The sequence below is a fragment of the Quercus robur genome, chromosome 3, assembly GCF_932294415.1.
Source record: "Quercus robur chromosome 3, dhQueRobu3.1, whole genome shotgun sequence".
Taxonomy (NCBI): domain Eukaryota; kingdom Viridiplantae; phylum Streptophyta; class Magnoliopsida; order Fagales; family Fagaceae; genus Quercus; species Quercus robur.
Genome location: NC_065536.1, coordinates 38,620,794 through 38,749,135, shown reverse-complemented (window position 1 = coordinate 38,749,135; position 128,342 = coordinate 38,620,794). Strand labels below are relative to the sequence as shown.

General features: G+C 35.6%; 3 protein-coding genes, 2 non-coding genes and 2 pseudogenes across 6 annotated transcripts in view; 3 read left to right on the top strand and 4 right to left on the bottom strand.

Moving 5' to 3' along the window:
* Window positions 1-13,884: 13,884 nt before the first annotated feature.
* On the bottom strand, window positions 13,885-13,991 carry LOC126720085 (small nucleolar RNA R71). The gene has a single exon (XR_007653250.1). It is a non-coding gene; the product is annotated as a small nucleolar RNA R71 (small nucleolar RNA).
* Window positions 13,992-14,040: 49 nt separating this feature from the next.
* Window positions 14,041-52,220, top strand: LOC126719601 (uncharacterized; annotated as a pseudogene).
* An 8,429-nt stretch (window positions 52,221-60,649) lies between these two features.
* On the top strand, window positions 60,650-73,043 carry LOC126717972 (E3 ubiquitin ligase BIG BROTHER-related). Its single transcript, XM_050419983.1, has 7 exons — window positions 60,650-61,096; window positions 61,273-61,627; window positions 61,741-61,790; window positions 70,230-70,271; window positions 70,366-70,490; window positions 71,389-71,497; window positions 72,714-73,043. The coding sequence occupies exons 1-7, from the start codon at window positions 60,833-60,835 to the stop codon at window positions 72,759-72,761; spliced, it is 993 nt and encodes a 330-aa protein (XP_050275940.1). The 5' UTR covers window positions 60,650-60,832; the 3' UTR covers window positions 72,762-73,043.
* A 4,140-nt stretch (window positions 73,044-77,183) lies between these two features.
* LOC126717971 (putative pentatricopeptide repeat-containing protein At5g08310, mitochondrial) lies at window positions 77,184-80,176 on the bottom strand (annotated as a pseudogene).
* A 26,300-nt stretch (window positions 80,177-106,476) lies between these two features.
* Window positions 106,477-108,937, bottom strand: LOC126716395 (sugar transport protein 10-like). The gene is made up of 4 exons (XM_050417250.1): window positions 108,652-108,937; window positions 108,139-108,458; window positions 107,271-107,900; window positions 106,477-107,063 (listed from the first exon to the last, which is right to left on the bottom strand). The coding sequence occupies exons 1-4, from the start codon at window positions 108,782-108,784 to the stop codon at window positions 106,581-106,583; spliced, it is 1,566 nt and encodes a 521-aa protein (XP_050273207.1). The 5' UTR covers window positions 108,785-108,937; the 3' UTR covers window positions 106,477-106,580.
* Window positions 108,938-128,078: 19,141 nt separating this feature from the next.
* TRNAT-UGU (transfer RNA threonine (anticodon UGU)) lies at window positions 128,079-128,150 on the bottom strand. Its single transcript has one exon. It is a non-coding gene; the product is annotated as a tRNA-Thr (tRNA).
* Window positions 128,151-128,223: 73 nt separating this feature from the next.
* The window catches only part of LOC126717970 (prefoldin subunit 5), an 8,601-nt gene continuing 8,482 nt past the window's right edge, over window positions 128,224-128,342 (top strand). The window contains exon 1 of one of the 2 annotated variants that reach the window (XM_050419982.1): window positions 128,224-128,342. This exon is cut by the window's right edge and continues 211 nt beyond it. In XM_050419982.1, the coding sequence (XP_050275939.1) occupies window positions 128,269-128,342 (74 nt within the window). In that variant the 5' untranslated portion in view covers window positions 128,224-128,268. The other variant, XM_050419981.1, reaches the window with a different exon arrangement.

Genomic DNA, 128,342 nt, shown 5'->3' with positions numbered 1-128,342 from the left:
GGTCCAAGTCAACATCCACCATCAGAATATTATAACTGATCATCGATGCAAGCATATATCAATTCATACTTTGAATATTCACCGTTGGAACTATTTTCCTATTTCTCCTTAGTCGCAATTAATTAGAAAGCAAGCGATCTAATTAACCCTAACTACTAAACAACCCAAGACAAGCGCTAAAGGTTTAATCTAGTAGCAGCCTTAAGAATTCGAGAGATCGATGAAGCTAAACAACACAAGTACAAGTGGTTGCATTTAATTTAGTCGAGCGTTCTTCCTAAGATCTAATAATTTCTGACGCAGCAAATTATTAAATCTTATTTGCTTCACAAATTAGAGAGGTCAAACAATTACGGATTTGATATTTAATCTAGTAGTAGATTGCAACGAATAATAAACTAGTAGGCCTCCTAGTAATTAAAAGAGACAATCATGAAAATAGGCGCATAAGAACATCCGATATTCAAAGCATAAATTGAATAATAAAAACAAATTAGATCTCACGGTTTTATTGATTCCGAGGCTTCAATTTCCTTCGACCAAGTATAAAAGTTTAGCTAAGCAGGGCCATGACAGAAAACTCAAAGGAGAAGCTAGAGAAGAGGGGAGACAGTGGCGTGTGTGTCCAAATCTGATTTCACCTCCCCCTTTTACATGTTAATTCCCCCTTTCCCAAGCCTACAAAATCTCCTAAAAATATTCTAAATAATAATATCAAAATTTGACTAATTAAGGAAAAATATTAAAAATAAAACAAAGTCCTAATATAACTAGGAAAGTGGTGTTTTTCAGCTGGAATTTTTGTACACCAGATCTGGAAGCTTCCGAAAATAAACCACAACAGATCCGCATATTAGAATTTCATGCAAACGAACATTCCAAAACGTCAGCAGTGCAGTTGCGGCAACTTCAAGCCCGATTTTGACCTTGATGTGTCATGTATCTCTCAAAATGCAAAACATGAAAGTTGTAGAGCTTTTTCTTGGAGTTCCATAGCATCTTGAAGCATCTCAATCGGAGCTTGGATGAGGGAGTTATGCCCAGATTACGAAGCGATGTCAAAGTTGTCCAGAATCACCTAATTAACTTCGTTTTGCACTTAACACCTCCATTGCATCCTAAATCAAAATATAAGAATAATGAGTACATTTAGGCACCAAATAAGTATAAAAGACTAAACATTAAGGGAGAAAAATATGACAATTTGCATTCTGATCTTGCATCAATCTTTTAGGATTGTAAACTGTAAAGATGTAGTTGTTTGTTGCACCTCCTCAACATCAACTTCTGCACACAGGTCCAAACTAATGTACAACTTAGTAGCATTTACTTGGGGGCATTTCCTGCATCCTATTAAACATTATCTTCACATGTTTGTCTTCTTTGATCACCATATACCTGTAATTTATTTGTTCATGGAGGACTTCTTATGGACAATGATAAATAATATTTATGTCATCAAAAGTAGGGTTCAAATGCAGTTCTTCCATAATTTTCATCTTCAAATCATTCAGGATCTTCAACTTACGACGTAGCACCATATAATAGTGCTTGATACCTGGGACCTTTAAATGTGAGTCTGTCAATATCGTTGGGATTGATAAGGGGTCCACCATAGTATATATTTATATCAATCATCTTGAGTTGTGATTGTGAACCTATTAGAGTCAAGTGTAATATGTTAGTTGTAACACCCAAACCCATACTAAGGATTTAGATGCATAACCTGTCTTATAAATAATCAAGAATAATATAACGGAACAGAGCATAATTAAATATCCACAAATAAATTTCAAACCATCAAAATCTTTCCTATGAAATCCATAAAAACAAAAGTTTAACAATATTGTCTCCAAATACAATCTCAAAGAGTTCCACAAATGCCAAACTCACTATCCTAAGAAAATATACTAAAACAGACCATCAACTAACATAGCTTCAAAAGAAGTCTTCAATTTATGGCACCAATGATCTACCTCCAAAAGATATTGCATTGCTCTAATCTGAAAGGGTGGAGAAAGGGGGATGAGCTAGAAGCCCAATAAAAGACTACATAACATGAGGATGTCTTTCAAAACAAAACATTAGTATCATTGACAAAATATAGTCTTTACAAAACATTTACAAATAGTTTTAACAATAATATAATATATTCTATAAAACTATCAAGAATAAAACATTTAATTATAACGTTGTAATCATTAAATAAAATAATAACCACTTTAGTTAGCCAAAATACACTAAATAGGTAGAAACAATATATTATAGTAATAAACAGCTTTTTCCACTTATAAAGGTCAATAACAATAAGACCATAGTTTCATATGGAAAACATTAAACATTAGCCAGATAAAAACATAAACTGCTAAACACTTGGTGGGTGAGTCCCATAGGGAACAATAACACTAACCTCAAAGAGGCAACACTGGCTCCAAAGAGCAAACAATGACACTGGCTCCAAAGAGCAAACGATAACATTGCACCACACCACAATAACACTACATTGGCCGAAGACCAACACTTAACCCTGTGCTGGCAAATGTTGCAGACTATCTAGCTAACCGTTTGAAAATATTCTTACTTTATTACAATATTGCCAATATCAATCATATATCATATAACCAATACTTTCTCAAAAATATAGTTTTGAGTCATTCTTAACTTATATAGTTTCAAAGTAATATACAAGAAATAATAAAATTTAGGTATTTATAAACCATTGACAATGGTATAAGTTTTTGGAAACTTCACTTTTATAATTATGTATATATAAATTTATTTTTACCAAAATATATATAAATATATATGTCTTGAGAGACGTCATGTTCTAAAGTCTACTTACCTCTAGTTGCTAATACTTGTAGTTTCAACTCAACTATCTGAATCAATGTCAACTAAAACCTAAATAAGGATAAGACAACTCAATAAGAATGGATACACTAAGACAGCAATGAAAATATAAATTTGACTCTTAAAATTCGTATCTCACATTTTATTCTGAAACTACAGCTAAATTAGTACTCAATTGCTTTATCAAGTACTCCAAAAATCAATACCTAGTAAACAATTCTAATGAGCCGAATATGTAGATCTCTATATTATTTAATTCTCCCCGTACGAGTTGGCTTCCAAATAATTTTATGCTTATAGATCATATTATCCCAAATTACATATATATGGCATCCAATAAGATTCCTACCCGTAAGACATAGACAGGATGCTATAAGTTTACAAAGTTATTTCTACCTAGTAACCTGTATCATGCATTGACAATAATTTAGAAACTTGAAACAATTATATAGATTACAAAAGTTATGAAGCTAGCACCACTACCAATCTGCATAAATCCCAGCAACAAATCATCTAAAAGCTTAATTCATGAGTTTGTATGGAAAAGTTCATGCAAGACTAATATACTACACTAGCTTTATAGATTATCCCATAGATCTTTGTGAGAGAGGCATACATGAACACACGGATGCAGTAATTTTTTTTTCTCCTATAATCTCATAGTTTCTCTCTCTGTCTTTCAGCAGGAAGCCCTAACTAATTTACACGTTAAAACTGTTTTCACTTGGGCTGAAATTTAAAACCCACTAAAAACTTAAATAAGCTTCCAAGACTTTAATTCCCACTAAAATTCATATTAAGGTTGTTTAGATAGGCTAAAGAATTCCAATAACACTTAAACTCCTAATCCAAATAGGAAATCTCTTATCCTTTTCCTTAACTAATAAGGAGACTACCCCTAATCCAAATAGGTTTTAATCTCTTATCCTTTTCCTTAACTGATAAGGGGACTAAAAGTTAAATATGAATAATCCACAAAAATAACTCTCACGTTACATCTTCTTTTATTTATCTTCTTTGTAGTAATCATAGTATAAAATAATATCACCTTCAAAATAAATTAAATAATTCATCAATTCCACTCTAGAAGCAATTAAATTCAATTTAAGTGAGGCGGGTGTTACATTAGTGACAAATTTTATCTCTTTCATAACAATTACAAAACCTTTAACATCAATTACAAAACCTATTACAACTTGTTACCACATATAGTAAATGTATGAAATTATGTCCCAAGACCTCAAACAATTTTGCATATTGATGATGCACAAAAATCAGTAGGTCGAATGCTCTAGACTTTATTGATGGTTGGGTGTCTTGAGAAGGAAGAAAGTAACTATTAAAGGTGACCAAGGTGAACCGGCCAAGGACCCTTCGATGGTTAAGTCAGTTTTCTCTCTAGAACACATGCATAGCGAGTGAATGAATAGTAAAAATGTACCTTGGTTGGATGAGGCTCGTCCTTTTATAAAGAGTTTAGAGTGGATCTACTTGTTTGGAGAAGTGTAGACTTAGTGGGGAGAGTGGAGCGAACTTTGGGGAATTCACCCTACGTTTTGAGATGTGGGTTAGTGGCATAACCATTTGAGATTGTAGAAAACACATAGAAATTTACCAAGTGTTTGTTGGTCATTCATACTTGAATATGGTATGGACGACCGTACCTTCTTTGGACAACCAGATCCTTGCTGGACAACCGACGACCTGCTTGTAAGTCCACATTTCATATTTGTGGTGCATATTTCTTCTTTCTCCTTTCTAGAGGCTGTTTTGGACATTTCTGGTTATGGACAACCAATATGGACAAATAGCTAATTATTTGAGTTACCATCAGTTGCCCCCTCGTCCATAGGTTGTCCATATTCTCATCTTTCTTACCTTGTGTCGCTTTTTCTGGATTTTAATTTTTCTGAATTTTTTTTGATATGTGGCACTTTTTGATTCGTTGATGGGTTGTATACATGGTGTCCTGAGATTAGTTGGAATCAATCGGTGTAGATGTTGACACATGGATGGATCATAGTGGCCAAGAGGTCACGTCATTTCGTTTTAAGAGGGAGTTAAGCCTTTTGATTGGCTTGCGTCGCTTTAGTGACCCACCCAACCACCTATAAATTGCTCAATACCTCTTCTACCCTCTCACTTTCTCATATTTTCTCTTCTGACATTCTCGTCTCCATCCTCCTTCACGCCTCGTCTAGCAGTCTTCTTCCATCCTTAGTCCTCTTCGTCTAGCATCAGGTATCTTCTTCTATAGGTTTTCTTTTAAGAATTCATTACAAATGGCCGAAATAGGAGTGTCTTTGTCTAGTGATAGGGATGATAGGGAGATAGACGAGTATCATGACAAGAGCAATAGTAGTGAGGGTAGTAGTAGCAAGAGCAGTTTTGAGAGTAGTTCCTCAGATAAGGTATATTCATCTGGGACCCTTGGGATTCCTTTAGAAGTTTTCTAGGAAGAGATAAGGAGAAGGGTAGCATTAGGATCGTCTTCTGGCTCGTCTACCGCTCCTTCATCACATATTCCTTCCCTTGTTCAGCCAATAGATGATACTATGGTCTGCTATGCTTTGAACATACCATCTTCAATAGATGCAGAAAGATTACACAAACTTAGGGGTAAATACCAAATCCCTAATAATATCCACACTCGTTTTCCAACTACTGGGAATGGTGTTGTGCTCCTAACTCCCCAAGGTTGGGCATATATGAGGTTCATATGTTAGGTGGTCTTAGACTTCCTTTGAACGCTTTTGCTAGGGAGATTTTAACTAGGTTAGGCATAGCCCCCAATCAACTTAACCCCAATGGTAGGTGAATCATCATGGCCATGCAAGTATTGTGGAAGGAAGCTTTTGAGGGGAATCGTCCTCTTACTGTGGACGAGTTCCTCTATTGTTATAAACCTTTTGGGATCAGCCAATCCTTTGCCTTTTACCAGTTTTTTTGCTAGAGGCTCAAACTATAGGATGATAAGGTCTCTTCCAACATCTGATAAAGAGTGGAAGAAAGAGTTCTTTTTTGTTTTTGGTCCTTGGGCCAGAGACCTTGAAAGCTTGAATTTGTGTGAAAACACAAGAGCTGTTTAGACCCTCAAATTAAAATTACGGTTTGGTTGATTTTACTCTAACTTAAACTAAGTGAAGAATAGAGTAAATGCGAGTGAACAAATAATATAACTACTCTAAGCCATATTCATCAAATATCAACAATAAAATGAAAGCTAAAAGAATAGGGAAGAAGAATGTAAACACAGATAACACCGAGACGTGTTATCGAAAAGGAAACCGAAGAACTCGACGAAAAACCTCTCTGCCACCCTCCAAGCAGTAAATCGATCCACTAGAGAATGAGTTGGAGTACATGAATAACAAAAGACCCTCCAAGCCTAGTCTACCCCATTACTTGAGCCCTCCAAGCTCTTGCTACCAACTGACTTGACGAAGCCTTGTCTTCTCTAGCTTTCTGGATCACGAAATTCAGCCTGATTGCATCCACCAAAAAAATGGCTTCTTCCAATGCTTTCCAGCAACACCAAAACCTCACTTTACACTCAGGATGGGTGTGGTAAGTGTTTGGGCTATTAACCTCTCAAGGATTTGGATATGGAGAGGTAGGAGTTGAGGAAAACTACAATGGATTGTGTAGAGAATTGTAGGTATGACATTCTCTCACTCTCAAGGGTAATGGCTAGGGTTTTCTCTCTGGAAAGTACTCCTCTCAATATATGGGTAATGTGGGTATATATAGTGTGGGTAAAGACCTGGTGTATCAGATATGACAAACTGGCAAAACAGAATGTTTCGCGGGTATCTCACGGGAAGGCCTTACCTGCGAAATACTCGCGAAAACCAGCTGTCATCGTTTGTCATGAATCTTCACATTCCAGTCATGTGTTGAGCACATGGCTTCACTTTGCAGGAAGTCTTCTAGTGAGCTACCCGCAAAAACTCCTTTGATCTTCAATGAGTCTTGAGTCTTCACACTCTCTCTCACACACAACCCATACAATGAAATCCCACATAAAATATAGGGTACATGAGATTGAACAAAATTACAATCAAATTTGGCACAGAATTAAAGCCAACACAAATTAGTTGTAAATCACAACTTTTCAGACCCCATCAAGGTTGGTAGGGATACTTTCCCTCCACTGGTTGGTGACTGGGGTTGTCTTTGTCCCTAGGGTATGTAACCTCCCTTTTTTTAAAACTCATCTAAATCTTTTTCTTTTTTAAACTCATCTAAATCTTCTATTCTTCTCTCATTTAACTTCACTTCTTTTTTTTGCAGCTGTGACTCATGTAAGCTTAAACAATGTGTTTTTAGATAGGGTTCAACGGGCTCGTTGCTTCCCGGATACGAGTTTTCACTCTTTGACGACTCTACATTGTCTTACTCGCTAGGGTCTAGGTCCTGAGCCGTGTGAGGAAGCTTTGTTATACGAGACTACAACTTGTCAAAGTAAAATTTCTTTTCTTTACATTACTTTGTATCATTTTTGTTTTATCATCCCATTCTGAGCTTTGACGACACTTTTTCAGAAATGGCAACGATGAAGGAAAACAAAGAGAAGGAACTTGCTGGTGTCAACGAGGTTGTCTAAACTAAGGATATTGCCCCTATCCAAACTCGTCCAAACGTCTCAAAGACATTAAAGTTGGTGCCCCTTGGGTCTTCGGAGAAGAGGAAGGTTATGTCTAAGACGGTTGATGTAGGGAATCTCCCTAGACGTCTAGACCCTAAAAGGCCTATGGTGGATTTTTCTAGTAGTGGCAAAGCTCCTGTCGTCGAGCTTAATCTTTCTCCAGTTGAAAATCTTGCTGTAGTCCTTCCTCCTGATGTTCCTTCTTCCGAGGCTCCCTCTTATCCTGATCCAGAGCCATCCACAGCTCCCCCTGCAAAAAATCCTACTACTACCTCTCACACTCTTCTAATGAGTGAGGCCATGGCCTGGAACATGTGCAAGACAGTGGTGAAGGAAGACAATGTCATGGCTTGCTATGACATGTCTGTTAAGGAGTTTGAATGCTCCACTATCCATGATTTATTCAAGGTATTTTCCTCATCCATAGCAAGTTATAAATTTCTTTTCTAAGTCATATTTTAACATTTTACTCTTTACTGGTCATGTCCAAGTTTATGGTAGCGTCTAGGCAAGACATGGGCTTGGACGAGGAGAAAATCAAGCTCGACGGCAAAGTTCTTGCCATGGAGAGGGAGTTAAGCAAGCAAGCTGGGGAGAGGTTGAAGCTGGAGTGCCAAGTGAAACGTCTGGAGTCCGAGGTAAAGGAGTTGAGAAACTTAGTTGAAGAACTCTGAACTGACATCGTTGACAAGGAGTCTTGTCTAGATCACCTTAAAAAGAAGATTGACAAACTTTCCTCATCTATGAAGAAGCCCAAGGACGAGGCAATCACAGAGTTCAAAGCTTCTAATGCCTATACAAAACTCCTGGATGAGAACTATGCTTCTAGGTTCGAGGACTTTCATCAAGATGCAAGCGAAGCTTTTCCTGGAGTAGATTTTGACTTCATAAGGCTTCGTGTCGCTGCTGAGAGTTCTTTAGTCCCAAGCACCTCTGAAGACATTGATATAGATGATGATGCAACCACCTTTGATAAGCCCAAAGATGATACTCAGCCCATGGTTGTTGCTCAACCCAAGGATGATGCTCCCACCGATTTATCCCAGTAGTTTCTATCTTTTATTATAAGCAATCTTTCTCTCTCTTTTTTTGGGAGGGGGGGGGGGGTCCATTTTTTTGGACCATTTTTAATTTGCTTAAGTACATTCACTTCGTCCATGGTTTTAGATATAAGTTTCATACATTTGCCTTTTCAAGCTTAACTTTCAATGGTTTTTGAATGGTGGTTGTCTACCCTTTTTATGAACAAGTTAATATATGTTTGTTTTTCCATGATTGGACGTTTATTCTCACCCCTTTATGTTTGTATATATTCGTCTATGTTTTAGACTTGCTTGTTTAGGGATCTTTGGACATTTGTCGTCCATGACTATCGTCTATTTTATTGCATGCTTTAATTCATCTTTCACTTATTTAGCATCAACGAATATATGTGGGAGGTGTTTGTTCCTTCCCTCATTTTGTTTACCTTGAGGTTTTATCCCACTTTGTGGTGTTTTGCCTTTCCTTTGTCTAAAGGTGGCTTGTAAAGATACATCTCTGCGTCCAAAGATTTTGCTTGTCCATGGCTTTTAGCCTTTCTTGTGGACTTTGATTTTGTAAAGAATTAAGAACACTTAAGTAGAAAATCCAAACTGCTTTATATACAAGCTAAGAACTTTGTACACAACATAATATTTTCCACAAGCAATGCACATGCTAGTAGCTAGTGCTTTTTAGGGAATTCGAATATTGGAAAATATAAAATGCTGCTAGAAAACATAAGTTATAGGGGTTAAGGTCATCCAAACTGACCTTCTCAATGAGTCTTCACTGATAGTACTTCCTAAATGTTCCACATTCCATGGATGCTCCAACTTTTGTCCATCCAAAGCATCTAGGTAGTACAATTCTCATCTTTTGGAGTTGATGACTTTGTATGGTCCTTCCCAATTGGGTCCTAACTTTCCATGAACAGGATCCTTAGTAGCCAATGACAACTTTTTTAGGATGAGGTCTCCAATGTTGAACTGCCTGTGTTTGACCATCACATCGTGGTGCTTGGTCATCAAATTCTTGTAGCATGCTACCCTTTATTCTGTGTCCATCCTCACCTCATCTATGAGATCGAGGCTCAGATGGAGCTACTTCTCATTCTCTTCGTCTTTGTAGTGGGTGATAATAGCTTAATTTTGCATATTTATACCATTATTAGAAAGAATTATCATACTTCTTTTGAGTTAATTCATGCATTTTATAGTTGGTTTTGGAATAATGCTGAATAATCAATTTCGTGCTTAGTTGAATTTTAATGCGTGCATTTGTCTTTTGTAGGATAATGAAATTAAATAAGGGGATTTGTGCAAAGAAGAAAGTTAATGGACTTTACTTTTACAAGGGCCATGATGAAGTCAAATAAGGCCAACCCAATTAAATTCGAGTCCAATTGGAGCAAGGAATCAAAGGAAATTTGTACTAAATCCAAGTCCAATTCGGATTAGGATTCCAGTCTGCGCACCGGTTAGTATTTGGAGTATAAATTTCGGCTTAGATGTCTAATCGAGATGATTCAAGTTGGGCTTGAAAATTAACTTAAAGGGCTACAACTTTTTAGTTTACCAAAAGTCCAAATTCTAAAGTTAAATAGGCCGAAAATGTCAGTTAAGTGAAGACTAAAAACCTGGGATTTTCTCCAAACGGGAATTCAACTTGTAATAGGATTCCTTGACCTATTTAAAGGATCTTTAGGGAAAAATTCAGGAGATAGCTGCCATAGAACATAATTTAGGTTCTCTTAAAATTTCTTTACAGTTTTTAGAGTTTTATTTGTGTTTTGGCTTGCTAGAAGCCTTGCTAAGGCAAGGAGTGAAACCCAACCGTTTATTGGTATGTTCTTAAGAATTATATTTTGGTTTTAATGCTTATGTTATTATATTTTTGATTGATTTACTCATCTAGTAAAGTGCTTAGTTTTGTATAATTCTTTGATTTATCGTAGACTCTAGGCAAGTTAAATACTCAGTATTCCCTACGAGCTAATTCGCTAGTTTTGTTTTGCCTAAAATTAATCAATTTCATGAAACTACATTAGACAATTAATTCTTGAGTTTTTATTGTTAAATCATCCAACTAAGATCATCCTTCGTATGAATTTTAGTTAAGTTATAAAATAAATATATTGTTAATACTACCAATAGATGTGTTGTGTGTAGATCCCTAAACCTTAGCGCCTTAATATATTGTTGTTAAGGACATATTTTATGTAATTGGCTAATCTTTTGACAAAATACACTTTACTTGTAATTGGGTAGATTTAGGATAGGTTTAGTACTTCAAGAAACAAGAGTTCAAGTCAAGTGTTAAAGCCATGAAGATCTGACCAAAAAACAAGTGAAAAAAAGTTGTTCATTTAAAGCTTGATAGATACCTTGACAGAAACAGTATCTATCGAGATTTAAGAATGAAGCTCGACAGAAGCTGAATCTATCGTGATCTACGAAATCAAAATTTTCATATCTAATTTTTGGCCCTAGTTGACACGTATATGTAGAGTTTCTTTTCTCACAACCCTAAACATATATAAGACTCATTTTAAAAGCCATAATACATGGAGAACACATGCAGAAAGTGACCTAGTGCCTTATTCTCTCTGCAAGAAGTTACTGCGTCTTTTGCGCCTTAGGGTTTTGTAACCAAGTACTTCTTGATCTTCATTGTTGATGAAGTGAAGAACTTTGCAACCAACAACATCTTCAAGTTGCTAGAGTTAGTCACGTACTAGGATCCGTACAAAAAGGTGGCGTTCATATATTGAAGAGTTCAGAGGTTCTAAAGCGGTAGAAGGTTTCTGCTGTAAATTCATCTTCAGGGATTGTAGAGTCTAGGGAAAAAGGTTTTGTACTAGATCTGAAATTTCTCTTTACTATAGTGAATTGCTTTTCGGGAAGGTTTCCCCGCAGGTTTTTTACTATGAAACTAGTTTGTTTCATTGGTTTTCCTAAGTCATCATATCTTGTCTTTTTTACTATTCTGCTGTGCATGATATTGACATGATATTGATGTTTGTTTGTTTTAACAAGATTTATTCATAATAAATCTAATTAAAAACTTGGGTTTAAAACTTGTTATTTCTATCAAGCATGGTCTAAATTTCTCAACAAGTGGTATCAAAGCTGGTTCACTCTGTTTGGATTAATTTCCTAAGTGTGATCCTTAACCCCTGTTGTCATGGATCATGGACAATCACTTTTGATTCCTCCTTTATTTGATGGCACTAATTATGCGTACTGAAAAGTTCGTATGAAAGCTTTTTTGTAGGCTCTAGGTGAAAAAGTATGGCAAGTTGTTAAAGTTGGCTGGATTAAGCCAAAGGAAGTGCCGGTGGATTGGGATGAAGCAACAATCAAAGCAGCAAATTTCAACAGTAGGGCCTTGAATGCTTTGTTTAGTGGGGTGACCAATAAGGAATTCAAGAAAATATCATCCACGGAAGTTGCCAAGGAAGCATGGACCATTCTTGAGACCACCTATGAAGGTACCAAGGCAGTAAAGACTGTGAAGTTTCAAAGACTCACTAGTAGTTTTGAAGAAATAAGGATGAAGGAGGATGAGACCTTCGATGAGTTCTATGCTAAACTCAAGGATATTGTGAATTCTGCCTTCAACCTTGGAGAATCTATAGCAGAATCCAAAATTGTTAGGAAAATCCTTAGGTCCTTACCTAAAAGATTCCATGCCAAGATCATTGACATTAAAGAAGTGAAGGATATTGATCAAATTCCTTTGACTGAGCTTGTAGGGAACCTTTAAACCTATGAGATGGGATTAGGTTTAATGGGAAAAAGGTGGAAAGAGTAGAAACTTGGCTCTTAAGGGTATAGAGGAAAAGATTGATGACTCTAAAGATGAAGATGAAAGTGAAGATGAAGATGAAGATGATGATTAGGATGAGGATCTAACCTTCATAGCTAATGAGATTATCAAGCTTCTTCAATATAGGAAAAATGATAAGGACAAACCTCCTAAGAAATCTAAATCCTCTAGGAAGGATAAGAGTGAGAAACCCCTTATCCAGTGCCATTAGTGTAAAGGTTTTGGTCATATGAGGATAGAGTGCCCAAACTACCATATGAAGGAAAAGACCAAGAAGTCAAAAGATAAAGGGTTGGTTGCTACCTTGAGTGATATTGAGAATGACTCTTCTGATGAGTGTGTGGATGAATGTGGTCACTTTATAGCTTTTGCTGCCACAACTGATAAGGTGATTGTGGAGAGTGCTAGTAACAGTGAGGATTCTTCTGATGATGAAGTACCCAAGAAGTTGAACCTTCAGGAAGCCTATGATAAGCTATGCACTGAGTTTATAAAATCTAAGAAGGCATTACATCTTTGTAGAAAAGAGCTTAATGAGGTAAAAACTGAAAACGCTGATCTATTAGTCAAATTAGATGAGACTACAAGGTTGGTTGAGACTCTTGTTGTGGAGAACACCTCATTTGATGGGAAGGTCAAGAATCTTGAGGTAGAGCTTAGTCAAGCTAGAACTCAAATAGAGAGGATGTCTAGTGCAAAGCTTGATGAGGTCTTGAATGCTCAAAATCCTAGTTCTAATAAGGTTGGCTTAGGATATGTTGATTCCTCTGGTCCCTCCTCTTCTACGGCTTCTGGATTAAAGACTATCTTTGTGCCCTAATCTAAGAGGTTTTCGGCATTAAATTTCTTCACATATTTGGTAATATCTCTCTAACTCTTTTCTTTTTAAGTAGTTTAGTTTTCCTTTAGATTTTTTCTTTTCTTTTCTTTTCTTTTTAATTCTTTTTATTGTTAAAGGTGGTTGTTTTCTTTTCTTCTTCTTTCTTGCTTTACTATTGCATGCGTGTTTGGTGTCGTGATAGTGATAAACGCTTGGTTAGAATTGAGTCTAAAATTTTTTTTGGCAATTTATATGATTCTTTCTCACATTCTCACACACTTGATATCATGGTGGACTTAGATAGTAATCATGGTGATGAGAATAATTTAAATAATGAAAACTTCCATGCTCACCAACCCATTAGAACTCTCAAGGATTATTTGCAACCTACTAGGAGTAGTGCACCATCATGCAACATTTTTCCAACTAATGCAAATAATTTTAATTTTAAGCCCAGTATGATTTCATTACTTCTTAAATTTTGTGGCTTAGATTCTGAAAATCCCTACCTACACTTTAAGGAATTTGAGGAGGTATTTTCTACCTTCTATGACCAATCATGTAATGAAGAGACCATTAGGTTGAAGTTGTTTCCTTTTTCTCTTACAGATAGGGCAAAAACTTGGCTTAATTCTTTGAGACCTAGGTCAATTGGTACTTGGCAAGAGATGCAAACTGAGTTTTTACAGAAATTTTTTCAATTCATAGGACTAATGCACTTAAAAGACAAATAATGAATTTTTCACAAAAAGATAATGAGACATTTTATTAATGTTGGGAAATATTTAAAGATTTGCTTAATGCTTGTCCACATCATGGCTATGAAACTTGGCGTATAATTAGTTTTATCTATGGAAGTTTAACTCCAAAGATGGGCCAATTTGTAGAAATGATTTGCAATGGAGAGTTTTTGAATAAAGATCCTATTGAGACTTTTGATTATTTTAATCTCTTAGTTGAAAATGCCCAATCTTGGGATACCACTATTACCTAAGATAGGTCTAAAGCATCCACCAACCCCTCTGGGGGTGGTAAGTACCAACTTAGGGAAGATGATGACCTTAGTGCTAGGGTGGCTAGTATAACTAGGAAGCTTGAAGTCATGGAATTAAGGAAAGTCAATGGAGTCAATATTGTGCCTAAAATTGATAGGGTTTGTAGGATTTGTGAGACCATTGAACACCCTACCAATGAATGTCCTACAATTCCAGCTTTTAAAGAGGTGTTGCATGATCAAGCAAATGCTATGAACATGGTGAAAAAATCATAACCTTCCCTTTATTCAGAGACATACAACTCAGGGTGGAAGAATCACCCAAATTTTAGTTGGAGGAATGATAATGTGGTTGCATCTCCTACACATGTTTCTTTAAATTTTGCACCCTATAATCCCCCTCCAAAGATGAGTCTTGAGGACACTTTGCAACAATTCATGTAGATTCAATCCACCACTAATAATCAGAACTCACAAGCCATAAATGACATTAGGAGCACTCTCACTAAATTGACCACATCCATGAGCATAATAGAAAAGGGTAAGTTTCCATCTCAACCACAACCAAACCCCCAAGGTCAATTTTGTGTAGATGATTGTAGCTCCTCTGAAAATAAAGTGAGTCAAGCTAAATCTGTAACTCCTCTTCGTAGTTGAAAAATCATTGAAAAAGATATGCCTAAAAGCAATACACATGATGAATCTTCCAAAATAAAGAGTAGTGATGAGGCCCTTGAGCCTAAATCTAACGAAATTGAAAGGTGTCCTATCCCTGCATCTTTTCCACAAAGGTTTATTCCACCTCAAAAGGTGAATCAAAATTTTCAAATCCTTGAAGTGCTTAAGCAAGTTAAAGTGAACATTTCTCTTTCGGATGCCATAAAGCAAATTCCATCATATACTAAATTTTTGAAAGATTTGTGCACTATTAAGCGTAAGCTTAATGTACATAAGAAGGCATTTTTGACTGAACAAGTTAGTGCAATCATTCAAAACAATAGACCTCCAAAGTTTAAAGATCCAGGTTGTCCCACTATTTCATGTGTGATTGGTAATTCAAAAATAGAGAAAGCTTTGCTTGATCTTGGTGTGAGAGACGTGTCCCTCAAAAAAAGAGATTCGGGTACCTTTTAGGGCACTTCTCTTTTTGGGTAAGTGGTATGGAGTCACCACTTAATTTTCTTTATACAAAAAAAATAAGAAAAGCTAAATACATGACTGAATTATTCTCTTCATTGATTGAATAAAAATTACATATCTGGAAAATTGAAAAGTTACATAGTTTTGGGTCCTAATTACAATCTACCAAATATTTACATGGCTTGTTGTCCTAGTTACATTCTACCCAAAACAAACAAAGACAAGGCTAGATCTATTTAGCCAAAGACCTAAATCTGGAGGCTAGGTTACGGAATGGGAAGGTGTTAGGCATCCATTCTGCCCAGACAAAGTCTAGTTTTCTAGACTCTTGTAACCAATGAATTATGCTATGCATGTCATGCATGATATGTTGAACATGTGAATGAAAAATTAAATCACACAAATTTATTTATGAATGAAATCTCTTCTTTTGTTTAAGAAAATTCAGATCTATTTTGGTGATTAAGAAAATTGATTTTGATTTGTCAAAATACCAGATCTGTTTTGTGGTAGAAAAAAAAAGTAGGTTTTGATGATAAAAATTCAGATATGTTTTTATTACATAAAATAAATGTTAGGACATATGTGATTCACTTGTTAGAAACATATGTCACTATTTTATGTAATTGGCTAATCCTTTGACAAAACGCACTTTACATGTAATTGAGTAGATTTATGATGTGTTTAATACTTAAAGAAACTTTGTTTCAAGATCAAGTGTTGAAGCAATGCAAGTCTGTCCAAGATTCAAGCTGAAAAGTGCCTGTCATTAAAGCTCAGCAGCTAGCCTGACAGCTAGCCATCTATTGAGCTTAAAGAGCTGTTCAGCCCTATGGCTTGACAGCAACTCGACAGATAGGGTATCTGTCGAGGTTTATGAAAAATAGATTTTCAGTTCTGTTTTGACTCCAATCCGTGATTATGTGTTTAGCCCTTCTTTTCTCACAACCCTAGACATATAAAAAGATTATTCTAAGGGCCGTCAAAGAGTTTATAAGTTGCACAAGTGTTGAGCAAAGTTTGTTCAAGTAAATTGTGAATGAAGACAGAATTTGCCCTAGTTCATCATTCTTGTGAAAAAGTTGCTGTGTTTGTGCACCGAAGGGTTTTGTGACCAAGCATCTTCTTGATCTACATCGTGGATGAACTGAAGCACTTTGCAGCCAACAACCTTCCCTAGTTGGTGATTGAAGTCGCATATTGGGATTCGCGTAATTGGTTAGTCACGTACTGGGAGCCGTGCATCAAAAGGAGAAATTGTCACTACAGAACAAGTCTAATTGGGTATTGGGGTAAGGGTTCAATTGTAGGTTGGTATAAGGTACTGGAATTCCTTTACTTGTAACCACTTGTTGTGATAATAGTGGAATTTCAGGAGTGGTGACCTTAAAATCAGTCGGTGGGGCTTTTGCTGTGTTAATTTTCTCCATTCATAAACAAATCATTGTGTCAATTTATTTTCTACTGCATACTTAGTTTAATTGGTGATTTGTTTGTGCTACCACGCTTTGCATGTTAATTTGATTAATTAATAAACTTGGCTAATTAATCAATTAATTCATCACAAGGGGTCAATTCGTTTTTGGCCTATCAATAAAGTCTTTTGATTTTTAAAAAACATCAGATCTGTTTTTAGGAGCTAAAAACAGTGGTTTTTTATGACTAAAAAATCATATCTATTTTATAGTGAAATAAAAAGGGTTTTCGACAATAGAAAAACTAGATCTATTTTTTATATGTTTTAAAAGAATGAAAAAGATTTTTTTCTAAGAAGAGAGTTTCACTCATAATTTAAATTCGTTCAATCATGAATTAAATAAACAAAAGCAAACACAACAAGGTTTTATCTTTTTCTTTATTTCAAAAATCAGCATGTATTAAAAAATCAGATTTGTATCTTAAGAAAGATACAAATCAGTTTTGATTTGAGAAAAATTCAAATCTGCATCTCATAAAGATGCAGATCCGTTTTTGTTTGAAGAAAAACTCAAATCCACATCTAAGAAAGATGTAGATCTGTTTTTAGCTTAAGAAAAATTCAGATCTGCATCTAAGAAAGATGCGAATCTGTTTTATTTGAAGAAAAATTCAGATTCGCATCTAAAAAAGATGCAGATCTGTTTTTTTTTTTTTAAAAGAAAAATTCAAATCTGCATCTAAGAAAGATGCAGATCTGTTTTGTTTGAAGAAAAATAGTTGACTACATGCAGATCTTTACAATTAAGAAACATATTATATCAACAATAAAGAAATCAAGAACATGTTTTGATAATCTAAATTAACAAATCAGAACATGGATATTTAAAACAATAAAGCATGCATCATCATGATGAAAGAACATAAGAATAAAAGAGATAGAAAGCAACCTCTTGCACTGGCACTCTTCTACTTGAGAGGATGTTTTAGGGTTCAAAGAAGCTTGTTTAGCTATCTTTGAAACCTAAAAACCCTAATTCTTCTAGCAAATCTCAGAGAGGATCAATTAATCTCAGCAAAGGTGTTTCTCTCAAGAGGGTGAAAAGTGTGCTCTCCCTGGGGGTCAAAGGTGTGCTCTCCCTGGGGGGTCAAAGGTGTGCTGAATTATGAGATGCATCCTCTATTTATAGAGGTTGGAATCAGTGAAAACTTACGAGGGAAAATCCTAAAAAAAAAGAAGAGAGATTTGGATAAGAGTAAGCTGATTTTTCAGATCAGAACTAGTTTCGTATTTTGATCATATCTCTTTGCTCAAAATTCTGATAGCTGAAATTTTGATAGTGGGAGTGAAATTCGATTCTCTACAACTTTTCCAGAAATAGCCTAGTCCTAATTTTGAGTTCTACTACGCCAAAAGTGCCTTGGAACGTATCTGAAATCTGTTACTTGATTAGCCTTTGAAGTGTTTTCCAACTATAAGACTGTATTTGGACGAATTTCAGAGTTATTTTCATGATAAACCTTATTCCAAAGTGATAATTATGACTTTTAAAATAATTATTTTGAATACAATTATCCCAAAAGCCTAATTATCCACAGTTTTTAAATATTATCAGCTTATTTGTTTTAATCCTAGAAACAAATCTTACTTTAAGAAACATATTGCACCAATCACATGAATTCATTTAATTAATTTTAATCATTAATCAATTAAAATTAATTTCAATTAATCACACGTGATCGGTTTCACCCCATACAATGCATGCTGACCGTGCAAACTTAATCATGAGATATCTTTCAATCCGACGGTCCGATTTGGAAACCAGGCATAGCGTCGCGACCGTTAGAACCTCAAGATCATTTTCATGATATGCAATGAATGAATTAATGCATGTAATACAAGAAAAAATTGATGTATGTGACGCAAGAACAAAATGATGCAAGTGATGCAAGAATGATTTTTTTTTTTTGTACATGGATGGTCACTCTAGTCATCTTCCTTGATTAAATCATGGTTGCAAAATCGAGTGTCTACAGAATGCCCCTCATTGACAGAGCTTGGAAAGCGAATGTCAATGTAAAACAAAGACACTGATTTTAGCGACCATGATTTAATTGAGGTTGAATTTTCAAAGATTACCTAGCCCTCGAACCTAAAACTTTGGAACGTAGAACTAGTGCCTTATCTTTTGATAAAACAATGAAAAATACTTGACCTAGCTGGTAGTTGTTGAACTCTGAAATGAATCTTGACAATTGATATGACTGAGAGACTTTCTTTTTTCATTCTGATCTTGATAATGAGGGAGTCTACGATCAACTAGCATGATCTTGACTAAAGGAGCGTCTACGACCAACAGGCATGGTCTTGACTAAAAGGAACGTTGGCGATCAACAGGCATGATCTTGACAAAAGGGAGTGTCAACGATCAACAGGCATGATCTTGACTAAAAGCAACATCTGCGACCAACAGGCATGGTCTTGACTAAAGGAACGTCTGCGAGCAATAGGCCTGGTCTTGACAAAAGGGGTGTTTGTGATCAACTAGCTTGATCTTGATTGAAGGGAGCATCTGCGATCAACTGGCTTGTTCTTTACTGAGATAATCAAGGGCTTCTCGTCTTTGAAACCAAGTTTTTGCTTGCAAAAATCAAAATTTGGAATTAGCCTTTACTTGATGAATGTTTTGTTGTCCCTTTGCTCTCTGAGATTTGTGATCTTCATTCACCCTTTCTTGATTTGAAATTTATCAAGAAAAGTTTAATTGACAAAAGATTTTTCTTTTGAGAAACATTTGATTTTTGATACTTTGGACATTTTGAAATTTTTATTTCAAATTCTAAGACTTTTGATCTTAGAAATTTTTACTTGAAATCTGGAACTTAAAATTTGAAATTTTGAGCCTTAGAATTTTGAAAATTAAGGCTTGAAATTTTGATCATGAAATTAGAAGTTTGGATTTTTTGCAACTTGAAATTTTGAAAATTGAAGGTTTAGATTTAAAAATTGGGCATTGAGAATGTGGAATTTTTTAATCTTGGGAATGAAAACTTTGAATTGACAATTTGGGATTTGGAGTTGTTCTTGAAGATTTGTTCAGGAGATTTTTCCATTGAAGATGTGTTCATTGAAGATTTGTTCAGGAGATTTGTCTTTTGAAGATTTGTTTAGGAGATTTTTCCTTTTTAAGATGTGTTCATGGAGATTTGTCCATTGAAGATTTGTTCAGGAGATTTTTCCTTTGAAGATTTGTTCAAGAGATTTTTCCTTTGAAGATCTATTCAGGAGATATATCCTTTGAAGATGTGTTCATGGAGATTTGTCCTTTGAAGATTTGTTTAGGAGATTTTTCCTTTTGAAGTTTTGTTTAGGAGATTTTTCCTTTTGAAGATGTGTTCATGGAGATTTGTCCATTTAAGATTTGTTCTTGAGATTTTTCCTTTGTAGATTTGTTCATGGAGATTTGTCCTTTTGAAGTTTTGTTGAGGAGATTTTTCCTTTTGAAGATGTGTTCATGGAGATTTGTCCATTGAAGATTTGTTCATGGAGATTTTTCCTTTTAAGATTGATTCAGGAGATTTTTCCTTTTGAAAATTTTTTAGGAGATTTGTCCTTTGAAGATTTGTTCAGGAGATTTTTCCTTTTGAAGATTTGTTCATGGAGATTTTTCCTTTGAAGATTTGTTCATGGAGATTTGTCCTTTTAAGATTGATTCAGGAGATTTTTCCTTTTGAAAATGTTTTTAGAAGATTTATCCTTTTGAAAATTTGTTTAGGAGATTTATCCTTTGAAAAATTTGTTTAGGCGATTTATCCTTTTGAGAACTTGTTAGGAGATTTGTCTTTTTAGAAATTTATTTAGGAGTTTATCCTTTTGAAAAATTTGTTAGGAGATTTATCCTTTGAAATTTTGTTAGGAGATTTGTCCTTTGAAAATTGAAGTTCAGGAGATCTTTCCTCTTTTAATTTCCTGATGAAGCTTTGTGGTGTGAAGGTTTGAATTTACCTGACAAGTTTTGACATGGGTGATCTTACTTAAATGAGGAATAACTGAATGCCCCTAGACTATAAATTGAAGAATGATTTTGAAAACCTTGACTTTTGAGGAAAAGATGATTTTTTTTTTTTTTAAAATGGATGAGGCATGGCTGAATGCCCCTAGTTTAGAAATGAATGCATGTTTTTTTGGAAATTTTGATTTTTTTATGAAAAGATGATGATGATGATTTTTTTTTCAAAATGGATGAGGCTTGGCCGAATGCCCTTAGTTCAAAAATCAATGTGAATTTTGAAAAATCTTATTGTGTAGGAACCTCAATACAGAAATATTTGAGTAAAACAAGATCAAAATCACAAAACTAGACAAAACAATGATTGTTGGGATGATGGGCCAATGGGCTCAATTCAAGTGCCTATTGGCACATTCAAACTGAAGATTGATGGTGATTGTTGAGTAGATGAAAGATCCTTGTCCATCTCCTACAAAAGATTCTTCTCCTGAACTTGTTAGTACTCAGTTATTATAAAAATGTTTTAGGCCAATGCCCCTAGTTTAAACATGCTTGCATAGAAAATTGATGATATGTTTAATGCAAAACAGATGCCCCTAGCCTAAATTCACACAAAAAAAAAAAAAAATGTTTTGATTTTGAGCCTTTGAAAAACATGTTTTTTGGATGATTGTGACTGGGCTTTTGGAAAAGCTACCTACATACCATAAAGGATCAGGTCTAAACGTAGTTTGAAAGAAAAGTTTTGAAAAATGAAGTTTTGAAAAAATCTTTTTTGAAATGAAGTTTCTTTTTGGGTAATTTTGACCAGGCCTTTGAAAAGGATACCTACGTACCTCTTTCATAGAGGATTAGGTCCAGACGTAGTTCAAAGAAACGTTTTGAAAATCTTTTTTTTGAAATGAATTTTCTAAAATGAGTCTCTTTTTTTCTTTGAAAGCAATTTACTTAGAATGAGATTTTTTTGAAATTTTTATCTTTTTCAAATGAACAAAAGGTGATCCTTTTAACAACCTTTTTGACCAATCATAATGCTCAATTGTTAACTCGACCTCATTGGTTAAAAAGGATTTGAAATCATTAAAAACATGTAATCAAATTTGCTTCTCCATTATGAAATTTTTTAGATTAAGTCTTCAAAGACAATCAAAGAAATGAAATGCTTGAGGATCACACATGTTGGGAATAAGCAAGAAAGGGAAAAATCCCAAGTTTGAAGATTTGGAAATTTGTTCTCTTGAGAGTTATTTTCTATTGGGAGCAAACAAAGAGAGTGTTTGGAGCTTAGAAAAAAAAAAATTCTGTCACTTGAGAATTTGTGAAATTTGTCTTTTAAAGATATCAGCCAATGGGGCTTGATAATCTTGAGCAATTTTTCTTCTTAATCCATGAGAAATATTATCAGAGAATGCATGCTTTCAATCAGCAGGACTTCAAGAAGGGCTTTATTTAAAGGTTGTAATGTAGGCCAAGTTCAAGTTATTGAAAGGAAGGATATAAAAGGCTCAAAAACCCTCATGATGTTTCCCCAAGTATTCAATATTTTAAATTCAAGCATTGGAAGATTTTCCACAACTTCCATTATTGACTCTTGTGCTAAAATCCTTGTCATATTTATCATCTTCTCATTGGTCTTCATTGATTCCTTTCATTTGGTCTTGATCTTTTCAGCTCGATGACTTCCTCTTTTTGGTCTTCTTAGCATCCTATCTTGTGAAAGATTTGTTTTTGCCCTAATTTTTCCTAGACCGTCCTTTCGGGTTTTCAGCCTAGTAGGCTTTCTCTTTTTTTTTTTTTTTTTTTTTGCTCTAATTTTTGCCTAGGCCGCCCTTTCAGGTTTTCAACCTAGTAAGCTTTTTTTTTTTTTTTTTGAAATTTTATTGGCTTTCCCTCAACTACATTTTTTCAATTTGACAAACTTCCATCTTTCCTAGATGATTGTCCATGATACCCTCTTATCCTTTTTAATGCACTTTCATTTTTCTTGACTTGACTGAACACACTTTTTTTGATGAAATGTGTCTTATTTTTTATTTTCCTCATCTTCCTCAATTTGATTAAATTTCTTCTCTTGATGAATCTTCATTTTTGCTCATTCTTCTCAACTTGAATTATCTTTCATGGAATCTCTTGTCTCTTGTGTCTTTTGATGAATTAGTATTTTCTTACAACTTGATGAAAATTCTTACATTCACTTCTCTCTCTTTTTTTTCTTTTTCTTTTTTGTTGAAGTATTTTCTAGCTTGATGGCCATCTCTTTTTCTCACAGTTTAATGCTTTCTCAAAATCTTATCTCTTCTTGATGGATTTCCTTTCTACCTAGCTTTGATGAACTCTCCTTTCTAAACTTGATGAATCTTCCTTTTTTGAGCTTGTCATATTGTCTCCATTGAGGACCTTACCAAGTGGTGCTAGATCCATAAGGTCAACACTTCCTCATCTTGAGATTTAAGCATGCATACTTAATTTCCCCACTCAAGGTTTAAGTTTTTAGTGGGTTCATTGAAAAACAGGTGAACTGTTTAAAGGCTCAAGTTGGCTAGCAATAGATAATTATTGTAAAAGGTGTCAAGGAATAACGTGGGTTATCGAAGGTGGCCTCCTATCCCTAGTGATTCTTTATTGTAAGCACAGCAACTTAATCTCTTTTTATAAATTATTCTTGGAATAAGGGTTCAAATGCTCCAATGATATGGCAGAATCTTGAGAGATTGGGATTGAGTGTATGTGGCTTGAGAATTAAGAATGAATTGATGAATTTCTTTGATTTCCTTTTAGGACCTTTTCTTATCATATTTTGAATGTTTAGCAAAAGTCCTTACAGGGATTGAATGAAGTGAAATCCCTCTTTGGAACAAATTGATTGGTAGAACAATTAATCATCATGATTTGGAAGAAGTTTTGTCAAATGGATCCTCTTGTATTCTCTTGAAAAGAAGGCTTTTGAAAAAATTTGGAGTCTTTGAAAGGGAGGTTTTGGGAAAATCTTGGACTCTTTGAAAGAACAAAAAAGGGTTTTTAGAAAAAGGTTACTAAGAAGGCCCAATGCCCCTAATGCAAAACAATTTAAAAAAAAAATAAAAAAACATTTTTTTTTTTTTTTTTGATTTACATATGAATAACATGATGAATCAAATGCATCAAACACTATATGAACTTTATTAGGCAAATAACCAACTAGAAAGCAAATCCTAAGTAAACAATAAAACCAAAGAACCAAAATGAAATTCAAACAAAGTCAAGATGACTTGTTGATGATGGCGGAGTAATGACTTGTTGGTCGATCAGATTTTGAATGGCATGTCACAGATTGATACATTTGTCTGTCTGATGGCCAGGTTCTTTGATGATGTCTGAAATGAGCATTAGGATTGTATCTTCTAGGCATGGGATGTGGTATTGGCTTTGGATCCAATGGCTTCAGTAATCCCTTAGCTTGTAGTTTCACCAAGGCTTCACTAAAAGTCATGTGTAGTTCTGAAGAATTTCTTCAATACCTACAATTGCTAGTTGATGGTTTAACTGCACCATTACTGATGTGGCCAGGCACTACCTCCTTGGGGATTGAGTCCATTGACATGTTGTTGATTGGAAAGGATAGCTGGAAAGACAACTTGTCGAAATCCCTGGCTCTTTTCTTTTGAAATTGGAAGTGTGGAATCTCTTCGGGTTCTAGTGAATTATCCTTGCACAAGGTAGAGAGGATAGATTAATTGGCTAAGTTGACTTGTAATGCAGAGTTGGCTATCCAGGAGATTTGGGCTAGCTCTTCATTTATCCTCTCTTGACCTTCCAGGATGGAGTTGAGGACATCTTTAATTCTTTCTTGGCTCATTAGGGTTAAAACTTCCTTGGGCTTGAACTTATGATCCAAAAGGTTGAAATCTCGGTGGACTTTGGCTTTGGGTTGTCTATCTCCAAATGTAGGGGTTTGAAATGTCTCCTCCCTTGTAACGTGGGAAATTTTTGATGGGTCATTAGGATTAGTATCTTGGGGTTTGAAGTGTCTCCACCCATTTGTGGATGTTGGGTTACTTGACTGGGGTTTGAAGTGTCTCCCCTCATTTGCAGGTATTGGGTTACTTGATTAGGGTTAGAAGTGTCTCCCCCCGTTTGTAGGTATTGGGTTGCTTGATTGGGGTTTGAAGTATCTCCCCCCATATGTTGGTGCTTGGTAATTTGATTGGGGTTTGAAATATCTCGTAAGTCAGACATGGGATTGTGATGTTGCAGAGCGGAGTGTCCTCTATACTCTTGGGCTTCAGTGCTGTTATGGGGGTGATGGGCTTGGAACTAGAGCTACTATCTTGAGTGTTAGCCTTAGGTTCTCTATGCAACCTTCCTTCATATCTTGGCCAAATTCTCCCCTCTCTCTCTCTCTCTCTCTCTCTCTCTCTCTCTCTCTCTCTCTCTCTAGAATAGGCTCTTTTGGGTCAATTAAAGCTAGGTCACCATCTGCATCAAACAAATAAGCAAAACAAACACACACAACATGCAATGCAATTTTAACCGAGACCGACCTAAGGGTAGGTTTTAAGTCATTACATTGTAGGGTGGGTTTGTTGTTTCATTGTTTCCCATAGCTAGGACGTTACACCTCCTAACTTGTAATGTAATGAACATTGCATTGGTCCGAATGGCATGCTTTGTCCTTTACAATCAATAGGAAATAATCCAGTGACTTTGGGCTATAAGTTGGTGAGTTTGCCACTGGGTACTCGAATCTAAGGAAGATCGGTGATCCATGGTTACTACTACCACAAATTGTTGAAAGGGGTGCATACATTGTTGTTTGGATGGCATACACTATGACAGTTAGGGAAAGATTTTAACAACCAAAACAAACAAAAAAATATCATACACCAAAATACAACATCCCATCAAGCATAAATAAATAAACAAACAACTATATCATGCAAGGCCATGCAAAACAAAAGTATATATTTGGTCACCTAAGTCTAGCACGAACCTTAGCCCTCGACATCCCCAGCGGAGTCGCCACTATGAGAGACGTGTCCCTCAAAAAAAGAGATTCAGGTACCTTTTAGGGCACCTCTCTTTTTAGGTAAGTGGAATGGAGTCACCACTTAATTTTTTTTATACAAAAAAAAAAATTAGAAAAAATAAATACATGACTAAATTGTTCTCTTCATTGATTGAATAAAAATTACATACCTGGAAAATTGAAAAGTTACATAGCTTTGGGCTCTAGTTACAATCTACCAAATATTTACATGGCTTGTTGTCCTAGTTACATTCTACCTAAAACAAACAAAGACAAGGCTAGATCTACTTATCCAAAGACCTAAATCTAGAGGCTAGGTTACAGAATAGGAAGGTGTTGGGCACCTATTCTGCCCAGACAAAGTCTGGTCTTCTAGACTCTTATGACCAATGTATTATGCTATGCATGTCATGCATGATATGTTGAACATGTGAATGAAAAATTAAATCACACAAATTTATTTATGAATGAAATCTCTTCTTTTGTTTAAGAAAATTCATATCTATTTTAATGATTAAGAAAATTGATTTTGGTTTGTCAAAATATCAGATCTGTTTTGTGGGATGTAGAAAAAAAAAGTGGTTTTTGATGATAAAAATTCAAATCTATTTTTTTTTACATAAAATAAAGTCTTTTGATTTTTAAAAAACATCAGATCTATTTTTAGGAGCTAAAAACAGTGGTTTTTGATAACAGAAAAATTAGATCTGTTTTATAATGAAATAAAAAGGGTTTTTGACAATAGAAAAAGTAGATCTGTTTTTTATATGTTTTAAAAGAATGAAAAATATTTTTTTTTCTAAGAAGAGGGTTTCACTCATAATTTAAATTCGTGCAATCATGAATGAAATAAACATCTAAGATGACTAAAGGCACCACAATGGTGACAAACAATGTGTTTAGGTCTACTAGGTTTTTTAGGGAGGGATCTAGCAATATGGTTTTGTTCTCTCTTCAACATGGAGCATTGAGGTCTTATGTGACTGATCACACCACAATGGTGACAAGTGGGAACAAAATTAGATCCATTCAAATCCCTAAGTTGAGACCTAAATAGAGGCTTAGGCTTAAGAGCCTTTCTCTCCACCTTTTGATTTCTTTTATGTGGAAGAATGTACACCGATTTGTCCTTTGAGGTAGAACACACAATAAGCACAAAATCGGGTACCACAACATGATTGCAACATATATTATCTTCCTTTTTAGCAACAGGTTCAGCAATCAAATACTTGGCATGCATCTTAAGAGATTTATTTTCACATTTAAGATCATCAACTAGTTTGTTAAACAAAACAAGTTTAGCATCCAAGTCCATATTCAAACATTCAAACTCTTTTAGTCTTTCAAGAGAATGTTCAGCATGTTTTTTATATTTTTCAACCAATTTGTTGGATTCATTGAGCTTAGCAATCAAATCATTCTTTTCACAAATAAACTTGCTGAAATTCTCATGAAACTTCTTAGTCTTTTTCTTTAAGAGTTTGACATTTGGAATATCAACAACAACACCCATAGATTCATGTAACATGTCATCACAATTATGAGGATTAACACCCATAGAGGCATTTTCACTAACACATGGCATGTTACAATCAACAACATCCATAGAAGCGTGCAAAACACTATCCATGGCAATACACACAAGGGGTCAAGGATCACACTTAGGTAATGAAACCAAATCAAGTGTACCCGCTCTGATACCAATTAAAAGCTCGAAAATGTGTTAAAAAACACAAGAGCTGTTTAGACCCCCAATTAAAAATTACGGCTAGATTGCTTTTACTTTAACTCATCTAAGTACGGAAACAAGAGTAAATGAAGCACAATCAACTGATACTACTCTAGTGCATAAACATGAACAACAAACATAAAAGTAAAGCACAAGAGTAAGGGAAGAGAGAATTCAAACACAAGATAACACGCCGATGTGTTATCAAAGAGGAAACCAAAGTACTTGGTGTAAAACCTCTTCGTCGCCCTCCAAGCGATAATCGATCCACTAGACAATCAGTTGGGATACATGGATTAGCAAGAGACCCTCCAAGCCTAATATACCCTATGCACCTAAGCCCTCCAAGCTCCTACTCCAACAAGGCTTCTTGGAACCGTGTCTTGTCTAGCTTTCTGGATCCCGCAATATGCCCAATCGCATCCGCCAAGCCTCATCGGCTTCTTTTGGCAATTCCCTAAAGCTTCCCAATCTCCAAAACACTCTCTACACTCTGAATAGATGTGGGTTGTGTTTGGGTACAAATATTCTCTCAAGGTATGACAATGGAAGAGGGAAGGAGAAGAGGCTACAATGATTTCTCACTAAGGATGGGTAGCTTTCTCTAAAAGATGGGTGTGTGTGTTGTAGAAAACCTATCTAGGGTTTTTCTCTCTGAATGGCTTCCTCTACATTTGTGGGTAATAAGGGTATATATAGTATGGGTGAAAGGTAAGAAAGTCACACATAAAAATCCTCAAAGTAAAATGTTTCGCGACTAGCTCGCGGGAAGGCCTTACCCACGAGACACTCGCGAAAACAACAGTCTGGCATGACTCTTCAGCTTCCAGTCATATGCTCCTCACATGCCCTTTTCGTAGGAACCCTTTTCGCGAACTTCACGCGAGCTAGTCGCGAAATGCACTGATCTTCAATTAAGCTTGAGTCTTTACCAACTTAATACTAAACCCAACACAATAAAATCCTGCAAAATACAAGGAAATAAATTAAAGCAATTACAACACCTTTTGTCATGGAATAAAGCCAATAAAAAAACATAGTTGTAAATCACAACTTTACATTCCCAAACTCACATTTAAGTCTAGAGTTTGTTATAGGGTATTTTGTCACGGAATAGCCTAAGAGGGAGATTGTAAAGTTTTGATTTACAACTATGTTTTATGTTGGCTTTTTCCATGACAAAAAGTGTTGTATTTGCTTTAATTTTTTTCCTTATATTTTGTAGGATTTTATTGTATGTGGTTTAGTATTAAGTTGGTGAAGAATTAAGCATGAAATGAAGAATCAGTTCAATTTCGCGATTAACTCGTGAGAAGAGTATCCCGCAAAAAGAGCACGTGAGAAGCACATGTTGGAAGCTGAAAAGTTGTGCTAGGCTGTCGTTTTTGCGAGTCTCTTGTGGGTAAGGCCTTCCCGTGAAGTACTCGCAAAACTTTCTGCCTGGAGGATTTTTAAGTGTGACTTTCTTACCCTTCACTCATACTATATATACTCTCATTATCCACAAAATATGTAAAGAGGTCATTTAGAGAGAAAAACCCTAGATTGGTTTTCTACAACACACACACCCATCTTTTAGAGAGAGAGCTACTCATTCTTAGTGAGAAATCATTCTAGCCTCTTCTCCTTCCCTCTCCCATTATCATACCTTGAGAGGAGATTTGTACCCAAACATAGCCCCTAAATTTTTAGAGTGTAGAGAGTGTTTTGGAGCTTGGGAAGCTTTGGGGATTTGCCAGAAGAAACTTGTGAGGCTTGGCGGATGCAATCGGGCGTATTGCGGGATCCAGAGAGTTAGAGAAGACAAGGCTTTGTTAAGTCAGATGGTAGCAGGAGCATGGAGGGCTCAAGTACATTAGGTAGACTAGGCTTGGAGGGTCTTTTGTTATTCGTGTACTCCAACTTTATTTTTCTAGTGGATCGATTTACTGCTTGGAGGGAGGTAGAGAAGTTTTTCGCTGAGTTCTTCAGTTTCCTCTTCGATAACATGTCTCGGTGTTATCTTTTGGTTGCATCTCTCTTCCCTTACTCTTGTGCTTTACTTTTATTGTTTGTTTTTCATGTTTATACACTAGAATAGTTATCGGTTTATTGTGCTTCATTTACTTTTGTTCCACACATAGATAAGTTAGAGAAAAATCAACCGAGCCGTAATTTTTAATTGGGGGTCTAAACAAGCTCTTGTGTTTCACACAATTTGGAGCTTTTAGGGATGATATGCCATGATTGAATGCTTTAGATGCATGTTTAAGTGTGTGAGAGTCAGAATAACATGTTAAAAGACCCTTTAATGAGATTAAGATTTGGAACACAATGAGTGAAGGCCGACCCAAAAGTTGGGTGGGGTTGGGTGCTTAAGATCTTCTCATCCCCATGCCTAAACTACGGACACGTGTTCTGGTAAAGATTAGTCCTTCCAATAGAGCACTATATTTATGATTCTTAGACCTAATCTAGGTGGTAACTCTATTTACACCTCTGTCATGGTCAACCCAAGGCTAAAGCATACTTCCCACGATTTTTAGGGAAACCTAAAAGCCCTATCACGCGGGCTTGCGCCCATAGTCATGAATTTTTTTAGGGGGAGGGTTTGTATATGACATGACTGAAAAATTTCCTCAATGAAGGAGTGGTACTGGAATATATATATAAAATAAAAAGGAGATGTAGCTATAGTTTCCATTTATTTGAAAATTTTGTATGTTAGATCACCAAGGAGGTTAAATTTTGTTGGGTTATAGATTAAGCCTGGTTAATTAAGACAACTATCAATGTTGATTAATTAGGTCAACTTACATACAAATCATGGAGACACATACAAATCACAAAATGAACTAAGTGCAATGAAAATTACATTGACACGGTGATTTGTTGACAAATGGGGAAACCCTCTCGCAAGGAAAAAAGCCCATTAGGTGATTTTCAGGTCACCACTTCCAAGAATCACTAATCAAGAATCAAGTGGTTACAAGTATAAGGAATTTTACCACTACCTTGGACTATCCCAAAATACCTACCTACAGTTGAACTTTTACTCCAATACCTAATTGGACTTAATCATGTAGAGTCTTCTTCCCTGTTTGCATAAATCCTAGTACATGACTAACTTCTTTGCTCGAATCCAAGTACATGACCAACTCCACACCAACTCTTTGATTGTTGTAGATGCAACAGCTTCACATAGAAACACCACTAAGATCTCCAATGGTTGGAGCTAGAGATTTTGCTTGGTTACAAAACCCAAAGGTGCACAAGAAATGTAGCAAGATCTCTTTCTTCTATAGGAGGAGTCTAGGGTTTTAATAAGAAAACCTTATGGAGCTTTCTAGGATTAGGGTTTTCTTTCTCCTTGCCTCCCTATTTATATAGGATCTTAATGGGCCTTTTAATGATTTCTCCTATTCCTGTTAGGTTTACACAAACCTTGGGCTCTCCAAATCTTATTGGGATTATACAAAACCATAAACAAATAGCCCCTTAGAATAAAACATTATTGCCTATGTCTTGAAATCTGTTAGCTCAAAAGATCGAGATTTATCGAGCTAGGTATCGAGTTTCATTAAATCTCGATAGATCGACAGATATTGAAGAGGTATCAGGACCAACAAATTTAGTTTTTCTTGAGTAGTTCTTGAGCAATCTTTATGTCTTCAATGAAACCACTTGTCATGATAATCTTGAACCCACTTAGATCTACCCAATTACAAGTAATGTGCGTTTTGTCGTAGGATATGCCAATACACAATATATATATATATATATATATATATATATATGACCCTAACAAATTTACTCTCCGACCATTGATATTGAACCCTTCTTTTACATTGTTATTTTTTTTTTGAAATTTGAATATGTAGAACAAGCTGTTCTTTTTTTTTTTTTTGGGGGGGGGGGGGGGGCATGTTATCCCATTAGATTATAAAATCTACCAAAGTTGAAACTATCTATGATTGGTGTAGATTTTGGAGCGTAGATATGTCTTCTCTAGCTATCGCTTCAGCCCAAAGATGTTTGTAAAAGCTTTGCAAGAGATTCTTTATGTTGTCTTGCTCTGAGTTCCCTACCTTCAGTTTGTCATCTCCTCCCTTCAATTGTAACATTCTCTAGATGCCTCTTTTATTTTTATATTTTTTTAATAACATATTGGTAAGCAATCTTAGTTAGTACAAAAGAAATTACAAATTACAATCTCCTGTCCAGGGCCGACTCTACCCAATTAGTAACAGATGCAATTGCCTAAAGGCCCCATGTGGAACAAGTCCCCAAATTTGAACCAATAAGTATATTTTCTTCTCTATAAGAATATTAATTAAGGCCAAAAAATAAATCAATGCATCAAAATTATACTTCTTATTAAAGAAAAAAAAAAATAAAAGCCTTTCATAGGAGTAGAATTGATTATCACTCATATATATCAATGAAAAAACAGGGGGTAAAAAACTCTTGGTGATCAGTACTCTTGACACTTCGATCTCTATGTGGGAGTTTAAGAGTGTATCACTTAAGTCTCTCATACTGCACAAACAGAAAAATCTCCCTTTCTCTCTCAATAACTAAACAAAGCAAAACTAAAGACTAAAATAAAAAAAGGCCCAAACAAATCAAACTCAAACCTTAGAGTTTTATACTCATTGCTAGAAACTATCATTCTCTCCATTAAAATTCTCTGCAGTGGCTTGAAATTTGCTGTGCTTCAAATCTTTTCTCCCTTCAAGTTTAGCTTTAAGCTCTCGCTCCATTTCTTTTTTCTCTTTAAGCTATTGAAATTTTGTTTTATCATGGAAGTGGAAAGAGACAAAGAAGAGATAGAGTATAACACTGTCATCCACTCACCCTTTTATTTCTAGTCTTTTATTATTATTTCTATTCTCTTCATAAACTTATCACATAACAACTGAGAGCGTGAGCCACGTGATGTACAGGTCTTTTGCTTTATAACTTATAAGTTATCACACATATTGCTAATTTGATGTATATCACATCAATCCATTTTTTGTTAGTGATATTAATTTATTGAATAATGTAATAAATTAATTTTTAATTGTGCAAGTTTGCTATTGGTAAACTTGGTTTTATTATTCCATGCTTAAGATTTTTTTTTAATTAAATTATAATTTTATATTATGAATCATGTTTTATTTATTTATAAGTACCTGCTCATTATAAATGTCCACATATGAAAAATTAAAAAAAAAAAGTTGAAAAAGAAATTCAATCTAAAAAAGTATGTATGGATAAATTTTTTACTAATATTTAAATATGAAAAATGCCCTATTTAAAATCATCACCTCAGGCCATGAAAGCTGATGATCCGGCCCTGAGTGTACAGTAAAAAGTGAAGTCCTGGTTCAAGACCCTAGGTGCTTGTGTAACATTTAAATAATAACAATAATACGGTAAAAAGACAGTAAACTATCTTGAAACAAGAAATACTATCCAGCTCTCCGAATGCCACCATTGGGAGCCTACTACTAATCTACCTTGCAACATTAGGCATCAGCCATCAGATATTTATTACTAAAAACAGAACTGGTAGGCCAATGTCAGACATTTTAATATTGGCCTTTCTTCTTCTTAATCAGATCTGCAAATGATGGTGTACAAAAGCCTTGGTTGAAGAAGAGATCAGAGAGGTGTAAATGCATATTTTCAGTCAAGTGGACCCCATCAAAGTTAATATGGGTGCTGGAGTTCTTGCAATTAGAGGTACCAAAAGCTCCACAAAGGAGGTTTGGTTGATAGTTGAATGGTCCTCCCCCAGCTCCACAACATGCCTTGAAGGGTTCGTCAAACTGGTATTGTGCGTGCTTTTCCAATATTGTTGTGAATGCTTTGTAGAAATCAATATATAGGATCATAGAATCTTTGTATTGGGTTCGAATTTCATCCAACCTCTTCTGGAGAAGATTGTTGTGACCCTTTATTACCGAGTTGGCACTCGCTGAACACCCATTTTGATCACGATCATTTGAGGGAGATGTTGCTAACTGCAATGGAAGGCACCCTATTGGTGGTAGCCCTTGAACCACAAGGAACTTTGCACCCTTGTCCAATAGCCCCTATCAAAAGAAAGCAAGCTTAATATGACTATTCCAACATTAACTTCACCATAACATTCATCCTTTCTCATATATGCAATGCACCATTTTGTGAAAAGAGTCCTGATCAAATGTTTAGATTGGAAGAACTCATTAAGATACTCTTTTTTTTTTTTCCTTCTAACAAGCTAAGGCTATATGCTACGTTCTTTCTTTTTTTGTAATATTATGCTTGTTGGAATAACAGTTAAATGATTAAATTCATCATTTTTTTTAATCAATTTGAGCTTTTGATATAAATGGTAGTTTATCAATGCTTACCAATGCAAGTGTGCAGATGTGATTAACAGCGTGCTCTGTGAATTGCTTATTGGCAATAGCAAGGCCAATGGAAGAGGCAAAAAGACGAGCATAGTCATTGCCACCAATTTGACCTATCCAAAAGAGAGCATTCCCAAGCTCTGATTTGCATGCAGCCTCATCTTTTCCCTGGCATTCTCTCTCCCCAACAAAGTTATGGAACCAATCAATTTGAGTTAAAATACTCTTTGGATTTGGTTTCCACATAAGGGGATTACTGAAATTGAAATGACTGAAGAGATTGCTTGAAAGAGCCGTTGATCCGGCTACTGCAAAGTTTGCACCACCTGAGAAGTTTGCGGAAGAGCCTTTATAGGCTGACAAGTGGGATATGTTGAGAGCTTCACATAAGAAATCAATGACTAAGCGGCCATTAGATAGTCGATAACCAGATAACTTTGAATTCTCTGATGAGCAATATGGGGACCAAGCATGAGAGAATAAAGTGCTAATGAAGGATTTGAGATCACCCAAGTTGTGAGCATTTCCAGTGTCTGTGTCTGAATCGCCAAAAGCATAAACCTTATTGAAGCAACCTTTGAAATCAACTTTTGCTTGGGAACTAGCAGGAGGTGGCGTGCTTTCATGGCTCTTGTTGTGAGCATATGAAGAAGACAAGGATAACAAGAGGATGAAGCATGTAATTTGAAGAAACAAGTACTTGGAGTTTTCCATTTTGTGACTCAACGAAGGATCTTGTTTGTTTGTTTGATTGTAAGAACTAAATGGCAGAGTAAATGAGGTATTTATACTTGGCGCCTCTCCCTTGTAGGATGGTAGCTCATTGAGGTATTGTATGAACCTCCCAACCTTTAGGAGAGCAAAGATGATCTTTGTTTTACTTGGTCATTATCCAACGCCACAAAACTTACAGTTTTGAGTCTTGTGGTGTAAATTTGATTCCTTATGAGCCTAACAATGCTTGGGAACTCTGCTTAATTGTTGTTTGCGGAACCGATCTCTCCTAGACACGTTGTTGGAGATTTAGATCCTGATTTTTAGAAATTAACCAATTTTAAACCAACAAATTAGTTAACCAAATATTTTGGGATGTTCAATTTATGGTTAACTGGCTCGTAACCTCATGCATATGAATAAGATACATTTACAAATAAGCATAATTAAATGAGTATTAAAATTTTACCAAATTTATATATAATATATATATAAATATATATATATATATATAATGTTTGTATATTTGAAAATATAAAATAGCTATTAGTAAAATAATTACAACTTTGTTTGAATTAGATGTAAAAAATCATTGAAATTGTTATCCATGAAATTCTCAACTTTAATTTGTCTAACCACTATTTAATTTGTATAATAATAATAATTAATCAACGATGGTATTTTTTTTATGGTTTTTAAATTTTGATTCTATGGTTTTCTCATTTGATAACTCATTTAGCATAGAAAATTAAGAAAATTAAATTAGACTTGATTTTTGTAGTGTAGTAAATAGTTGCACCAAAATTAAGAAAATTGAATGGAACACGACATAAAATTAGACTACTATTTGAGATCTAATTAGATTTATCTTAGCTTTGATAAGTACAAACCAATTTTGGTAAACAAATATAAGCAAAATGTAAATAAAATAAGCAAAATGGTTATGGAAAGAAAAGTTCAACATGGAAAAAACTCTTTAGAGGTATACCACCAAAATCCAAGGAAACAGATCCACTAAATAGAATCAAAGTTCTATAGTAGAATCATCCTTAATTCTATAGCTCCCCCCAATACCACAAACAATTTTACCACATGCAACTCAAAAGCCACAGACTTGTTTCTTGCAAACTCTATATAAACGAGTGATTCATCAAGTAGGGCATAAAATTTTAGAGATTGGATGAATTGATAGATCCAAATTGGATTTCTTTTTATCCATGATTCTTGATCAAACAATAGGTATCAAGACATGCATTGTACTTATCCTGATCAATAGATATGTATATTGAGATTTAAAAAACTTCTTTCTTCTTGAACTATGTATTGAGATTTCAAAAACATTTTTCTTCTTGTGTTGTTCTAGGCATAAGTCCTGGATTTCAAAAACTCTCTAAAAAGTAAAACACACTTAATACCAACTTTATCTCATGTTTTGCTCGCCTACAATCTAATGACCTAACACATGTTTCTACTCATGTAACAACTTTCACCAAACCTTTTTTTGTGGTGATAGAATATGAGATCTATTTTTTTTTTATTTTTCCGATCAAATTATCATTAAGATATGTTTATTTCCCCTTTTTTTTCCACACACATATATGTGTGTGTGTATATATATATATATATCTATCTAAAAGTAGAAGAGTAGCATCTGTTGTTGCTGTATTCCATTCGCACCACCTCATCATCATGTTAATCACCAGCAATTATTTATTTTCTTATTTATTTTTTATTTCTACTTTTATGAGATATATATATATATATATATATATAAAGATTATTGACTTTACACATTCATCATGGGTGGTTTTAACATTACACTAAATTTTGCCTTTACATATTCATCTACTTTAATTTTAAAATTATTTTTTATTCTTACACATTTCATATTAAACCACATGGACAACTATAAAAGATATATGTGCCTTAAAAATCAATTGATTAAACTACTGGCAAAGCATTCTAACTTCTAGGTAGTTACAAAATTTTTCTCCCTTTATATTCCTTCTCTGAAAAACCTAAAAGGAAAAAAAATAAAAAATAAAAATCTCTATGCTCTTCTCTCTTTGTAATTTATTTCCCTCACAACTTTGAAATTGATGCCACTTCGTTTTAGAGGGGTAGAAGGAGAAGTAGAAGAACAAGGAAGATGAGAGGACTGTGTTAGAGACGTATTTTATGTAATTGGCTAATCCTTTGTCAAAATGCACTCCACTTGTAATTAGGTAGATCTAGGATGGGTCTAGGACTTCAAGAAACATGTTGTTCAAGTCAAGTGTTAAAAATATGAAGATCTAACCAAGAAAAAAGTGAAGAAAAGCCGTTCATTAAATCTCGACAGCAATCTTGACAGAAAAACTCCTATCGAGGTTTATAGTCAAAACTCGATAGAAACTCGACACAAGCTGTTTCTGTCAAGACTTACGAAATCAAAACTTCCAGATCTAATTTTCGGCCTAACCTGAAATATTTGTATAGGGTTTCTTTTCTCACAACCCTAGACATATATAAGGCTTATTTTAAAAGGCCGTCGTACATGCAAAAAGTGCCCTAGTTCATTATTCTTTTTGAAGAAGCTACTGCATCTTTACGCCAAAGGTTTTGCGACCAAGGAGCTTCCTGATCTTCATTGTTATTTAACTGAAGAACTTTGTAGCCAACAACCTCTTCAAGTTGTTGGAGTTAGTCATGTACTAGGATTCGTGCATCAAGGGAAAGATTGCCGCTACAATACAAGTCCAATTGGGTATTGGGGTAAGGGTTCAACTATAGGTTGATATTTCAGGATAGGCCAAAGGGTTTGGTAAGATTCCTTATACTTGTAACCACTTATGATTGATAATAATGTATTCTTGGGAGTGGTAACCTTAAAATCACCCGGTGGGATTTTGCCTTGGTGGTTTTCCCCATTCATAAACAAATTACTTTTGTCAAATTTATTTTTTGCTACATTTAGATAATTTGGTGATTTTTTTGTGCTACCACGCTATTGCACGAAATTTGATATAATTAATTAACTTGGGTAATTAATTAATTAATTAATTGTAAGGGGTTAATTTATTTTAACCCAACAGATTGTCTGTGGTCTTCACCTCGATAGGGCACCTTTTCTTTCTCCCACTATTTTTTCCCCAATTTTAAAAGGTTAATTTGATATGCTTTGTTTTTTTTAATCTCTTTTTTTTTTCTTTTTCTTTTTTTTTTTTGGTTTTGGAGATAGAACTTCAAAGCGTAAATGCCCTAGAACCAATGAACCATCCGTAAATAAAAATCTACAATTTGTCTTTTATTTTCTACTTCCAATTTGTTTTGTGTTTGCTTTATTTTAGACATATCTTTTCTTTTCAGGTTTTTAGGAAACATAAGTCTCCTCTCATGAAAACTTGCAATTTGAGTGTCAATAACGCTTGGATGCTTTGATGTGCTTGATTAATCTGTCTTGTGTGTGTTGCCTTTGTTGATATACACTTGTGCTTTGATAGATGAATGCTAGGCTTATGGATGATATGTCGTGATTGAATGCTTTAGATGCATGTTAGAGTGTGTGTTAGTTAGAATAACATGTCAAAAGGCTCTTCAATGAGATTAAGATTTGGAACACAATGAGTGGAGGTCGACCCACGGGTTGGGTGGGATTGGGTGCCTAACACCCTCCCATCCCCATACTTAAATTCCGGACATGTGCTTTGGTAAAGATTAGTCCACCCACAAAGGCGCTATATTTATGGTTCCTAGACCTAATCTAGATGGAGACTTTATTACACCCTCCTCCATGATCCACCATAGGCCAAGGCGTACTTCCCATGGTTTTTGGGGAAACCCAAAAGCTTGTCACGGGGGCTTGCATCCACAGTCATGAATTTTTTAGGGGGGAGGGTTTGTTTATGAGATGATTGATAAAATTCCTCAATGAAGGACTGGTACCAAAATATATATATATATATATATATGTTAAAATGGAGATGTAGATGTAGTTTCATTTTCTTTCCCTCCTTCCTCTTGAATCATTTGTCTATTCGTGACAAAAAGGGGGAGAGTATACTAGAAAGTATACTAGAGTGTTTCTTCATTTCTATAAGACTTATGTGCACATTCTCAGGGGGAGGAATTCTATCTCGTGCACATTTGTAGGGGTGGAAAGCCATAGGGGAGAGGCATATACTAAGGGGAATAAGACATTTTTTATGAGAAAACCTTGTTTTATTTGTTTTACTTTATGCTTGGTTTCTCGTTGTTTATGGTGCTTTGAGTTATGTTTAGTATCTATGCTTTGCTGCTCTCATCGCATTGTGTTTTTGTGTTGGACATGCATACATCCTTATGCTATTGCGCTTTATTGGTTGCATGTTTGGATGATCATTTTCTTTTTCATATGATCATTGTAGTCATTTCCATATGACTGTTTTGTGTCTAATCAAGTTGCTCACAGTTTTCACATCATGTTTACTTGATCGATATTTACTTGTTACATTATACTTGTCCTTTTATCACTTGATTTACCTTAAGGGTCTAATGTGTTTTTTACAAGTATTTCAAGTTACAGGTATATAGTTCTAAGTTCATCATAGTTTCTAGATTTATGTGTGAGTGAGTTTTGCCATTGTTCCCTGAAAGCTCGAAAATGTGTTAAAAAACACAAGAGCTGTTTAGACCTCTAATTAAAAATTATGGCTAGATTGCTTTTACTTTAACTTATCTAAGTGCGGAAGCAAGAGTAAATGAAGCTCAATCAACCGATACTACTTTAGTGCATAAACATGAACAACAAATATAAAAGTAAAGCACAAGAGTAAGGGAATGCAAACACAAGATAACATGCTGATGTGTTAATGAAGAGGAAACCGAAGTATTCATTGTAAAACCTCTTCATCGCCCTCCAAGCGAAAATTGATCCACTAGACAATTAGTTGGGATACATGAGTCAGCAAGAGACCCTCCAAGCCTAATCTACCCGCACATAAGCCTTCCAAGCTCCTACTCCAACAAGGCTTCTTGGAACCGTGTCTTGTCTAGCTTTCCGGATCCCGCAATACGCCCGATTGCATCTGCCAAGCCTCACCGGCTTCTTTTGGCAATTCCCTAAAGCTTTCCAAGCTCTAAAACACTTTCTACACTCTAGATAGGTGTGGATTTTGTTTGGTTACAAATCTCCTCTCAAGGTATGACAATGGGAGAGGAAAGGAGAAGAGGCTAAAATGATTTCTCACTAAGGATGGATAGCTCTCTCTCTAAAAGATGGGTGTGTGTGTTATAGAAAACCTATCTAGGGTTTTTCTCTCTAAATGGCCTCCTCTACATTTGTGGGTAATGAGGGTATATATAATATGGGAGAAGGGTAAGAAAGTCACATAAAAATCCTCCAGGCAGAATGTTTCGCAACTATCTCGCGGGAAGGCCTTACCCATGAGACACTCGCGAAAACGACAGTCTGGCACGACTCTTCAGCTTCTAGTCATGTGCTTCTCACATGCCCCTTTCGCGGGAACGTGTTATGTGTGCTACAAAGCATGATGAAACATGATATGAACGAAGGCATGACATAGACACAAGAACATGTTATGTGTGCTAAAAGGTCTAAAAAGACTTAACTAGCACAAGTGAATGTAAAAACATGTCAAGTGATCAAGTGTGTGCAGCAAAGGTGCATCTAGTGTGCATGTGAGATGCATGACCAATGCAAGAGCAAGCACTCATGAGGCAAAGTGTATAAAACACACAACCAATGATCAAAACATGATAAACAATGCACGAACATATGAAAATCTTGCCTAAATACATGTTACTTTTGCCACAAGGGGCCAACATCCAAAGCAAATTGTCATTTTAAAAAAATCCCAATAAAAAAGATTGACAAAAAATAAGTTTTCCAACCCCCATTTGAGAAAATCCCAACTATGAACATAAAACCCCCCAAAAACATAATCTAAGGATCAAAATCAATGAAAAGAGTTAAAGATTACCTTAGAGATGTTAATAGAATGAAAAACACTTGAATTTAGTTGGGTTTTGATGTAGAAACATTAAACAGGGGTTTGGTAGAGGATGGGAGACGTTTAAAACAAATGACCTACGAAATGCCCTTTAAAAGCTGATCTGAAAATTTTCGCTAGTTAGGTTCCTACAAAAATTTTGCTGGTATCTCGCTGGTATTTCGCTGGTAAGCTTTACTCACAAAACAGTCGTGAGATAGTCGCGAAACTTTCTATCCAAAGTTGAAAAACTTAAGAATTGGACCATTTAACTCCCTGCTGAGCTTACACATGAAATAGGTTACGAAAACACCGAGAAAAAATGTTTTTCACACAAAAACAATTTGAAAAACTTTAAAAAACATGCGTGATACAAATCACTTCCAAAAAAAAAAACAAAAATCTTTTTGGTTTGATCCACATATGGTTGAGCATACACACATCACATTTGAACATGTACAATCACACAAATGAAATAGATATTCATTGAACAATAGACTTATGTGCTATGTGTGTATCAAATGTGGAATAGTCCTTAGTCTAGAGTGAAACTTCAATGATCAATTAAATCAAGTCATACACGAGTAGTACTAAGTCAAGTGGACTATCTCAATTATAGAAATGAGCATATATGACCTCCCACAAGAAAATGATTACAAATCTTAGAAGCTTTTCATTTGTGATAGGCCAAAAACGAATTGACCCCTTGTGATAGATTAATTGATTAATTAGCCAAGTTTATTATTTAATCAAATTAACATACAAACGCGCGGTAGCACAAACAAATCACCAATTAAACTAAGTATGCAGCGGAAAATAAATTGACACAGTGATTTGTTTACGAATGGGGAAAACCAACACGGTAAAAACCCTACCTAGTGATTTTAAGGTCACCACTCTTGAAATTCCACTATTATCACAACAAGCGGTTACAAGTAAAGGAATCCCAGTACCTTATACCAACCTACAGTTGAACCCTTACCCCAATACCCAATTGGACTTGTTCTGTAGTGAAAATTTCTCCTTTTGATGCACAGCTCCCAGTACGTGACTAATCAATTACGCGGATCCCAGTACGTAACTTCAATCACCAACTAGAAAAGGTTGTTGGTTGCAAAGTTCTTCAATTCATCCCAACGATGAAGATCAAGAAGATGCTTGGTCACAAAACCCTACAGTGCACAAACACAGCAACTTCTTTACAAGAATGATGAATTAGGGCAAATTCTGTGTCTCTGGTCACAAATTGCTTGAACAAATTTTACTCAACACTTTTGCAACTTGTGAACACTTTGACGACCCTTAAAATAATCCTTTTATATGTCTAAGATTGTGAGAAAAGAATGCCCAAAAAAATAAACACGAATTGGAGTCAAAATAGAACTGAAATTCTATTTTTCATAGACCTCGACAGAAACCCTATCTGTCGAGATGCTGTCGAGCCACAGGGCTGAACAGCTCTTTTAAGCCTGATAGATGGTTAGCTATCGAGCTTTAATGATAAGAACTTTTCAGCTTGAATCTTGGACAGACTTGCATGGCTTCAACACTTGATGTTGAAACAAAGTTTCTTGAAGTATTAAACACATCCTAGATCTACCCAAATACAAGTAAAATGTGTTTTGTCAAAGGATTAGCCAATTACATAAAATAGTGACATATGTTTCTAACAAGTGAATCACATATGTCCTAACAATCTCCCCCTTTAGCAATCCGTGACAAAACCACAACAAACAAATGAACATATGAGAGAAGTCATAAATCACTTAACTCATATTCCCTTGTTGAATATAATAAAATCTATCCTAACACAAACTCTTGAAAAACTTTGCAAGAAGAGAGTTTATGGCAAGTAGACTTTAACAACTTGTATTTCTGAAACACTTTAAACAAAACTCATCAAGGCATCTTTGTGTGAAACAGAAATAATAGATTGCATACAAGTAATAAGAACGATGTGTATAAAGAAAGAAAATAAACAACACATGCAAGAATAGGTGAAACAACATACATCAATATAAAAAGAATATAAGTACAATGTATGTCAATAATGGTCACAAGGCCTAAGGTACAAGAATAAATGTATCAAAAGCAGTGAAAAAAAAAGATACAAGTAATCCTCACTACATCCCTCAATATGCACTCTCCCCCTAACAAAAATCTCCTATGCTAACCCTCCCCTTAAGTATGACTACTATCATAACCAAAACTACTCCCCCTTTTTGTCACGAGTGACAAAGGGTAAGAGTGTCAAGTAGACATCTCGTCATCGCTGGGTGAGCTAGCATCACCATCATCCTCAACATCAGAATTAGCATCATCATCATCATTAGCATCATCAGCATCACTCTTATCCGAAGGGGCCACAGGAGTGGAAGGCATGGTATAACCACCCATTTTAACCTGGCGTCGAGCAATGCATCCAACACGGATGTTCACCTAACACAACTCATCACTGAGAGTGTCGAGGCAAGCATCCATGCACTGAAGCTATGCCATGATGTCCTCTAGAGTCACTCTGCTCATAGAATAGGAGGGAGCGGATGTGGATGGAGCAGAAGGAGTGGGAGGAGCTGCCGTACCGGACCGCCTCGATCGAAACTGCGCCTTGCTCCATTTAACGGTAGCGTAGTCAATGGCACACATAACGGGGAAGTGGTTGGAAGATGGAAAAGGAATAGAAAAATGGCATAAATTCCGCGTGATAGTTGAAGGAAAAATGATCTTATCACGGGTAGCCGTATCCCTATACGCATCTATAAGAGAACGAATGAAATGTGTAGGAAAATCTATAGGAAGGTGCTCTAACAAAGAAAGCAAAAATTGAGTACGAGGCTCTGTAATAGAGTTATAGCGAGAGAGTGGGCACAAAATAAAAGTCATCACCATGTTCATGAATCTAGGACCTTTAGTACAAAGGCCTTACATGGTGTAAATTGACGATCACCCCAATCAGAAATGCGCTCACAGAAAGCGAAAATCATCTCATCTTTGGACACAGTCCTCAAACGCTTACAACTGGGGTAATCAGGATGCTCTACCCTCGGAACACGGAGTACATCAAATACCAACTCCGGTGTGACAACAATGCGCGTACCTCGAATGCGAGTATGAAAGAGAGGTACTGAAGAATCAATTCCATGCATGTTGGAGTAAAATTCCTGGATCAACACTGAAGGACATGTGACTGGGACGTCACACAGTGACTCCCAACCTCGACTGTGAATGACATTAGGTAGATTAGTATGGGCGAAGTCCGCCAAAATGACTCGGCGTTCCGAATGAACACGTCGTCGAGAAAAGTTCTCCGAGAAGTCCTTTCGGGCATCCTCATCACGGAACCGGATAGAAAAAGGGGTTAGATAAGAAGATGAAGTGGAGGCCCTATAACTCAAAGGGTTCTGGAACGAAGCAGACTTACGTTTTAGGGCCATTGATGCACTAACGTAAACAAGAGAGAGAGGGGGAAGAAAGAGACAATAAGAAAAAGCTCTAAACAGTTCAAATATATAGAAATATACTGAATGTAAGGTACGTATGCATGAAAATGCATGAGCATGTGACGTGCAAAGTAAAAAGCATCATGGGCTCAGCCCAATCCAAATCTACCAGCACACAATCAGTTTAACATATATAACACACATCTAAATGCATGAAAATATAGTTATAATGCATGTGTGATGCAATGCATGAAGTTAAAAGATCATTTAAACAAAAACCCCAAAATTTTTCAAAAACCCCAAAACCTAGGTCTAAATGCATGAAATGCATGAATAATGAGAGAAAAAGAGATCATACCAAGTGATTTGAAGCAAGGAAAGGCTGAAAATCACGTGGATTGAAGGTTTTGACAGAAAAGAGAGTGTTTGGGAGGTGAATAGGCGCAGATAGATCGAGAAAATGAGGATTGGATTGCATTGAAACCTATTTATAAGTGTTCAGTAATTCTCGACAAATAAAGGTGTCGAGAGGTATCAAGACAGGTGTCGAGGAAACAAAGCATCGACAGATGAAGCTATCCAGGAGCTGTCGAGGGACAATTCAACAAAAGCTAAAAAAAAGCTCGATCGATCCACCAACTGTCAAGAAGCTATCGAGGGTCCAGGAACTTTCTCGATCGATCCACCAGCCGTCGAGATAGCTATCTAGATTACGATAAGAAATAGCTTAAGATCTCGACAGATAGGCCAGATGCTGAGGTTGCTTAAATACAGTTTTTCAAGAAGGGAAAAACACAGATGTAAGGTTGAATTTTATCAACCATCTTTTTGGCTTTATTCCGTGCCAAATTTGCTTGTATTTTAGCAATTAGTAACCCTGTATCTAGGTGGGAATCATGTAAGGGTAGTGAGTGAGAAAGTGTGAAGAAATGCTCAAGATTGTGCAAAGATGCAGAGACTCGCAGTTGGAACTCGTGGGTGACTTGCAACTGGCAAGCTGCCATAACTGGCACACATGTGAAGCATGCAGAGGAGCTGAAGAGTCATGCCAGCTGTTGCACTACAAGACGAAAGTCCCAGGCTGGCCAAGCCGTTAGCTCGCGGCTTGAACTTGTGACTCAGCCCAGTCGCTAGACCACCCTGTTTGGGAAAAATTTACTCTTCGCATTCCTTTCTCACCCTACTATATATAAACCCTTATACCCACGATATTCAGAGAGCTTCCAAAGAGAATTTTGAGAGAGAAACACTAGAGAAAAACAAGAATGATTCATCCACAATCTTCATATAGAGACTCTTCAAATTCCTCTACTCTCTTCCTCTCCATTGTTACATCCTTGAGAGGTACATTACCAAAACCTTTTCTTACCATACCCATATCTATGAGAAGGCCGTTTGGTGTTTGGGAAGCAGTTAGGAAGGGACCAATTTCATATTGGTTGATGTCAAGTAACGGAATCCGGTAAGTTAAAGAAGAAATAGGTTCGGCGTAACCTCGTTGGAGTAGGAGCTTGGAGAGCTTAGGTACATTGGGTAGATTAGGCTTGGAGGGTCTTCTGTTGTTCATGTATCCCAACTACATTCTTTAGTGGATTGTTTACCGCTTGGAGGTCAGCGGAGAGGTTTTACGCGGAGGACTTCGGTTTCCTCTTCAATAACACATCGTTGTGTTGTCCTTGTGTTTGCATCTCTCTTCCTTTAATCTTTGCCATTTAATTTCTACTGTGGATGTGATTTTGTTTGATTTAAATTGTTTATCAATTCTGTATTAAGCTTATGTTCATATTCTGCACATTAATTGTTTGTTATTAAGTTTGAATTGGTAATTTGTTAATTGGAGGTCTAAACGTTCATAGTGTTTTATACACTAATTGAAATTTCAACAGATATGAATGCAATCAAGCATGCAACTCAACCAATGATTCAATCAACATTTTAAACTCTCAACAACAATTTTAAGCACAGAGATCCCAAAACACACACACACACACTAAACAAGTCTAACCAAATTTATATTTCTAAAATAAGTTAGGACAGTTTAGTGAACATACATTAATACATGTAAACCTTGTGATGGCCAAATCACATTGTACCTGCATATGTATCAAGAGTAGCAAAGAATATTACATGTTGTATGTGAAAAACACAAGATTGCATAAGTGTATACATGTAATGCACACATAAAAACACAAGTAATAGAATCACTTGAAAGCAAAAACACAAGTAATGCACACATAAAAACAAGAAGGGGGAAAGAGAAAAGTGATAGAATTAATTGGAGCCCTTTTCCTTCCAAGCCTTGGAAGAACCTTTTCTTTGAGTGAACCCTTGAACTGACGGTGAAGGGGAAGAATTGAAACCGTACAAGTTCGAAAGGAACATGAGGGTTTTGAGAAGATCTCCAAGAGGAACAAGAGAGGATTAAAGCTGATTCTGGCTTCCAAATGCTATCAAGTTGTTGCTCTATTGAGTGGCTAACCACTTATAGCAATTTGGTCGAGTATGACCAGCAACTCCACAATAATGACAGAGATGCTGCTTCTTTTGTTTAGGCTTTTGAAAGTTAGCCTTCTTAGCCCTAGGGTTTTTAGCTTCCTTCTTATCTTGCTCAGGAGGTGCTCCTAAGATAGATTTGCCTTTGTCTATGTTCTCACTAGCTAAATCAGTTTTAACATCATTGTTCTCAATTTCAACATTATTATTAGGAGGAACAAAAACAGTAGTACTAGTGGAAGTGATATTAGAAGAAGAGAGACCATACCCTAAACCTATTCGATCAGAAGCAGATTTTTGAAGACTGAGCATTTCATCAAGCTTTGCACTTGAAGTCCTCTCCAATTGAGCTCTGACTTAAAACAGCTCCGTTTCAAGCTTCTTGGTCTTCTTAGCCAAGAAATTGTTCTCGAACCTCAGTGCTCCAATAGTTTGATTAGCTTCATCAAACTTTGTGGAAAGCTCTTCATGATCAAGTTCCACATCACTGAGCTTCTTGGTGGTCAACCTATAAAGTTTCTCATGTTTCTAAGAAAGCTTGTATAATTTCTCATAGGCTGTATGGATATCATCTTGATCATCCATCTTCTCAAACTTGAACTCCATCAATTCCTCTTCTTCATCCATATATTCAACAATCCCCTCTGTAGGATTGACAGTGGCAGTGAAGGCATTCAGGATTCCGTCATCCTCATTGTCAGAATCATCCTCAGGCTCGGTGTTGCTCAAAGTAGCAGCAAGTGCCTTGCTCTTCCCAATGCTCTTGAGATATGTAGGACATTCCTGTTTCATGTGACCGAATCCTTAACACCCAAAGCACTTAGGTCCTGTGGGAACAGTGTATTGACCGCCATCCTTAGCATCCTTCTTCGCTTTGTCTTGGCTCTTGAACTGAGAAGAACTGGATTGCCTACTTCAATCTTTGTAGCATCCTTCTTCATGAACTTCTTGAATTTCCTGGTGATGTAGGACTTCATCTTAGAATCTTCATCGTCTGAAGACTTATCCGTGTCACTGCTTTTGGCCTTCAGTGCCATGCTCTTGCCTTTATCCGATTTGCCAATTTTAGTTAACCCTAAGTCGTAGGTCTGTAGATTGCCAACCAGCTTTGTCAAAGGAATCTCGTCAATATCCTTTGATTCCTCGATCGCCGTGATCTTTCCATGGAATCTACTCAAACACAACAAGGTTTTATCTTTTTCTTTATTTCAAAAATCAGCATGTATTAAAAAATCAGATTTGTATCTTAAGAAAGATACAAATCAGTTTTGATTTGAGAGAAATTCAGATATGGGTCTCATAAAGATGCAAATCCATTTTTGTTTGAAGAAAAACTCAAATCCACATCTTTCTGCAGATCTGTTTTTAGCTTAAGAAAAATTTAGATCTGCATCTAAGAAAGATGCAGATTTGTTTTGTTTGAAGAAAAATAGTTGACTACATGCAGATCTTTAAAATTAAGAAACAGATTATATCAACAATAAAGAAATCAGGAAAATGTTTTGATAATATGAATTAACAAATCAGGACATGGATATTTAAAACAATAAAGCATGCATCATCATGATGGAAGAACATAAGAACAAAAGGGTTAGAAAGCAACCTCTTGCATGGGCACTCTTCTACTTGAGAAGATGTTTTAGGGTTCAAAGAAACTTGTTCAGCTATCTTTGAAACCTAAAAACCCTAATTCTTCTAGCAAATCTCAAAGAGGATCAATTAATCTCAGCAATTTGTGAGTCTCCAAAACGTATGCCTCTTAGAGCATAAAAAAAAAAGGTGTTTCTTTCAAGAGGGTGAAAAGTGTGCTCTCCCTGGGGGGGTGAAAGGTGTGCTCTCCCTGGGGTCAAAGGTGTGCTAAATTATGAGATGCTTTCTTTATTTATAGAGGTTGGAATCATGAAAAACGTATGGGGGAAAATCCTAAAAAAAAAGAGATTTGGATAAGAGTAAGCTGATTTTTCAGATGAGAACCGGTTTCGTATTTTGATCACATCTCTTTTCTCAAACTTTGACTAAGCTGAAATTTTGAAAGCTGAAGGAAAATTCGATTCTCTACAACTTTGCCAGAAATAGCCTAGTCCTAATTTTGAGTTCTACTATGCCAAAAGTACCTTGGAACGTGAATCTGAAATCTGTTACTTGATTAGCACGTTTTTGAAGTGTTTTCCAACTCTAAGACTGTATTTGGACGAATTTCAGAGTTATTTTCTTGACAAACCTCATTCCAAAGTGATAATTATGACTTTTAAAATAATTATTTTGAATATGATTATCCCAAAAGCTTAATTATCCACAGTCTTTAAATATTATCAGCTTATTTATTTTAATCCAATTCAACAAATCTTACTTTAAGAAAAATACTGCACCAATCACATAAATTCATTTAATTAATTTTAATCATCAACCAATCAAAATTAATTTCAAGTAATCACACGTGATTGGTTTCATCCTATACAATGCATGCTGACCTTGCAAACTTGATCATGCAATATCTTTCGATTCGACGGTCCGATTTGGAAACTGGGCATACCGTCACGACTGTTAGAATCTCAAGATCATTTTCATGATATGCAATGAATGAATTAATGCATGTAATGCAAGAAAAAATTGATGTATATGATGCAAGAACAAATGATGCATGTGATGCAAGAATGAATTTTTTTTTTGTACATGGATGGTCACTCCAGTCATCTTCCTAATTAAATCATGGATGCAAAATTGAGTGTCTACACTTGGGGCAAGTGTGAATCTTTTTCCATATTTAGTGTATGAGCAATTAGGTCTAGGTGAGTTAAAATCCACTTCCATAATTTTACAACTTGCCAATCGATCTGTGATTGTTCCAAAGGGTGTTGTTGAAGATGTTTTGGTTCAAGTGGACAAATTTTATTTTCCTGTTAACTTTGTTATTTTGGACATGCATCCTGCTTCTAATACTAATTCTCAAATATTTGTGACTTTAGGACGCCCATTTCTTGCAACTTTTAATGCATTGATAAATTGTAGAAGTGAAGGATTAAAATTATCTTTTGGGAATATGACCCTTGAGCTTAATATTTTTAATACTTGTAAGCAACCTAGGGATGAAGAGGATGTGCATGAAGTTGAGTTAATTGAAACACTTGTTCAAGAACAATTCAACAAAACATGTTTTTCAGATCCATTAGAAGCTTGTCTAGTCAATTCATGTGATTTTAATTTTGATGAGAATTCCGAAATTGCCTACATTCACTGTCTTTTGGAATCTGCATAGGAATTGGAAGCGAGCAATTGGAAATTGAAATATGAGGAGTTGCCACCTCGTGAGATGAAGTTGTTGCCATCTAGTGAGCAAGTACCAAAATTGGAGTTAAAGCCCTTGCTCATTGAGCTCAAGTATGCTTTTCTAGGAACCGATGAGATTTTTCCTATGGTAATATCTTCTAAACTTGACTCTTTGTAAGAAGGTAAGTCATTAAATGTTTTGAGAAAACATAAGAGTGCCATAGGATGGAACATAGCTAACATTAAAGGAATTAGCTCATTGGTTTGTACTCACAAGATTTATTTAGAGGACAATGCTAAACCATCTAAGGAGATGCAACTTAGGTTGAATCCTACAATGAAAGAGATAGTTAGGACCGAAGTGCTTAAATTGTTAGATGTGGGTATCATATACCCCATCGTAGATAGTAAATGGGTAAGTCCTACTCAAGTGGTGCTTAAGAAATTTGGAATAACTGTGATAAAAAATGAGAATAATGAGTTAATTCCAACTCATGTCACCACAGGATGGCACATGTGTATTGATTATAGAAAATTGAATGCAATCCCTAGGAAAGATCACTTCCCTTTACCTTTCTTGGATCAAGTTTTAGAGAGAGTGGTTGGTCATGAGTACTATTGGTTTTTAGATGGGTATTCTGGGTACTATCAAATTGAAATTGCACTTGAAGATCAAGAGAAAACCATATGTACTTGTCCTTTTGGTACTTTTGCATTTAGGAGGATGCCATTTGGTTTATGTAATGTACCTGCCACTTTTCAAAGATGCATGCTAACTATTTTTAGTGACATGGTAGAGCATTATTTAGAGGTTTTCATGGATGATTTTTCTGTGTTTGGTGACTCTTTTGATGAATGCCTTTCTAATTTGCAAAAAGTCTTAACTAGGTGTGAGGAAAATAATTTACTATTAAATTGGGAAAAGTATCATTTCATGATCACAAAAGGATTGTATTGGCTACATTGTTTCTTCAAAAGGCATAGAGGTGGATAAAGCAAAAATTGAGTTGATTGCTAATTTGCCTACACCTAAGACTATTAAAGATGTGAGATCATTCCTAGGACATGCTGGATTTTATAGGAGGTTCATAAAAGACTTTAGTTTCATATCTAGACCTACATGTAACCTCCTAACAAATGACACTCCCTTTGAATTGACCCAAGCTTGCCAAGAAACTTTTGATAAGCTAAAAGGCATGCTTACCACTGCACCTATCATGCAACCACCAAATTGGACTTTACCTTTCGAAATTATGTGTGATGCAAGTGATTATACGATTGGAGTTGTTTTAGGGCAAAGAAATGATAAAAAATCTCATGTATTTTATTATGCAAGTAAGACTTTGAATGAAGCTCAAATGAATTATTCTACAACTGAAAAAGAGTTACTTGCTATGGTATTTGCCTTAGATAAATTCTGTTCATATATTCTTGGCTCTCTTCTTGTTGTTTTCACTGAGCATGCAGCTTTAAAATATCTTCTTTCAAAGAAGGATGCAAGGCCATCATTTTTGCAAATCTTGTGAGTTTTGTCAAAAGTTGGGAGGAATAACTCGTAGAAATATGATGCCTTTAAACCCATGATGCCTTTAAAAAAATTTTGATTGTTGGGGCATAGATTTCATGGGTCTGTTTCCTCCTTCTTTTGGATATCTTTACATTCTAGTGGCTGTAGATTATGTTTCAAAATGGGTTGAGGCTATTCCTTGCAAAAAGAATGATCACAATATTGTTTTGAAATTCTTAAAGGAAAATGTTTTGTCAAGGTATGGCATCCCTAGGGCAATTATTAGTGATGGGGGCTTGCACTTTTGTAACCGACCTTTTGAGGCATTAATGAGAAAATATTGCAAAACACACAAGGTTGCCACCCCATATCACCCACAAACAAGTGGACAAGTTGAGCTTAAGGGAGATTAAACAAATTTTGGAAAAGACAGTTAACCCAAATCGTAAAGATTGGTCTTTGAGGTTGAATGATGCACTTTGGGTGTACCGCATTGCCTATAAAAATGTTCTTGGTATGTCTTCCTATAGAATTGTTTATGGTAAAGCTTGTCACTTGCCTGTGGAATTAGAACATAAATCATATTGGGCAATAAAGATGTTTAACTTTAACTTAGACAAGGCTAGTTCATTGAGAAAATTGCAATTGAATTAGTTGGAAGAAATTCGGCGTGATGCATATGAGAATTTTAAGATTTCTAAAGAAAGAATGTAGGTTTTTCATGACAAAAAAATTTTAAGGAAATCTTTTGAACCATCTCAAAAAGTTCTTTTGTATAATTCTAGGTTACATTTGTTCCCTGAAAAATTGAGATTTAGATGGACTAGACCTTTCATTGTTAAAAATGTTTTCCCCCATGGTGCCATAGAAATTGAAAATCCTAAGAATGGTAACATATTTAAGGTGAATGGACAATGTCTTAAGCCACTTCTTGAGAATTTTTCACAAGAGGAGGAATCCATTAATTTGGAGGATCCCATTTATCAAGACTTGCCAAGCAATTAGCATTCGTGTTTGTGTCATAGTTTAGATTTTTTTTTTCTTTTTTCTTTTTATTACTTTTATTCTTTTGTTTTGTAACCCCTTTTGCAGGTGTTAAAGTTTTTTTTGTTCATTTTTGTTCATCTCTTCAAGGTACTCTCTGTAATCTTTACTCTTTATTGTTTTTCCTTGTTATCATTGAGGACAATGTAAGTTTTAGGTTGGGGGGAGGAACTTGAGATGATTTGCATTGGTTTATTTTATGTTAATTTTTTTTTTGGGGGTTGTTTTTAGTGATTTTTGTTTGTTTTTTTTTTTTTAAGTCCAACTTTCAACCAAAAAAAAAAAAAAAGAAAAAAAAAAAAGAAGAAGTGTTGCTTTAGCAAGAATTTTAAGTCAAAGTTATTTATGCTACTTCTATCTAAAGAATTCCACTATTTTCATGCTCAACTATTATGCACATGCACTTTAGCCACATGAACATGTTTCTTGGTTGAGAGATAGAGATGACTTTGAAAATTTTGAAAATGAAATGTAGAAACTATAACCCAAGTGAGTTCTTGAGCCATTCATTTTTTTAGAGGGTTATTTTCTTTTGATCTCCTTTTTCATTTGGAAGCACGTAACTTTGTTGTTACTTAGTCTCATTATTCTTTCATTTGGTCGAATGCTAAGAATTCATCAATTTTATGCCACACTTGAATATGTTAAAGTCATGGATTTTAAAGAAGTATCCCAATCCTTAAGAGTTTCTTTACAGTTTTTAGAGTTTTATTTGTGTTATGGCTTGCTAGAAGCTTTGCTAAGGCAAAAGGTGAAACCTAACCGTTTATTGATATGTTCTTAACAATTATTTGTTGGTTTTAATGCTTATGTTATTATGTTTTTTTTATTGATTTACTCATCTAGTAAAGCATTTAGTTCTGTATAATTCTTTCATTTATCATAGACTCCAAACACGTTAAATGCTTAGTATTCCCTATGAACTAATTCACTAGTTTTGTTTTGCCTAAAATCAATCAATTTCAAGAAACTACCTTAGACAATTAATTCTTAAGTTTTTATTGTTAAATCATCCGACTAAGATCATCCTTTGTATGAATTTTAGTTGAGTTATCAAATAAATATTGTTAAGACTACCAATAGATGTGTTGTATGTGGATCCCTAAACCTTAGCACCTTAATATATTGTTATTTTCTCTCAATTTAAATTAACTTTACTAAACCATCAAAAATCTCTTCAATTAAACTTTATTATTTTAGTTTTATTCTCTTGTGGTTTGCTAATCAATTCCCTTTTCCCAGTGGATTTGACCTCGAATTTATTGAGTTATTATTTCGCGACAATCTTGCACTTGGGAGCATTATTTAAGTCGCAACAGTGGGCCACCCTAAAGCTTATTAGTTCAACCTCTGCGAGTATCACTGTATCGTTTCCATATACTAACTTGAAAGTAGTTTCTCCTATGGGAGCCCTTACTGTTGTCATGTATGCCTAAAGGACTCTAGGTAGCTCAGCAGGCCATATCACCTATGCCCCCTCAAGCTAAGTCTTGATTATTTTAAGCAATGATTGGTTTACAACTTTTGCCTGCTCGTTTGCCTGGGGATGGGAAGGTGAGGAGTAGTTAGGGACAGACCTAGGATTCGAAGTCAAGGGAGGCAAATATAATTTTTCTTGGGCTTATTTTCAAAAATCTTAAATATATACCTACTATTTAATATTTTTTTAAAAAATTGGGGGGGGGGGGACCACAGCCCCCCTCAACCTCAACATGGTTTCGTCCCTGGGAGTAGTGATTCCTAATTCTAAGTTGTTCACAAAATTCTCTGAAAGGTGTGTTGTTGAACTGTCATCCATTGTCTGAGACGAACACCCTAGGAATTCCAAAGCGGCAAATGATGTTCTTCCAAACAAAGCTTCAGACGTTTTGTTCAATGATCTTTGCTAAGGCTTTGCTTCCACCCATTTAGTGAAATAATCAATTCCCACCACTAAGAATTTCATTTGCCTGGTTCCCATTGAAAAATGACCAAGGATGTCAAGTCCCCATTAGGCAAAGGGCTAAGGGGCTGTCATCGGTGTTAGATACTCCATTGGTGGTCTAGGTATGTTACTAAAGTGTAGACATTTGTCACAAGCCTTGGCATCTACTTGCATTGATGGCTAATAGTAACCTGTGCAAACTATCTTGTGGACAAGGGACCTTGCTCCTGAATGATTTCCACATGCTCCTTCATGTAGGTCTCTTATGATGTAGTGAGACTCGTCTAGAGTCAAGCATCTTAGGTAAGGCTGAGAAAACCCCTTTTATACAATACCTCATCCATGAGGACGAATTTCGCTGCTCTAACCCTTAGCTTCCTTGCTTCTTCTTTATCTTCAAGGAGGAGTCCATCTTTGAGATAGGACATGATTGGCATAGTCTAGTTAGCTTCTCTATCTATCTAATGCACCTCGAGAACATCTATACTTGGGATGTATTGGACTTTAATCTGTTCATCAACCAATTCGTCTGCAATGGCTATTTTAGCTAGACTATCTGCTTCCGTGTTTTCTTCCCTTGGAATTTGATGGAACTTTGTCGTTGTGAAGCCTTTGATGCAATGCTTGACTTTGCTCAAATATCTTTAATCGTTCTTCCTTGGCTTCACACATTCCATTCACCTGACCTATGGTCAGTTGTGAATCTCCTTGAACGACCATTGATTTGGCTCCTAATGCCTTAGCCAAATCTAGGCCCTTAATAAGAGCTTCATACTCAACTTCATTGTTTGTCGTCGAGAACTGTAGATGAGCGGCATACTCTAGACGATCTCCTTCGGGTGATTGAAACATTTCTCCAACTCCTCCTACATGTTGAGTGGATGAACCATCCACATAGACGATTCATTCTTTAGCCCCCTAGTCTCTAGGCTACTAGTCATGGGCTAGAGTGAACTTTGCAATGAAATCTGCAAGTGCTTGGGTTTTTATTGCTTCTTTTGGTCGATACCTTACGTCAAACTCACTAATTTCAACTACCCACTGGATTAGTCGTCCAATTGCTTCTAGCTTGTCCATGGCCTTCTTGAATGGATGATCTGTCAGGACGTTGATGATATGAGCTTAGAAGTAAGATTTAAGCTTCCTTACTGCTATCACCAACAAAAAGGCCAACTTCTCTATAGGGCCTATCGTCCTTCAACTCCTCTTAACGCCTTGCTGGTGTAGTAGACGAGCTTCTGTGCCTTTCCTTCTTCTTTGACTAAGGCTGAGTTCACTGCATAAGGAGAAACTGCTAAATAGAGGTATAGTTCCTCACCTGGCTTGGACAGGCTCAACAAAGGAGTTGTTGTGAGATACGTCTTGAGTTCTTCGAACGCTTGCTGACACTCGTCCATTCGAATGCTTACCTTAACACCTTAAAGAATGGTAAACACTTGTCAGTAGCCTTTGAGACAAATCTGTTAAGAGCTGCTACTTGTCCATTAAGACTTTGCTTTTCTTTGACATTCTTTGGTGGCTCCATGCTTAGTATTGCTCGAATCTTATCAGGGTTTGCTTCAATTCCCCTTTGTGAGACCATGAAACCAAGGAACTTTCCTGATGAAACTTCGAAGGCGCATTTGCTTTGGTTCAGCTTCATGTTATATCGTTTAAGCATGTTAAAAGTCTCCTGGAGGTTGTCCAGGTGCTGTGTCTCCTTTGCGCTTTTAACTAGCATGTTGTCCACATATACTTTAATGTTTCAGCTAATTTGTGGACGAAACATATGATCAACCAGCCTTTGATAAGTAGCCCCTGCATTTTTCAAACCAAAAGGCATTACTTTGTAGCAAAACAAACCTTGGCTTGTAATGAATGATGTTTTCTCTTGGTCTGCCTTGTCCATTTTGATCTGGTTATACCCTGAGAATACATCCATGAAGCTTAGCAATTGGTACCTAGCTATTGAATCTACTAGCTAAGTCAACGCGTGGAAGGGGATAACTATCCTTGGGGCATGCTTTGTTCAAATCTTTGAGTCCACGCACATACTCCATTTGTTATTAGCTTTTTTTACCATCACTACATTTGCTAGCCAATCAGGGTAGTAGACTTCATGGACGAACTCTGCTGTTACCAACTTCTGGACTTCTTCTTTGATGGCATTGTCTCGTTCTAGGGCGAACACTCTTCTCTTTTAACGGATGGGCTTGTAGGACGAGGACACATATATAATGGTGAGTAATCACACTTGGGTCAATCCCAGACATGTCTTCATGGTTCCAAGCAAACACATCCTTACTTTTTTTAAGGAATTGGACAAGATCTTGCTTCGTCTTCTCCCCCATGCTTGTTTCGATTCTAGTAAACTTATCTGGGTTAGATTCTTCCAAGGGAATCTCTTCCAATAATTCAATTGGCTTGGCAACTATTTTTCTTTCTTCAATATTCATCGTTTGCATCTGCTCGTCCATTGCTAACATAGCCAAGTAACATTCTCTAGCTGCCAACTAGTCTCTTTGTACTTCTCCTATGCCATATTTCGTTGGGAATTTAACGAAAAAGTGATAAGTAAATGTTGCAACTCTTCAACTGTTCAAAGTTGGTCGTCCTATGATGGCATTGTATGAGGATGAGTAATCTACAATGAGGAAGTTCACTTCCTTATTAATCTGTCATGGGTAAGAACCGACCACGACTGGTAGGGAAATGGTGCCCACTGGTAGAACCTTCATTCCTCCAAACCTAATCCGAGGCACATTCACTAGCTAAAGTAATTTCTTACTAATCCTCATCTGTTGAAAGGTCGGATAGTAGAGGATATCTATAGAACTCCCATTATCTACTAACACTCTTCTTGTTTGCAATCGTCAAAGTAATAACGATCGCATCGTCAAGAGGATGATGTAATCTCCTCGCATCTTCATCTATGAAAGTGATAGCTGGCTCATTTGCCTTGGACGTCCTTGGCGAGTGGCTAGTGAGTTGAACATTTTGAACCACTTGTAAATAAGTCTTTTTGGCTTTGGATGAACTTCAAGTTGATGTTCCTACCACAATAACCATTATTTCTTTAAGTGGTTGACGCACTGGTTCTTCTACTTTACCCTTTAATGATAGCCTTTCATCCTTGTGATCTCATCCAAGGAAATTCTTCAACTTTCCCTACTTGATAAGAACTTCAATTTGCTGTTTTAAGTCGTAACACTAGTTCGTGTCGTGTCCATGATCTCGATGAAAATGACAGTACTTGCTCTTATTTTGTTTACTAGGATCCCCCTTCATCTTCTCTAGCCACTTCAAGGATGGGTCACCCTTGATCTGCATCAGCACTTGGTCAAGCGGAGCTTTCAAGGGCATATAGCTCGAGTACCGTCCTGAGGACGATCCTGCTTTCTTGCCATCTCTATCTCTCTTTTCTCCCATCTTGGCCTTCTTTGGACGAGGGCCCTACTTTGGATGATGTGCATACTCAGCATTTGCTCGTTCAGCCTTTTTCTTCTGCTTAGCAATGATCGCGTCTTTTGCATTCATGAAACTTTAGGCTGAATGAATCAACTCGGCCATTGTCTATGGCTCTTGATCATACAACTTATGAATGAACAGATCTGAAATGACTCCATTATGGAAGGTTGCCAACAAGATTTTGTCGTCCATCTCATCTACCAACAAGGCTTCTCTGTTAAAACGACTAATGAAAGATCGTAGACTCTCATTCTCCCCTTGCTCTATGTTCAGCAAACTAGACGAAGAGCATTTATGCATTTGACCTTTGACGAAGTTGTTGACGAACAACTTACTTAATTCTTGGAAGGAAGTTATTTTATTTGGTGATATTTTACTGAACCATACCCAGGTTGGGCCTTTAAGTGTGGTAGGAAAAGCTCTGCACATTATCTCGTCTAGAACTCCTTGGAGATGCATAATTGTCTTGAATGTGGCAATGTGATCACATGGATCCCACATTCCATCATATGAGTCCAAGGTAGGCATTTTGAACTTGGATGGCAAAGGGTGATTGGTGATGGACGCGGTGAAGGGAGAGTCAGTTATGTGGACAAGATCATCCACATGGTTCGTCCTTTTCATGGAGTCCCTCATCTCTTCCATAGCCTTCTTCATTTGATCCATCTCCTTCTCCAAATGTGGCACCCTAGATGTGACAATGCCTCTTGACTGATCTCTACCTTCAGCATTATTCTCTGCTTCTCTAGCCTCTGAGTTCTACCCAAGGCCTTCAATATGACGCTGACGACGTTGCTTGTGTTTGTTAACTTCTTGAGTTAATCTTGGTTTTGGTGTGTTAAGTCTGCCATGGCAGCCGCCATTGACTACAACTGTTGCTAGACAGATGCTGGTAATGGAGCAGATGCTAGTGGTGGTGCACGGTTGGGATAACTGGAAGCGTTTCCATTCTCTTGGTGCTCTGGACTCATGGCCATTGAACTAGTCAGAACCATGTAGCCTTTTGTCTTAGAAAACAAAGTGGTTAACACTAAGAAACTTCTCACAGATGATGCCAATTAATGATGCAAGGAAATTAGTAGGCTAAATGCTTAGGACTTTATTGACGGTTAGGTGACTTGAGAAGGAAGAAAGTAACTATCGAAGGTGACCGAGGTGAACTAGCCAGGGACCCTTCAACGGTTAAGTCAACTTTCTCTTTAGAACACGAGGATAGTGAGTGAATGAATAGTAAAAACGTACCTTGGTTGGATGAGGCTCAATCCTTTTATAGAGAGTTCAAAGTGGGTCTACTTGTTGGGTGCCACTACCATCATGGGAGATGTATGGATTTAGTAGGGAGATTAGAGTGAACTTCAGGGAATTCACCCCACGTTCCAAGATGTGTGTTAATGGTCTAACCATTTGAGATTGTAGAAAACACACAGAAATTTACTAAGTGTTTGTTGGTCGTTCATACTTGAATATGGTATGGACGACCGTACCTTCTTTGGATGACTAGATCTTTGCTTGACGATCGACGTCCTGCTCGTAAGTCCACATTTTTATATTTGTTGTGCATATTTCTTCTCTCCTTTCTGGAGGTTATTTTGGACGTTTTTGGTTATGGACGACCAATATGGACGAAGAGCTAATTTTTTGATTTAGCATCACATATGTTCACCCCACATCACATACAAACACACTCATTATCCATTTCATACTCATTTAAAATTTTCATTAAATCTAATATAAGTTTTGATAAACAAAAATATCATACCCATTACAAAAATATCAAACCAAACCATAAAAAAGACTTAGGATCCATTACATACCCATGATAAAAACCTAACAATACTAAATATCTTAAATAATTTTTTACTTTTTATAAGAACCTAGCAAATATTTAACTTACACTAACAACTAAATAAATATACACAATATTTAGAATAATATCTTAAAAACCTCACTCAATAAATAAATGAAATGGCTAGAAGTTCTAAAGTGCAAATATATAAAACTCTTACCTAAAATGTGGATTCTATGAGAGAGTGAGATTATGAGTTGTGAGAGAGTGAGAGTGAGGGTGAGAATACAAGAGTGAAGAGTGTCAGAGTACAAGTGAAATAGGGACCACAAGAGTTCAAAAGGAGCTGGGTGTGAAAAGTGTGTGAAATAGGGACCACCGAAAACCACGTGGTTTCTATTATACTCGAAATGTTGGTTTTTTAAATAGTTTGGAAACGTTATTGATTAACAAAATTAACAAAATTATTTGGAGCTAGAGTTATTTTCCAATTCTTTTCCAAAAAAAGAAAAAAAAAAGAAAAAAAAAGTTATATCACATAAGAGAGTAAAACAAATTGATATTACGTTTCTCAAAAATAAATTAAAAATTGATATTACGCTCTCTCTTTCTTTTTGAGGTAATGTGCAGAATAGCTGTATAAAGGGGTTGTATATAGTTAGTTAGGCAACGTTTGAAATAATAAAGGAAAGTAGTATCTCGAGTTTTAGAAACTTGAGATTCATATTAGAACTCGAGTCTGAAAGACTCGCTTTGCAAGTGTGAAAATGTCACGTAGATCTCGAGTCTTTAAGACTTGAGTTTCATGCAAAAAAATTTTTACCTATAGTGGCATTTTTAAGCCTTACAGTAACGTTTTAAAGCCCTATAGCAGCGTTTTCCTGCCAAATTTTTTTTTTGAATTACCAGGTTTAGGGGACCCTATAGTGGCGTTTTTAAGCCTTATAATGACGTTTCTAAGCCCTATAGCGGCGTTTTTTTGCAATTTATGTAATTCGAGTCTTTAAAACTTGATTTTCACGTCAATTTTTTCTAACTTTAATCCCATCCTCTTACAAATCGAGATTTAAAAACTCGAGTTTTATCATGGAACTCAAGTTTTAGACACTCAAGATGCTAGTTTTCAACATTGTTTTGAAACGAGACAACTAACTAAATTTTTTAATATTTATTGTTATTTAGAAAAAAATTCCTTTCTTTTTCCTTTTGTCTTTGTCTCTCTTTCTATCGGCGCCTCCTCAGACAGATAGATTCTTGAATAATACCTTAATATTCCCTCCATTCCAAAAGAAAAGAAAAGAGTATCACTCACTCCTTTTCGTTATTTAGATCTCTCCTCCAAATTCCAATTCCTGTTTGATTTTTTTTTTTTTTTTGAATTCTCTCTGTGTGTATTTGCTTTCTATCTATCTATCTATGGAGAATAAGGATTCCCTAGACAAATTAAATAATACCCAACCAGAAAAGGAACAAGAACAAGAACAAGAACACAACCCTAATTCTTCTATCAATCTTGTTGAGGAACAACAAGAAGAAGAAAGAAATGGATCCGACGTGGACCAACCCCCTCAGTCGCCTCGTCAACCCTCATCATCAACAACAACAACAACAAGAACTCCCTTTACTAATCTCAGTCAGGTCGATGCTGACCTCGCTCTTGCTCGTACCCTTCAGGAACAGGTCTCTCTCTCAATTGGGTTTTTTTTTTTTTTTTTTCTTATACATATAAATGTTATTTCTGATGCTATTTGAATTTTGGACCCAACTTCTTGTACAATAAATGACTGCTAGGAGAGTAGAGTAAACTGTTCTGTTGTGGTTGTGGTTGAATTGGCCTTGATTGGTTTGTGGAGTAGGAAAGGGCATACATGATGCTCCGAATCAACAATGAAGGTAGTGATTATGGAAGTTGGGAGGCTGGAAGCTATGTCCTTGATGATGATGACGACGAGGACGATGAGGATGAAGATTTTAATGATCCACATGATGAGACTGACGATGAGAGAATTGATGGAGCTGATGACAATGATGAAGATGCTTTCGATGTCCATGCTCATGCCAACGACGACTTAGCTGGAGAAGAAAATAACCCCGGTATTGAATTCGACCCTGCTGTCTTCTCTAGCGATGAGGCCTATGCAAGGGCCCTACAGGATGCTGAAGACAGAGATATGGCTGCTAGATTGTTGGCTCTTGCTGGGATAAATGATTGTGGGTGTTCCTTCCTCCTATCTTACCTATTTTACTACTCTCTTGTCTTGTTATATTTCGCTCCTTTCACAGTGACTTCTAGAACTTCTAACAACTGTTTGTTTGTGTTGTAGTGGAAGCTGATGAGGATGAGGACATAGAGGATCATGGTGCCAACTCTCAGGTATCTATCTCTATCACTATGGAAGCTGAAACCATTACTTTGATTCCGCATGCTCACCACATCTCAGCACTTTTAATTCAACCTATCTACATTTAAAATTTTTGCCTACTATCGTGTAATGGTGGATCCTTTTTACTTTGTTCTTGGAATCATGATCTGTCAATCCATTGTAATTGGGTGGGTGGGGGGAGTAGATAGAAGTTATTAATAATGTAAGATAGGGTACGAAATCTAATGCTTTAATCCAATGTCCTATTTCCTCATTATAGATTATTAGAGGTTGACAGAATCTACTCAATTATATGTATTGAAATGTATACAGGGTCAGCTTTTGCGAACATATCAGAACTATTCTAGAATAGGAATGGTGAGAACAAGGAAAAGGGGTGCTTTATGGAGTTGGAGTTATTTAAACAATAAAAAAATGCTTTGCAGTTGAATAGAATTCCATGTATATCATGGTGTTGAGGTACATGACCAAGATGGTTATAGTCCTCACAATCAATAAATTGATACAACCCGTGGGTCAAGTGAATAATCAAAACATACGTGAGGTTTTAATATCATAAATTGGGTATCTCATCAGCACTCCTACAAGAGCAAGTTTGGAACATACTAGCCAATTGCTTACCAATGTACAACTGAAGGGCAAAGTAAAAAACACAATCAATTCAATTTTTGGGTTTAGATTTTATTTTTTCCAGCAGAACCACAAATGAAACACATTCTCTCCTTCTATCAGCATCTACAATTCCATACTCTAAGAGATAAGCATGTTGCATTTAGTCTTGACTCTCTCTGCTTGCACATCTATTTTGATGTTTTAATCCTTTTCAAGAAAGGATTCAAAATGGCAAATCTGATTATATGACTTGTCAAAACAAATCTTGTTCATTTTTGGGTTCTGTGCTTTCTTTGAAGAATTTTGTGGGTTCTTGTTCAAAACTTTTGATTCAATATGGGTGGCTCTGTTTTTTTCTTCGTGGAATCAAAATCATTTGAGTTTTCAGTTGAGGAAGGTGGTATGTTTTACCAGCTGTGTATTTACGAGAGAGGCAGAGATTCTCTAAGGTCAATATTTATGGGAAAAGGAAGTGCTAAGAGACTGCTGTTCAATGTGGAAGAATTGATCTCTGGGCAGTCCAGTGGGCAGTTTGCAAAATCTTGCCGTGAGGGGGACAAATGCTTTATTCTTCAGTTGGGTTCCAACTCTCATGGAGCTTTCTTGTTAATTTCGGAACTCACTCATGGTCGTCGTAAGGGTTCTATAGTGGTGCCTGAAGGGAAGATGGGGAATGGCTGGAGAGGTTTTGGGTTACACCTGAGGAAGGTGTTAGCCCCGGAGTCTCTAGCTCCCAAGCAAGCTTTCACAGGTATTTTTAGAGACGCCTCAAAATCCTTTGCGTCGGTGGTGGCGGGGAAACGGTTTAACAACGGTGGCGGAGGTGATAAAGGGAAGAAAAAAAATGTATTGATTCAAAATACAAATTCTGAGCAACCTGGGGTGAAGAGTCTGTCAGTCCCCAGCCGTAATAACAGTGAGGAAAGTATCCTAGGACAGAGGGAGCCTCCTGGGGTGAAGATTTTGTCAGAATCCAGCGGTGTTAACCGGGTTACCTGCAAGGATAGTACTATGGGACAGAAAGATCAAATTGGGGCGAAGATTTTGTCAACAATAGATGGGATTGAAGATAAAGGTATTAAAGCTGAGTTGACTTTGGATCTGATTTTGCGTATGGAGCGTGGGTTAGATGGGAATTGGGCTGTTGTGTGGTCTGAAGTTAAAGAAGTGGGCCCAAAAGTGGTGCAACCTAAAAAGCCCACTATTCAGGATTTTCAAATGGTTAGTAACTCCGGCCCATTTAATTATGTTAAGCCCAAACCTGTTTGGAGGCCACACCAAAGCCAATCTTTGGCAAACCCAGACCACAGCCAATCTTTGGCAAACTCAGACCACAGGCAGCGAGGAAATTCCCATTCACCAGGAGGTTTGTGTATTTCTCATCTTCTTTTTGCTGATGACACTATCCTTTTTTGTGATGCAACTAGGGAACAACTCTTATATATTTGGATGGTGATGATTTTCTTTGAGGCTATCATAGACTTAAAAGTTAATATTGTTAAGAGTGAGATTGTTCCAGTAGGGGTGGTAGGGAGTATGAATACTCTGGCTAGTGTCTTAGGTTGCAATGTTGGTAGGTTGCCCATGACGTACTTGGGTATGCCTCTTGGAGCTCATTTTAAGGATCCATTAATTTAGAATCCTATTATAGAAAAAGTAGAGAAGAAGCTTTTTGTTTGGAAACGCTTATATTTGTCGAAAGGGGGAAGATAAATTTACTGAAAAGTACCCTTTCAAGCCTTTACACCTATTTCTTATCCTTGTTTTCTATTCCTCAAGCTGTGGTGGATAGATTAGAAAGGATCCAGAGAAATTTCCTTTGGGGGAGTTTTGAGGAAGCTTTCAAATATCCACTTGTTGCCGGGAATAAGGTGTGTTGGCCAGTGGAGAATGGAGGTTTGGGGATTCAGAGGATTGGTTTGTTTAATCAAGCCCTGCTTGGAAAATGGTTATGGCGGTTTGGAAGTGAAACCAATCATTTATGGCGTCAGGTTATACCTACCAAGTATGGAGTGTCTAGTGTAGGTTGGTGCACTAGAGTTAGTAGAGGTGCTCAGGGATGTGGAATGTGGAAGAATATTAGGAAAGGTGTTGGAGAGTTTCTTTGGTCATGTGTTGTATGTTGCAGGGGAGGGTCTTCATATTCGATTCTAGTATGATCTTTGGTGTGGGCATATTCCCTTAAAGGATCTTTACCCTAATATTTTCTCTCGTGCTATGGGAAAAGAAGCTTCGATTTTTGAGTTGATTACTATTTCATCAGATGGTGGTAGTAGAAGTTGGAATATTCAATTCCATAGGGCTCCTGATGATTGGGAGGAGGAGAGAGTGTTTGCTTTTTACAAGCATTTTTATTCCAAAATGCCTAGGGGTGAGGGGATTGATAGTTTGTTTTGGAAGTTAACCCTGAATGGTGTTTTTGATGTGCGCTCTTTCTATAATTCTTTATCTACTCCTCCTACCTTTCCTTTCTCTTGGAAGTGTATTTGGAGTATTAAGGTACCTAGAAGAGTGTCTTTCCTTTTATGGACTGCAACTCAAGATGGTATTCTTACTATTGACAACCTTGTAAAAAGGAACTTGTCTTTGGTTAATTGGTGTTGCTTGTGCCGTTGCAATGAAGAAATAGTGGATCATTTTTTAATTAATTGTAAGTTTGCTCACGCCTTATGTAGTGATGTGTTTTTGATGTTTGGTTTGTAGTGGGTGATGCCAAGGACATTGTTTCTCTTCTTTTTGCATGGGAGAATTTTCTGGGGTTACACTATTCTTCGGTCTAGAATATGGTGCCAGCCTATTTGATGTGGTTGATTTGGAAAGAACGTAATACCCGCATTTTTGAGGATATTGAGAAATCTGCTGATTTTTTGAAGTCTTTGCTAGTTGGGTCTTTGTTTGGGTGGTCTCATATTTGGGGTTTTACACAATGTATTTCCGTTTTTGATTTCGTGCAATCTGTTTTTGTTTCTGTTTGATTTGTTTGTATTTGTTCCTAGTACTTTGTTCATCATTGTGAACGTGTACTTTTTGCTAGTTGGGTCTTTGTTTGGGTGGTCTTGTATTTGGGGTTTTACACAATGTATTTCCATTTTTGATTTTGTGCAATCTGTTTTTGTTTCCATTTGATTTATTTGTATTTGTTCCTAGTACTTTGTTCATCATTGTGAACATGTTGTACTTTTTTTAATGAAAATATCTATTACCTATCAAATATATATATATATATATATATTTTACACACCCCCCCCCCCCCCACCCCCCCCCCCAAAAAACCAACACCATAAGGACTAGAAACTGAGCTGGAACACTAGCCACCCCAGCTACATCCATATTTCACCTCTATCACTTGCCTCCAAAGGGCATCCTTTTCAAGCCCAAATCTCCATAGCCACTTCCTAAGCTAAGCAAAGCTTCATTAAAAAGTCTTACTTTCCTTATCCCCAAGCCACCTGAAGAAAGAGGAGTACAAACAATAGCCCATTTAACTAGGTGAAATTTGGGTTCATCCCCTAGCCCACCCCATAAGAAATTATTCTGAATTTTTGCAATTTGATTAGCCACAATAGCAGAGATAGGAAATAAAGATAGAAAATAGGTAGGTAAATTTAATAGATTGCTTTTAATTAAAATGGCTCTACCTCCCTTGGATAAGTACAAATGTTTCCACCCTGCTAATCTCTTTTCCATCTTCTCTAGAATCGGGTTCCATATTGTCTTATTCTTGAATTTAGCACCCAAAGGAAGACCCAAATATTTCATTGGAAGGATACCTTGCTTGCAGCCAAGAACACTTAACAATAACTCAATATTATGTACCACTTCCACAGGAACCAATTCTGACTTACCCAAATTTATTTTTAGACCAAAACCTGCCTCAAACCAAATAAGCACCGTATGGAGAATCAGAAGTTGGTCAAGATCGGCAACACAGAAAATTAGAGTGTCATCAACAAAGAGGAGATGAGACACCACCAAATATCTTGCCTCTAAATTACCCACATGAAAGCCTAACATACGACCGTCATGGATAGCTTTATCCAACATTCTTCCAAGGGCTTCCATGACCAAGACAAACAACAAAGGAGACAAAAGGATTGCCTTGTCTCAACCCGCTCGAACTCTCGAAAAACCCATAGGGAGAACCATTAATCAAAATAGAGAAACGAACAGTAGATAGACAAAATAAAATCCCCGGACTCCACTTATTAGAGAACCCTCTACATTCTAGTACCTTCATAAGAAAGCCCCAGTTTACATGATCAAAAACTTTCTCAACATCTAGGGGGTGTTTGTTATTGCTGTTTAAACAACATTACATGTATTTTCATACATTTTTTTACCCACACATATTTCCACAAAACAATAACATTACTAGAAATCTCTTATCAAACGGGCCCCTAGTTTGCAAAGTAACCCTAGCAGACCTGTCTTCAATCTACTATCAAGGCATTCATTAGCAATAAGAACATGGTCGAGGATCTGCCTATTCATCACAAAAGCATTTTGTGAAGATGAAAATATATCTGTCATGACCGTGCGTAGTCGAGTAGCCAAGACTTTAGAAATAATTTTATAAACCCCCCCTCCCCCCAACAAGATTAATCGGGTGAAAATCCTTGACATCAATTGTTGCTGATTTTTTTTGGTAAGAGAGTAATGAAGGTTGCATTAAGACTTTTCTCAAACTGACCTTTAGCAAAAAAATGGTGAAACACAACCATAAGATCAGGCTTGAGGATCTCCTAGCAAGCTTAGAAAAATGCCATTGGAAACCCATCTGGCCCAGGAGATTTATCACATATGGAGTCCATTGATTCTTTTACTCGTAGAAGAAACATGGATTCTGAAAAGATTCATGGCAATGAGATCCATAAATCCAGGTTTTTTTTTTTTTTAATTTTCGTCCAATCATCCATAGTTTGGCATAGATTGAGGTGTATTCAGTTTCATTTGGAAAATCTGAATGGATAAATCATTTTGGCGCATTACTGATCAGAAATTGCAGCTGAATTGAATGAAAATCTTTGAGATATGGCGTATTACCATTATGCTTTGTGGGAAGGGACTCATAATACAAGAATATAATCATAGAAACTTATAAATAGGTTGTTTAATTATAGATGTGGCAAGACAAGGACATTCAATTTTGTAAACCTAGAAATTAATGCATCAATGGTATTCAGGGAAAAGAAAAGAAAATAAGTTCATTTATTTATATAATATTGCTAACAAGCAATGCTCAATTAGTGCTGTTGGAATCACCAAGTGGTTTAACTGTTTCCTCAGTATGGATGGGTCTGTTTCCTCCCCCACCCCACAAATGCAAATAGATTAGACATATGAACCTCACTCAGTTATATGACAGCTGAGTCTAGTCTGATATGGTTGTGAAATTTTTGTAATGTTGACGTATGACAAATAAATATATGTTGGAACCATTACCAGTGAGTTCTAGTTTAAATGGCATCTCCTCTCCTTGTAGGAACAAGGTGGAGGGTGAGACGTTGTTCTTAAAAGTGCTGAGAGCACTTAAGCACAAAGGCCTCCTGGAAAGCGAAAGCACATGCCAGATTGATGTGAAGCGCACATTTTTTTTTTAAAATTTTAATAAAGTTAAAAAAATTATTAATTGTCAATACAACAATCAAGTGATCAATTAATCATATAAATTACAATAAAACATTCAATATAATTTATATAACATTTATATAATTCTCTTGTGCTTACAAAATATATGTAACCATGATATTTGATGGCCGTGATTACAGAACATGGTTGAATCAAAATAGAAGTATAGAATCAAAAAGGCAAAGGCAAAAAAGTACTAGAATGTTAAGTGATGTTATCTTTGCCTAACAAAATCAATGCAAATATGCAATGCAATCCTAATCTACGTAATCATCATCCTCATTAAGCAAGGGACCATCATCATTGTCATCACAATTTTTGTAGCCCTCATCATCTTCATCTACATCATGAGGAGCATGTTGTGAACTAAAACTTGAACCTGTTGCTTGCCCTAGTGGCTCCATTCTTGATCTCAAGTTGAATCTTTCTTTGTCAACTGTCGAAGCTCTAGCAACACTACCCCATGTCAAAATATCATCATCAAACACAAGATCATCTTCAACAATTTCATCTTCTTCTACTCTTCTAGTCAACCACTCAATGCTATCATCTATTAGGTGTATGGTAGTACACCACACTAGTAGTTTTTAAATATTAAATCAATGGCTTATATCAAACATATTTAGATCTAATGGCCAAAAATCAAATCAGGATTCTTTTCTTAAAAAATTACAAAAAGCTCAAAAACGTGCACTTTGCGCTTAATAAAAAAGCTCAAAAAAGTGTGCCTAAAGCGCGCTTTTGTGAGGGCGCCTCACTTTAGAGGGAAAATGCCCCAAGGGTTGTGTGCTCTGCACTTTGTGATTAAGTGCGCTTTTAACAACACTGGGGTGAGAGCATGAGTTCAAGGCCAATCAACAGGATGTGCAATTACTAATTTCTAATAATAAAAAAATTGTTGGAACAGTTTTAGATTTTAAATCCTTAGCTGTAGATATGTTTACTGAGTACATTTTGAGAATGAGGTCTCAAACACGTTTTTGAAGAGTTGACCATTTGGATATGTCTTGTGAGTACAGGTGTGCCTGCCTGAATGTTTGTCATCATGTTTTTCCTTGTATTCTTCTGAATTTTTGTGTCGTGTGAGTGCAGGCCTACAAGCCTCTATATTAATAATCATGGATTCTCTAGTATTTCCTTGATTATTTTAAGGATGAGCTTGTAGTGACAATTGTAGCAGGTCCTATTGGCCATGAGAAACTTGAAGTTTCTGTTATGGCAATTAGCTGATGTATTTTCGCAGAATTTAGAGGTTAATATAAATTTTTCTGCTAGGATTTGTTTTCCTGTTAATAATTTGTCTCCTAGGTTGGAAATAGATGGTTTATGGTTATAAAGATTTCTTCTGTATTTTCCTGAAGAAAATTCTTCTGTAACATAAACTAATTGATTCATATATTGCCTTCAGATTTTCATTTTCCCTTTGATATTTTTGGTAACTTTTTCAAGTTAGATGCTATTTACAAGCTTCTGGTTTGATTTCCCCCCCATAAAAACAGCCCAAAAAAAAAGGATTTTTTTCACTGTGTCAGTTCATATAGATTTAATTAAGCAAGTTATTTCATTTATTATCAGATCCTATTCAATTTGGAATTTATTATTTTTCTACACTACATAGAAAAATGGTATTTTCACCAAGGGTTGTGTTAATGTGATCTAATCAGGGTTCTAAGTCTCAGCTGGTAATATTGTTAGTTCTTGAATACTACATTACGTAGGAGTAGCTCTTATACACTCCTTGCTAATCATGAATCATGGTTATCGTTACTCATTGTCATCTGAATCAATATTCTCATAAGATACTTTTGTGAGATGTGTGATGATTGTATGAAAAGCTTCTTCATTGTTCTTGTGACTAGTCTAGACAGTTAGATTGCAACAGTGGATGTATTATGGAGTCCCTTTTTGGTTTCATTATTTACTGTTTGATCATCCCCATACTATATCAAAGTTAAATTTTTTTACTTCCTAGTTTTGTGTGGCATCTAACTTATGTTGGGTTCCACATCTTAGAAATGAGACTGGTTTTAAAGCTTGCCTTTTATAAAGCATAAGAGTACATTTGTATTATTTTATTTTTCCTTCTCTTCTTCTTACTATCACTACTAGTGTGTTGGTCTTTTTATTTATTTTTTGAGTTTTCGTTAAGTCTTCTTTACACCCAATTCATCTTATCTACTCTTTTGAAGGATGCATGGGAGGAGCTTGATCCCGATGAACTATCCTATGAGGTAAACTGGGTTTTGGATCCAAGTGACTTTGGTGGAGCTTTGTTTTTTCCTAGCCTTTTTTGCCCTTACCCTAAGGTTATGATTATTATTTCAGGAGTTGCTTGCATTGGGTGATGTAGTTGGAACAGAGAGCAGAGGGCTTTCAGCTGATATAATTGCTTCTTTGCCTTCAATAAATTACAAGTCAGGAAGCAGTCAGAACGGAAGCAGCAATGATTCGTATGCACACTAAACCTTTTTTTTTTTTTGGGATAAGTATGTAGTGATTTTTTATTAAAAAATAGAATTACTATGTTCATGATGATGAACACAAAGATCCTTACAAATAATGATACAGAGAAACTAAGAAAGTTATGAAACTTAAAACTATGTTGCGTGAATCCCCAAGCCCATGCCTACTGAAACAGTACTTAGAAAGTAGGATTTCAAATGCTCTAGAGATTTCTCTATGTATTCAAATGTCCGAGAATTGTGCTTCTTCAATATTAGCCACATTAAACATGATGGCACCATATTCCATATTCCTGAAGATCTTTTTACAAACCAGCTCCTCCAACCACAAAGAAGGGGTGTCACTGTAGGAGGCATCACCCAATAAACCCCTAACATCTGGAATTCGTCACTCCACAATGCATAAGCAACCTCACAACGGAGTAGTAAGTGGTCCACTGTTTATCTGTTACAACATAAAGAACACCAGCCAACTAATGAAAAACCCCTCTTTTTGAGGACGAGCTTGTCAATAGTAAGAATTTACCCCATGCTGCTCTCCACATAAAGAATGACACCCTCCTTGGAGACTCCTCCTTGTAGACTTAACCCACCATATGCTCTTCCATGGGAATTAATTTCCATTGGTACCCTAGATAGCTTTATAATAGGATCTAACATCAAAATTACCATTTCCATTCAATTGCCATCTCATCCTATCAACCCCACCCCCTCTAAGCATTTGAGAGAATATTTTCTAAGAAGGAATTCGCAGATTCCAATTCCCAATCATGAAAGTCTCTGTGGAAACAAACATTCCATCTCAGTAAATATGATCTAAACCTTTTTTTTTTTAAAGGTTACATACCAGTTTCAGTACAACTAATTTTGTGTGCTCCTTTTTCAGCTGTGTTATTTGTCGGTTGGACTATGAGGATGGTGAAACCTTGACAGCGCTTTCTTGCAAACATTCTTACCATCCTGAGTGTATTAATAATTGGTTGAATATAAACAAGGTATGTGCATATGATTATTGTTCCCTGTGAATACATTAATCATAGTTCTGCATTGAAAGTCTGGTTGATTTCTCATTTTCATCATTCTACTCTCTCAGCAAGTATGCCTGCAGATTTGCTATGGTATAAAGCTTGATGCATTCCTGTTGATTTGAAGTTCTGATACTACTGCTCTCCTTACCTGTGCTTTATATTTGCAGCCTTTTTTAGATCTGCGAGATTTTTTAGTGGTCTCTTTAAGTGTTATGTCATTCCTTAACAATCACCATTCAAAGTTATTGATTCCATGCAAGAATTTTTATTTCTCCTACTTCTACAGAGCCATGTGAAATTTAAATATGCAGTTATTAGTTTTAGTAATTGAGAGAGAGAGATGGATATATAATTTTTTATGAGTGGTAAATTTCTTTTCTCCTCAAATGTTGTGATTAAGGGTGGGTTTTGCAAAGAAAATATTTCTCTCCAAATTAGTTTGGAAAAAACCTTTTCAAACTTGTTTTATATCTTTTTATTGTAGGTGAATTTTGAATTACTAACTGTTGGATTGCATGTTCTTTGTACATTCTCCATGCTTGTAAAATTTTTCAAGAAGGTCAAAGATCAATAGCTATGTTATCAATCAAATGTTTAAATTTTAAGCTTTTGTGGTTTTAGTTTATTTTTAAAAAATAAGTTTATTGAACACAATAAATAAAATCTGACTTGAACGAAATTTGATATGCATGTTAAAAACATAAAGAACATGTAATAGTAGTTAGATTTTCAAATTTCACATCTAATATAAAGATATAGGGCGAGTTTAAGTTTGGAGAGAAACCTTGTCCTTTTTGCAGAGAGGTGCCCCCTTTTTTTGTGTTGACAAAGTACCGTTTGATATAAGAACACTTGTTTAGGACAATTCTTTTATGTCGGTACATGATGCTTCAAATGACCTGTTTTCTAGGTGCTAGAAAGATATGTATGTACTGTTTTAAATGTAGACTCCTTTTATCTTTTGGGTTATTGTAATCTCTCTCTCTCTCTCTCTCTCTCAAGACAGGTTCTATTCTCTTTGATTTTTGTACAATAACTCTGATATGTATGGGTTTTAATACATTACTAATGTGTGCTCTAAAATGTATTAGGTGCTACAGCAGAATGACTGCTGCATTGTGAATTGCTCTGTGAATTGGGTTTTTTTTTTTTTTTTGTCAAATGACCTGCTTTGTGATCGCAGGTCTGCCCTGTTTGCAGTGCTGAGGTTTCCGTATGTGGCAACAGCTAGTACAATATATGGATCGTCCTCTTCTACAAATCAGAGACCATTTGCATAAGTTTGGATCCAATATAAGCTTTTTTTTATGTACACAATTTTATCAGCTAGTGTAACACATGCCTGGTTGTATCTATGTTTTGAAGTGAAGTCCATAATCGGGACTAGTTTACCATATTATATTAGATATGGCCTCTCTTTATTGAATTGCCGAGCATAGTAGCAAAGTTTTTATTGGATCTTTGATGGTAACCCCCTATATATATATATATTGAAGATGGTTAGTTTTGCTAATGGATAAATAGTATATATTGCTTGTTGCCTTCTTAGCACTTTCGATTAATATTTATGATGCCCAACACCATTTTTTTGTTTTTGTTTTTGTTTTGTTTTGCTTTTTTGTTTTGTTTTTTTTTTTTTTTTTTGAAAGATACCATAGAAAACAGTTACAAGACACAAGTTACATTTGGAGAGATCCAGTAGTAGTAGATCGGATTTTGAACAGCTAGAGAAGCTACATCCAACACATTACACAAGATAAGTTTTGGTACAAAAATGATGCAGAAAGTTAGACCCTGTTGAGTTAGAAAGCACAGGTCTGTCATCATAGGAATCTCCTGCCATCTTGGTTGACTCTTTTCGTTTCAAACCTGGATAATTCTTTTGCAATTACTTAGGAATAAAATCCGTCTAAAGCCAAGATCTCTAGCTTTTATTGTTGCTTCCACGATAGCATCCTGAACTGCTATTGGAAAGGAAGAAGAGGCTGCCAGCTCCCCAACTGAAAATTAGCTTTCCTTTCAAGTCCTTTGCCTTGTAAGCATAGCCACTTCGTTTGCATTTCTTCTTCTTGCAACTAGCAGCTTTGATAATAAGCTACCAATTCCTGGTAACAGCATGAGTCTGAGCTGGTCTGTCATGGTCTTGAGATTGGGATTGATCATTTCTAAAGGCCTCTTGGAACCTGCAAACAAGAGATTGAGTAGTGAGAATGACATTCATTGGGTTTGGGTTGATCCCTTCATGAACCGCTATATTTCTATTGTTCCAAAGGGACCAGAGAACACGTTAGGTATTTAAGATAATAAGAACTTGGAAATTGGGTGAGTATGTTTTCTCACTCCTTTCCAGTACTAAGGAATGACGGGTCTTATATTGTTTTCTGTTTCATTTCATACAAATTCTTTCTAACACATGGATTGTTAGAGCATTCACATCCGGTTTCTAAAAAAATCTCATTTTACTATCTCAAGAGCTACTTTATCATTTTTACCATACCATTTTACAATACACTTAACATCTCAAACTTTATTTTTTTTCCTAGTTTATTTAAATATTCTTTTTTATACTATTTCTCTCTCTCTCTCTCCCTCTCTTCCTTTTCCTTTCTTTCTCCCTCTACCTCTAGGCACCAGCCACAAAAAAAAATAAATAAATAAATAAAGAAGCAACCACTCCACCACACTAGCCACAAACCCAAAGATTACAAGAAAAAAAAACACACACACACACACACAACAACAACCACAATACATCCGCTACCATGCCACCCACCAAAACCTATTAAAAAAAACCAACAATCAACCATAACAACACACTACCACCCCCACATATCCCAACACCACTCACCTATCCACCTAAAAATTTCCAATCACCACCCACTGATCCACCATCAACAACACCACCACCCACCTATCTACCCAAAAATTTCCAATCACCACCCACTAATCCACCATCAACACCACCACCACCACCCATCATCAACAACACAACCAATAACCACAACATCACAGTGCCACCACCAGAAACACCAAGCAAACCCACTAGACCCACCAAGCAAACCCACTAAACACCAGAGCCTCTACCGAAACTCAACCCCAGACCCACCATGACCCATGGCCCACCACACCAATCCACCATGATCCTTAGCCCTAGACACACTAAGAAAACCCACCAAACACCAGATCCACCACCGAAACTTAGCCTTAGACCCACAGACAAAACCGATTAGCAAACCTATCACCACACACGACCAAAACCGATTTGCAAACCCACAACCATGCCGATCTCGCCATCGCGACAACCACCAGATCCTTGAGCATGTCGATCTCACCTAGAAAATTTGATTTGCAAACCTACAACCACGCCATGAGAGAGGGAATGATGAGAAAATGGGTAGAGGGACAGTGGCTAGTGAAAGGCATGGGGAGAGAAGGGTCATTGGCAAAGGCATGGGAGAGAAAGAGAGCAAATGGTGACCGGAGAGAGAGAGAGAGAGAGAGAGAGAGAGAGAGAGAGAGAAAACAAAAGGTGAAAAGGGAATAAAATAGAATATTTTGGTTTACAATTGTGCTACAGCACCATAATACATTTAGGATGGCACTATAGCACAATTGCAAATTTTTTTTTGCAATTGCAAGACCTGGTAATGGGTTATTTTTGTGCCTTGATACTAAAATACACCAACATATGGCATATGAAAGACCGGGTGTGAATGTTAAGCATTCACATCACTCTTCAAAAAATGTTAGTTACTTTTTTCTACTATATAAATCCACTTTTGTAATATATACTACATTCCATTCTTCGTTTTCCAAAATACTATATTAAACTATTCTTTAATTCATTTTTTTATCACTTCACATCTAATCGGTTGCACGCACACCCTGATTTCTTGCCAAAATCCAATGGCATTTAGTGCCCCAAGCTAGGCTCCTTCAACACGGCACTTTATATATATGTATATATATATATATATATATATATATATATAAATACATATCCTACCCCCTGTCTTGAGAATCTCAAGAATTTGGGTTCAACAAAAATAAAGTATTGCTACATCCACAATATTTTACAACAAATCTTAAGTGGTAAGCTGTTACCAGTTTTAAACTGTGTCTACCACTAACTTCACTTTTTTATCAATCAATAACAACTTGTCACCTAGGGAAGTTGTGAAAATGTTGTAAATGTAGCATTTTTCCCAAAAATACTCTTGGCCCTCCAAACATAATCCTTAGCCCCTTAAACAAAAACTAAAAGCCCCTAATCATTCAAATTCATAACTCGTTCAACCCATTCTATAAAAAATATTCTCTAATTTCATTTTTCCTATAAAAAAAAAAATGTACCAAGAGAGATATTACGAGTGTGAGTTCTCCTCGATGTCATCAATAACTTTACTCACCTTGGCTTTGTAGTTGAAGCAACTCTATTCTTCTCGGCGGCTCGGCTCACAATTGCAACAAGTATTCATTGCTCTCTCTCTCTCACTCTCTCTCATCATCATTTCAGATTGTCTCCCACTTTATTACTCTCACTCAGTTCTTACTTTACCTCTCATCAGTCTCTTTTTGCTTTTCCATTTTGTTAATAGAAGGAAATTGATTTTTTTTTTTAATGATATTGATATATTCAAGTTTTTATTATTATTAGATTTTGTAAAATTTAAGTTTCTAAATGACTACTCTAGAAAAATTCCTAGAGCTGCCACAACTTGCAGTTATAAATTTATATATATATATATAATTTCTTCCCTTATTTCAATTTGATTTTTTTTTTTTTTTTTTTTGAGAAAATGTTAGAAATATTATTTATTTACTTTATTTTTGCGAGTGCAGCAGTAAAACACGGAGGTAAATCGTCCACCCAAACGTTCACGGTCAGTACAAGTCCTAGCATAGAAGCTAAAGCACCTTAATGATGGATTTGCATGCAAAAACATATTGAGATGAACCACTGACCAGTATGCTATATTAGAACCAACAAATGCCCATAAGTAGCAGATTGACACCGTCCCTTTTGCTACAGATTCCTCGTCATCCCACTCACTAATGATATCATAAATATCAATCAATCCCAAGCAAAATTTCAAGGCCCTCAACCACACCAAACACATAAGAAACAAAACCGCAACTCAAAAGAGGCAGTCTTCAGCTTTTAGTAGCAAGAACCATACCTTGTGCATCTTGAATAACAAAACCAAAGCCAATGAAGAAACACACAACAGAGCCCAAGTTAGCTTGTATTTTACCTTGAGTCCTTGAGGTGGAGGACACCAACGATTTCCCTCAACAGACAATGAGTGTTCATCTAGAATAGATCTCATGCATGGAGGTGAAATATTTCTGCTTTATAATCTTGCCAAAGCTTCAAACTGGACTCAACCAGGGATAAATGACTCTGAATATCACCGCCATTGACAAAGTAATTACATCGAACCAAATCTTCCATGCAATGATCGCACTCATCACCTTCTGGTTGGATTATAAGTGGTAGGGAGTGTATTATTTTATACATTGGAAAATCTTAACTTTTTTTGGGCACCTTCAAAGACCGAAGCATCTTTCATAGGCAATCCACGATTGTGCTGGGCAGCAGTTGGGATTCACCCTATAGATCATGCTGTTTCTATGAGGTAGAGAGAAAAGATTCATAAATAAGTTTTGCATCCAACTAATGGATTGAATTTGATTGAAAACATCTTCAGTTTACATAGAACAATAAATGATCCATGTCCAATATTTACATCCACTTGTAGAACTGTTTTCATTTAAATTCTATCCGACTAAAGGATTGATAAATTAAGGATTCTAAATTATTTCATATTCAGTGTTCTTTATATAATTCAAATCAATAATAATGAAAAAGAATGACAGGATTTTCCCAAGACAAACATGAGTCACTTGGTGATGTCAGAGTCATAAACCCCAAAGGTAGGTTGATTATACAGAGCCTTCCCTGCCGAAAATAATCCACCATCCAAATTTAAGCTGAGAAGGACATATTGCTTTCTTTAACCTGAGCACCCCAGTTCTATACTAAAAATTTCCTTGAGCATATCTGTGCTATCTTAGTGACTCCTAATCAATCAGTAAGTTCATGTCAACCTTCATCTTTGATGTCTGAACAGCATATTTTAGGAATTCTACCCTCTGCAATAAGATTTCTAATTCTTGAAGAAGTCCTGGCATCTTCCGACAACTTAAGTACTGCATCTCTAACAATAAGACAGTTCATATCTAGTGGATCTGGAAAGTTCCCTTTGCCAGCCATCTCCTTTAAAATTTCAAAAGCCAAGGGTAGGTTAAGATTACATAGAAAACTACTCATTAGCGCTACATAGACAAAGGTGTCAGGTTCCATTTCCTTCTCTTGCATTTGGTGAAGATATACAAGTACCGTGTCAGGCCTACCACACTTACAAAGACCATTAATGAGGGCCATGAAAGCAATATTGTTTGGAGAACACCCTTCTCTTCCCATTTCATTCCAAAGCACCAGTGCATCATCAGGTCTTCCAGCATTGCATAACCCATTCATCAAAGTAGTGTAAGTAGTTACATTAGTCTTTCTATCTTCCACAACATTCTGGGAAAGGAACAGCATGGCCTGATCAACATCATCATTTTTGTACCATCCATCTACAAGCAGATTGTAGGTAATGACTGAGGGTACAAGCCCCTTGACCTCCATCTCATGCAGAATATCTTCATCTTCGGAAACTCTCTTTGCCTTATAGAGCCCACTTATCAATATGTTGTATGCAACCACATCAGGACAATAGCCACAAGAACAAATGTCCCGGAATAACTCCAAAGCTCGATCCGCTTCTTGAGTTTGATTAAAGCATCTATGGCTGCAGAATAGGGAATTATATCAGGGAGGAAACCTTCTTGAACTGAGCTAGCAAGAAATTTGCAAGCTTTGACTGCTCTCCCATGTTTGCATAGCCCTTTACAAGCAAGGTAGAATGTTTTGTATAAGGTTCATATCCATAAACACGCATCTCTTTCACCAGATCAAGAGCTGCGACAACATCTTCCCTTCTACATAGGCACCCAAATATAGAGTTGTAGGTAAAACGGGTTGGTTCAAATCTTGACAGCTTCATCTCTCTGAAAAGCTCATAACTTTCTTCCAATCTATTTGAATTGCATAGACCATCAATTAAATTTTTATAAATCATTATATTTGGTGCACAACCAATTTGCTTCATATGCTGGAAAATGTTAAGTGCTGAGTCCAGCTTACCAGTCCTGAGTAGACCATCAATAACAATACTAAAAGAAGTGGTGTCAGGGCGAATGGCTTTCTTAACCCTTAGGAGTTTATGTTCCACAACATCAGCATCAGATTGATCCCCCATCATTGCCCTGAGCAAGAGAAAAGCTTTATCGATTGAGTTGTTATTAACAAAAGCATTCAGAACAGAAATGTAAAGCAAAATCATAGCTTCCTCATCAATATCTTCTTGCACTTCCTCAAGTAATTGGATCATTTTGTTCTCTTCAGAGAAAGATGTGATAAGCTTTGTAAGTATTTGAACATTGGGATGAATTCCCAACTGCTTCAATTCTGAAAACAAATGTAAGGCTTTATCCAGCTCCTTAATTTTACAGAGTCCTCCTATGAGCACATCATATAGTGAAACATCATCAAACAATTGAAGGGCCTTATCCACTCTGGACTCCTTTACAAACCCATGAATCAGAACGCGAAAAGTCTTCTCATTCAACGTAATATTATTGTCTTCCATTCTCTCAGTCAATTCAAAGGCCTTACTACCTCACCCCACTTGCTAAAAGACAAAACTAAGATAGAGAATACGTGCATATCGACCCACTACCGCTCATTCATATCATTGAAAATGCTCAGAGCTTTTTAAAACTTGCCAGCATTGCAATAAACTTGTAACACCGGGGTCAACGTGTATTTACTGAATTTCCAACCATAATCGCGCATCTCTTTAATTCTCATTTCAATTAAATCAACTGAATTAATAAAGCCTCTAACAAACAATTATAGCTATAGTCATTGGGAACGCAAAGACCCATCATTCTAGCTTGATCAAACAATACGTTAGCTTTATCAAACAGAACTACACTACCCAAACACCTTACTAGATATCCCAGAGCTCCTGGAGACATGGAACAACGCAAATTTACAATATCCATGGCCATGTCTCTCAGTGGGGCAATTTGTCGAGCACGTGATAGGATTAAGGCCATGGCATTATAAGTATAACAATTGTGCTTATAACCACATTGATTTGAGGCCCAAGTAAAGAACATGTGAGCTATTTTCCAATTCTTGAGGCAATTTAGCTCACTTTCAACGACTTGGGTGGTGAGTCTTGGTGAAAGGCTATTGAGTTCTGGGTTGTGTGGGGAAAATGGTTTCTTGGTGAAGATGGAAATGAAGCCATTTGTTATGCTGGTGAGGTCAGAATGAAAAGATGAGTCATAAATATTAGTATGAGTTTTGGTGCAAATGGGTCTGTGAGTGTGAGAGAGGTTCTTGGTGAAGAGAAGTGAAAGCAGAGCACAAGGTTTGATGGATTTACGAAGATTATTACACTCTTCTGTGATTTTTGGTAGTGCCATTGCTTTTCTAAACTCTCGGGCCATAGCTTTTCATGTTTGGACAGCCTCCTTTGGTCAAAATAGCCAAATGGCCATAAAATCCTAACTATGTAGTTAATAGTTCTGATTCTCAAACTATATTTTTTACTAGCATCTCGAGTCTAAGAGACTCGATTTAGGGTATATAAATCGAGTTTTTGGAACTCGATTTTTATGGGTTGTTCACGTCTGATATGGCACTTTTTCCAGGTGGTATCTACATGGAAATTGAGTCTCTAAGACTTGATTTCTAACCTGAAAATAATATTATTAATGACCCAAAATGCAGACAAAAAACGCGGAAAGAAAGAAAAAAAGAAAGAAAGAGAAGAAGAAGAAGAAGAAGAAATGAAGATGCAGCAAGCCGACCTAGGCCGCACACAACCCAAGTCGCAGCGCGACCCAGGTGGCCGTGCGACCTGGGTCGCGTGATCTAATCAAAATGAAAAGATGAGTCATAAATATTAGTATGAGTTTTGGTGCAAATGGGTCTGTGAGTGTGAGAGAGGTTCTTGGTGAAGAGAAGTGAAAGCAGAGCACAAGGTTTGATGGATTTACGAAGATTATTACACGCTTCTGTGATTTTTGATAGTGCCATTGCTTTTCTAAACTCTTGGGCCATAGCTTTTCATGTTTGGACAGCCTCCTTCGGCCAAAATAGCCAAATGGCCATAAAATCCTAACTATGTAGTTAGTAGTTCTGGTTCTCAAACTATATTTTTTACTAGCATCTCGAGTCTAAGAGACTTGATTTAGGGTCTATAAATCGAGTTTTTGGGACTCGATTTTCATGGGTTGTTCATGTTTGATGTGGCACTTTTTCTAGGTGGTATCTACATGGAAATCGAGTCTCTAAGACTCGATTTCTAACCCAAAAATAATATTATTAATGACCCAAAATGCAGACAAAAAAACGCGGAAAGAAAGAAAAAAAGAAAGAAAGAGAAGAAGAAGAAGAAATGGAGATGCAGCAAGCCGACCCAGGCCGTGCGCAACCCAGGTCGGCGCGCTACCTGGGTCACGCGATCTGATTTGGGTTTTTTTGCGACCTAGGTCGCGCAATCTGGGGTTTTTTTTATCTTTCTTCTCTGATGAACAGGCCACGCGAGACCCAGGCCGCGCACAACCCAGGTCACGCGATCTGGGTTTTTTTTTTTTTTTTTTTTTTTTTTTTTTTTTTTTTTTCTTTCTTCTCTGATGAACACATATTTCCTGTTGTTGTGGTTTTCTTTTCCTGTTGTCCTTGTGGTTTTTTTTTTTTTGTTTTCTTTTTAAATGTAAATCGAGTCTTAGAAACTCGATTTCCATGTAGATGCCACGTGGAAAAAGTGTCACATCAGACGTGAACAACCCATGAAAATTGAGTCTCAAAAACTCGATTTATAAACCCTAAATCGAGTCTCTTAGACTCGAAATGCTAGTAAAAAATATAGTTTGGGAATCAGAACTACTAACTACATAGTTAGGATTTTATGGCCATTTGGCCATTTTGGCCGCCTCCTCCTCCTAATCCTATAGAGGAGAAAATTATAAGGTGCAATCACGCTGTCACCTTTTTTTTCTTTTTTCCTTATATTGTATACTTGTAAAAACTAAAAATGGGATCTAGATCCTCTCCGTTTCATGGATATGATGCATCTAAAATAAATCAAGGGTGTAAAAAGTGCCACGTCAATTAAAATCTAAAGCACTTGACTATGGGGAAACTCAACTGTTGTTAAACATTGAGTTAACTAAGCAAGCCTATCTTATCTGAATATTTCAAAATCTCAATCTCTCTCCTCCATCGCCATGCTTTGCTCTCTCTCAAGCCACAGTTGTTTCATCGGCCACATCTCACACTAGCCCAAAAACGTCGAACCCATTGCCCAGTTAGTTTTCTCTCTCTGATTTCTTATTTATAAGCTCCGTTTGGTTGCTTGGAAAACGAAGGAAAATAAATTAGTATACTGCTATTTTTTTATTATTGATTTTGTCATGTAGAGTTTGGTTTCTATTCTGTGTGGGTTGAGCTTTGGGATAAAACAAAACAGTTGGTGGGTGTTTTAGCTTTATGGGGTTTATGGGTTGTTTTGATCTGAATCTGTTCCAAAAGGTATGAGATTTTTGGGTTGTTTTGATACCATGCCCAGGTTTCTTGAGACTAAGATGAAAAATCTAAAAAAAGAGAACAATAAGCAAAGCTAATACTAGATATGAAAGAAAGAAATAGAATTAATCATTGGAAAATGGAAAAATCTTTATAATTTGCAAAAGTTGAAGAAAAAAGACGTGTAAATGATAACATATAAGAAAAGCATGAGTTATTTTTTGTAAGCTAGGGTAAACTCTCTTCCTTTTGTTGTGCCTCATCTTCTAATTTATTAAATTATCTTAAATTTTTGGTTAGTTGTTTGCAAACTTTCAATCTGATTTTTTTACTATTCTTTTTGGGAGGACTTAGGGGGAAAATTTTGACAATTTTTATTTGGTAAACATGCATGAGTGCACTAATTCACCTTATAAAAAGCTTATAGCCTTGTCTGTTATTGTAAGGTCAATCACACTGGCTTGAGGATGTGTAGACTAAATGTATGATAATGTGAATGTTCAATTTTGGCTTTTAATCAGTTGTTAATTATTTTTATTCTTCTTTGCCCTCTCCCCAATCCCACGAAAAACATAATATTGGTTGGGAGTATTCATCAAAATACAAGCTTAGTGTTTTACTTAAATCATAATAGTTAAACCTATTGGAAAATAGAGAAGTTTACAATATAAATGATTGGCATTTGTTGGATATTGCTTATAGGCTTCATCAATCCCTGCTTGGTATACTTTCCTACATTATTTTGAATCATCAGTAACTTAAGGGGAAAGACTCTCAAAGTGCAAGGTACTCTAGGCGATTGCATTTCATATGTTGAGAAACTTGGGATTCTAGAGCTTACAAAAAACTTAATAATGAAGAGACTTCATACCGGGGCAAGCTATATAACAGAAGACAAGTTAAAGTGATCAAGCTAAGACTGAAAAATTGCAGACTGTGGAGGGAATGTATGATCAAGAGGCAAGAGACACGCCGAGTGTGAAAGTGACTGGCATTGTTATCAAAGTGTTTATTTCAATAGAACTCTTGTTATTATGGCCTTAGTAATCAAAAATGTACATTTTAATAAAATTTGTTCTTTTTTGGATCAAATTTTGATTGTAACAGACCATCAATTATTCAACTTGAACATTCTCAAAAAAAAAAAAAAAAAAAAAAATTATTCAACTTGAAGCAATTTACTTTATTGTTGATGATGCCTTATGAATTCATAGTAATGTGAACGTTACATATTCCTTTGGTTTATGGTTTCTTTAAAACAACACAAAAATAGGAAAATATGTTATACACAAGTATGCACCAGTTGCAATGATTTAAGAGCTTTGAATATTAATGTAAGGAAAATTATTAGGTACTCCCGGAGTACCATAAATGTGTACTCCTCCCTCTCACATAAATGGTGGGTCTCACCATGAATTTAATTAGTGGGACTCACCATTCATGTGAGAGGAGGGAGTCTGCATTTATGATACTCCGGAAGTACACCATAATTTCCCTTAATGTAAAAGGGTGATTTAATAGTTTTGAATGTTAATGTAAAAGTGCATATACACAATTAAGTACTACTAAAAATATGTACATATGAAAACCAGCATATTTGAATATCTTCAAAAGCCAACTACAAAAACTATCCAAAAACTTTATACAAAATGTGCAAATAATAGTCCAAGACTCCAAGTTGTCTTACAAGCTAGAATATATCAAATGTGAATTTTTACTAAAATTGAATTTTAAGTTACTCAGTTCAAGATACATTGTCTTCAACGAGGCATGGAATACTTAAAAAACTTTCAAAGCCTTTTCTTGATAATGAGCAAAATTTGGTACATGAAACTTTGCATAACAAAGCTTGCACTTGACTTCATGAATAACACTTATACCCTTCTCTTCAAACCTTTTTACAGTTGGGCTGCTAGGCTACTTCAAGTCTTCAACTCATTTTCTATAAAAATAAAAATCATATGCATTATTATGTACATCAGAAAAAGAAAAAAACAATAAAATTCCTTAATAATCCATACCATCAAATTAAAAGTTCTACACATATTGCAAATACACCATGACAAACTGAAAGTGGTCCACATACTTAGCCATGAAAATGGACCAAAATAAGAACAAAAGCACTATCTCCTTTTAAATATACCTTCTAGCGAAAAGGAAACTAGTTAAGAAGCGAAAAAAAATTCCAAACACTTCTGTTTCATAAGAACATGAATTCAAAGAAAGAATAGAATAATGTTCATCCACTCATTAGACTCCAAAGCAAGACAAGAAACTGCATTCAAAAGCCATTTAATAATAGATATTTTGATGATAAATATTTATGCTTTTATATGCCGTAAGCCAAATGTTCAATGCTTTAAACCCCTTCACACAAGCATTTTGACATATCAACCCAAAGGCCATTTAAAATTCAAGCACTAGTTAGCTAGGGGATATGATACAATGTAAATGTATGATTCAAGCACACCAAGATGCAAAACCAACAAATAAAAAAAAACAACATATATTATGGAGATTCATAGGCCTGTTGTCCACTTTAATAAATTTTCTAAAATAATCATATCCTTTAGTTAAATTAGTTTTCCTGATAAAGAATAAAAAATGGTTTAAAATGTATTTTACTATATTCCGAAATAACTCACAAATACAGCTTCTCACCAAGATTCAATCAGCCACTTTCTTTTCATTTGTACGCCACTTCATTTCTCCTAGCTCATCCTTTCAATTAGACAATTTCTTACAAATTTCAATCAATCCCCAAGCTTAAAACCCAAAAAAAAAAAAAAAAAAAAAAAAAAAAAACAGAAAAGAGATCAAAATCAGCATGAATAAATCAATAAAAAATAGCCGCATAATAATTTATTTTCCTTCTTTTTCCAAGCAACCAAATAGAGCTTATCAATAAGAAATAAGAGACAGAGAGAGAAAACTAACTGGGCAATGGGTTCGGCAATATTGGGCTGGTGTGAGACATGGCCAGCGCAATAATAGTGGCTTAGCACGTTGGTTATTGTGGCAGTGGCGACGGCAAAGTTGAGAGAGAGAGAGGTAATGGAGAAGAGAGAGAAATTGAGATTTTGAAATATTAAGATCAAATGGGTTTGTTGAGGGTTAATTGAACAATTAACCACAGTTAAGTTTTCCAAAGTCAGGTGTTTTAGATTTTAATTGACGTGGCACATCTTACACCATTGATTTATTTCAAATACATCCTGTCCATGAAATGGATACTCTCCATTTCAAAAAGAAATGGAGAGGATCCAAATCCCTAAAAATGAGGGTGCATACAAATGGGCTAGTAAGATTTGTACTTTTTTTAATTTTAATTTTTATTTTTTTACAAATGAGGGTGTCCTCAACTATTCTCTTGGGTTGGGTGTTTGTAGTGTGTGTTTGGCTCCAAATTAAAAAGCCAGCTTATTTTACTATTCAGCTTAATTTTGCTACTATTTATGGGTCTTACTGCACTTTTTGATACTATTCATGGGTTCCATTATACTATTTCAGCTAACTTTTACCTTTATTTACAGTACTTTTAACAAAAAGTTTTCAGTTTCAGCAAAATAAGCGGATCCCAAACAGACCCGTAATCTCATCACCCCACATGCACCAAGTTATTACGAGAAGGAATTAAGAACCACTAAGCCAACCCCTTGAGGTTTTAGATTTATATTACTAATACAATGTAAACCTATAATTACCCCTTTTTCTAACTAACAATATTTGCTAAAAAATATTTTTAAAATATAATAATGTTTAAATGAGATTACACTTATATTATGTCTAATATTCCACTAACCTATTATTTCAATTATGGCTTTATGTTTAATTTTTTTTTTAAAAAAAATGGTACAAGCCAAAAAGTCTTAATTACTCCATCCATCCATGATTTAAACCCCCTTTCCTAAGCATAGAATTATCCACAACCAAAAAAAGAAAAAAAAAAGGACAAAATAAAGTTAATTGGACTTTCCTCCAAAAGTCATTAGGACCATCACAACCATAGTTAGTAAAAACGCGTATGTTGCTTGAACAATACACGTAAGTACATAACATTTAAAAAGACTCCACTGTTTGGTGTTCACTTTGTATATGTACGGATACATACACGTTTTTATCAAACAAAAAGTAAAGTTCACGTTAAGATAACTTTTTTTTTTTTTTTTGATAGGGAACTGAATTCATTAAGATGAAATTGAAGTACAACAAGGCAGCTAAACTACAAAGGGTACAATTTAGGCACGTTCTAGTTGGAGGAGATGTTGAACCATAGGAGGATCAATCCTCTTCCAAACTTGATGATAAGGGAAATTTTGAAAGTTTGATAAACTTGTTCACATAAGGCAAAGCTGACGGTCCTAATGAACCCGTTGACCTTGCTTGTGCATTCATCGACATAAACAACGATACCATAAAGTCGACGGTTCCATCTCAAGGCCAACGGCTGCACCTCGAGATCAACGACACCGGAATGAGACTACCAGAATGCATAGATGGGATAAGAAGTTGACGGAAGGAAGGGTAAGTAAACCTTTGACAGGTGGCATGGCCTTACATGGCCTCCATGCATGAGTATATAAGGAAACATCTTGTGCCGCACAACTAACCCTAATCAAGGAGATTCCTACAAGGAAAGGATCTCGCAAGATACGCGTATTAATGAAGATCTTCTATACAAGGAAATGCCCTCTATGCCAAGGAACTGATATCAACCCTATGTTACTATAAAAACCCTAAACCCCCCCCCCCCCCCAAAAACCCTCACAAACCAAGGTATGCATAATTTCCTCCAGCTCTGGCACTCTAGAGTTGTGAAAGTTCTCTAACTTGACATTCAGAGGGTATTTGGCCGATACCACACCGGTACACTCTACAAGGTCATCTTTGTTTTTGTTTCATAGGTGTTGTCTCAAGCACGTGAGAATTGTGTGACTTACTAACGATTTTTGTCACCATCACTTGATAAGTGCCATTACATCTAGCATAACTAGCTAGTTCATGAGCTACCTTGTTGTATTTTCTTTTCAAATGCTGAATTTTCCAACAATTGAAGGTCTCAAGGATGCTGTTAATCCCCTGATGTAGATGGCCAAGACTACCATTTGTATTCCCAGCTTGAATATCTTGGACAACCATAAGAGCATCTGATTCAATATAAACTTGTGACAACTCCAACTCCTTAGCCAAGAGCACTCCATTCTTAACCGCTAATATTTCCATCTCTTTGCTGGAATATTGGCCAAGGAAAGTCTTGCACAATGTTGCTATGGTGTCGCCCTTGCTATCCCTTATGACTACCCCAATGTTAGACAATCTGCCATCAATTGAGGTAGCTCCATCTACATTTATTTTGAACACACCTGGAGGTGGGGCTTTCCACCCTAAAATCATCGGCTGCTAGTTTTAACAGCAGATATCATTATCAACACAACAAATTTGTGCCTCACAACACTTCCTAATGCCTCAACAGTTGTCACTCAACTTTATAACTCTAGCTACTAATTCTCCTAAAAAAAAAGTTTATAACTTTACTCTTTATCTATTATTATAGTTACCTAACATTAGAGGTCATATTTTCTATGTATTGGCTTATCTTTTGACAAAATGCACTTTACTTGTAATTGGGTAGATCTAAGTTGGGTTTGATGTATCAAGAAGTATGTAAAATTTACACTACAAATGGTATCATTAAAGTCATGAAGGTTGAACTAAGAAATAAGTGAAGAAAAACTTATTCAATGAAATCCGACACTAGTCTTGACACTAGCTCAATATGAGTATCTATCGAGACTTAATGAAGGGTTCTTGACATAAGATCGACACCTTTCAATCTATCAAGCTCTGCAATTTCAGAATTCTCATATCTGAATTTCGGCTCATGATGACTTGGATTGCTAGGGTTTCATTTACTAAACCTCTAGACCATATAAAAGCGTTATTTTAAAGTCATCAAAGATATAGAGACTCAAATAATGAATGATACACTCTGTGAGAAGCTACTGCGTTCTTTGTATCTTAAAGTTTTGTAATCAAGTGCTTTTAGATGTTTAACGTGATTTTAAATGAAGAATTTTGCATCCAACAGCAATTAATCAGTTGCTTGGAAGTTAGACACATATTGAGATCCATGCAAATAGGAAGAAGTCACCCAGTAGGGGTTTTTGATTTGTGAAAGGTTTTCCTCATTCGTCAACAAATTATTGTGTCTATTTATTTTTCACTACACTTAGTTTTTTTGGTGATTTGTTGGTGCCTTCACGATTTGCACGTAAATTTGACCTAATCAATCAACTTGGGTAATTGAATTAATTAATCGGGGTCAATCTATAACCCAACACCTATTATATGTTTCCTCCTCTTATGAACTAATATTATATTCTATTGAATATTTAGTTTAATATACAATATTTTTGGTAGTAGTAAAAAATATTTAAATGTTTCAAACCATACTCTAATTGGAATAGTAAAAAACTTCAAACCCGTTATATTATGGATAAATACGGGCCCAAGAAAAGTAGACAAGTTTATTATATTATGTTATATACTAATTTAATAAATATACTTTTTCATATTCTTAGTTTAGTTATAATATGAATATGTTCAATGAATTTGGAATAAAATCATATGAAATTAGTTTATATATGATTCTAATATTCTATAAAAAATTGTATTATATTATATTATATTATTTATCAATGTTATGTTATTTGAAAATGAATCTGTATCTTTTATCACGAAAATTTTAAAAATAGACGTATTATATACATATGTTGTTCTTTTTCATTTCCGTAATTTTATACTGTATTTTTGAAACGTACTTTTCTTGAAATATACTGAACTATACGCATCCGTATGTTTATTGTACTATATATGAAACATATTTTACTAACTATGATGATGGCATTATTTTTGTTAATTTTTTTATAACGTCTCCAATTTTTTAAATCTGAATAAAAGCTCTACATAAACTATAATAATTTCATTAAAAATATTGATTTAGTTATTAAAACAATCAACTAATCTATTTCACTGGAAAATACAATATACTTTATAATAACAGTTGGTTCCGAAAACTAAAAAGCTATGGTTTTCTCAAAAAAAAAAAAAAAAAAACTAAAAGCTGTGGTCGTTTCAAGTGTCTATTCTACCTAATTATATACCATGTGTATTGTTTTGCATTTACTATTAGCTTATATGGAACTTGTGATGTAGGAATGGGAAGTTGTTTAGATCCCTTGTGATGTTTATGGAACTTGTGATGTAGGAATGGGTGATCGTTTAATTCCCTTGTGATGTAATGACGTTTATGGAACTTGTTTATTTTCTGTTTGATGTATATGGAACTTGTGATGTAGGAATGGAAGTTGTTTAATTCCCTTGTGATGTTTATGGAATATGTGATTCTTGGGATGTAATAAGTTGTGAAAGAAGGGAGTTGTGTGTATAGCAGGAAGTTCAGAAAGCGGAGAAAAAAAAATTTAAAAAAAAAAAAAAAAAAAACCTATAGCCGCGTTTTTTAAAACGCGGCTATAGCGTGATCAATGTTGCTGGTAAATAGCTATAGCCGCGTTTGAAACGCCGCTCCCGCTGGGTCTATAGCCGCGTTTCTTAGAAGCACCGCTATAGGTTCCGTTTCAGCTGCGTTTCAAACGCGGCTACAGACGTCGTATTCAGCTTGTTTGGAATACCTATAGCCGCGTTTGAAACGCAGCTCGAAGCTGTCCTGGAGCCGCGTTTTTAGTAAACGCGGCTATAGGTCGAATCCTATAGCCACGGTTAGAAAACGCGGCTCCAGGTCCGGTTTTAGCCGCGTTTTCAAAAAACGCGGCTATAGGCTTTGAGCTGCGGACATTAGGCCGCGTTTTTGGGGTCTTAAGCTGCATTTTTCAAACGCAGCTTTAGACCCTTTTTTTTGTAGTGCAATTTTTATCTTTTCAATAACAATATGATCAAGTCATTTTTTTTTTCATTTATGAATATCAGCAATTTTTATTTGTTTTTATCAATCTTTTTTGCATTTATGAATTATCAATAGTTCATATAGTTTCTCAAGTAAATTATATATTTTTAACAAAGAATAAGCATAACCACAAATCTTTGCATTGAGAATGACAAGAGTTAAAAACTTGTGTTATATGATTAATGGTGGAGCCAAGATTTAAATTTAGGGGAGCAAGATTGAAAGTGAAATTAATCTAAAAAATATTTATTGATATTAATAATAAAATAAAAGTAATGATTATATATTAATGGAAGTATGGAATTATTATATTTCTCCATAATCTCAATTGACAATAAGTATATATTTCATATCATTAAAATAAAATAAAACAAAATAATCAATTCCTTATTAAATAACAATCAAACTAATAGATTAAATATAAATACATAAATTTTAAATAAGTAATTTGATTTTTAAAAATAAATTAATGTAAAAGTGTTAAAAATATAACAATGTACTTGGAAAGTTGTATCTTCACCACCTTGAATGCTCTTAAAAATAATGTAGAATTCAACATTTCTTTTTCAATTTTTGTTAAAAGAAGTTAGAATTTGGTTTTATAGCAAAAACACTGAGTTTGAGGTAGAAAAAAAATAAATAAAACCAATAGAAAAGATAAAGGAGTGGAGGCTAGGGTTGTTGTTTCATATAAAAGGACATAAGAAGTAGGTTATATATATATTGTTAGAATTATGTGCCCTCAAAAACAATACCATGCATTTTTATTTGATGATAAAATTTTATTTTCACATTCATAACTTTTATAGGTATATTTCATTGTTTAAATGTGGCATGTGATGTCACCTCTGTAGGAAAAATCATGCTAATGGTTAAGGAACCAAAGACAGGGAGTAATGATTTTTCATATATTATTAAATTATTCAAGGCTGTGGATATTAATTGAATATTACCATTGAAGCCTACACTTGTTGTGCTGCTATATGATAAGATGATTTACTTCATCATTGAAGTAGTGACTTTAAGCAAACAAGTGGGTGTAATGTAACAAGTACATACACTGAATTGGATCCGATCAAGGACACCTTATGGAGTGATCATTGTTAATTAAAAGGTTGTTCTATCACAATTTTTCTATTGTTCTCAAACATGAGGGGTTTGTGTATATTTATTTATTATGCACATAACTTTGACAATGTCAACTGGTGATGTCAATTTTAAAGGCTATATACAGACACGTTGGGTTATGTGTGTAATGAGTAAAATATAAATACTCAACAATGAATCCACCAGTCTCTAAAAAAGATAGTATATTCAGTTGATTTTCATATTGAAGTTGGACTCAAAACAAAACCGGCCGGTGACATTTTTCAAAAATGTTTTTTCATATATATATTATTGTATATATATTTAAAGAGTTTTTAAAAGATATTTTGGAGTCGAATAGAAATTATGAAATCAAGAAATTAAGGGTCACATAAGCTAGGGACATGACAATGATATTTATCCACTCCTAGTGGCTTGTGGGAATATAGTATGGTGGAAGGACATAGATATAAAATTGTATGAAATGGGACCTCATTTGTAATTCTCTAATCTTCAGGGGTCAATTGCAATGTGTTGATGGACATTATTGCAATATGTAGAAGTTCAGATATTTTCTTAATATGGTTGAGAAAATTAAGAAATATTTTTGGAAAGTGTTTCAAGATAAGTCAATAAAGTTCAAAAGGTTATTGATAAAATCCTACGGCTGAAGATTATGATCCCTAAGGATCCCACGTCCAATCTCTCTCTAGGGTTTTAGAAGTCTACTATAAAATAAGATTTTATAATATCATATTTAGTGGTTGGCCATCAAAACTGTTATGTGATATTGTAGTCTTCTGAAAATCAAAAGAAATAGAGAGAGAGAGATGTGAATATCTTGCGAGGCAACACGCTTGGGTTGCTAAGAGAGGTACGCAATTTTTGTTCCATTTAAAATCCATGGTTGTGTGGTACAACGATCTTTAAATGAAAATATGATTTTTTTTTTTTTTTTTTTTGTTTTATATTGCTTCCACAATAGTCATCAGTGGTATCAGAGCAAACCACAATAAATTATGGATTTTAAATTGTTATTTAATATCAGTTTGTTTGCCGAAATTTATTTTCTATATGCTGTGATATATATATATATATATATATATGTGAATTGTTAATTGTTTTTATTCGGAGGAGTGGAGAACAACAAAAATCTGTGCCGTGATTGATATATATGTGATATATGTTGATTGTTTGGTTCTGATTTGTTTTCGACATTCTTGATTATATTTGACATATATCTTGCTGAAGTGGCATGTATCTTGCATCTAATCTTGGCTACGTAGTGCTATAATTGTTTTATATTCGGAGGAGTGGAGAACAACAAAAATCTGTGCTGTGATTGATATATATGTGATATATGTTGATTGTTTGGTTCTGATTTGTTTTCGACATTCTTGATTATATTTGACATATATCTTGCTGAAGTGGCATGTATCTTGCATCTAATCTTGGCTACGTAGTGCTATAATTGTTTTATAGATTGTCAAATATGGTTTCGTGTAAATGTAGTGCTACAATTGTTTTATAGATTGTCAGATATGGTTTCGTGTATATGTAGTGCTATAATTGTTTTATAGATTGTCAGATATGGTTTCGTGTATATGTAGTGCTATAATTGCTTTATAGATTGTCATATATGGTTTCGTGTATATATGCTTATCTCTGTAACCCATGTTGATATATTTTGGTTCATGGACTCTTTTTTTTTTTTTTTTTGTATGTTGATAAAAAACTTGGGTATTACCGTAGAGAGGTATTGAATCTCAATTGGTGGGAGTTGTGTAAGATACATAAAGTATGATATTTAATACATTGACTCACTTTACAGTTGCATCCCAATACTGATATATATTAAGTGCTAAATAGGATTATTTTATAGAATAATTCCTATGGCCCTCCATTGTCGGTGAATAAAGGTTCTATTAAATTAAAATTTTGTTGAAGCCAAAAGGATAGACTTGATTTTGGTTTAGTAGTTCCTCTTGTTTACTTCTTGGGAAGACAGGTGTGTGTATGACTGGTGGGAGTGTGGCTAAAATAGCAACATAATCATACTAGTACATATATCACACTCAGATAATGGTTTGCACTTATCCAAATAAACATGACCACTAAAATAGTGTAAAACATGTTTGATTTGGAGGCCAAAAGTAAATCGGGAGTCATAGATAAATTAAATAATATTAGAAACATGAGATGAAATTATGATGAATAGTATCTATTTGCCTTTATATGGTGTGCACAGTATATTTCAAAAAAAAATTATTGGAGCACGCAAGGTAAGGGTTCCCAATGCCCACTTCGAACTATTTATGAATATAATTGTTATATTCTGTTCTGAGAATCTATGATATTTTGTTCTTGTGGGAGGTACCATTAGTTATTCAAAAACCTGAATATGATGGATATATGTATGTGAAAATATTATTTTATATCATTTTGCAGATTCATTATGACCAATTTTAATCCCTTAGCTAAGATTTTGGATGAAAATCGATTGTCTGGACCAAATTATGTAGATTGGAAAATGAACCTAATCATTGTTCTCACTGCTGATAAGATAGCTCATGTCCTTAATACTGAGGCACCAGAACTTGCTTTAGCTGATGCCACTGAGGCACAAAGAGATGCTGATGAAATGGCTAAATGCTACATAAGTGGCATGAGGCTGATGAAATGGCTAAATGCTACATAATGGCCTCTATGACCAATGTGTTGCAAAAACAATGCCAAGGCCTAGTTACAGCACAAGATATGATGCTGCACCTCAAAGAGATGTTTGGAGAACAAAGCAGAAGTGCACGGCAAACTACTATGAAAAATCTCATGTCCACCAAAATGGCGGAAGGAACTCCAGTTCGGGAACATGTCCTGAAGATGATTTCTTTCATCAATGAACTGGATATGCTTGGTGCAAAAATTGATAGTGAGACCCAAGTTGATGCGATCCTAGCATCTTTACCTGATTCTTTTAATAAGTTTATCATGAACTATAACATGAATAAGATGGTAGTGACATTGTCAGAGCTGCTCAATATGTTGAAAGCAGCTGAGGATCTCATCAAGAAAGAAAAGCCTATTGTAATGTTGGCTGAAAAGTCTAATACTTCTCTTAAGTTGAAGCCTAAGGGTAAGAACTTTAAGAGAAAAGGGTCTCAGTCATTCAATAAGGCTTAAGGTGACAAGTGAATAAGGACACTGAGAAAAAGAAAGCAAAAGGAAATTGTTTCCATTGCGGTAAGCCTGGTCATTGGAAGAGAAATTGTCGCCATTATTTTGCTTCTCTGAAGAATGACAAACCTATAGAAGGTATGCCTAATTTGCTCGTTATTGAAACAAATTTAATGGATGGTCTATTTGATTCTTGGTGTGTAGATTCTAGTACAATCTCACACATTTGCAATGTGTTGCAAGGGTTCAAGGAGACCCGAAGGCTAAATGAAAGGGAGGTGATCCTAAAGATGGGGACTGGTGCAACTGTTGCAGCCACTGCCATTGGAACCTTTTATTTAGAATTATCTTCTAGTAGAACTCTTGTTTTAGAAGATTGCTTATATGTGCCATAAGTGCGAAGAAATTTAGTTTCAGTTTCAAAACTTGGTTGTTCAGAATATTCATTTCTTTTTACTTCTAAACTTCTTGTTAAGTTTAATAATAAATTTGTAACTTCTGGCATTTTACAAGATGGTCTTTATTTTTTGAGTTCTATTGATAATTCTATTAATTGTGTTGAGAATGATATTGCTGCCAGTGTGTTATCTCTTAAAAGAAAAAGAGATGTTAATCCTACCTATTTGTGGCACTTAAGGATTGGTCATATCAATATTGACCGAATCAATAGATTGGTAAGGGATGGGCCATTGAATCTTTTGAAGGTAGAGCCTTATCCAATTTGTGAGCCTTGCTTACAAGGGAAAATGACCAAAAGTCCCTTTACAGGAAAGGGAGCTAGAGCCACTGATGTTTGTGGTCTTATGAATCACATGGCAAGAGGTGGTTTCTATTACTTCATTACTTTTATTGATGATTATTCTAGGTATGGTTATTTGTACCTAATGAAACATAAATTTGAATCCTTTGAAAAGTTCAATGAATTTCGTAATGAGGTTGAGAAACAAGATGGAAAATGCATAAAAGTTCTTCACTTTGATAGAGGAGGAGAATACCTCTTGGATCAATTTAAGGAATATCTAAAAGAAAATGGGATTATTTCTCAATTGACTCCCCCTGCCACACCTCAACATAATGGTGTAGCTGAAAGAAGAAATAGAACCTTATTAGATATGGTTCGTTCTATGATGAGCATGTCAGAGTTGCCAATTTCATTTTGGGGTTATGTTTTGGAGACTGCTGTTTATCTATTAAATAGAGTCCCTACCAAATCAGTTCCTAATACCCCATATGAGTTATGGACTGGTAAGAAACCAAGTCTAAATCACTTAAAGATATGGGGTTGTCCAACACATGTTAGAAAGTCTAATATGGATAAGCTAGGACTTAGGAGTGATAGATGTTTATTTGTTGGCTATCCCAAAATGTCTACTGGTTTCTATTTTTACAATCCTAGTGAGCAAAAAGTGTTTGTGAGCAGGAATGCTATTTTTCTTGAGGAAGATTATAGCTTAAATGAAAGTAGAGCAAAAGTTTCTCTTGATGAACAAACTGATAACCCAATGGCAGACTTGAATGAGAATAATGAAGAGCAAGTAATAGTGCCTACTGAACCAAGCAAAATACAAGAGACTCGATGTAGTAAAAGGACTATCAGGCCTCCAGTTAGACTCACTTTGTTAAATGAGATTTATCTAATGGAGTCAGAGGAGCATGATAATGATCCTTTTACTTATCAAGAAGCAATGACTGATAAGGATGTTGAGAATTGGAAAAGGGCCATGGAATCAGAGATGGACTCAATGTATACCAACGAGGTATGGACCTTAGTAGACAAACCAGAAGGTATTAAGCCTATTGGTTGTGAATGGGTCTACAAAAGGAAGATAGGACCTAATGGTAAGGTGGAGACCTATAAAGCTAGGCTAGTGGCAAAAGGGTATAATCAAAAGGTTGGAATTGATTATGAGGAAACTTTTTCGCCAGTAGCCATGCTAAAGTCCATAAGGATTCTATTGTCAATTGTTGCACATTATGATTATGAGATATGGCAAATGGATGTTAAAACAGCTTTCTTGAATGGACACATTCGAGAAGAAATTTTTATGGACCAACCAGAAGGTTTCATATCTCATGGTCAAGAATCAAAAGTGTGCAAGTTGATGAGATCTATATACGGCCTAAAGCAAGCATCACGCAGTTGGAACATTCGTTTTGATGAGGCAATCAAATCGTTTGGTTTCTCAAAAAATATGGATGAACCCTGTGTTTACAAAAAGGTTAGTGGGAGCACTATTACATTTTTAGTTCTTTATGTAGATGACATACTACTCATTGGCAATGATGTAGGAGCAATGTCATCTATAAAAATATGGTTATCTAGTCACTTTGCAATGAAAGATCTTGGTGAAGCATCCTATATACTCGGAATCAAATTGTTTAGAGACCGAAAGAAAAGGTTATTGGGACTTTCACAAGTCAATTATATTGACAAGATATTGGCTAGGTTTAGCATGCAAGATTCCAAGAAAGGTTTTTCAACTTTTAGACATGGAGTTCATCTCTCTAATCAAATGTGTCCTAAAACACAAGAAGAGAGAGAGAAAATGAGAAATTGTCCTTATGCTTCGGCTGTAGGAAGTCTCATGTACGCAATGCTTTGCACTAGGCCAGACATTTATTATGCAGTGAGCATTGTGAGTAGATATCAATCCAATCCAGGTTCTGAGCATTGGACAGCAGTGAAACATATCCTCAAATATTTAAATAGGACCAAACATTATTTCTTAGTGTTTGGTGGTGAGGATTTGACTGTCCAAGGGTATACAAATTCTGATTTTCAATCTAATATTGATGATAGAAAATCAATTTCTGGATTTGTGTCACTCTTGGCAAGGGAGCAATAAGTTGGAGAAGTTGCAAGCAAGATACTACTACAGACTCTACTACAGAAGCAGAGTATATAGCTGCAAGTGAAGCTGCAAAGGAAGCTGTGTGGATTCGCAAGTTCATTCAAGAACTTGAAGTTGTTCCTTCTATTGAGTCACCCATTACTATCTATTGTGACAATAGTGGGGCTATTGCAAATGCAGTAGAACCAAGGGCTCATCAAAGGACAAAACATATTGCACGTAAATATCACTTGATACGTGATATTACACAAAGAGGTGATGTAGCGATAACATAGATTGCCTCTGCCAATAATGTTGCAGATCCACTCACAAAGGCATTGTCTCAAAAGGTGTTTGAGAAACATTTGGAAGCAATGGGTATTAAATACACGTATGATTGGTTTTGAGTGCAAGTGGGAGATTGTTAGAATTATGTGCCCTCAAAAACAATACTATGCATTTTATTTGATGATAAAATTTTATTTTCACATTCATAACTTTTATAGGTATATTTCATTGTTTAAATGTGGCATGTGATGTCACCTCTATAGGAAAAATCATGTTAATGGTTAAGGAACCAAAGACAGGGAGTAATGATTTTTCATATATTATTAAATTGTTCTAGGCTATGGATATTAATTGAATATTACTACTGAAGCCTACACTTGTTGTGCTGCTATCGGCCGTACCGGCCGGTATGTACCGTACCGGTTCGTATACCGATATCGAAACATCAATATTTCGTACCGGTTTAAATACCAGCCGTACCGGTCATGTACCGGCCATACCAGCCAATTTCGGGCAATACCGGCCGGTACAGAAAAAGGTTTTTTTTTTTTTGAAGTTTTTTTTTTTGAATTTTTGTTAGGCCAGAATGATAACTTATTTGCATTAACTTATTAGTATTATTTGTTTTCTTAGTATGCAATGGTAACTTTTAAGCTTTCTATTATATATATATATATATATATATATATTTTTTTTTTTTTTTCTTTTAATTGATACTAAAATCTAAAACATGATTAATATAGTTCTGAATTGAAGAAATGTTTTATGGTAAACTTTTATATTTATTTATAAATATAAAAAATAGCGATACACCGGTATTGACCGGTATCCGAAATATATCGTACCGCTAGCTAAACCGGTACAGCCTCCGGTACTGTATTGACTCCCTTGGATGGAGGTCTTTATATATATATATATATATATATATATACTTGGCAAGCTTATAATTAAATAGTTAATGTGTCATTAGACACCTAAGTTGCCATGTCCGTTTGTAAAAACATTTTTCTTTTTTTAATATTTTAATTTTTCATTAAAAAATGCCACATCAATTAAAAAATGTCAAGTAATTATTTTTTATTAGCCACGTAAGCAATTCAATTAACAACAATTAATAAAAGGACTAATACCACTCATTTTTAAAACTTGAAAGATTAATACTACTCATTTGAAATTTGAGGGACCAATTGCAAACATAGAGTAAACTTCAGGGACTAATAATGTAGTTTCACCTAAATATTTTGTAACATTTCTCCTTTAACAATAATGAAATTTGTTATAAAATAATTGTGTAAGTAATATTAAACATCTTTGAATTGAGGCGAGAAACGTCAAATGGTTGAAGGCATGAAAACCTATCAAAAGCACAAAACAGTGAGTGTTAAGCCGATTCATTAAATTTGGGTTTTAATTAGCTAAACTGGTAATATTTCTTATTGTCAAATAAGATATCTAAAATTCAAATACCATCTACATCAAAAAAACCAATTGGTGTCATAACTTAATGATAAAAACCAATCATTATAAAGTAGACGACATATACTGAAAATCTACTGCATCTATCAAAATAAAAAGTGGGACCCATTAAACTTTGTTGTAATTGGAAAATGACAAAAAAAGAAAAGAAAAGAAAGTGGTTTGTAGTTATATGGACACATGGTTGATTTTCACGAATAGTAAAGAGGTTTTCTAATTTATGTCAAGGGCAAAATTGAGACGAAAGAAAACGTTAAAGGAAAAATGCTCAACAAAATTTGCCAAATAGTAGCTTTTTAGAAAAAATTTTGGTACATAGCATGCGGATGAAACATTTTAGTAAGTTAGACTGTTTTTGGAACTTGAGTTTAACAAACTCGAGTTCCAACCCATTCAAACTCAATTTCCTCTTGGGTGAAGTTTGACATGGACCAAAAAAAAAATATGTGGAACTCGAGTCTAGGAAACTCGAGTTCCATTTGAATAGAACTCGAGTTCCTTGTGAATAATTTTTACACACTTGGAACTCGAGTCTAGGAAGCTCGAGTTACATTATGGAACTCGAGTTTCATAGACTTGAGTTCCACTTAAAAAAAATAAAAAAATAAAAAAAATAGTCTAACTTACTAAAATGTTTCATCCACATGCTTTTTTGCTAATATTTTTCCAAAAAGATGCTGTTTAGCAAATTTTGCTCTGTAGACTATATGTATTATATATAGAGTTTTTCTGAGATTTTGGAAAAAATGAGAATGAGACTTTGTGAAGGGCGCATGCCTTAAAATTTCAATAATAAATTATTGTTGAACTTTAGATGCAATTATTTACACATACTCTCTCATTGTCCTAATTTGTTTGTCCTATTTCAAAATTTCAACTTTTTAAAAGAATATTATTTATTGTTTTGTCTGTTGTATGAAAATATATAAGTTTTCAAAACTACCCTTAAATAAATTTATCAAAAATAGTTTTGGAAGTAAAATAGGGGCATAATAGAAACATTAGTAAATTAATGGTTTTTAATTTTAGAAACAGGACAATATTTTGGAACATTCTAAATGAAATAGAGGACAAACAAATTGGGACAGAGGAAGTATATAATTAGGTTATTAATTTTTTTTTGAGAAACAAAATCAATAAATTAGGTTATTAAATTGAATTCAAATATATGATTGTATTGACCAGTAAAGTACAAATACTGAAAATCAGTATTCCAAAAAAAAAGGCTTATGTTTTCAACAAAAAAAAAAATTTTAAATCAAGGCAACATTTAGCTAAAATTCTGTACTTTTTTTACTTAAAGAGTTGTACCAAAATTTAACCCATTATCTTTTCAAAGGAAAATAAAATTTTATATAGTTATGTATTGGGAGCTTAATGTACTGCATTTAAGAAATTTTACCTAAATTTACTTTTAAATGATTAAATTTATTTGGTATTGTCACATTCAAACTTTATACTTATTTGCTGGAGTATTTTTTTTTTTTTTAATCTATCAATTAAATGTTTTACTTGTGTGATTAAATTTGTCTTTCTCCGGTCTGATTATCTAGTAATTTATTTTAATAGAACGTTTGGTTCCATGTTGATAGAAATGTATTAGAAAAATATTATTTTGTGTTTTGTTTCCTTTTGTTGATTTTGTTAATATTATTGTATGCAAGTATAGATTGTCATAATATTTTGGTTCATACTTTGTAACCCACAATTGAAATATTGGTTCCGGTCTTGAGGATTATATATACTAGTCGCTAACCCGTGTGATGCACGGGAAAACTATTTTGTATAAAGATGAAACATTAAATTACTTAATGAAAAATAGAAATCAAACTTAAGTTTAAAATAAAATGAAGAATTAAATCTTAAATATCCTCAACTATCCATAAAATGTATGAAACACAAATTTGAAGAACTAATTAATCAATATTTCCAATAAATTGAAAAAAAAAAAAAAAAAAAAGCTTTAAAGTGTTTTTTTAAGCTTGGCAAGAACAGGTTGATAATGAAAACAACAACAAATGAAATTTTCCGGTAGTTAGAAACACCAACAACAAATAGGCAAAACAATTTCAAATTTTCAATTTCATACTCTAATTGAAAAGAATTATAAGAATTTTAGCAGCAGCATAATTATTTTGACTCTAATTATCTCTCTGCAATAAAATTTTCCACAATACAATTAAGGACCAAAATGGGTTATGTATGAACTCCATATGCTGTTCCAAACCCAAAGACTCATCTAAACTACAATTCAATCAAATATAGAATACAAAATAGACACAAGTACCCTCTAATATAATTATTTACATAAAAAGAACTGGGTCGAAAAAAAAATCAGCACAATCTATTAAGCAATAAAATTTCAATATAATCTTTGGAAAATATCTCTCCCATTGTCATCTTCATTGTTGTACATGATATGACATAGCTTCAAACTGTTGGCAGGAGGAGTCACATGTTCCAAAAGAAACTCATTTGTGAACTATAGTAAAACTCATTCGATTGTGAACTATAGTAATTTTCATTGTATGCTGCAAGTACTGTTACCAAACCACAAATTTACTCTATCTTAGCAAATAAAGAAAGAGGCTAAAGCAAGGAAAAAAGAAGAATGATTCATGTAAAGCTTTACGTAGGCGTTTGAATGGATGTAAGTGCTATATAATGTCTCAGTTGTAACCTTAATAGAGTAGACAACTCATTCAGCTCAGGAAAAACTTTTTCAAAATAAAAAGAGAGCAAAGAACGAAGCATTGAAAATATCAATATGAATACCAAGCTACTACATTATTTGAAAAAAGAAAAGAAGAAAAAAGATTGTTCAACGCATTGAATTAAATACCTTAGAAACAAAGTTCTACCAAGCACCTATCTAAATTTGAATGCTTGAAAGTTGAAAGTACCATTGACAAACTGCACTTTGACCATAAGGCTTTTTTTATAAAAATTTTGAAAAGAACAACAATCCATCCTTCCATTATTTCTATATCAATTGAAAATCTGGCAATTGAAATCAAATCTACTGATTAAGTACATTGGCTATTTAGCAGAACTAACATCTAAGAGTGTCTTCATCCTTTAATGTAGACAGCAATGACTTGGCCAAACATATTTTTTTCCGGTCATTGGGTACAAACAGAATATTTTTTGTATCATCATAACTTATGATTGATACATAACAAAAAGTAGTCAATAACCAGTAGCAATTAAAACCAAGATGCACAAACCATAAAGTGGCTACAAACTAATGCAAGAGTAAGTAAGGCATTTTCTCAAACACATGGTGTGCACAAAATATTTCAATGCCTTAATTATAAATGTTTGTTATTATAAAAATTAAAAATTAAAAACAGAAAACAATAGCATGATTGTGAAGAAAAGAATTACCAATACCAGTAGCATCAAGGGTACTCTATTTTTTGTCCATAACCTTTGCTGGGTTTGTTCTCGCAGAGGGGAAAAAAATAGAAAACGGAAAAACAGAAAGAAGAAAACAAAAAGTAAACAGTGTATATAAACAATAATAAGTAGTTACCCACTGAAACTAAATAAGCAAACCACCGAAAAGATACAATTGTTTAGTGTTTTAATAACTCATGTCTGTGTCCATTACTCATAGCTTTCTTATCCCTGCAACCCATACCAACAATTTGCATTAAATAATCACAACAGAAAATCCTCTATCATTAGTAAAATTTTCTCATAATTTCTATCTTAAACAGCTCTACCTTTTCACTTTGCTATTGCTGGAATTTGCAGACAACTTCTAAACTATATAGATTTGGTCTTTCACTATGCATAACAAAAAGCAGAAAATAATCCATGGGTTACTGAAGGAGGACATTGGAAAAGAAGCTGAGGTCTGCAACCAAACAAAGAATCAAACAAAACCCCTCAAAAATCTAGATGCTACTCTTAAAGAAGATTCAGATAAAACTAAAATACAAAATAAATAGAGACTAAACATGAAACCAAAGCTTGAGATAACCTAGAAACTTTAATTAAATCCAAAAAAAAAAAAAAAAAAGACAATTGTAATAAAGGTCTCATATTAATACAAATAGAGCATAAACTGAGAATTCTTATGGTGGACATCAAATACCGAAACTACACAATTAAAAATTTGCTAAAAACCCCTTGTTAAGGGCGTTGAACCAAAGGCCAACCATTCAACCATAGCAACCCAAAAAACCAAAAGTAGATCAAACCAACAGAATTCCTCAATTTCACTCCCCCTTACGAATAACAGAACAGAAAAGAGGGAAAACAAAACTTGAAAATTAAAGTGACATGATTAAGTTTAAAAGATCACTAACCATTAATACTCAGATAGGATTTCATCTTCTAGGGGTTTTCCCTCATATCAATTAATAGAGAGGAAAAGGGGTATGAACTAAAATTCCTAAATTGACAACAAACCATAATTGAAGAGAATATTAGAAAAAGAAATTAATACCTTTGCTATGATGAAATTAGAGTCTCTACATTATGAAAAATTCCACTTCATCTCTACAAAGAAACTGAATAATTTAAATCCAAAGAGACGAATTAAAATATATATATTTATATATATATATATATATAAACGAAAACATTTAATAAGTCATATCAAAATCCTATTTTCTAAGCCCTAATTTCTGAATTTAAATCTAGAACCAAAGCCAATTGAAATTGTAAAATTTGAAAACATATAACAAATCTAATTTACCTTTTAGATTTGTTTTTTTATATATAAAAAAAAATTAAAAAATCAGAGAAAGAATGGGAACCCATCGGAGGTGTTGTTTATGGTTGAAGGAAGTTTTTTTATTAGAGAAAGAGTAGGAACCCATCAACGACGGTGTTTATGGGCGGAGGAGATTACTTTTTGAGAGGAAGTAGGCCACAACCCGAAAATCAAAGAGAATGGTGAAGGACCCTCAAAATCAAATTGCTATCTCTGTCTCGGCATTTCGCGGTTCTGTGTTTTTTTTTTTATGCGGCGGTTCTATTTTTTTTGTAGAATAGAATCTGTTTGAGAGCATTTTGTGTTATTTATAGTTAAAACTTAAAAGGTGTTTTGAAACAAAATTGAACTAAACCTTAAATTAAGATCTCGAAAAGACACAATTGATAATGTTTTTAATGGTAGACGTGGCATTAATTTATGTAGCCACGTGGTGCAATGAGACGCGGTCAATAAAAAATCAAACGTTTCGACTATTAGTTATTACTAGTCGCTAACCCATGCGATGCATGGGAATAGCTACTGAATGATTTTCAAGGGGGAAAAAACAATGTTGTTTTATTTATTAGTTTTTTTGTGGGAAAGAATAAGAGACATAACGTTGCGACTCTAATTTAGTTTGTGTTGTATATATAGGTATATACAAAATAAGTTGTAATATATATACCAAAAGGTGCTTATTGAAAGGTCACAACCATTCAAATTGGATATATCAAAAGATACCTTAAAAGGCCATAACCCTTCATATTAAATATATATTAAAGGTACCTCTTGAATGAAAAGGTGTCTATTAAATGAAATTGTGCCTATTGACCGAAAATGTGCATATTGAATAAAGATGTCTGTTGAAGGGTTATAATCATTTAGGTATAAATAGTGGTTCATATTCATTTGGTAACTTATTCTCAACTTCTTTTCTTTCATTTGGTTCATAACAAATGCATAAAATGCTTAGAGATAGGAGATGATATTAATAATATACTATATGTTGCATGTCAATTTAAGAGTATCTCCTATGACAGAACTGAAATTAGAATGATATAAAATCTAAAACAACGTAGACCAAAGTGAATGAAACATATATTTTATTAATCGTATGAGATCTGATTCCATAAAGATGAACAACACTATTTTAAAGCACAAACAATTATAGCTTTCATTCCTATTAGGGAAAAAAATGATATAAGAATCACTAATCTCTATTTTTAAGGGATAAATTTTTAAAAAGGTCAATATGTGAATCAGGAAAAATGGTGAATATAATTTTTTTTTTCATAACAATAGAAGAAGTTGTTTTATATGTGGGACTACAATTTTTCTTAAAAAGTTTAAAATTTTGTTAAGTGGCTTTACTTGTGAATTGATGACAGATTGTACCATTTCATCTTAATATCACAAATTGCCCTCAAAAACCCATGCGATGCTTTACCTACATGACACATACTCACATTTGCTTCAGGTCAAACTCAAGATGGAATTGATGAAACCTAACTAATATTGATTTTTGCTAATGCAATCTGTACGGTATATAAACATAATTGATATTGTGAAATTATGAGACAAACTTAACATCAGAATCAATACAAAGTAATTGTAATCATATTTAACATTCAAACTCTCTAATGCAAACCCATATCCAAAAAGTAAAATAAAATGATCAAACAAAAAAGTAAAGCAGAGTAAGAGAAGCAAAATCCAACACACCGTATTGTCTCCCACTAAGGGAAAAAGTTCCAACTTCCATTTTTGCGGCCTGCCGAACGGAGAGAATGTAACCAATACCAGGAAGTTGAAAACACCATGATTGGAAATTGAAATGGAAAAAAAAGGTGGTGGTGGAGACGTTGAGAATGCAGAGTAGAGAATTGAGTAAGGAACGTTAAAGGTTATAATGCTAGTTTTAAGAGAGAGAGAGAGAGAGAGAGAGATTGTGTGTGTGTGTTTTAAAATAATGAAGGGATATGAACGATTTTTATATGTTATAAAACTTATCTGGAATGTTGCTATTTGGTAACTACTACCCAAGAGAAACTATCACTGAAACATTTATCTTATTCCTTCAAATGAAAAGATACATTGTTCTGTGTTTTTAAAGGAAAACATGGCATTAATTTACGTAGCCACGTGGTACAATGAGGAGTGGTTAACAAAAAGTCAAACATTTCGACTATTAGTTATTATATAGATATAAATTCGTAATGTAAAATAAATATTGAGATATTATTTTGCCTTGTCTTTCTATTTTAAGATGGTTACGGAATGCATAAGATCTTAGGCAAAAATTAATTCGTTAAAGTTATTTAAGTGAAAAATTGATGATAAATTTGTAAAAATTAATATAAAAAGTAAGATGTCAATTTTTAAATACAAACAAAGAAAAGTAATTAGGAGATTTAATTACAATTTTTTTTTAATAAATAATTTGATACCATGAGGTGTTCAATTGAGTTACAAAGTTGTTAGTTAAACAATTATGTTGTTGATATTGCATAAATCAAGTTTATTGTCACGTGAATTTTTAAAATAAAAATAACGGTAATTTTAGTGTTTTTCAGTTTGTTAAATATTAGTAGCTGAATATAGTTAATTATGCTCATTAACAAAATAAAAAGAACTGGCACATAATTAGTAATTGTTAATATATGACAAAGAATTGTATGTTTGAATAAGTAAATGTTAATCCCCATATTGATGGATACACGTATGATATGAAGAAAGCATAAAATACATGAACATATATAGAGAAGTGGAAAGTAATTTCTTCCTCTAGAATCTCTACAACAATATATTCTCTACGGTAGTGTTGTATTTAGTGTGTTTGAGATGGCAGTGGCAGTGGCAGTGGCACCAATGACAGCATCATCAGGAATATATTTGCCCCAGAACCAGTGTGCTTTCCACACTCTATTCATCTCTTCAATGGGGACGTTCCTAGTCTCCGGAAGGAAGAAGAATATGAAGATAGTCATAATGATGACAAAGCCACCGAAGAAGAAGAAGAGACCAAACTTCATGTGGCAAAGCATGGAGAGGAAGCCTTGAGCAATAATAAAGGTGAACAACATGTTGACGGAGACGTTTACGGCTTGGCCAGCTGATCGGATCTCTAGAGGGCAAATTTCACTGGGTATCAACCATCCCAATGGACCCCAAGACCATGCGAATGCAGCTACATATGCGCATATTAAGAACAATATTAAATTGGCTTCGAATGAGGACAATGTTCCTATTCCACTCACGCCAAATTTCAAACCAATCATGATGCCAATAGCAATCTGAGATCAGAATAATAAAAAATTAAAAGCAAATTGAGAATCTCAAGAAACAAATTAAATAAATTTTTAGTTATTTGAGCAAAGCTTGGGTTCAAACTTATATAAGATCTGTTAGGATCATAACTCGTAATCAAAAGTAAACACATGTCAAGTCCTAGTTGTATTTTTTTTTTTTTTTCCTTTAAATTCAGTTACATAGTTATGTACCTGGCAAACAATCATTTGCATACCCCCTTCAAGGAACAAGGCTCTTCTCCCGAACCTGTCAACGGAGTAGATGGAAACTAGTGTGGCAAGTACGTTAACAGTACCGGTGATGACCGCAGACATAAGTGAAGCATTTTGTCCAAAACCCAATGTCATAAAAAGAACTGGTGCGTAAAACATGATGACATTAATGCCAGTGATCTGCTGGAAGAATGGAATGAGAGTGCACATGATGAGTTGAGGCCTATATCTGGGTTGTAGGATGTTCCTCCATGGATGTTCCACTTTCTTTGCAGCCATAGTAGCGTCCATAAGGTCTTGGAATTCCTCGTCGACGTTGTCAGTGCCACGGATCTTTTGTAACATTCTTCTGGCCTTTTCAGTGTGGCCTCTCTCAAGGATGGAATTTGGAGTGTCTGGTAGGAAAATAGATCCAATTGTCAGCATTATTGCTGGGACGGCTGCAAGAGCTAGAGAAAGTCTCCAACCCCATCCACCTTGGATCTTCGCCGTGCCATAGTTCACCAATTGTGCAACTAGAATTCCAATTGTAATGGCCATCTGGAAACACATGTTGAGTGCTCCTCGAATCTTGGCTGGTGCCATTTCGGATAGATAGACGGGAACAGACTGCGTGACATATATGTATGCATGGAGTGAGAAATCAATGACAAGCATAATCTATATATGATTGTGTGTTCAAGTTGGATATGGGATTATTGGATTGAGTTTTGATTCTCTCTTCTCCACTAATTCACATTTCTTTTTTCATACTTACGTGTTAAAATGTAGACATTCATGTATTAATTGTGAATATATTTATGTAATAGTAGATGTGAATGAGTACGTGAAAATATAAATAAGGTACCTGATTAGCAAATCCAACCCCAACACCAAGCAATAAACGGCCAATGATAAGCATTGCAAGGTTCATGGCTGCTCCGTTAAGAATAGCTCCAAGTAGAAAGACTAGACCTCCAAACAACATGGAGATCTTACGGCCGAAGGCCCTAGTTACTCCAGAAGCAAAGAAAGAAGCAACCAGCCCCGCAAGGTAGAGGGATGAGGTGAACATGGTAAGGAGATGGTTGTCATATTTGCAATACTCATTTTCTGACGTATCTTTCGTTTTTGCGTACGTTGCTGGAAAGAACTTACGCAAAAATTCGGGCATTCCAGTCACACCTCCTGCATACATATGCCATTGCCACCCAAAGTTTAATTACATAAAATAATTAGACCCAGCTAATTAAGGTAAGGTTTGGGTCTTTGAAACAGCATTAAAACCTTGCAAGTGTTAGAGACATAACAGTACATATCATATTAAGTTTAATAAACAAGAGTACTGGACTTTAAGCCTCGTCCTTAATTAAGAACTAACCTGATACTCCAATGTCATAACCAAAAATCAGACCGCCCATTGCAGCAACTACACATGTTATCACCACGAAGGCGGTAACACCACCCTGGTAGTTCCTTCCTCCAACTTGTGGAACAAACCCTCCGCCTGCCATCTTTCAACAAGGAACTATTTCACTTTTATTATATCTCTATGGTGGATCTTTCAGATTTTTCAGAAATCTTTCAACACTGATAAATCCTTATATCCACCAAAAGAGTAATTTGGGCAGCGCTCTCCGTCACATGTGTCCCCTGTCTTCTTTCAAACTTCTTCCTTTCGTTATTTTCTCTTGTCAATCTACAATGAAATTGCAAATATATAGAGCTTTTCTCAACGGCTTTTAAATGGGGACCATAAAAAATGTTTATACATAAAAATAGGGTTTATTTCTCCATCTCCTTTTGGATGGCTTTGCACCCTACGTTATACCTAATTTAGTGTACTGTATTAATGGTTTGGATTTGGTATTTACAGAGATTGTTTGGTTACTTTCACAGGCAAAATACTAGCCACATGTCTTTCCTTATGAAACTATTAAGATTTAACATTGGAAATTATAGCCACAAATAGATGTAATTAGGCAGGATATCTCATCTGCCAATTAGGACATCTAATACAAGTGGTTATTTGAAACAACATAACAGAATTTGGATAAAATCGATCAAATTTTCAATGGAGGTAATTGATCCAAAATAAAACAGATAGCCAATCCATTTGAGTTAAATTTCACATTAGCCAATCCATTTATAAAAATAAAAAATAAAAAATAAAAAATAAAAAATAAAAGAAAAAGAAAACCACAGATTTACAACTAACCCATTTTTTTGGTTAAGGAATTAAAATTCAGTTTTAATTTGAAAGTAAAATCCGATTCCAACCATTATCTTCTAAAAGGAACTTATAATACATACTCATGCATTTAAAAAGTGCAAAATGTGGACTCTGCTGAAAATCCAATTCCAATCATTATCTTCTAAAACCACGTATCTTGTTCCTTGAAAATGCATTTAATTTTCATTATTTATTAGGGGCATGTCCAAATTTTAATTAAGTTGGGATCAATTTTCCTTTCTATTATGTTATGTTCATTTCGATCGTATGCCTTGGAAATGCATGTCGAAATTTGGTGTGACCCACATTTAATTGCCAAGTGGTAATCGCTAGTTGTGCCACATGGTAGCCCATGATTAAGACAAGTTTCCAAGTCTAGAATCTTCCCTTTGAAAAAACAAACCATGAAAACTTTTAACACATGGTGGCATAGGATGAGAACGCTTGTCCAAAGGATTCCAACAAAATTGATTCACCTCCCAAAATCGAATTCATGGTTAGTAAAAGGGGCATAAGTCTCCAAAAATGGCAAAAAATTAATTTCACACCTCACATGACCTGACCTCACTTCATACACCATTTCACCCCTCAAAACGTGTGAGTAATACCCAAAACGTGTGTGAGTGAAAGAAAAAAAAAAAAATTCCACACTCACACACGTTTTGGGTAGTACTCATTCTTTCTCACTCATCACGCTCATATGTATTGCATTCATATAACGTAAAATTATAAGAAGTGATTAACCGTAATACAATGCTTCATAATAAATGTATGTGGTTCATTTTTAAGGATCTTATGTGTAAAATTTAACAATTTTTGTCACAAAGAATGTTGAAACTACATATTTCATCTTAGATTAAAGTCGATATTTAGCTATTAAATAAATGAAATTAGAGAATTCTTTAAACTTGGATATATGTGTAGACACTTTATTTTGTACTTGGTTAATAACTTTTGGTCTCTGATTTCAATGATAAGCTTGATATGTCTACAAAGGGTAATTGAAGTTTTCTTGATAGTTTGGAAGTAATTACAACTCAAAAGTACTCAAATAACTTTAAAAACGATGCTGAAAAATGACTTTTGCTCACTATTTTGATCATAACTTTTGAACCATAAAGAAGTTTTGGTGAGGTTTGATTCATTTGAAATTAGACATCCGGGGCTTCAATTTGAACACGTGTTTTTTATGATTTGGATTTATATTGAGTGAGTTATGGCCTTTTGAAGTTGGACCAACAATGCAGTCAAAATTAAGGTTCTTTGGAAGCATGTGTACACATGGGGCAGGGACAGACCCAAGTGGGGGCCCAATGGGGCCCGAGCCCCCCTAGGTCCAAAATTTCTTTTAAGTCATTTTATATTTCATTTTTGTAGTTAGGCCTCCCCTTCTCCCCAATCTATCTAGCTAGTCTAACCCAAATAGCAACTATCTTACCCAAAAACTTAACAAAAACAATAAAAATATTCACAATGGTGATTATATTTTAGCAACCAAAAAAAAAAAATACCACCAAAGAATTTTTTTTTTTTTTTTTTTTAAATCATGCGTTATTAGAGAAGCTTAAGTAAAATTTTTTGCAATTACAGTAAACTAGTATAAATACTAGTTGACTATAGCATGTTGTTAAAAATAAAATACAGTATTTTATTAAGACTATATCTCTTACTTTAATTAAAAAAACTCAAATTCTCTCTCCTTTATTATTTTAATGAGTTGTTTATATTATTTTAAATAAAGTGATAAAAAAATAGAACATTTAATGTTGAGTGTATTGTAAAGTGAGGTGGTAAAATAAATAAAGTAGCTTTTTGAGGTACTAAAAGCTAAAATTTTTAGCACCACCAATGTGAATACTCTAACTTCAAAAAAATAAATAAAAATAAAAATAAAAATCCTAGCTAACCTAGTATTAAAAAAAACATTATTTTTTTTTGTTTTTATTCTTGTTAATAGATGATTGCATCTTAATGTATTTAGAAATAACGATTTTGTATATTTATAATTTTTTAATACTATATGGATATTTATTTGGAGTTCTTTTTCTTTATACTCTGGCCCTTGTTAGCTTAAAATCCTAGGTCCGTCCTTGGCATGGGGGTAAGGGTGTGCACGTACCCTCAACCCTGCGTATGCAGCCTTGTTTCTAGTAGCTCAGAACTTCAGGTTTTTGGGCCCAAAACCTCATTCTTTGATGGGGGCTAGCCCTTAAACCCTTGCAAACGTCTAAAGGCCTCTAAAAAGCTCCGAAAACCCTAATTTTAACGTATACAACCTTATGTCTCCACACTCAAAAGCTAGCTAGAGAGAGATATTTTTCACCTCCACTCATCCAAGAGATCTTTTCCCTTTGAATCTTCTAAGTCACAGTAGTTATCACTTTTTTTTGGATCCCCTCAAAACCTCTCTCTTGTAGTCTAAGGCAGAAATTATTTTTCATTCTTGAAATCAAACCCTTTCTTCTAAACTTTTCTAAAAATCCTTTTTATTTTGGGTTGTGATTACTAATGGATTATTAATATATTTGATTCCTTTGATTCTTATCTAAATATGCTAAGTAGGCATTGAGGGGCCGGTTAAATCTCTACAAACTTGTGATCCATAAGGTAGGTGAGTCTCTTTCATGGCTTTTCCTTATTTTGGATATTCATGATTCATGTTTTGTGTTCTTGATTAGTTTAGGATCTTTAATTGTTGACACTTCATTTTGCAACTCGCATTTAACCTCACATGACACTCCATTTTGCAACTCGCATTTAACCTCACATGAAGGGTAAAAAGGTAATTTCACCTTGGAAATAGGCATCTTAATTGTGGCCACTAGATCCTTAATTTCATTTCATCAAAATGGTCTTGATGCTGTAACGATCAAATTGACTGGTCATAAGCCTTAATCGGACCATCAGATCGAAAGTTATCATCAAATCAAGTTTTGATGGTCGAGATGCACTATCACAAATTAAGTCCAACTATATGTGATTATGAACAATTAATTCCAATTGGTTATAATTATAATCAATTTAAAATTAATAACGTGTCATAATTTGATTGGTTAGGACTACATCTTATGATAAGGTTGCACACACTTGATTAATTAGATAATCAAACATTAATTATTCAATGAGTAATTTGTGTAATTATCTTTTTAATTGGGGTAAATTTAAACCAATACTCCAAATACCTAAATCAAAGGCAATCAACCCCCCCCCCCCCAAAAAAAAAAAAAAACTTAAATACTCTTGGTGGTAGACTAAAATAAAATTTCAGCTTACAGAGATTTACAAATGATGTGAACTTTACATTAGAATCTTTGTTTTCCCCAAAAGAAAATACATCTTTTCTAAGCACAACTCATTTTGGCATAAAAGTAAATCACAATCAAGTGAACAAATTAGAAGTTCTCAAAGCTTTAAATCAAGGTAGTTAAAAACTAAAAAAGGAGTTCAGAAAATTTCATGTCCCAAATCATTTCATTAAGAAAAACATTGAAGCCAACCATGTACAAACACAGAAACCTAGTCACAGAATACAAAACTGATAGAACAATATGAAACATATAGCATTAATTTCAGTGAAGCTTAAATACATATGATGGTTCCTTGGAAATCAATAGGTTGATAAGTCTCGGGCGCTGATGATCTTAGGGCTTGATCCTGAAAACAAATACTAAGTCAGAGGGGACCAGCCAAAAGTCCTCCGATGATGAAGTCAGTGAATTTGTAATTCCCAGTAAGAAGGAAGTGATTTCTGAAATAAATGTCTGAATGAATCCTTACCTTCTCATCGAAGAATGTTTATATAGCATGTGTGAAACGGTTATCTGTTTAATAATCGTTCCTATTGTCAAGGAGTCCGGAGGATTCGGAGGTAACTTCCATAACCGCCATGGAAGTTACCTCAGTTGGACTTGTGTTCCACAGTAGTTAATGGAGAACTTGGCACATAGTAGTCCAACCCAATGAACTCATTCATCCTTTATTTAAGGACGGACGAGGCTATTAGGGACGACTTTTCCTTGTGTATTTACTTTTTCCAAATTTCGTGTAGAGCTCATCCGTCCAAACGATTATAAGGATGGACAAGCTTCTCATGGGACCTCGTCTGTCCAAAGACGAACGAGGTCATTAAGGACGCTTGGGATGATCACCTCATATGCTTGGTTCGTCCTAATTGGTCTTTCAAAGGACGAGCCATATGGACGAGTTTAGGAGTTGGTGCTTTTTTGTAACACCATCAGTTGCCCCCTTGTCCATATGGGTCGTCCAACGAATTGGGTGACCTACCGACACGTCCTTGGACGTACATAACTGGTGTCAATAAATCAATGCGCCACATGTTATTATTTTTTTTTATTGGCGACTAGTCTCGTCGATTTAGTTTTTCGAGGTAGGTGTCGCGTGTCATTCTCGTATTGGTGGAGTCGTTTCAAATACCCAGATCAACATCCTATAAATAGTGGAATACCTCCCTTAACCCTTCTCATTTCAAAAATTTTCCTCCTTGACATCCATCGTCCAGAGCCTCGTCTAGGAGTTTCTCTGCGTCTAGAGTCCTCTTCCGTCTAGAGCTAGGTATTCTTCTTTTCTCCGTCTTTAGGTTCTGAGTTTCTTTTGTCAAAAATGTCAGTCGCTTCTTCATCTACTGATAGTATTGATAAGGCTATAGACGAGTATTATGAGGATAGTAGTGATAGGTCTAGTTCTAACAGTACTAGTGACGTTAGTGGAGGAAGTACAGACGGGGATTATTCTTCTGGGGCCCCTGGGTTTCCTTTTGAAGTCATCCAGGAGCAACTTAGGAGAGCTTTTGGCTCTCAAGCTGGCTCCCCGTCCAGTGTCCCCCTGTCTAATCCGACGATGAGGAGGAGATCGTCTTTAGTTGTACAGTAGGCGTTCATTCCAAGACGGATGAACAAAGACTTAGTAATCTTAAATCTTGGTACCAAATTCCGGACGAGTTTAACCCTAGGATGCTCATCCGTGGAGAGTGGTGTTGTAATCCTTATTTTGGAATAGGCGTCTATGAAGCTTATTTCCTGAGTGGCCTTAGGTTTCCATTAAACGCATTTTCTAGAGAGTTGTTAGTTAGGTTAGGCTTAGGTGTCTGTCAGTTTAATCCTAATGCGTGGAGATTAGTTATCTCCATGCAAATTTTGTGGAGGGAAGTTTTTGGTGGGAATCGTCCTCTCACTGTGGACGAGTTCCTTTATTGTTATAAACCTTCCGAAATAAGTCAGTCCGACGGTTTTTACCAGTTCACTGCTAGGGGGAATGATTGTAGGTTAATCAAGTCCCTAGCTTCATCTAATAGGAAATGGAAGACGGAATACATCTTTGTCTCCGGTTTTTGGGCAGGGAACCCTGTGGACATTGGTAGGGATCCCTTTCCTCCTTATACTAGGGACTTAGGGAACCTTCGTCCTGAAGGTACGTCCCTTCCCCTTGTTTACCTTTCTCTTTCTATTTGATCTGTTTGCAATTTCTAACATTTGTTTACTCATTGTGTTGTAGCCGCCAAACGTCTGTCTTTAAGTAAATTTCATCGTGACCGCGTCCACAGGGCTCGTCTTCACACAGACAGGAGTTTTCGTTCTCTAGTCACTCTTAGACGTTGTGCTAAGTGGGGTTTGGGTCCTGAGCCATCAGACGAGTCTATTGCACACGAGGTTACTGTGCGCAAAAGTAAGTTTTAAGTTAAGGTTTTTTTTTTTTTTTTTTTGGAAAATTCTATGTTATACATTCCTGATCTGTTTATTATCTCATTTTAGGAATGTCAACAATGAAAGAAAAAAAAAGGGAAAGAAGTTGTGGGTGAGGGAAAACGTCCTGAGGCTCATTCAAACACAGGTTCGTCCTACGGCTAGGGATAAAAGAAAGTTCTTACTAAAAAAACCTTGATTTAGAAGGGCTCCCCAGTCGTCGAGACAAAAGAGTGAAGCGCAACTCGTCCAAGGTGGTTAAGTCTAAACCTCCCCAGTCCCAACCTTCCATCCAGATAGTTGATGTGGATTCGTCCACTCCGATTGAGTCCACCCCGTCTAAAACTCCTCCGTCCAAGATTCCTTTGTCCAAGTCAACTACGCCTGTCTCGTCCTAACCTTCTGAAAAGACCTCTACAAACATCATTGAAAATGAAGATCTAGCTTGGGAGCGTTTCCAGATGGCTGTCTTGGACGAAGACAAAAACATCTGTTACAACATGGGCTTAAAGGAGTTCGAAAACTCTGGCGTCCATGACCTCTTTAAGGTATGTTCATATTCCTTTCTCGTCCTTGTTCATTTAACAATTTTTCTTCGTTTAACCATCCTTTGCTTTTTACCTCTATATAAGCCATGTCAAAGTTTATGGCGGTATCCAGACAGGCAACAGAACTGGACAAGATGAGGATCCTGTTGGAGACAAGGATTCAAGAAGTGAATGCCGACTGCAAAAAATGGGCTAGGGTTGCTGCAAAAGCTAAGGAGGAAGCCACTGAGCATAAAAAGCTAATCGAGGAGCTAAGGACTAATGCATTGTAGAAAGATACTCATATTAACCATTTGCAAAAGGTGAACGACGAGCTAAGTACTCGTCTCTCCAAGGCAAAAGAGGACACTGTGGCTGAATTGAAGTCGTCCAAAGCGTACACGGGCGCCCTGGATCGCAATTATGCAACTGGTTTTGAGGACTTCAAAATGGATGCTATTGAGAACTTCCCTGAAGTTGACTTTAGCTCAATCAAACTTAATCTTGCTGCTGCCACTAGTTCTCTTATTCAGACCGACTCTGATGACATCAATATTGAAGACGATGCTACCACTCAGCTGCCCCTGGATGATCCCAAAGTCAATGCCCCTCCTACTTGAAGACGAGACTTTTACAGCAATCCTTGTATTTCTTTTCCTTTCATCTGGTTTTTATTTAGTCCTTTGTTTTGGGACCTTTTTATGTAACTCAAGTACATTTACCTCGTCCATGTTTTTAGGACGGGGTTTTAAACAATCATTTCAGTTTTTTGACTTAACAAGGGTTTTTGGACGTAAGATGTCCACCCTTCAGTTAATGAATGAAGGTTTATTTTCTCTCTGCATGGACAAATGCTGTTATCTGTATCAACTCCAGCTTTGGCTCGTCCATGGTGAAAATATATATATATATATATATATATTCTTCATATTATTTTTGTTAATCTAGCTCGTCTTTGTAGGTAGTATTTTTATTCAGCTTTATTCATCTCAAGACTTGCAAGCTAATTTTACATACTATCCTGTTTCTTTTGCCTAACTTTGCACTCATCCAAAGGTTGGATTGTTTCAGTTGGCTTTTGATTCTCGTCTTTAAATTGGACAGAAATGCTTTATAAGGCTTTTCCTCGTCCATGAGTTGGACGAGTATGCCTAAGTTTTTCCCTTGTTTTACTCAGGAAAATTTAGACGTTACATCTCTGCGTCCAGAGGATTTATTCGTCTTCAATCTTTTAGCCTCCTTGTGGGTTAGCTTGAACAAAAATAGCATGGTGATTTGAAATTCACACAACATTTTGTACATAACATAAATATCGTTTACAGATAAGACACATGCATACTAATGCCTTTTTTATTTAATAAGTACAAACTCCATAACTTCGTCCATAATCACGACACAACATAAATAATAAAGTAGTAGTATCAAACACAAACAGCATCAAACATAAGTAGAACGTAAGTAGACAAACGAGGTCCAAGCTCGTCCATAGTAATACTTTGTCCAGGCTCACTTTTACTGATAGTACCTCCTCAGGTGCTCCACATTCCAAGGATGTTCCAATTTTCTCCCGTCCAAGGCCTCCAAGTAGTAGGATCCTTGCCTTTTACAGTTGATAACTCTATAGGGTCCTTCCCAATTTGGGCCCAATTTCCCATGAGCTAGGTTTTTGGTTGCCAAAGAGACCTTTCTCAGAACAAGATCTCCTATGTTAAAACGCCTTGACTTCACCATTGCATCATATTGCCTAGCCATGAGGTTCTTCTACTTTGCTGCCCTGTGCTCTGCATCTGCCCTTACCTCGTCTATTAGATCGAGGTTCAAACGGAGTTACTCCTCATTATCCTTATCTTGATACATCATCACCCTGTGATTGGCCATATGTACTTCTACAGGTATGACTGCTTCGCTTCCATAGGCTAGCTTGAAAGGAGTTTTTCCCGTAGGGGTTCTCACTGTCGTCCTGTATGCCCATAGAACACCTGGTAACTCATCTGGCCATACTCCCTTTACCCCCTCAAGCCGAGTCTTGATGATCGGTTTGCAACTTTAGCCTGGCCGTTGGCTTGGGGATGAGTGGGTGAGGAATAATGATTTTGAATTCCGAAGTGTACGCAGAAGTCCCTAAAGAGTGCATTGTCAAATTGTCGTCCGTTATCAGATACCAATACCTTGAGCACTCCAAATCTGCACACAATGTTCTTCCACACGAAATTTTTAACATTTTGTTGTGTGATATTTGCTAACGGTTCAGCTTCCACCCATTTGGTGAAATAATCGATGCCCACCACTAGAAACTTCATTTGCCTTGTGCCCAGCGGAAAGGGACCCAAAATGTCTAGTCCCCATTATGAAAGGGTCACGGTGCCATTATCGGGGTGAGGTACTCTAATGGTTATCTGGGGACATTGCTAAACCGTTGGCATTGGTCGCAGACCTTGACGTATGTTTTAGCATCAGCTTGCATATTTGGCCAATAATACCCCGCACGGATGACCTTGTGGACAAGTGACCTGGCTCCTGAGTGATTGCCACACGCTCTTTCATGAACTTCTCTCAATACGTAGTTTGCTTCATCCGGAGCCAAGCATCTAAGATAAGGTTGAGAAAAACCTTTTTTGTATAGCACTTCGTCCATAAGAACGTACCTAGCCGATCTTACCCTCAACTTCTTGGCTTCGTCCTTCTCTTCTGGAAGTCGTCCGTCTTTCAAGTATGATACAATCGGGGTCATCCAATTTCCTCTACTCTCCACCTATTGTACTTCTGGGATATCTATACTTGGCATATACTGAATTTCATCAAATTCGTCCATAGATTCATTTGCAGAGGCTTCTTTTGCTATGGTATCAGCTTCCACGTTCTCCTCCCTTGGGATTTGAACGAAGTCAACCTTTTCAAATCTTTTCATAAGGTGCATCACCCTACTAAGGTATTTCCTCATCTGTTCTTCCTTAGCTTCATACATCCCATTCACTTGCCCCATGATCAACTGAGAATCTCCCAAGACGAGTATAGACTTAGCTTCCACAGACTTAGCCAATTCTAGCCCTTTGAGAAGGGCTTCATACTCGACTTCATTATTAGTTGTTTGGTACTGCAAACGAACCTTATGTTTTAGTTTGTCTCCCTTCGGGGATTGTAGGACCACACCAATTCCACCTGCATGCCGTGTAGACGAACCATCCACATGGACGACCCATCTCTTACTGTTTTCCGTCTCATCATGATTTGGGGTAAATTCCGCAATGAAATCTGCTAGGGCTTGAGCTTTTATGGCATGCCTTGGTTGATATCTAATGTCAAACTCAGTGAGCTCTACAGCCCACTGGATCAATCGTCCTGCAGCTTCCAATCTATTCATTGCCTTCTTGAGCGGATGATCTGTCATGACATTAATGACATGTGCTTGGAAATAATGCCTTAACTTCCTGGAAGCGGTTATCAATGCAAAGGCTAATTTCTCCATTTGTGGATATCGTTCTTCCTCTCCCCTCAATGCCTTACTTGTATAGTACACAGGCCTTTACACTTTATGTTCTTCTCTTATCAATGTTGAACTCACGGCATGCGGGGTTACTGCCAAGTATAAATACAACTCTTCTCCTACCACGGACGGACTCAGCAAAGGAGCCATGGTAAGGTACGCCTTCAGATTTTCAAAAGCTTTCTAACACTCATCGGTCCATTTGAATGCTTTTTTAAGAACCTTAAAAAGTGGCAAACATTTGTCAATGGCTTTAGAGACAAACCTGTTAAGTGCAGCAACTTGTCCAGTGAGGGATTGGATTTCTTTGGTATTTTGCAAAGGCTTCATGTCCAGTATTGCTTGAATTTTATCAGGGTTCGTTTCAATTCCCCTGTGGGAGACCATAAATCCAAGAAATTTCCCTGATGATACTCCAAAAGCACATTTGCTAGGGTTCAGCTTCATGTGATACTGTCTAAGTGTGTCAAATGTCTCCTGCAGGTCATCTAGATGCCTTCCCTCGTCCTGACTCTTCACCAGCATGTCATCTACATAGACTTCCACATTCCGCCTAATCCGCGGACGAAACATGTGGTTGACCAATCTCTGATATGTCGCCCCTGCATTCTTTAAGCCAAAGGGCATCACCTTATAACAGAACAAGCCTTGACTGGTGACAAAGGACGTCTTCTCTTGGTCTACTTCGTCCATCCTTATCTGATTGTATCCAGAGAAAGCATCCATGAAGCTAAGCAACTTGTGCCTCGCAGTGGAATCTACCAACTGGTCAATGCGTGGTAACGGGTAGCTATCCTTAGGGCAAGGCTTGTTTAGATCCGTGAAGTCTACACACATTCTCCACTTGCCATTTGCCTTCTTGACCATCACTACATTGGCCAACCAATCCGGATAGTACACTTCTCGAATAAATTTCGCCACAATTAACTTTTGCACTTCATCTTTGATAACATTGTCTCTCTTAGGGGCAAACACCCTTTTCTTCTGTCGCACTGGCTTGGAGGAAGGACATACATTCAGACGGTGGGTAATGACACTAGGATCTATACCTGGCATGTCCTCATGACTCCACGCAAACACATCAATATTTTTCTTCAAAAAATGGACGAGGTCCTTCTTAATCTTCTCCTCTAGATCTGCTCCAACCCTGGTACACCTCTCAGGGTTATTTTCATCTAAGGAAATATCTTCCAACACTTCGGTGGGCTCTGCTACAATTCTCTTTTCTTCAATATTCATGGTCTGAACCTGTTCATCCATGGCCAACATGGCCAGGTAACATTCTCTTGCTGCTAGTTGGTCTCCTTGTACCTATCCTACTTCATGTTCTATTGGAAACTTGACTGATAGGTGGTAGGTAGATGTAACTGCCTTCCAACTATTTAAAGTTGGCCTTCCAATTATGGCGTTGTAGGAGGATGAACAATCTACCACAAGGAAGTTCACATCCTTGGTGATTTGTCGTGGGTATGCCCCCACTACCACTAATAAGGAAATAGTACCCACAGGCTGTACCTTCATTCCACCAAAACCTACTAGGGGTAGTTTACTGGACAGAGCTAGTCTCATCCTAACCTTATCTGCTGAAAAGCTGGATAATATAAAATGTATGTCGGGCTTCCGTTGTCCACTAGCATTCTTCTAGTTGTGTAGTCAGCAATAAGTAAGGTGATGACGATAGCATCATCATGTGGGCGATGAATTCTCTCAGCATCTTCATCCCTAAAGGTGATTGCTTGTTCGACCGTGGACCTTGCTCTAGGTGATCGTCCAGAAAGTTGGACGCTCTGCACTACCTTCAAGTATGCTTTCTTGGACTTGGACGACTGGCCTGTCAAACTTCCCCCTATGATGACTCTTATTTCTCCTAGCGGTGGTCGCGATGATTCTTCCATCTTCCCTTTCAGTTTCTCGTCCTTGTAGTCTCGTCCAAGGAAATTCCTCAACTTCCCTTACCTTATGAGATTTTCAATTTGCTGCTTTAAATCAAAACACTCGTTTATATCATGATCATGATCCCTATGGAAGCAACAATACTTGTTCCTATTACGCTTATTGGGATTTCCCTTCATTTTCTCCGGTCACTTCAAGGAAGGATCATCCTTGATTTGCATAAGGACCTGCTCAAGTGGCATGTTCAAAGGGGTCTATCGCTGATTCCATGCTGAAGAGCCCTGCTTCTTATTATCTCGGTATTTCCTTTCTTCCGTCTGTCCCTTCTTTGGACGAGAGCCTTGCTTGGAATGACGACTGGGGTTTGCTTCTTCTTTCTCAGATCTCTTCCTCTTCTTAGCAATGATCGCGTCTTCTGCATTCATAAAATTTTGGGCCGAATGGACAAGTTCGACCATGGACTGAGGCTCTTTTTCATAGAGTTTATGTATAAATAAATCCGAATTCACCCCATTATGGAAGGCTGCCAATAGAAGCTTATCATCTACTTCGTCCACACTCAGGGCTTCTCTGTTGAAACGAGTGATGAATGACCGCAGGCTCTCATTCTCCCCTTACTCTATGGTCAACAAGCTGGACGAGGAACGCTTGTGTCTTTGTCCCCCAATGAAATTATTAACAAACAACTTGCTCAACTCTTCAAAAGAATTTACCGATTTCGGGGGTATTTTGCTGAACCAAACTCGTGCTGGGCCTTTGAGGGTAGTAGGGAAGGCTCTACACATTATTTCATCGGGAACCCCTTGAAGATGCATAGTGGTCTTAAAGGTGGCAATGTGATTAAACGGGTCGCGTGTTCCATCATACGAATCAAAAGAAGGCAACTTGAACTTTAATGGTAGAGGGTGACCGTTAATGAAGGCTGTAAAGGGGGAATCAGTTCTGTGGACCAAATCTTCTATCGGATTCGCCCTTCTCATGTTCTCTCTAATTTCCTCCATGACTTTCTTCATTTGGTCCATCTCCTCTTTCAAGTGTGGTACCGTTCGTGAAGTGGTGCCTCTTAACTGACTTCCAATTTCAGTATTTTCTCTATCATCATGATTTTGGGTTTGTCCTCCCCTTTCACGTTCTTCACGTGTCTGCCTTCTCAAATTAATCTTCATTCTTAACTCTTGGTTTTGGCGAGTCAACTCCGCCATTATGGCCACCACAGATTGCACATGTTGGACAAATGATGTCTGCATGACCGGTGTAGATTGGCGATCGCGATGAGGGTTACTTGAAGCGTCTCTACTTCCCTGATGGCCTGGGCTAGTAGCCCTCGATCTGGTCCGAACCATCAACCTTTTGTCACGGAAAAGAAAACTGCAAAACAATCTCTTCCCCACAGACGGCGCCAACTGATGGTTCATTGGAAATCAGTAGGTTGATAAGTCTCGGGCGTTGATGATCTTAGGGCTTGATCCTAAAAACAAATTCTAAGTCAGAGGAGACCGGTGGGGACTGGCCAAAAGTCCTCTGATGATGAAGTTAATGAATTTGTAATTCCCAGTAAGAAGGAAGTGATTTCTGAAATAAATGTCTAAATGAATCCTTACCTTCTCATCGAAGAATGTTTATATAGCATGTGTGAAATGGTTATCTGTTTAATAACTGTTCTTATTGTCGAGGAGTCCGAAGGATTTGGAGGTAACTTCCATAACCGCCATGGAAGTTACCTTAGTTGGACTTGTGTTCCAATGTAGTTAATGGAGAACTTGGCACATAGTAGTCCAACCCAATGAACTCGTCCATCCTTTATTAAGGACGGACGAGGCTATTAGGAACGACTTTTCCTTGTGTATTTACTTTTTCCGAATTTCGTGTAGAGCTCATCCATCCAAACGATTATGAGGATGGACAAGCTTCTCATGGGACCTCGTCTGTCCAAAGACGAACGAGGTCATTAAGGACGCTTGGGATGATCACCTCATGTGCTTGGTTTGTCCTAATTGGTCTTTCAAAGGACGAGCCATATGGACGAGTTTAGGAGTTGGTGCTTTTTGTAACACCATCAACATACATAGTATGTACACATATACACACAAACAGAACAAATATACATACAGATCAAACGGACTCAAAAGTAAAATCAACTCAACAAATCAAATGAGTAGTGAAGACCAAACGGTTCATCGAAAAAATTCAACAACAAAAAAATGATCAAGTCAAAATCAAGCAGATCAGTAACCAAACAAAATTTACAAAACCCTAGTTAAATTTCTAGTCCACTGAAAATCCATACAGATTTTACTCAAATCAACAAATAGTTATACAAATCCGAACACGCACACACACACAAAAAGTCAAAGTACTCAGCATTGTTTTTGTTTAGAGAAAATATCGGAGGAGAAAAGAGAGAGACTGTGAGAGAAGTGAGAGAAGAGAAAATCTAATTATTTTAATCAATTGCTAATTAATCGAATCAAACCCTAGGTTTGATAATGAAAAAAAAATCAACTTTATGCAATTTTGATCGAAAATCTCAAAAAATAAGAAATAGAAGAAAAAAAATAAGAAAACAAACCCTAATTTGCAATCTGTATATTTTTTAATGAAAAAAGCATAAACCGAATTCAAATCAATCGAAAATTTCAAATCCGATGTGAAATCGTATAGATTACCTAAAAATACACCGAATTCAGCAAAGAGAGAGCAAAGCAAGCTGAGATAAAGCTTTAAATTGAGCAAATGAGTGAATGGGGATGGCTTGTAAGGGAGAGGTTTGAGGAATGAAGAGAGAATGGGGAAACGGAAGAACCCAAGACAAAGCGGAGAGAGAGCTCAAAGGTTAGTTGGTATGTATAAAAAATGAATGTGAAAATGGGTCCTTTATTGTGTATTCATATTCAAAAAATGAAAACACAAAAATCAAAATGAAAATTGAATACACCATTTTTTTGACCAAACAACACCTTATTATTTGATCTTGCAAGTTTTTGCAGGATATTTTGTGTTAATTTGCACCTCAAGACTTGTTATACTCCTTTGTGGGTACATTTTAACCTAATCAAAGTGGTTTTTATGTGTATTTAATCTTCGGATAAATTTTTCTTTGAAAAACTAACCTTGCATTGTATCAAGGTTTTGTGAGGCTTGAAGAGATCACCAATCCAAAGGTTTCATCATCTGTGTGAGGGTCTTTGGATTTGATTGAAGATCATAAAATTTTACAACTAAAAAAACGTTAGTGATTTAGATAGATAAATAATTATTAATATTACTTAAAAGACAAGGCTAAAACCAAAAGAATTATTAATCTTTGTAGGAAAGAACTCATAAGAAAACAAAGTTTTTCCTCAGAAAGAATATAAGAATTTTTAATACTCTTTGAAGACAAATCTATAAAACTCAAAAGAATACTCTACCTTTGTTTTTTGAAGCCAAAAGAATGTTGTTTCTTAAAAAGTTCAAAACAAAGTTTAAATATTTTTTGAAGACAAAGCTAAAAGTCAAAAAGATCTATTAATAATCTCTGAAGTCTAGTATGTATCGTTACGTTCCACCAAAATTTTGGGGATTTTGCTGAAAAATGGAAGCTCTTCCTTTTCCCACTTACATGTGCAAACATTCTCCAAAGTCTATTCAAAGAGATTCACTTGTTTTCATCTCAAACAAACTTGTAGTCTTTTTTGAACTCAAAAGAGACTTATAGCCTTTTCCTAGTCAAACAGACTTAACAGTCTTCTACTCTTTTTCAAACCACAGACTCATGGTCTGTTACATTAAGGCCTATGGCCTCCTTTACAACTTAAATGAACTTACTATCATTGGAACTTGGGTTGTTGCTCTCCCCCACTCCACCCTTTACCCAAAAAAGAAGTCCAAAAAAATGCTACCAAATTGGGGTCCCTATTTTAGCTCTACGTTAAATTTAAAGGTTTCTCTAAAAGAAACCACAATCTGGGTTGGGATTTTTAAAAATCCTAATCTTAGAAGACTCTTATTGCGGTTTAAATCATTGACATTCTAGAATTGTGTAATTATGAGATTCAAGATCCTAATAAAGATTTTAACAACCTTCAGACTCCGTTACAGAGACAAACAACTATGGTAGATTATTGGAATTTTTTTTTTCCATTTAACTTTGTTATTAGAAGAATTTTGTTATTTGACAAGTTGTGAAAGAAAGTGGAAAACTAGCATCTCGAGTTTTTGAAACTCGAGTTCAATAGCATCTCGAGTTTTTAAAACTCGAGTTCTAGACTTCTGACTCAGTGATCTGGATAAAAATTCCACATGGAACTCGAGTCTCTAAGACTCGAGTTCCAGTGGGTACTGACACTGTAAGAAGACGAAGAGATCCACAGAGAAGAAGAAAAGAAGAAGAAGAAGAAGACCTAAACAAAACTATCTGTAACCTCTCAAATCTCATTCAATTTCATCTCTCTTCTATAGCTTTTTCTTTCAAATCATTCGCATCTTTATGAGTCCAGATCTGAACAAAATGGGTATAAAGCTAGGGGCATAACAGTAAGAAAACTGTCCACCCTTTGCCATTAACCCCACAACCATAACCCATCCACTTCCCATCACCGGAGATCACATTTGTTGTTGTCGTCCATCACCAATCCCTCATTCCAACTCCGACAACCACAACGAACCTAGGTTCACTGGGCTAGAGGCGTCGACTAGCTCCAACGACTGCTTCGTGGGTCTCGTGACATTGTGGATCTTCTTCTTTGTTGTGGATCTTCTTCTTTCTACTGAGTTTCCTTCTTTCTTCTTTCTTTCTTTTGGGTTTTCTTCTTTTTCTGGGTTTGTAGTTTTTTGTTCTTTGTATTTTGAAATCGAGTGTAAAAGACTCAAGATCTATGTGGCAAAAACTTGTCCAAGTCAGCAAGTAGGAAGCGAGTTTTTAAAACTCGAGTTTTATATGGAACTTGAGTTTCTAAAACTCAAGATGCTAGTTTGCAAACTCCTTCTATACCCGTGCTAACTTACTATATTTTATCATTTCACTGTGCTAGTCTGCAAATATCCCCTAGATTATTATACCGTCACTTCTATGTATAATATTGCAGAGCACTAGTAATGTGTCCTCAGTTGCCAGTGCTAAACAAATTCTATATGTATATAACAAATTAAGCTATCATTTGGAATTAGTATGAGGATTTGGCAACTACGAAATTGGAAGCAAGGCTTCATTGTTGTTAAATCTGTATGCTATGTGAATTATATTTAAGCTATACGGATAATTGTCTACTTTTGTAAACATGTAATGATATGTACTCTTAAGTCAACCAATGATTTTTGCTAATTAATCGAATCAAACCCTAGGTTTGATAATGGAAAAAAAAAATCAACTTTATGCAATTTTGATTGAAAATCTCAAAAAATAAGAAATAGACGAAGAAGAAGAAGAAAACGAACCCTAATTTTCTGAAACAAAGTTCTAATTCAACCATCTGATGCAATCTGCCCAGTTTTGATGGTTGTTGTCAGCGCTCAAAGGTGGAGATCAGTGATGCCTTCTTTCTATTTTGGACCTGATAGTGTGGGGATGGCTTCTTGGTGAGATTGATTTTCAGTGTTGGGTTTTGGGGAAGGAGAGGGTAGAGAAATAGAGAAGAGAGAGGACTGGCAGGGGTCTGCGTTTTGGAGGAAGAAGAAGGCTGGTTTTTGTATTTATCGGGTTTTGGAAAAGATTTTTTTTTGCGTTTATTTTTTTTTATTTTTTTGGTTTCAGAAAAGTTTTTTTTTTTTTTTAATATTGTGTTGACGTGGAAAATTGTGAGAGTTTCAGAGGCTTTAGTTTTATATATAGATATATAGACTAGGTATATGTATATACATACACTAGATCTGTCATATCCTACTTCCTCTAGTATGAGCATGATGATGTGGTTGTTGGTTATTTTGTACCCAAATATCAAGCTGCACATGTTGGATTTTTGTGCTTTTTGTTCATGAAAGTAGAGTTACAAAGTCTCTCACTTTAGCTTCTGTGATGCTTCTGTAAAACAAATTGAAAATGCGGCGAATTTTAATTATTGACAATTGGGAAGACATCGAGAAAATGGGGTAATTCTCCCATTGCACAACAACCATGTCAATATTCGTTATTAACAAGTTTTGTAGCTATTCGTCATCATCTTGTCAATTGGATTATCAATGACCTTTTTATTACCTCATGTATTTATTAAAATTGTTACTAAAATTAAAATGTAGAAGGATTAAGAAAAAATAATAATTAAAAATATATTTTATTGATCTTAAATCCAAATCCATATCTAAATTCAAATTTAGGTATCCAAACAATGGAATTTCAAATGATGAATTTCAAATCTTTCATTGTTTAAAAAGACTCGAACAAGGAATTCAATGGATTACAAATCAAGGCATTCAAAAATCAATGGATTTCAAATCCAAATCCAAATCCAACTCCAATTGTTGCCATCCAAACACAACATTCAAGTTTTTACTTTTCCTTAGTCGTAAGTTGGTAACTAACAATGTAATAGCATATGACAACGCTAAACACAACCACACATAAAATTATTTTATTGCATCAAAATTACACGCAAGGTTTTTGGTAACTAACAATGTAATAGCGTAGGTTTTAGTTAGCACAATTAGTAAAGTTTCTGATAGTTGAATAAGACACCTAAAGTTCAATCCTCGCCTATACCAAAAATCGATTGGTATCTTGATTTAATAATAAAAAGCATCATCAAGAACGTATGTTATAAGTTGAAACTCTCTTAAAAAAAAAATTGTAATAGCATTAAGGAGCTCCAAACATGGCCATATTAGGAAAAAAGGCTAAACAATATATATATATATATATATATATATATTTATATATATATATATGGAGAAAGAGCCAAACAATAATTTGAATACAACACAATTACAAAAAACTGAAAAAGAAGTAACAAAATTTTTAAAATAAATAAACAAGCATGGACAGGGAAAAATAAAAACGAATGCCCCCATGCAGGATCGAACTACAGACCTTCAGTTTACAAGACTGACGCTCTACCACTGAGCTATAGGGGCCGTATTTTTGGGTCCTAAATTTTTATGGAAAATATATAAGTGGAAGTGGTAATAAGTAGTAATGAAATATTATATTTATTATAGGAGAGTAAAGAAGAGAAGAGAAGAGGTGTTGAGAATGGCAGCGGCAGCGGCAGCGGAGATGGAGAAGATGAGCGTGGAGCAGGTGAAAGCAGTGAAGGAGCAGGCTGA

What these genes read in the sequence shown, in the direction of transcription:
- LOC126716395 (XM_050417250.1), bottom strand. Translation starts at nt 108,784, where the DNA reads ATGGCAGGCGGAGGGTTTGTTCCACAAGTTGGAGGAAGGAACTACCAG. An exon ending in TTATGACATTGGAGTATCAG is followed by an intron (nt 108,459 to 108,651) that starts GTTAGTTCTTAA and finishes ATATGTATGCAG; the next exon opens with GAGGTGTGACTGGAATGCCC. An exon ending in GGGTTGGATTTGCTAATCAG is followed by an intron (nt 107,901 to 108,138) that starts GTACCTTATTTA and finishes TATGTCACGCAG; the next exon opens with TCTGTTCCCGTCTATCTATC.
- LOC126717972 (XM_050419983.1), top strand. Translation starts at nt 60,833, where the DNA reads ATGGAGAATAAGGATTCCCTAGACAAATTAAATAATACCCAACCAGAA. An exon ending in CCGATGAACTATCCTATGAG is followed by an intron (nt 70,272 to 70,365) that starts GTAAACTGGGTT and finishes TTATTATTTCAG; the next exon opens with GAGTTGCTTGCATTGGGTGA. An exon ending in AACGGAAGCAGCAATGATTC is followed by an intron (nt 70,491 to 71,388) that starts GTATGCACACTA and finishes CTCCTTTTTCAG; the next exon opens with CTGTGTTATTTGTCGGTTGG.